At 41.7% G+C, this 121,896-nt stretch overlaps 5 protein-coding genes and 1 long non-coding RNA gene across 11 annotated transcripts; 3 read left to right on the plus strand and 3 right to left on the minus strand.

Moving 5' to 3' along the window:
- Positions 1 to 44,090: 44,090 nt before the first annotated feature.
- On the minus strand, positions 44,091 to 46,109 carry LOC311024452. The gene is made up of 3 exons (XR_014598305.1): positions 45,990 to 46,109; positions 45,496 to 45,590; positions 44,091 to 44,268 (listed from the first exon to the last, which is right to left on the minus strand). It is a non-coding gene; the product is annotated as an uncharacterized lncRNA (long non-coding RNA).
- Positions 46,110 to 47,129: 1,020 nt separating this feature from the next.
- On the plus strand, positions 47,130 to 56,914 carry azi2 (5-azacytidine induced 2). 4 transcript variants are annotated; one of them, XM_084027841.1, is made up of 8 exons: positions 47,130 to 47,279; positions 48,895 to 49,148; positions 49,868 to 49,984; positions 50,154 to 50,259; positions 50,482 to 50,615; positions 50,748 to 50,812; positions 52,065 to 52,189; positions 54,661 to 56,914. In XM_084027841.1, exons 2-8 carry the CDS (start codon positions 48,930 to 48,932, stop codon positions 55,101 to 55,103), a joined length of 1,209 nt encoding a protein of 402 aa, XP_083883967.1. In that variant the 5' UTR covers positions 47,130 to 47,279; positions 48,895 to 48,929; the 3' UTR covers positions 55,104 to 56,914. The 4 variants fall into 4 exon arrangements, with proteins under 4 accessions (XP_083883967.1, XP_083883969.1, XP_083883968.1 ...); XM_084027843.1 differs by having other exon boundaries at positions 54,673 to 56,914; XM_084027842.1 differs by having other exon boundaries at positions 50,154 to 50,253.
- A 585-nt stretch (positions 56,915 to 57,499) lies between these two features.
- cmc1 (C-x(9)-C motif containing 1) lies at positions 57,500 to 64,230 on the minus strand. Its single transcript, XM_084027845.1, has 4 exons — positions 64,126 to 64,230; positions 63,598 to 63,690; positions 58,407 to 58,497; positions 57,500 to 58,159 (listed from the first exon to the last, which is right to left on the minus strand). Exons 1-4 carry the CDS (start codon positions 64,142 to 64,144, stop codon positions 58,039 to 58,041), a joined length of 324 nt encoding a protein of 107 aa, XP_083883971.1. The 5' UTR covers positions 64,145 to 64,230; the 3' UTR covers positions 57,500 to 58,038.
- Positions 64,231 to 76,802: 12,572 nt separating this feature from the next.
- Positions 76,803 to 81,821, plus strand: eomesb (eomesodermin homolog b). Of its 2 annotated transcripts, none has more exons than XM_084026526.1 (7): positions 76,803 to 77,038; positions 78,325 to 78,959; positions 79,078 to 79,244; positions 79,376 to 79,497; positions 79,801 to 79,959; positions 80,217 to 80,278; positions 80,535 to 81,821. In XM_084026526.1, the coding sequence occupies exons 2-7, from the start codon at positions 78,430 to 78,432 to the stop codon at positions 81,310 to 81,312; spliced, it is 1,818 nt and encodes a 605-aa protein (XP_083882652.1). In that variant the 5' UTR covers positions 76,803 to 77,038; positions 78,325 to 78,429; the 3' UTR covers positions 81,313 to 81,821. The 2 variants fall into 2 exon arrangements, with proteins under 2 accessions (XP_083882652.1, XP_083882653.1); XM_084026527.1 differs by having other exon boundaries at positions 79,078 to 79,232.
- A 1,294-nt stretch (positions 81,822 to 83,115) lies between these two features.
- LOC311025174 (ankyrin repeat and IBR domain-containing protein 1-like) lies at positions 83,116 to 113,202 on the plus strand. Of its 2 annotated transcripts, none has more exons than XM_084027943.1 (20): positions 83,116 to 83,269; positions 85,440 to 85,725; positions 86,578 to 86,878; positions 87,589 to 87,771; positions 88,303 to 88,420; positions 91,690 to 91,898; positions 94,932 to 95,020; positions 95,138 to 95,282; positions 95,987 to 96,153; positions 97,355 to 97,443; positions 98,297 to 98,427; positions 100,783 to 100,917; positions 101,757 to 101,843; positions 102,150 to 102,216; positions 104,137 to 104,282; positions 104,648 to 104,826; positions 104,992 to 105,043; positions 108,244 to 108,355; positions 108,986 to 109,026; positions 110,031 to 113,202. In XM_084027943.1, the coding sequence occupies exons 2-20, from the start codon at positions 85,538 to 85,540 to the stop codon at positions 110,913 to 110,915; spliced, it is 3,324 nt and encodes a 1,107-aa protein (XP_083884069.1). In that variant the 5' UTR covers positions 83,116 to 83,269; positions 85,440 to 85,537; the 3' UTR covers positions 110,916 to 113,202. The 2 variants fall into 2 exon arrangements, with proteins under 2 accessions (XP_083884069.1, XP_083884070.1); XM_084027944.1 differs by lacking the exon at positions 83,116 to 83,269 and adding an exon at positions 85,178 to 85,196.
- A 160-nt stretch (positions 113,203 to 113,362) lies between these two features.
- LOC311025175 (protein lifeguard 1) lies at positions 113,363 to 119,850 on the minus strand. The gene is made up of 10 exons (XM_084027945.1): positions 119,393 to 119,850; positions 118,901 to 119,069; positions 118,449 to 118,527; positions 117,929 to 117,982; positions 117,535 to 117,625; positions 117,370 to 117,407; positions 116,648 to 116,735; positions 114,873 to 114,962; positions 114,201 to 114,248; positions 113,363 to 113,665 (listed from the first exon to the last, which is right to left on the minus strand). The coding sequence occupies exons 1-10, from the start codon at positions 119,495 to 119,497 to the stop codon at positions 113,513 to 113,515; spliced, it is 915 nt and encodes a 304-aa protein (XP_083884071.1). The 5' UTR covers positions 119,498 to 119,850; the 3' UTR covers positions 113,363 to 113,512.
- Between the last annotated feature and the right edge of the window lie 2,046 nt (positions 119,851 to 121,896).

The raw sequence follows: 121,896 nt of genomic DNA on the forward strand, positions 1-121,896 counted from the left end.
ATGGAAATAGAGAACAGTGGGAGTGGTTGGTCCTGCCCTCGTTCGAGCCCTGGGGTGTGTGTGTGTGTGTGCATGTGTGTGTACGAAATAGAAACTGAGAGAAGAGAGAGACAAAGATGGGCTGTTCTGCTGGCAGTAGGACGGAGCTGGGGAGGGAGTGTGAGGAGCAGGAGCCGGGGTGAAGGGTGAGAAGAGGATACACGAGGAGTACAATTTGGAAACAGAGAGGCCCCCCTACTGGCAATGTGTAGGCGCAGCAAAGGCACAGTTCCCTCAGTAAAAGCTGCCTTTTAAGGAAACATAATAGTCAAATGTTCCATTTCATCTCGACTATTATTGTTTTTTCTTTCATCTGCGAGTCAGCTGGCATAGCCGCCATACACACATATAAACTCATGCATGTGCACACGCTGGAATGCCTCAGCGCACGCGGAGACGCTCCATTCACACATGACTGGTGAAGGGCCCACCATAAGAGTGTGTATGCAGTTCAGTGGTTGTGTGGCACAGTGACCCACTGACACAGTGCTGCCTGTTATGTGATGTAACCAGGTTTAAGTAGTGCTCTTACATAAGCACAGTGAGCCATGCATGAAAAGACTGCGCTGCCCTCTGACTGCAGCTGTGAGTGTGTGTGTGTGTGTGTGTGTGCGTGTGTGCGTGTGTGTGAGAAGGGTATGCAGACAATGCAAGTTCACTGCAGTAAGAAATGGGGCACGAGAAGGCAAATACAAAAAACTTGCTCTAAGTTTAGGGCATTAACAACAAAAACAACTTAGCTTTATCATTATCATCTTTGTATTATACCCACCGTTGTTTTTAATGGTAATCATTTTCTACTAGTTATTTTGTCTGTGAATAAATGTTACTAGTGCTCTCATTGCATGTAATATTTCTGTCATGGATTGACTATGTTTTCATTTTTATTGTTAAGGGAGTTTTTCCGTTCTCGATGAGGGTCCTGGGACAGACTGTGAGCCCTCTGAGGCAAATGTGTGATTTGGGGCTATATAAATAAAATTGAATTGAATTACCTCAGCAATGGTGTGTGAAACAGTTCTGAGTCATAACCTGAAATAAAGACCAACTGTAACTGTAATCATGCCTGGAGGTGAGCCTCGCCTCTCTGAATCACTTGGCATTTCTATTTCATCTGTATTGCCTCGTTAAACATGACAACTGACAAATTGAGTAGTAGTGGTAATTTATTCCACAGAAACAACTCTTGTCTTAAGGACTGCACACTTTTCATGCAATGGGATTTATATACAGTTATCATGTTCAGCTATGCGTTGCTCCAATCAGATATAAGTACGTATAAGTATGTATTCTTGAAGTTATCTTTGCCAGTTTAACCTTCAAGTTTGTTTGATATAGTGCCAGTAGCGTCTACATCTGAATAACCTTGTGAGCGCACATTTTATGATCATAATTATCATATATTAAAAGCGGCAGACATTCTCTGCCACCCAAAGGAGCACAGGCAGGAAGTTAGCCATCAGGTGAATTGCTGCTACCTACCTTTGATACAGAGGAGCTAAAGCATCACTTGTAAATGGAAATCAAGCAGCGTACACAGCTTTAGCAGTCAGGTTGAAGCCATAAGCTGACAAGTAGTTAAGTTTAGCACAAAAACATAACAAAACATCCTTGCAGCGACTAGTGCAAATTAAAGCCTGCTTCTTAACTAAAAGTTAATGGATACATGATGTCATCTAAACACATTTACGATCCTTGTATTGGATAAAAATTTGTCGTAAGAATTTACAGCCACACGAGCAGCTCCTTGAGGCTTCGAACAAGATGCTAACATCAGAATGCTACCAAGCTCACAATGTTACCATGCTGATATATTCATTACCATTTTAACATCTTACTTAGCATACGTACTGGACAAATTAAAAATGTAATGATGGCATCATTACTGCCGTTTATCCGAAGGGGAACATGAATGGCTGTACTGAATTTATGCCAAATCTAGAGGTCTATTTATATCAGGAAACATTTTAAATTTGCAAACCGTTTAATGAGACTATGTTAAATGACACAAAGAAAGGTCACATGTCTACTAAAATATTGTGCAAACACGGCTGTCAGGGCTGATGGAATAATCAATTCAGATAAATATCTATCCTCAATGACACTTTATCAATAGTTTGATTAAGATCACATCAGGCTCTCCAACATTTAATGTATGGGTTGTTCCTTTACTTAAATGACATTTTGTACATTTCCTCTGCGCTACCACTCACATGCATGTGATGATCTAAACTCTTCTACTGTAGATGGCGGAGGAGTTACTGTGTGAGCTCATCTTGCAGTAATTCCATCTCCACAGCGGAATATATAAACGTGTTGTTGGGCCGCAGCGAGCAAAAAGCGGGGCTTTATTGATTGTGTTGCACTTATAGTTGAGGAATGTGCATTCCTGAATCTCTGCAGTCAGAAGGGTTACACGCACGCAGGGCTAAGCATTTGATGGAGGAAGGTTTTACATTCATTCAACGTGTGGAATGCCAAATGACGGAGGGATGCTGGGAGTGTGTGTGTGTGTGTGTGTGTGTGTGTGTGTGTGTGTGTGTGTGTGTGTGTGTCTACTTTATATGTGTAGCACACCAGCCAAAGTTTTCATGAAAAATTAAGATTCTGCTGACACGGCAGTTTGGGAAAACAAAGAGAGAGAATTGATTCTTCCAACTGCACAGTACAATCCCATTATGAGAGGCACAATCTTTACATCTCACTCCATACTCTGCTGCCATAATAAAGCTTTCTAATTACCTCATCTGGTGACAAGACTGCCATAATGGCGGTGGTAAATACACACTGCTTAATTGCATTTCCTTCTAATATCTAAGACTTGTATTATGTCTTAAGCACATTCTAATTGCCTACTTGTTTCTAAAGACTGAATATGTCACCGCTGCATCTGCATTTCTCTGCTAAAGAAGGACCTTCTTCTTGGGAGGGACACTATTTTCCATGTCAGCTGGAGCAAAATATCAAATTGTTTTCATTGACATTGAACAGTGTGTGTTCTTAATTCCCCCCCGGTCATCAAAGCAGTTTTCAAATGGATGTGATCCTCTCGTCGCTGACCACCAGATGTAAAGCAAACACAAAGCCAGAAAAAAAGAAAGCAGTGGAAGCCTCAAATCTGAGCTCAGATACAGCTGGGAAAACAGGAGAGGTCATGACGACGATAGTCCTGTTTTACAGAAGCTGCTCTGGTCGGTTTTCTGAGAAAACACGGGCCAGGATAACACACACACACACACACACACACACACACACACACAGTTATTTGAACAAAACAGACTTACAGTGGTAAATGGACTATTACATCCAATTGCCACACACAGCATGAGGGCATTTGTCTCTTTGCAAGTCCCCCGCGATACAAACAGAGACTGTAGAAGAAACTGTTCTGGGTTTCTTTGATCCAGGAATTCGAAGAATTCAGGTTGAAACTTACGCACCTTGCCAAATATCAAACAACCGAAGTCATTAAAGGTAAAAAGTCATTAAAGGTAAAAAGGAAAAGCGTGTAACACAATTGTCCTTTGACAAAATAAGGGTGAAAAACATGTTGAAGGTTGTTCATCAACCTTCTGTGTTTGTTTATTTTTTCACCTCTATTTACTTTTGACAACGCAGTATCTTATCAGTGATTCATATACGCTCAATGCAACGTAACCTCTAGTTAGCCAGATTCTAAATACTGATTTTATGTATGTATTGAAGATTGAAGATTATCTATCTATCATCCCTGATAAATGACTTCCTCCAACAAGAAATATCAGACGAGGAGGGCACAGCTTAATATAACTGTAGGAAAAAATGTACCCACATATCCTTGAGGGCAAGCCTATTCAACGATATTAATCAGGGGGCCACATAGTTCAGAAAGCTAAGGGACCAGAGCCCGGACATTTCCCCTGACACACTCGACCCCTTTCTGAATAAACACTGTTTTATCTTTTTGCTTTATGGGTATACATTTTTACATACACTGCAGATATTATACATATTTTCTTTAAAACATGGGATAATAAAGATATTTTAATATTTTAATTTAAAACATATTTCCTACCCTTCATACCACCTAAACTTTTGCATTATGCCGAGAAGCAGCCACCTGCACTCGTCTTGATCAGTTAGATTGACGATAGATGTAGAAAAGCCTCTTTCACATTCATCAGTTATCCATTTGTTTGGGCAACCGGTTGAATAGGCCTCCTTTAGGGTCTCACGTGGGGCTGCATATCCCAGCTGACAATGAGTGAGGTGCTGGGACACGGGCCAGATTAAACCTCAATAAAATGTTTGGCTCTCTATAGTGGAGGAGCTTTGCTCTGCCATTCTGGGGGCAAAGATGTATGAACAAAAAGCAGAGAAAGAAACACACATGGCAGTCTTCTTGGTAAGTATGGTGCATTCATACAAAAGGCACCACACACACAGCCAACAAGCTTCCACAATAAAATCTATTGACGCAATTTCATGACACACCTTTATAAAGCAGTCGCAATGTGTGGCTAACTGTCGGCACTAGCGAAACCAAGGGATTGAGATGCGGCTGCACAGAGCTTGTAATGGACACCAATAGTAAATATAGATTAAGGGGAGAGGGAAACGTGTAGATAAGACCGGCAGACAAGAGGAATGCAATATTAAGTTGCACAATATAAGGAACATATTCTAGACTTTCTCCGTAGCCATGAAGCCATATGAGAAATCATTTGAAACCAATAACCGCATGTACAACACGGCACGCTTAATTACATGACTGAATTAAAATGGTGACAAATCACCTTAGGCCCTTTGCAAATCCCCCTCCTCCCATCCCCCACTCCTCCCCTCGACAGCAAGCCACAGCTCACTTTAACACAAATCATCACTTTATTAAAAAAGAAAAAAAAAAAGAACCGCGTTAGTGGATTCATTTGAACAATTATGCAAATCAGACAGGAGATGAAGCTTTTATTAATGTTGGAGAAGTGTTGCATCAGATAGTGCTGAAGTTCATTAAATTACTCTAGTTGAAGATGAATACATTCTGATAAGTTTGATGTCACCATGATGTGTATCGCATTATCGTCTTGGGCTGCGTCAGCGCAAAACTCCCCACAGATCTTTGGCTGAAGCAAAATATGGAAAAGGAATGATACATCATGGTTTAATAACCCAGATGCATTTATGACAATTATTTTTGTTGTTTTTATCTTATTGCTTCCACTTCTATTGTTTTCTGGAGGTTTGGGTTCTGTTTGCTCCTATCCCCTTTTTTGTGCTTTTTTTATGAGGTTCATTGGTGCCAAACTCATGTCATTTTCTCTCCCCTCTCTCTCTCTCTGCAGGTATGAGGCCTGGGAGGCAGCGGACTGTGACTGACTGACTAGGGCCCATGCTTGCTGTGGCTCCGAGGGGTAATTAATTTCAACAAACGACCGCCACGTCTGTCGGCTTTTATAAACGAGCGTTTACGCGCTATGGACAATTTAACCACTCCACTGCGCTCGCCTTGACAGAGATGAGTAGAGAGAGAGATTTGGGAGAGAGAGAAAGAGAGAGAGAGAGGGGGGGAGAGAATGAGGGCCATGCTGCTAGGTGACTGATGGAAGATTTAATCAATAGAGTAAGCACATTTACTCTCATGATGCTCACAAACATCCATATTCATGGTGTTAATTCTCTCAACGCCTACGCTGTTGCACACCACAAAATATTACAATGCATGAAGGATTTCACTACATCTCATCAGGCCTCATCAAAGGCCGGTATCATCGCTGCAAATGACGTGGAGCATCACGGACAAAACACCGGCGCGGTACTCTAGTCGAGTGATTTTATTCTAGATCAAAGCTTAATTCGACATGCAAAAATAACTATAACGTTCTGGCAGATACGCCGTGACAACTCAATGTTCTTCAGGTTAATGTCACTGCCAGTGTTCACCACATCGGTAACAATCCCACCTGGAATCCTCAAATGTGAAGCTATCATTGCACATATTTGGATTGGCAGGGTCTTGACTGACGTCTATTCTCTGTACTTGGTGTGTTTCTTACATGTTTACATGAGATTGCATCAAATATCTGGATTCACACCAACTAAAACAATGTTTATGGTCATTTACATTGTGCCTTTTTTGTCTTCCGACCACTCGCTTTATGCTACATGTCAACATTCACACACACACACACATGCATACACACATCTGGCATCTAATCTGGATGATTATTTGTACATACCGATGGCCTTTGGGAGCAATTTAGGGTTCAGTACACTTTGATCAAGGACGCTTCCACATGCACACTGGGGGAGCTGGGGATCAAACTACTGATCTTCCGGTTAACAGTGAACAAACCACTATACCTCCTGAGCCACAGCTGCCACGTGTTCTGAAATGTAAAACTACTGTTCATCAGAGCAGATCCCAGGACTGGCTAACTGATCCCCCACAAGTAAACGCTGAAATGTGCTCATGTGTTGTAGGTATGTCTGTTTTCTAATTCTGCAAAAGTGACCTAACTTGATCTTAACAACACAACCTGATTATACAACCTTTCATTTAAACATAACTTACGTATAAACACATGGAAACGGTCAAGGTCCAGATTCAGCTGAAGCTATATTGCTGCACAATCACTCAGCATCTAAATCACTTCCCGTTTTCCTCGTTGAAAAACTAAATCAGCTGGAGTTTTCTCTGCCTAAGATTGTTATTTTACCCAACACCATGTTACGTTCCTGGCTATCTCCCCTCAGAATATCCAGAGCCCAAGAAGTGCCGGGCCACACCACAGCCGCTCAGCGCTTGGGAAGCCGTGTCCCGTGAAAACTGTCCGTTCTAATACCATCGGCTTGCCAGACTACCAGCACCGCAGCACCTCACCGCTTTGTTCCCTCCTGCCAAAACAAGTTACATGGCTTGCCTCAAAGTCAGTGTTTTCACAGCTAGACATACATTGCTGTGAGACATGGAGCCCCGGGGCTTATAGATCTGCTGGATTGTATGACAGGAGCCTTTATGGCTTTTGCAGCAATGTATGACAGCAGTCGGCCTGCCTTAATACTTGGCAGGGATAACTATAGAATGCCAGGGTAGAACGGACGAGTACGACCACAGCAGGGGCCTGCAGCAGCATGCGTTTCCATAGCTACAGTGGGCCGAGGGGATTGTTTGGACGGGTATGACAGATTAAGAAAAAGAGTGATTCCCTGAGTAGATGCTGAGCGATCATTTATGATTATTTATGTTTGTGTGTGTGTGTGTGTAGATGGAGCAGCTCTTAACAGGACCATAAGGGTGCCCGAGACATTACCCACTGCACTGACTTCTAATGGCTCCCCCTCATCCCACCTCCACTTCCTCCATAAACAAATACGTATGCACTTGCTGTCACACACATTAACTAAATCAGACATAAAAAACTACCATTAGCGACCGCAGCACCTGCCCCGTGTCACCATCCCACAGACATAATCTGAAGGCGACATCCAGCTGGTGTTACCACATTATGATCAGAGGCAGATGTTGGTCTGCTCTTCATTAGCCAGCGGGGGAACCATTTGAGGTCTTTACATCAACAGGTAATGATGGCTGCTAACGGTTGACCTCTTCTAAGACTAAGAACTAAGGCAACAGTGACAATAAGTTACAATACAGCAATCCATTGCTTTGCCAGATATAACACTAGTTCCTCCGAGATATTACAGAAATACATATATGATATTGCTGTAACGGATGCCATTGCTGCGTCCTACTTGCAATAGCACAAAAAGTGAATAGGCTGCAATGCCAAAACAATGAAAATACAGTATTCAGTCTGAAAAATGGTGATGGCGGTGAAATATTACACTATTTTGCAGGCTACAACCTACCTCCCCCTCCCTTTGGGACCTGACAGGCCTGTAGCTAAGCTCACCCTCAGCCATTACTTCTACTGTAGCCTTCCTGCTCCATTAAACTCAACAAGCTTAAACTCAATGGCCTTCATTCCTCACAGCGACGGCTTCCACTTCATACCCTGGTGGCTTTTAACGGGAGAGGGGCAATTTGAGTGGGGGGACGGCATCTCCCTTGTTAACACAAAATATGTCATGCACTGCCCTTGTTAACTTTAAAAGAAAAATCTGTGAAAACAGTATTTTACCTTCTCCGCTGTCCTTGTTGCTGAATATAAAGATATTGCTCACTGGGGGCCGTGGCAAGGACCTAACAACTGCAGTAAAAAAGGGGAGCCATTAAGTTATATTGTCCTTGTCCTGCTGTGGCGTGTAATCGTCGAGTTTTAATATGCAACCGGGAAACGACATCCCACTTACAGTCCGGTATCGTGCAGGACTCCATGCTGAGTCAGCGATTATTGATCACGGGAGGAAGCATTTGGGAAAATAATTGTTTTATTACAGTTCCCCCAAGTCTGTTAAAAGGCCCAATCCAACAAGAAGTCCTGTAAGAGAGCCCACAGCAGGAAAAACCCTGCCGTCCCCCTCAAATGAAACCATAGCAGCCTCGATGCAACAAAAAAAAAAGCAGCCATTTTGATCATTAAGAAGAGGAATCAAGAAGTAAAGTGAAACGTTTTTGACAAGGCGGGAGAAAAATGCAGCTCCATTTTGAGCAAGCAGTCGTAGCTAAAGTTGAAAAAAAGAGATGAGAAGTGATTTGCGCTGCAAGGGTAAGCAGGTATAATAGAGAGTCTTTAGTAATAATGTGAGGTGAAATTTGCAGAGTGAATATCTGGGACACATAATAAATATTTCATGGCATATTATGAATAGGTTCTTTGTTTAATTAGTCTTGGAGAGTTGTCCCCTTCAGCCGCTTCTGTCACGTTAGCATGAAAAAATACAATCCTTTCCAGTTTAATTATGAAAGGTCTTCGGGGCATATGCTATGTAATATTTCACCTATCAGCTCTTATATAAGCAGACACTCGGAAATGTGTCAGGGGGGAGGCACACTTTGATTTACATTTTGTTTTTCTTTAACTTTTGATCGACAGTGTAGTAACCGATGATTGTAAATCTAATGAAAATCTTGTGTAAATTGCAGTTGAACTGATTAACGGATGAAATTAATCCCAAAATAGCAGGGAAAAGAAAGCAGAACCGGCAGAACTAAAGCGTTAAACATCGACTCCATGTGTTCTAAAAAAACATTTACCTGAATTAAATTGCATCAGCCTTTTCTTTTAAAGTTAATTAAGGGGGCACACACACACACACACACACACACCTGTACTGTGTATATTTATACTCTCTGCATGTTAATCATTTCATTATTTTGCTTTTCATCATTTAGCCATTTTACTTTCCCTGTTAGGTTTGATCTAAGCTTCGTTTTGTGAGATGCTGCATTCCTTTCCAAACTAACCTCCAGTGAAAGTTAACAGCATGTTCTTTCTGTTTGTGCAGCAACTGTAAGTTGAGCCAAATCAGGTGAAAAATGCTGTACTGCGTCTGCCATAATGAATTGCAAATAACCTGACTCCACGACTTCTGCAGCATCGGCACCTTCGCCGACCTGACTGCAATTATCTCAGGAAGGCTTACCCGACGCTGGTGTGAAATGGAAATCGGCAAACTCTGGGACGGTCGTTCTTTTTCTCTGCCGTCGTTCTCTGTGTCTTTGCTGCGGATCACGTTGTGAAAGCCTGTAGAGCTGCAGTGTAACACACCAGGGAGGAAACACTGGACACAGCTCTAACGCCTTTCATCTTCGCAGACTGGGAATAGCTTACTGCTTTTCAATTGACACACTAATTAGCATGAATACAAACACGCACTGCGCTCAGACAAAGATGCGAACGGATGCATACTGACACACACACACACACACACACACACACACACACGCACACATGCATGCACGTGTGTATGAATGCACACAATTGCAGCACATGAAAAGACAGTGAAACGGCAGTCATAATTCATTTTCCATATGCCAGGTCTTTTGTGCACTTTACACCCGCACCAGTAGAGGGGGGAGGAAGAGGGGGGAGGAAGAGGGGGAGCCTTGCCACACTTCCTGCGTGGTTTTTACGTAATATTTTTTTCTTTGAAGTGGCGTGGCTAAATGAGTTTTGAAATCTCTGTAGGTTTCAATACCACAGAGAAATACGACCACGGTTGATAGGCACCACTTACATTCAATTATCTTTGTTCCGCACACAGAACACTAACACACACACACACACACACATGTATACTGTATACACAGACACATCAGACATTCCTGTGCAGAGGAAAATTGTGACTCTCATTACGAGCCCATTCTGAACACCGAGGTACCGCTTCACAGCCCTCTATCTAAAATTGTGTAGACACGGTGCTCTATTGCTCTTCACATACATCAAGCAAAAGAAGTGAAATCCCACGGGGGTGGAGAAACTATGATGGAAATGAAATCCTTCATTAAGCAACAGCTATGGCTTTTGTTTTGTCAGATAGCTGATAAATTCAGGAGTTCCTTTGCTTCTGTGTGAGATGCTTTGTGCACAATTTTCTACATTTCAATTTGTACTACTGGTAAAACTGCAATGAATTAAATGAGTACTCTGAGAAAAACCAATGGATAATAGTTATGTGATTTTATTTGGTCAGTGTTGGTGATTATTGGCCTGGATATGGATCTAAATCAAGTTTCTAACTGCATCTGAGAGCCATCAAGGTCAGACAGTTTGTGTACTTCCCACTTAATTAATTGTACAATTACAATGTACCTTTGTTATGAAATATATCTTAAATAAACACAATATTTAATAAGTCTAATGTGTACTCCTTTAATTTTCATCAAAAGTACTGAGATATCAAAGGCAAATATAAATATTGACCTTCAGGAAGTGTCAGATGAACATTGAATTAAATAGTAGTAATAATAATGAAAATATTTCTATATCACATTATGGCGTGTATGTAAACCAAGTCATGTAGAGAATAATCAAAGGATGATACATTTTGTTTGTTTTTAATTACAATTAGCTGGGAATCACAAGTTTGAACAGCAACGGTTTGGAAAAGAACAATATTTTTGTCATCATTGCAGTAAAGATTCCACTGAATTATTAGTTGAATTTCTAAAAGTTGCATGTCTAAGTTGCATGAGCTGTTTGGAGTAGCTCATTCTGTGCCGTGTTACCAACCTGACTGATCTGAGTCACCAACAACACAATTACAGAGTAGGGGTGAACTAGTCCTTTAACCTTTAACATGACCACCACTCAACTCCATACACATTATCCGATCCAATCTAAAACCCATTACTCATGGCCAACTGGACATCTCCCACCACAGATGTTAAATTGAATTTAGTCACAGCGTCTCTCCAACTTTCAGCAGCTTTCCCCAACACTGCCTCATCAGCCCGCCCCCCCGTTCACGTGGCTCTTGGCACAGATTGGGAACTCGACTGTAGTGCTTGGATTCTGGACAGCGCTTCATCACATCTGTGCTGCTCCACCTCCCGTGGCGGCTCGGCGGGGGGAACACATCTATAAATCCAACCGTCACATAGCGGGGAAATTAAGTTGGCAGAAAGATGGACGACAGAGGAGTAAAGACATCGGGAACAAACAGTACAACCAGTAATGGTCTAAGTGATCACACGTGCTGGAGGAGGCATCACCACTCTGTATTCTAAATCCTTCTCTCTCGCACACATTAACTACCATCATCGCGCTCCGTCCCTGCCAACAAACCCAACGCTCCCACTTCCTTCCCATCTCCTACTCTTTGTGTCCACAGTATGTATCTGTTCACTTGTTCTGCCACAACTTCCATGGCGATAACTCAAATCCAAATGTGGTAATTGAGTCAGTAAGTGCAATTATCATCTCGGATGCGAGGAATGACTCATCTCGGGTCTCGCCGATACATTTGCGCACTTTGCAGGATTGCCGGTTAATGTCAGCCCGCTGACTCATTCTGCACTCTACCCACTCGGGGGGAGAAGGGGGGGGGGACACACGAGTTAACTGCTGTGTTCCCCCATTAAATAAAAACTCACATAGGACAGCTTGCACATGATGATGCATCGAAATTCACCAGAAAAGATCCTCGAGAGCAAGATCCTGTAACTCACTGACTCACTGATATTTATGCATGTGAGGGCGCAAGGGGCATGTAGGTGTGTGTGTGTGTGCGTGTGTGTGTGTGTGTGTGTGTGTGTGTGTGTATGTGTATGTGTATGTGTATGTGTATGTATGTGTGTGTGTGTGTGTGTGTGTGTGTGTGTGTGTGTGTGTGTGTGTGTTGGACAGAGGTCTGTAGTGCATGTGAGTGCTGGAGGACTGCAGGAGACCTCTAAAGGCGGGCTCACACCGGACCGAAAATCGGCGTCTTTGAGAGAGTCGGCGTCCGTGACATGAGTCTCCTTGGTGTGGTCGCTCGAATCGGCCCACGTCGGCGTTCATTTCAGCCGATTCAAATTTGTAATCCGCCATTCGAGTCGGTCATTCTTTTACCATTCTGATTGGTGGAGGCTAGCAGCTTGACTAGCGAATCAGTGAAGCCCGGAAGTGACGATGGTAAACATACCAGATAACCAGTGGAATCGAAGAAGGTGGTCTAGAAAGGACCGCCTACTTCCGGTTTTCGTGTTTTTTGGCCCACAATACAGATTAGCGCCGCCTGTTGTTTTGGAGACATTACATCTCGCACAAACGCGGAACGTATGGCGTCGGCTGTAATTCCGTAGGTGTGAACCGCCCATGTCGTTGTTCGAGTCGGCCATATTAAGTAGCCGACGCCGAATTTACCGACGCGAGTCGGGCAGTTCTTCCGGTGTGTACACAGCTTAAGGCAACCACTTGGCAAGAATGTGACCAGACCAGGGATATCACTTCTCTCTCTCTCTCACCCAGCACTGGTGTGTGAACAGCGAGGGAGCTAATCAATAGTTTGCAATTTCAGATTTGTTAACGACAGCCACTCACAGCGAGCCTTGTTTCACATGTTTGTTACAGCACTTCACAGGGCTGATACAATCAAGAGTGTCCCAGCTCGTACTGAGATTACAGACCAGTGTGCGTTCTCCACCGTGGCCATTTTTCACTGATTAAGCTCCTTTTTTTCTCCCCAGCTTCACAGGGAGGTTTGGGGCGTAGACAAATAAAGGACATGATAAACTGGGAAAAAAGGGAGACGCAAAGAGTGAGTGGGAGAGCCTGATGGACCCACAGCAATAAAGAGAGGAACGGTTATTAACGAGATGAGAGATAATGTATGAGAGAGGAGGCAGGAAGTGAAAGACAGTGTGAGAAGGCAGTGTGTTGGGTGTGATGGATGGAGTTGAAAAGGGGGAGGGGGGGGGGGGGGTGCGTTCTCCACCAACTACCTTCCTGTCAGACACTCAGCTGTGCTGCAGGAGTAGGCGGTTGGTGAGAGGTATGGGTGTGTGTGCTCTACGTAGCATATATGTGTGTATGCCGCATGTACCCTGAGTCTGGGGACCAGTGGGGGGTTGACAGATTATCTGTCGAGAAGCAGGTTGGAGGGTTCCCTCCCTCCCTCCCCCTCTCTCTCTCTTTTATTCCTCATTTTCCACAGTCACTCACTGGCTCGCACCACTCTGCACCGCTCAAGGTCACTGCAACACTGCAAAAGTTTGGAAGGTACATGATACCCGGAGCTCAAGGGTGAGTCAGCACTTTTCCACTCATCCGCTCGTCTCCGACAGCCAGACTGACAACAGAACGAGGGCGAATCCTGTTACATCGCCCAACACGTCTCCCTTGTTTGTCGCTGCAGGGGGGCATTATGGCTGTTTAAGTGATTTCATGATGTGCCATATCGAGTCATATATCGATTAGTGACATGACGGAAGGGGTTATTCAAGAAGCAAATGTGCTTTCAATGATATCAAAACTGTACCACTCTATCTAAAATTACAGTTTTATGACAGTTTTTGCTTACTCATAACTTGAGTCTGTTTCTCTTTTCCTCCCTAGTTTCCGAAGCTGTGATATTTAGAAAATGGGCCAGTTGAAAAACAGATCATTTATAGAGTTGGATGAAGGATAAATTGAGGAGTTGACACATTTTCACAGAAACAATTCGAAATACGCGGGTTATACTTTCTCTTGCCTGACCCTTTACTTCTTTTCAGCTGTGTCTGATTGCAGAAGAGGTGCAGCATATTGGACTTTAGCCTCAAGCTGATCCCGGGCCTGTTTCTGGACCCCTTCATGTCAGCTTGGCAGGACAACAGACAAAATACCCCAGCAGAGACACAATGTCAGCCCCAATAACAGCACAGAGCCAAAGAGAAAAAAAAGAGCAGTGTGACATGTTAGCTATTCAACCTGTTATATATCCTTCTCAGATTAGTTGTGGTATTGTTGTACTACGACCATAATACCTGGTTAGAAATGGCCAGTAATACCGGAATCATACAAGCGGAGTGTGTCGCGAGAGTCCCATAACACGAAGACCATATTTTCCACAACCCTTTTGTGTTTGGTTACAAATTAATGGTTTCCACAAGTAGGCATGGGGTATTTCTCTATCAGCCACACCAGAACAAAACTGTGTGCACTGGGAGAGCTGCACTCTTTTCCTACGTTGCACCATAAAGCACCAGCAGACTGTAAGTTCACTGCAGACAGAATTTACAAATACAATGTAATTAAGGTCCATAAAATAACAAAAAAAACTCAAGAGAGATACAAATGAGAGGACCAGGTGCACTTGGAACAAACATCTCACATTCCAATCCTCAGGCACGGACGCCTTTCAGCTGTTTGAATGTGTGGAATTTGGCTGCAGACAATTATCACAGTCAGTCATGATAGGTAATGAAATATTCATTGATGCTAATGTTTCTTTTGGCGTTGAGCCTTTTAGATTAAAACAACTGTGGGAGGACTTTTTTGTTCCAACTGCAGAGTTTCATTTTTTAAGATCTATACCTTTCCACAGTTTTGCTGCAACTTAGACATGTCACAGATCTGACAGTGAACAATGGATATTCAGCATGAAGCATTTATTGGTCCTGACCTTTCATGTATTTGCTTTCATTCGTGACTAATGCAGGTTATTTATTCCAATGAAGTGCTGATGGGAACGTAAAATAAGGTAAAGATGACTAATTCCCAGAAACAGCAATTACTACACAATCCCATGACGCTCTTTCTCCTTGGTTTTCATATTTCTTTCTCACACATAATATTCCCCCCTCCCCCCCCCAGCCAACCACTGTGGGTTTTCTGGGATTCCTTTGGCTGAGTCATCTTGTCCTTCATATCGTCAATATGATCCACCCAAAAGTGTAAATGAATTAGCATGAAAGGGGTTTGTGCACATCAAAGAGAGGGTGTGTGTGTGTGTGTGTGTGTGTGTGTGTGTGTGTGTGTGTGTGTGTGTGTGTGTGTGTGTGTGTGTGTGAGAGAGAGAGAGAGAGAGAGAGAGAGAGAGAGAGAGAGAGAGAGAGAGAGAGAGAGAGAGAGAGAGAGAGAGACCTTCTTCCCATGTAGCTCTTACTGAATCAGAGAACAGCACCATGGCATCAAATGACCCTCATCCCAATCCTCCCCTAACTCTCCAGCCGGGAAGCCGACTCCACTCTCACGTGTTCCAACTCGGTCCAAATTCTTTTGTATTCCAATTTATCTGTAATCCATCTATCTATTCAGTACGGCCTCAGCCAAAGCAGGCATCAGCCTCCCACTGTGGTCCTGAAAAGAGGAAAAAAAAAACATAGCATTACTCTACTTCCACAAACCTCAATTCATAGTCCTTGAAGCAGCTCCAGTCATGCTTCACCGCAGTCTCCACATCACACAAGCACAAGTCTTTTCCCTCAGCCATACCCATCTAATTCAGAGTCTTTCTTTCACCAAATCCCACAATATAAAAATATTGATTTAGAGTACCTAATTTGTTGTATTGGGGATTTTAAGTGATTAAATAAATGTCCATTCAGTATGTTCTACATGGGACAGAAATATCCAGCTCCAAGCTTTTTTTTTATTTTTTCGGTTGAAGCAGTGTGGTACTTTGGCTGTAGTTTCTACAGCAGCCTTTGTCCCGGTCTTAACCTCACTTTCCAAAAAAATCACAGCACCCTCATATCCATCCCTCCTCAACTCAAATTCCCTCAGTCCTGCGTTCAACCGATCCCAAACTCCAGTCCTCTAGCGTCCTGATTTTCCCAACCCCACATCCTTACCCCTACCACACCCAACCCCTTGCTCCCAATTCACAAACCCCCGCGGCTCCAGCCAACTTCGCCGTCAACCCAGAGCTCACATCCAGGATTCTTAATCCCAGTCTATCCATAGTCATTAATTCTCAGCCAAGACCACAGATGTTTCAGCAGGCCGCTCTCACTCTTTCACTGTTTGAGTTAAGAAGGCCAGAATTTTGACAGGGTAGCTCCTTTAAAAGGCAGGCAGAGGCTGCCAGAAAAATCTACATTAGAAACCGTTGCCATTAAATAAAATGTATATATAAATACATCAGATTGATGTAAAAGGTGCTGAAATGATCTGTAATATGAGTATCGTATAGTTAGTGCTATGCACTTTATACAATCCTACCACACATTTAGCAGAGAGCAAGCCAAAAAAGATAGCATTCACTAATCAGCAAAGAGCCAAGGATGTGAGAGTACTAGCCAGGAAAAACAACATCATGCTATGGCCAACCTGTCTGCGATCCAGTCTGCCACCCACAATGCAAGCGACCAAAACAGCCCACCAGTTGAAAAGGCCAGACAGTCATTAGCACAACAGGTTCCCCCCTTTTCATTTTTCCATGGAACCTGTCGCTGCATTCCTTACACTGTGAGGTGGCTCTTGACTCATGGAGAGGTCGGGTTATAGGAAGTTAGTCATAATAACACCAGCCGACGGAGGACTTTAGTTTGCACCGTCTCGATGCAGCTGCCGGCGTCTTACTTTACTGGAGCTGCACTTCTTAATCCCCCACAGAAGACATTTAACTGCAGCCTCTTTAAAGAGAATGCAGAGTTGTTTGAGAGCGTACTATTTCTTGAAAAGAAGACCTGAGGTCTATAACCAGATTAGCAACAGGAAATGGCAGATTCAATGAATTCACAAAAATGTGAACTTTAGGAACTATAGAGGTCAAAAAAAGTGAGAGAGTACCTGCAACAGCCACCCAAAGTGTTGATATCATCATGGTGAAAATGCTTTGAGGATCAACTGGCACAGGTTTGGCAGTGATAAAGCACTAATCAAAGCACTCTCTGTGAGATGTTCTGTGGGAACTATGTGTTACATTTAGTGGATTAGACATCCAGTCTGTATGCTAGTTTGTGGGTTTTAGCGGCCATCCTCTTTTGTAACTTTTCTGTGTATATAGCTTTACGTCAATGGTAGCATTTCATTTACATAGAAAATAGCTCAAACTTTAAGCTCGAAGCAGTGGGGGTGAATTGCCATTTTTGTTAAGCACCATTTTCTCCTGTTTATGTTTAGTTTAGGGAGTTAGGCTTAGTCCATGTATTTTTGTTTGTTTCCTTTGTTTTAGGGATTAGCCAAAATTCCATTTGGGAAATTAGTTTGTTTTGTTTATTGTTTTGGACTTGAGTTCACTCTGGACTCAAGCTTCAACTTTCTAAAAAAAAAAATCTGAATGTTGCTGTGTCATAGTCTGCACCAATAAAAAGGCCTTTTGTTTAAATCATCTGCTCTCCTTTTCCTGGTCTTTATGTTGCGTTCCAACACCCCCAGACTGGGGCATAACAAAAGACGTTTAAGGTTTAGCTTGGTGCTTTGAATAACCAAACTTACAATATGCCTATCTACATATTAAATACATGAGTATGGTTTCAGTACAAGGTGATCAATGGGCTGAACTCCCAAAATGTATATAGGTGCCAATAAATAAACAACAAAGTGTCTCTGAGTGCAAGAAATGACAAGATCTGACAATAGAGGGCTGCAGGGATGACATATTTTTGTCGACCAGCCCAGAAATTAGCATCACATTTGTTCCCTCAACAAATGGGATTTTGCCATTGGATTTTGGTTTTAGGGTTATTGCATGAAATACACTTTGTGGCAAAGTTTATGGTACTTACACATTTTGTTCAGCAAAATAAATGAGCGCTTTAATGATTTTTGAAGGGTAAATACAATCGCCAGAAATTAAAAACTAAGCTTGGGCTATAAACACACCAAGGTCGTATGACATCAAGTCACAACCAATAACGTAAAGGCGGGCTAGTGGTCATCATGATGATATTTTTTGGTCTCATCTAGCCACTTTTAATGGTATAAAATGTAGTCACATTGCCAGTTGCTGTTGGTAAACAAAGCAATTTAACTTCGCCTCTCCTCTGCTGTTCAACGAGTGTGAGAGGGGCAAGTTAGTGAGGGAGTGAATGAGAGAGAGAGCGAGAGAGAGAGAAAGAGAGAGAATGCAGCAGTGATTTAGCTAGAAAGTGACTGAATTATCACAAATAATACATTTACAACCCCCTTAAAACCTGCACACTTCATCCTGCTGTGGCATGCCTGCTCTCTCTTTGTCTCTGTCAGGCCTGTGAAGTTTGTGAATATTGGTACTGCAAGGGTGTGGGGGGGTGGCAATGTTTGACCTGGGAATGAGAATGGGCTACCTGGGAATGAAAAGGGGCTGGACACTGGTTTAGGTGCTCTTTGCTGACACAAGTCCTGAACACAGCAAAATAAGAAGAGAAGAGAAAATACAAGCAGAGGGCGGGGTCTTTGCAGATACAGACACCAGTACACACCTCTAGTGGAACGACACTGGGGAAGACCCACCCACATCCCTGGCAGAGGTCTCTGAGATACTCAAAAAGCTCCTTGGTGGCAAGGAGCCAAGGGTGAATGAGATTCATGAGATGCTCAAGGCTTTGTACATTGTTGGGCAGTCTTGGTTGACACGCCTATTCAATGTTGCATGGAGATAGGGGACAGTGCCTGTGTAGTGGCAGACCAGGGTGGTGGTTCCCATTTGTAAAAAGGGGGAACAAATTTTGTGCTCCAATCGGGGTATCACCCTGCTCAACCTCCCTGAGAAAGTGTATTCCAGGGTGCTGGAAAGGAGTCTCTGACCAACTGTCAAACTTCAGATCCAGGAGGAGCAATGCGGATTTTGTCCTGGTTGTGGACAAGCTCTTTACCCTTGCAAGTCTGTTGAAGGAGTCATGGGAATATCCCCATCCAGTCTACATGAGTTTTGTTGACTATATGGGGTATTAGGGTTGTTGCCACGAGCCCTCCGGTCCTTGTATAACCAAAGTGAGAGCTGTGTCCGTATACACAAGTCAGACGGACAGGATTTCAAGGCACACCCAGCGGGAGGATTGTCAGGTCAGAAACCACAGAATTGCATTTTTGCTTTTTGCAGATGTCATGGTTCTGTTGGCTCCTTCAGAACGTGACCTTCAGCATGCACTGGAGCAGTTCACAACCAAGAAGGCTGTAAAGAAGTCAGGATGAGGATCAGTATCTCATAGTCCAAGGCCTTGTTCTCTGCACGAAAAGAGTGGATTGCATAGTTTCGGAGTCATTCACTGCCAAGGGAGGGAGCACAAGTATCTTGGGGTCTTGTTCAGGAGTGAGCATAAAATGGAGCCTGTGATGTACAATTCTGTGCAGCCTCTACAATGATGCAGAAGTTGGACTGGACAGTTGTGGTGAAGAGGGAGCTGAGCTGGAAGGCAAACCTCTCGATGTACCAGTCCATCTACATTCAGACCCTAACCTATGGTCACAACCTTGGGGTAGAGACCGAAAGAAGGAAATCACAGATACAAGTGGCAGAAATGGGCTTCCTTTGTATAGTGGCTGGACTCAGCCATAGAGATAGGGGGAAGAGCTCAGACCTCCGGAGGGAACTCGAATTAGAGCCGCTGCTTCTTCACATGGAAAGGGGCCAGCTCAGGTGGTTCAGGCATCTGATCAAGATGCCTCCTGTTTTACTTTAAATACTTCCAACTACAAAAACAAGATGTTAATGGAATTATCCTTAATCTAATATATCAATCAAATTGTTTTGACAGTATATTGTGCAAATTGCTGTCTCAAGACACATGCCAGTAGTTCCTAGCACAACTTGCTTAACAGCGCAGGGAGAAAATTGATTTAGTGTTTCACCAAATAATACTCAGCTCAGAGCTCGAGCTCTGCATCTAACAGGTTGGTAAATAAACCATGGACGCTGTCTAAATCCACTTATCAAAGTGAGTGAAACAGCCACACAACATGATTTAGGACTTTACCCCCATCAGAACAAAGCAAGCCTCCACTTAATGTTGTAAAAAAAATGTTAGGACTTATTATTAGTATTAGGAGCAAAAAAAAAAAAAACTTTTATCTTAGGTTTGAAATAAAGCTTTTATAAACAACTTGCTTCCTTTAAATGAGAACTGACAGCAGAGAGGGAAAGAGTAAGAGGCGCAGAGAAAGATAGACCTGCTGAGAAGAAAGAGATATGGAGCGAATGCGAATGTGAAAGGGAGGAGAAGTGAGGAGAAATGAAATCAATAATGAACGGCTCCATAACAGGAACTTAATCAGAACAGCAGGTCCCTATATTGCTCCTGACTAGCGCACGCATCACCGCCGTCGATTCAATTTACTCCCCAAACCCTGAAAAAATAAATAAAACATGGAAAATAAATTGAGACGCTCATTCAAATTCATTAGAACTCGTCCCTGTGTGCCTACAGTACATAATATTCACAAGAAGAAGAAGAAGAAGAAGAAGAAGAAGAAGTAAAATAGAAAAAAATGAAAATATGCCAACAACTCAGTATTTCATTCTGGGAGAGTATGAAGAGAGGGTACTAAGTCATAACAGCTTCCCCCATACACCATTGTCTTATCCCTCCCATGCACCCAAGTACACAAAGTGTATCCATACGCTATAATAAATATCTATGCACTCACGCTGTAATAGGTGAGAACAAGCACACGCATTTGCAGACAGCTTTATGCTCACACACAAATATGATGTATATGCAAGGACCTTCCCAGTCACATTTCTAGGAGTAAGCCACAAATTCATCAGACTCATAAGGAACAGCAACAACTATAGAGGGAAAGAAATCAAATCAGTGAAAGGCAATGTTGCGTTAAAACGCAAGCTGGGCTGGTGATGACGTGGGGAGCTAGACCGTGGGTGGTCGGCCAGGCATGGGAGTTCTGTTCTGTTGGCGGCACAAGAGTGATGTTTTAATAGTTGGATCTGCTCCCTCAACCAATAAGTTTCTTCCCCAACACATACAGCACCCTCTTTATTCCTATCTCACTTCTTTTCTCACTCCTTCTTTCACAAACATTTTTCTATCACCGTCTCTCACACTAATCCCATAACTCACTCGAACCCATTTTTTTCTTCTTCTCTCCATCACTCCCCTCGCCCCCAGTCTTCCAGACAGCTTCATAATGGCTGGCACCTCCTCAACACTGGCTCTAATTGAAAGATGAACGAGTTTATTTGGGCTTAATCCATCACCCTGTCACCTGAAGAGAGGAAGAAAGTCCGAAGAGAAGAGGAGAGGAGAGGAGAGGAGAGAGGGAAGAACAAGATGAGAGAGAGGCCGAAGGGCAGATAAGAGGTAAGAGAAAAAGAGAAATCGAGGATGGCAGAGAAGAGGCTCTCCAGAGAAACAGGGTGTTAGATGTGTCATGATCAACATGATCAAATAATGGGCACAAATATAGACTACACACACCAGCACACTCAACACCATGGGAAAGAGAAACTCGTTAACTGTTAATTATGCAGATTTAATACTGGGAACATCATAAAGAAAGTGTCAAAAGAAGTCAACTGCAAATAAAATCTGCATCTTCACACATAAAAACGGAGACAGCATGCACCACTGGGTCAGTGAAACGAGGCAAACTATGTTCTTGTGTTTCAAACGAGTGGCACCAATGGGATTATAACTCTAAACCTGGACAGTATCGGAGCCATTCCTCCGCTACTTGGATACAGAGGATAACAAATCGCTCCTTCATGCAGAGGCAACCAGAGAATCTGCCTAGTGTGCATTGCTGCATCACTACTATAAAAGCCAGTGCAGGTATTCTTTGAGAAATGCTGCAACTCAGTGCTGAGCATATTGCGGCATCGAGCTTGTGTCTCAGGTGACTGCTGCATATCCCTAGCGCACCTTGCAGATATTCTTCCCTTATGGCGTTTGATGGGGCAAATAAAATTGTAATTACCTAACAGATCATTTTCAGGGAGGAAAGTAAGAGTATAGCGAATAGCTTGCTTAAAGGCAGCAGGGAAGGTTGACAACCACTCATGTGATGTTAAGAACATCCACTTTTGTCGTTCCCAAACGGTATGAAAGCACTGTATATTCTGCTGCCAGCTGTCACAACAGATGAAGACCTCATCCCAGCAGGCAGCAGTATACTATTTAAGCTATGAAGGTGCAGCAACATCTTCATGACTGGATAAAGCATCGTGGGCATCCCTACAAGCAGTGAAGATGGCTGCGTACTACTATGACTCTAAGGTGGTTTCTAACTCTATGGCCTCTTGAGAAAAGGACATCACAAAGGGCACAGTCAGAGTGAAGCCCTCTCAGTGACCATCTCTGTTAAGACACATGCTGTTGAGTTTGCTGCGCCTGGAGCAAATTCTCTGGTACTATTTGACCTAGTAAATGGAGATTTCTTCACATGTGCAGGATGGACTGAATTTCATTTGTATCGGGGCTTGGACAGCTCTCTTTGACTAGATAGAATACACCACTAGTTTTATGTCCATACAGTCAAAGTCAAAATGACAAAATCCTGCTGGAAGCCTGGAGTCCTGCACAAGAAATAATAGATAGCCCTGTCTATTACCCAGTTCTAACTATCAGAAAGAACATTGCCCATATGCTTCTGTCATTCTGCCTTGTGAATGCCTTTGGGGAAAGATTTCATACGTCATCATCCCCATACTTGAACAATCATTTACGATGGCTGGCTTTTAATCCCACCTCCGAGTGTGGCCATTCAGAACAACTATAAATACTTTTAGTCTGTTTCAACCATACCTCTACATATATACCACACCTAACTATGACTGCATTATGGCACCAGCTTGACCAGGATTGATCCCAATGACACACTGCGTCATCACAAGACTACAAGCAGCAACTTCCATTTGACCTTTAGCAATGCTAAAATGAGTCAACAACAAGATAAGCAGTTGATCACAGGAGAGAGGATACTATAAGGTCAAGATAATGGCAGTCTGGTCAGGCATGGAAGTGGAGCATGAGCAGCACCAGGATCAGGGTGCAGGCTTTCAGTCAGTGTCCATCTGCTGGGTAAATTAACATATGGATCTATTTTTGTGCTATGGCTGCAATAAGGCTGGTGGAACTGGTCCCACTCAACTGACTTTCAATAGCAGACAGAGATACAGAGCTTCTCATGCACAAAGGCTGGACATCTGCAGCTACAATCACTATCTGACTGTGTTGAAGAGGGAAAGGGAACCCAGCATCCTTACAAGGGGAACCCTGAAACCTGCAGCTATCCAGGACCGGCTGCTTCAGTCCACAAGGAAACCAGAAAATTGTGCAAGCCATGCAGAAATTAGTCAAAGCACCCGTTCTCTCCTCTGTTGTCTAAACCTGCAGCAAACACTTCAAGGACTTTGAGTGTCTGAAGATCACCCTCCAGAGTCATCCGCTTCAATGAGGGGAGAATCACAGGTTGCTGGAGAAGACTTATTTGGGAGAGTGCATGTCTGTGTACTCCTCAAGAGCATCACTCTCAGCCAGAGCTCATGCCATTGCATATATTAGTTGATGCCGCTCCTGGAGGCTAACTTGGCTATCCCCCAGATTTCAGCCGAGGGTTTCATCATTCTAGTTAGCCTAAGTGTTCTTCCACAGTACGCAGAAATACATTTATCCTTTTTAGTTTACGTGACTTACTTTGAACTTATTTATCACTTGTTTTGTTGTTTTATAGTAATTATTTGTCTTAACACAGGAGACATCCATGAAAAGGGCACATGCAAATGCATAGCTCTAATGAAGGCCATCTTTTCAAAACACGAGCTTCTATTTTTGAGTGGACTGTGAATAAATGTGTAAATTATTATTAAACCTCTGCCGGAGCTCTATTGATGTCAAGTTGGTGGTTCAAATTCTTTGGGGCGTGCATGCTCGCACCTTGTGCATAAACGTTGCTGCCTGTCTGTTTTGGCTGCAAGGTTTTTTTTTAAATAATTAATTCATATTTGTGGGGGGGAAAAAAATCAAACAAACTAACACAAATCCATATTCATGTAGCATTGAGCGAGCAGTCAGAAGTGGTTCATGTGAACTTTGCTGAACTCCCGCCTATTGTGTATTCAGCAGCGCAACGGAAGAGCATGTTGGAAATCTCCTGTGTCTCAGTTAAACACTTTATCTCATCCCTCGCCTAGCAACCAGTTATAAAAACACACACACACACACACACACACACACACACACACACACACACACACACACACACACACACACACACACACACACACACACACACACACACAGCCATGCATAAACACACAAACTAAATCAGGCATGCACCTGCAGTCATACACACACACACACACACGCACACACACACATGCACACACATGCACACACACACGCACACACAATCCATGCATTCATAAGCACAAACACATTCATACTCAGATACCCAGATGTGTAGATGCAGGCATACAAAAACACACACGCGCGTGCACACACACACACATGGGCTTTTCACCACCCCCTTGTATTTAATTAAGCTCCCAGGCTTGGTCTTCTATATAATCAAATGTTGCTGAGATAATTTAATTAGCCAAGCCAGTCAGGTGTAAGAGTGTCTGCTCCGCTGGTAGAGTGTGTAACATTATGAAAAGGATGGATGAACCCTACTAATGTAGGTCAGCAGTACAGTCCAAACAAAGTCACATTTCATGCGTTCGTGCAGGTGAAGCCGCGCCGTTGTTCTCTAAGTGCTGTGTTTACCAGGCTGACCAGCCTGAACTTGTTATATTTTCACAAAGCCTCCTCCACTGCCTGCGTGAGTCATTTGGACCACTTGTTGCTCGATTAGACTGAAGACACAATGGGCACAGAGAGATGGCTGCTGCCTCTCATTTTCATTTACTATGAGGACTGACAAAAATCTTGTGCTACTCTTGTCATGTGTCAGTTCTTAAACCTGCCCATTGGGAAACACTTTATTTTGATGGTCCATCTGTATCTCAAACTCATCCAATATATAGAAATAGCCAATCTCTTTGCTGATGGTCTTGTTTACATATGAAGATCATAAAGAGGCATCAATATTATATTGAGGCTGTTTCATTTACATTTACATTTAGGGCATTTAGCAGACGCTATTGTCCAAAGCGAGTAGTACATTTGCCAAAAGAAAAAGTAAAGAGCTAAAAATAGAAACAAGTGTTAGGTCCTCGTAGATGTTCAGCAAACATACCTAAAGAACAACAGTGCTATGATCAAAGTGCTATAAGTAAGAACATAGAAGTGCTATTTTTTTTTTGGGGGGGGGGGTTGTTAGTGGGTATTCTAAAATAGAAGGCCATAGATGTAATCAGATACCAAAACAAGTTGAACACAAGAGACTTTCTCAAATGAAATAGCTGCTGCAACCATGGAGGAAAGCAGGACATTTTGCATTTAGATTGTTAAAATGATCTATGAGCGGATGAATAGAAGTGAGCTGCTTCGCGGCTTGCTTCTACAAGTTAGTAAATGTGTTGTCATGTGCTTTCCGCATTGTACCGAACAGCAGTTGCCCATGTATTAGCATGCCAAATTCTGTTTTGTTTGGTTCATACTGTTAGCATAAAGATATACATACACAGATACAGAAAATGTGGCAATATCAATGTTACATTATATTATCTGTTAGTCAGGCCTGTCTCACAAACTCCTTGAGACAATAGTAAAAACAGCACAAGCAACATTTCGGAGTAATAAACTTTGGGTTTCCTTGGATGACAACCCATATGAAAAGGTGGAAATACTAAAACCCCCAAATGTTTAGTTAATGCAAATTTAAAGTACAATGCATTTCTTCGCTCCATTTTTTGCCCACGTTTTCCTGTTCTCCACACTTTTCTGTGTGTAAACTCTTTTGTTGACATGCGTGTCTGCTTCACTGTCCAGCTTTGCCAAGTTCAAACCAAAAAGAGAATGTGTTCCAGCAAATGGGATAATGTACAGCATAACGATCAATTGGGGCCAAATGCTGTTTGTCTAAGCCCCTCATAAAAAAAAAACTGTGTTGTTCACACACCATAAATCCACTTGTCCACAGTCTGTGGAGGAGTGCAAGAGTAAACGAGAAGAGACAGTGTGTGTGTGTGTGTGTGTGTGTGTGTGTGTGTGTGTGTGTGTGTGTGTGTGTGTGTGTGTGTGTGTGTGTGTGTGTGTTTATGATGCCCATGGCAGCCACCATGACGGAAACCCCACAGTTGGCTCGTTGCATCAGCCCTAATTCTGGAATAAGTATCATAAAAATGACACTACTGTCATAATTTCATGTTATGCACCAGTCGACTAGCGATGCAGCGAGTGGAACATTTGAGCGTGGTTCATCTGGAAAGTGTGGGTCAGCGATGGCCTCGACGCGGCTCATTTGTGCTTCGTCATTTGAGAACATTTATTTGTCACCAATGAGAAACAGCACCAAATACATATCACATGAGCATCTAGACTACTGGAGTTAACACGCACAGGTTTTATTCAGTGATATACCTTCTGTCTCCTGGGCAAGATATCATTTATTTAAGTGTCTTAATAAAAATATATTCTAGCACTGCATAGTTTGAACGTGAGGTCAGTCTCACATGATGTTGTGGTTGTAATAGTTAGATTGCAGTTTCCCTGAAATAAGTCGCTCTTTACTAGTGATTCTGGGACTGTACATTAGCCAATTAAATAAAATGGCAATTTATTCTTCAGCATACATTTAATATATTAATTACAGACCGATATTGGCATTTTGTATATTTTGTATATTCTGTCTGTTTTTGTATTTGTATAGCCTGTTCTATTTGAATGCACTGTGGATCACTCGGTGTGGATTACTAGTGGGCCTTTGCAGGACGTAAATACACAATGTTTATTTGCAAAAGATCCTAGTCCACTCTCCTGCAACGACACACAGCTCTGGAGGTGTGTGACACATCACAGCAGCTTTAAAAAACAGCACATTTTAAAGTTTTTAATACCCTGATAAATCTCTCTGACAAGCTTTAAATGGAGTTTCGCCCACATGTCAGCTGACATTTACACAGCTATGTAACTGCAGCAAAATCATTTAATAAATGGAGGCGGGGGCATCCCAGCAGACCTGAAAGCCTCCTTGGGATTCTAGAGACTGAGTAGTGCTTCAGGATGAGCGTAGTCTGCAATTTATCTCGTCAGGTCTTCAACTAATGCAGCCTCCAACTGTGGCAGTCCTTTTGTCTCACTTAAATGAAACGAAATGCAATAGATGCTTATAACTTATACTATTTCTTAACCCATCCACATCTCCAGGGACATTTTTACCTTTTACATTTTTTCCACTGCAGTGCTCAGTAAAAACAGCCTGAGTCCAAGTCCTTGACTGTGGAAAAGGGGGTCAATCAAGAATCCTCCACTGCACCCACCCTGTTGGCCATCTTTTTTGCTGCTAGTACACCTCACTGGTGACGAACACCAAAATCAACACCACTTCTCCTACCTCGGCAGCCTTCTTTCCTCAAAAGCTTCCATGAAATCTGAGGTTAAGCATTGCCTAAGTTGCGCCGGACTCAAGAAAAGAGTCAAACAAAACTCCTGATCTACGGAGCCATTGTCCTCCTCACCCTGCAGTATGGAGCGGAATCATGGACCACTTAAAGGCGGCAAGCTCCCGGAACAATAACACCAAAGATTTCTTGTGAAAGATTCTGAGAATCAGCATTCTGAAATAATTCCTCATGACCAGCATCACCACCACAATGATGTAGCATCAACTCTGATGAACCAACACACATCTCCTCAAACAGATCCTGTACTCCCGGCTAAAGGAAGGTCAGCGAGTCGGCGGGCAAAAGAAACGTTTCTGAAGAGGAAAGGTCTGAAGAAATTCCACATCAAACTACTGGGAACACATTACACTGGACGAATGCTCTTGGGAGAAACCCACGCAGGAATCACCTGCAGATCATGAAACAAAACCCCACCATGCAGCAGAGACAAAGCAACAGCACAAGTAGAGAAAATAATGCTCAACCACCACCAGTAACAACTACCACTTCCCCCTGCCCACATTGCACCGAAGTATGTGGAGCACGGATCAGCCTCTACAGTCTGAGCTTCTCAGTGCTTTGCAGAGCTATGCAGAACACAGTGGTGTGTTTGGCTAAAGCGGCTAATATGGCACACAGCAGGACTGACGTTAAACAGTCAACATGAAGTGCTAAACAGTGACCTGCGGTTTAGCTGCAGGGAGCCACTGCAGAAAGCTGCATAGATTCAAATGAGAGTGTATTTGTTGCGCTTACATTACAGCAGTGATCATTACAGACAGACCTGGTGGAGGTCAGCCTTCTAGTTGGATAGGGTTGTCTCGTGCATCGGACCAAAATAAATGTGGTTGGGAAAGTTTAACAGGGGGGTCTGGGGGTCCTTTCCCAGAACTATTTTAACAGAGTAGATGTCATTTTCAAAGTAATGATTTTAAAAAGACCCATACAATGGGTTCTACACCCATGGTTTCGTGCCAAATGTATGACTCAATGTCCGATCAGTGACCAATCAGTGATGACCATGATTATCAGTATCAATCTGTGTTGCATCTGAAATCCTCTGGCTTTCATAGAGTCCAATGTATTAATAGAATTATTATGTACAGCAGAAAATACTAGAAGACAATAGTTTTAATTTAACAATTTAACTAGTGTATAAAAAATAAAACAGCAAATCCATATCAAATCCCATTGACAATCACCCATCTGCCTTATGTTCTGCATTTGTCCAAATATATGGATATATAATATAATATAATATATATATGTTTCAAATATAGTTCAAATATTTTAACTTGTGCAAATAAAAAACTTGAAGCATTCGCCTCATTTGAGCAAATTTGTATCTATGCATCGTTATTAAAAGGTTTAAAGATTTATTGTTGGATGGAGGTCATATTACTGATAAAATTGGTCAGTACTGGTTTATGTAAGCACACTTCATATTTTGAATAAAACATCATTGCATTTTGATATAAAAATACAAAGAAATTGTTTTATTTAATAATAGTTTGTTTTGTTAAAATGGGTGCACAATATCACCAGGGATGTGATTTAAAAGGGTTTAAAATGCATTTTGAATTTAATTTTACCTTAAGCTGAAGGGAACAACAGTTTCTGGTGTATCCTGTTCCTGTTTTTAATTAGATCTGTCTAGACCTTAACGGGTTTTAAGTTGATGTTTAAATGAGGGAAAGTCTGTCATTTCACTTAATTAGGGACAAAGCAAGCATTAAGTAGATCATTTGTCTCTCTTCGTCTCATTTTCCTAAAATTATACACCACAGTCAACATTCGAAGATTGAGCACCTCATAAGCAACTCATGTTTGTTATTTTTCCTTTGTCTCTAATTCTTACTCAATCATGTCTGCTGGCATCCATGAGCACAGAGAATGCGTTGCTATTCATTATACTTGACACAGCTTGACACTATCTCTGAGGGTCCTTTCTTGTCTTAACTTTTTTTTTTTTCCTCTTCTGGTTTTTAGCCAGGGGCCCGATCACGTCTCTGATCTGGTGTCTGTGTTTTCATAAGCTGACCAGTGCTTACAGAATGTAATAATGGCTACAACAAACAAGGCCAAATTATCGCTGTAATTAAGTTCTTGAGCAGCAAAGGGAGGGGAGTGGGAGAAGAGGGTGGTGGATGATTTGGCTGCAAAATCTTGTCTGCTCTGCTGGAGGTGATCCGCTTTGTATGTATTCCAAGTAAGAATATGCAAACTGTGCCGACCAATGTCTTCCTCCTCCTCCTCATTATTCTTCTGCTTTAATTTCTGCATTTCTACCCCATTAGCCAGGTTTCCATTTGTATATTTATCCTGCATATTTTGAAGTATCAGATTAGAAAAACTGAGTGGTCGCTTGAGGTGGTTTCTGCCTTCGTTGAAAAAGCCTAAATGTTCTAAATGGATTATAGAAATGCCTTTGCTGGATAAATTCTGAAGAAACAAACATTTAACTCACATGGCTGATCTTCTGTTCTACGGATTTTCCCATAACATGCGAATGCCAAGCTGCCTTGTTTTGTTTCCTTTTGGCAACCTCTACTTCTATTACATTTACTGGTGGATTATAGCCTTGAGTATCCTACAGCATCAACTTCTGACCAAACTACACTATAGCCGAGTTTATTCACTCCAAATCACTTCATCAAAATATTCACATTTCTTTTTTTGCCACATTTCAAAAGTTCCCTTAAGATTTGCTTGACAATACAATGGAAACATGGTTATTGTCTGTCTCCTTTACCACTTCCTTTACTACTTTCTATTGTTTTACTGTTGTCTTATCCGCCTTTCTTCTCTTCCCTTTGTCCTCAAGCTCACAGTTTTCATCATGCTATATCACTGTTGCTCCATGCACTCTTTTCCCTCCCTCCCATGTGTGTCGTTCCCTCTCCTCTGTTACCATCCAACAACTCTGTCCAAATTTCAGTGAGGCACTGGGTTCCAAAATACAGTATTTACCAGGACAAACACAAAATCAATACCCACCCAACACAAACACAGCACACAGGCAGTTCAGCAGATCTGCCAATGACGCTGGCTCACGCCCTGTAACTGAGTTCAATGCTCACAGAGCTGGAACGACAAAAGAATGTTATTTTTGATCATTTACTGTCTGCAGAAACCAAAGATGTTTCCCCCCAAAAAGTGTGTACATTTCTTGTGCAAACAATAGTGGTGCAAAAAAGGTCCCACAGGACGTTAGATTTGCCAAATATAAAGAGGAATGCGCTTGTTTGCTTTCTTGCCGAGATGTGAATTAAAAGATGGATACATTCGCATGTCTGTACGCTAAATATGCAGCTGCTTACTTTACAACTTAGCTAGACCAGTTGCCAGGCAACCAACGGAGACTCCAAGAAGGTAAGACCAAGAAAAAGTCCATAACCTCAGCTCCTCAAAAATGTGATTTACATTTTGGGTTTTGTATGGATTAGAAAAACCAATATATAACACATTACTTAGTGAGCTTTAGATGGGATGATTTTGTTACCTTTGGACAGAACCGAACCTACCTGTTTCCGGGATTTATGCTAAGCTAAATTAACCTCTGAGGGTTCCAGATGCATGAATTAAGTGAATAAGCGTATTTATAACATTAAACATGGCCATTACAAGCCTGAATTTCAACACTCACACAAGCCCGCCTGGAAGTCTGTTAAGATGACAACATTAATGGGTTTTCTGTTTTTCCACTTGAACCTACAGGGTTTTAAACCCACAGACTTTCACTAAAAAACACACTTAGATGATCCAAACCAACAGCCTGTTTGCTCTCTTCAAACAGCTCTCCCCTTTCCCTTTTCTGTCAAATATAAGTCAAACCCTCTCGGTGCCGTCTCTCCTCCTCTGAATGCAATAGTCAATACTTCGTTGATACTACAGCTCAAGCATTGTGTAGCCAGAACATCCGTGGGGGCCCGCAGCGAATAAAATGTGCCTGTTTAGTGTTTCTCCAGCTGGGCTGATCTGAAGCGACAGAAATTCAACCAACAGTGTCTCTCAGGAGACAAGAGGCTTCAGATGTCGGCAGCGCCGCCATCGCTGCAGCTGTTGAAATTATCTGGACGAGAATGCCTCTAATCTGCTCCCCTTCATGGGCACTTCACGCCAAATTGGGGACATAAAAGGGAGTAACATGCATTCCTCTTCTGGCAGAGGGGGGAATGATAGAAGAGGACGACACGGAGAGGGAGGTGAAAAGGGTAAAAACGGAGGGAGGCCGACGAGGAGAGGAGACGGGTATAATAGCATGATCTTGCCTCCCGTTCCCAAACAGCCAGACGTCTGATTTCCCCAATCACTGCATTGTTAGCGTTCCACCTGAAGTGTGCCGTGTAACACACACACACACACACACACACACACACACACACACACACACACACACACACACACACACACACACACACACACACACACACACACACACACACACACACACACACACACACACACACACACACACTTCTACGCAGTGGGTACAAGATGCAGTTTCGCGAGTTGATGCAAGTTTTCAAACACTCTCTCCTGGGACACTAAATCACTTTCTTTTTCATCATCACCTAAAACCCGATGTTGCAGTCTCATGTGCAGGCTGATGTAGCAGAATCTCCACTGTAACTAGGGCACAAAGCTGAAGCCTGAACTCAATTCTGCTCCGTAACCTCAACAATTACAAGAGTGTGCTCACACACACACACACACACACACACACATCACGTGAAGTAGATCGTTTTTCATAATTATGCAGGATGTGCAGTATAAATCCCGTCATATTATTCACTGTGGCTCTTTACATTCTCCGGGCTAAACAACGTGGTTTTACAGCTGATCATAACAGCTCACTGTCACGGTTCATCAGCTTTGTCGAGGTGCCGCATATTTCCTCACAAATAAAAACTGAAACCGAGAAGGATTTGACAGCAAATCTAGCCACAAACATCAATAAATGCCAGGCATCACATATTTATGAATAATGTTTCATCTCACTAAACTCCGGAGCTATATCGTGTATTATTGCAAAATGTCATCTTGCTTTTCAATAGCTCATCAGACTGAATGGGAAGGGGGTGTCATCATGTATGCTTTCAATGGCTTTTCTCCCGGCAGACTGCAGACCTCCCCTCTCTCTCTCTCTCTCTCTCTCTCTCTCTCTCTCTCTCTCTCTCTCTCTCTCTCTCTCTCTCTCTCTCTCTCTCTCTCTCTCTCTCTCTCTCTCTCTCTCTCTCTCTCTCTCCCCTCTTCTCTCTCTCTCTCCCCTCTTCTCTCTCTCTCTCTCTCCCCTCTCCCCTCCCTCTCTCTCTCTCTCTCTCTCTCTCAGGCTGGCTGACATTTAGACTCGAGTGAAGGCAGAGGGAAGACGGGAAGTCAAAGAAAGGATTCTCCCTGAAAAGCGACAGAATGACTCTCCTCTACCCCCCAAAGGCATGACCCGGTGAACCCCTTCTCAAATCAAAATGGGTGAAAATATTCTGTCATCCATATAGGAGGGATGCTCTAACCATAGGGAAAGAATTTGGTTTTTTTGTTTTGTTACGTCAGCAAAAAACTATGAAAATGTCCTCCAATAGACTAAAGTCCTCATGTGTTTGGCTGTGATATGGAAAAAGCAATGTTGCAATCGCTATTATTAAAATACTGATCAGACTATATATATATATATGTGTGTGTGTGTGTGTGTGTGTGTGTGTGTGTGTGTGTGTGTGTGTGTGTGTGTGTGTGTGTGAGTATCAGAACCAGGAAGAGGCAGCAGGTTTTACAAGGCTTACATTTAATTTGGCATGATTTTCTTTGCTCGATTTTAGAGACATGTTGCAATCAACTATACTAAGACAGTTCCATATTTATGATGCCTCACCTTTTAGACCCTGCTTATAGAAATTTAATGACCAAGATATGATGACAATACGCATGAAATATACCATGAATGCATTCTTTAGAACTATTGGGGATTGAAACACATCAATTCAAAAACGAAAGCAGTTTGATTTTTGACGGTGCTTATCAAAATAAGAGGAAAAAAAAGTTATCTAGTAAAAGAAGAAAAAACACAAACTGTGGATATAACATGCACAACATGTGCCTACAATATGCAGGCACATGTTGTGCATTAAATGGCTCAACACTGAACAAATCCTAAGAATTGCTTTTTAAATCTTGCATTTGTTTTTCAGAAAACCCCATGATGGAACAAGAGGATATTTATCAGACAGAGAAAGAGAGAGAGGGGCAGAATGGTTGCAGGCAGGCCTTGAGGGAGAGGCTACATAAACACCCAACTTGTACGATCAGAAGGTAATTCATGCTCGCACTCCTGAGGACAGTAAAACTGTAATGCTGGCCAGCCGGCTTAAGCCCCAAATGTTACATCAAATTGCAAATGCTGCAGTAATGTTCTGGTTTACAGAGCACCAACCATCTCCCCTGATGACAATGTAAAAATGTGGGTGTGTAACATCTGAATTTTCATCACAATCATGCACAGAAGTAAAGTCTCCTCCTATTGACAAGGCACATCACACAGAAAGTCAGTAAGGCAGTAACTGCAGTGTGCTGCAGTAACATACTTCTGGCCTGCAGGGCCTTCCAAGGGTGTTGGGTCTCTCTTCCCATAGCCTTTCATGCTTCCTTTACTTCCATCCATCTTTCTGCCTCACTGCATGCTCTCTCCCTTCTTTTCCCTCCCCCGTCTTGCTTCACTCTTCACTCTCCTCTGCTTCACTCCCATCTTCTATCTCTGCCCCTCCATCCCTCCATCCCCAGCCAAGTGGCATCCAGCTTCTCATAACTCTTCATTAGAGCCTTCCCAGGGACCCGCGGCTGCATTGTGTAGCAGAGCAAAGTCCAACTGCAACCAGAGACAGGGGAGGGAGAGAGAGAGAGAGAGAGAGAGAGAGAGCTGAGCCCCAGAGACAATTAGCTCAGCCTGGAAAATAACATCATACTCCAGTCCACAGTCTCTGTGTGTGGGTGCCGGCATGACAGCTGAAGCTGGCTTTGATTAGGGCCCCATATAGAAAACGTGCTCAAACACTGAAGTGCCTGCAGGCATTTAATGGCATAGAATCAGCATAATAATATATGGGGAGTTCTGTGTGTTCACAGTAGGAATTTTAAGGAGAACATATATTACACCCCACCACGCGTATTGACACAAAGCTGATCGGCTCCACCCCCCGATAAGCTGTAGACGATGGTCGGATGGATGGGTTTATATTCTCTAAAACACTGAGAGACAGAACGGCTTCTGATAAAGACGTAGATGTTAAAAGCATGACAGCAGGTCCTCCTTTTTGTTATGGCTTCATATTAGTGTGGGATGTCATATGAGTCTGGCTTACAGGGGCATGTCTGTGACCCAACAACAAGGCCCTGACCAAAGAGACACAAGCAGACACATAATTCTCTGTCACTTTGATGAGACTCTCAGTGTGTGTGTGTGTGTGTGTGTGTGTGTGTGTGTGTGTGTGTGTGTGTGTGTGTGTGTGTGTTAGGCGTGCTGTAAAGCATCAGGTGTCCTGAGGGGTAATTCCACTGATAGAAATACAAGGATCAGGGAAATTCCACTGCGCTTGAAAACTCACAGTCACACACAATCACACACACATAAAACCTGATTAGTTAATCATTTTCAGAATACAGACACCACCCTCATCGGGTTTTCCCTCCCCGCGGTACTAAGGGCCTCTTTTGTCGTAAAAGGTTGTATGTGTCTTTCATTAATACTGTGCCAAGGTCATGGGTGTCGTTCTCATCCTTATCTGTGTCCACACATCCTCTCAATGCGCTGGTTCCTCTGGAGGGCTCGTATGCAGGAGGAGAAAATACAGCACAGTGGAAATGTAACGGCTTTTTGCACTGAAAATCAGCAATTTATTTGCAAATACGGTATATTCACTTAATGGCAGTTACTCTGTTGGGTTACTTACACTGTTTTCTGACTGCACTTTTATTTTTACGTCCTCATGAAAGCTGTATGACTGTTTGGTTAATTTCTTCTTAACCAATATTATAATCAAAGCCAGTAGTGGGACAGCTGAGCATAAACAGCTGTGCAACATAACGTGCAGTTGGCTCACTAATAAAAATGATGACCTTAAGATAAAAAAGGGTCCAAGCCAAAGATGAGGATATGACGGCTGCCTTATAACAATAGAGCTCTACAAGCTGCTCTGCTCTGCTATACTAGGTTTCTCCTCTCACATCCTTCTTAAAGAAAAGACAAAGACTAGCTGCTCTGTGCTGCCGTCAGCCCGCTGTTGTGACTCCAGAAACTAAAGTCTACTGGCTACGAAGGTCATAAGCCACTAAATATTTGTATAGTTGGCGTATACAGCAGTCAACTGCTTTCACTACATTGACATGTACACTCATATTCCACTATTATTGAATGTGAAAAGATTGTGAAGTTGATGTGGGTCATGTAAACATCATATTCCGTTTGGATATTCTGAAGTAGGCCTTATTTCGAATGGAGCATTTTACAGTTGGGACATGGATATGACGATATTACTCTGGTTTTAGGAGCATTCCTAAGACTTATACACTGCACATTTGGAATATGTGTCTCAAATGGGGGTTTTACGGCACTTTGTGACACACCGCCTCTTGTCTGCACAGCTCTGTGCGTTCTATAGCCAACCGTTTACAAAGCTGAAGTATACAAGATTTATGCCCAACAGAAAAGCTCACATTGCTGGTCAGAAAGAAAAACACACCTACTTTTAAGCGTTATGAAGGACAAAAACTGGAATATTTGGTGCATGTGAATGTTTGCTGAGAGATGATTTTTGTACTACTGGTTGAACAAAACAGAAAAACCACAACAATCCCATTGCATGTACTGTCTGTAAGGAGAACAAAACTCAAATAGCTGTTGAGCATAGAATTAACACAAGACAAGATTCTTGTGTATTAATTTAATCTTTCACTAATGCTCAAGCCTCAGATATCTACAAAACAATCCGCAGCAATGTGCAGTTATTAATATTAGCAGGCAAAATGAAGGTTCAAAGCACTAAAGGAAGAAACTGCACAGCGAGCGACTAGCATTAAATAGTATTTAGGAATAATAAGCAGTGTTAAAATGCTCTTAAATAAGGAATTTAAGAACGTAAGTGTTTGCGTATGAAATGTTTGACCCTAATCTACAGCTGAATGGATGTTGTCTCTTAGACAATGTTGAAAAACAAGGTCTCGTTTTCAGTCAGTGCTGTCTCCTAAGAGGGATTTTGCCTCATAAACATGAAAGGCTGCAACAAGAAAAAATATCATAATTGTTCATAAAGTAGCTTCAATCAGGACAAAAAAAGAGTTTCAGAGAAACAGGAAGAAATAACACTTTGGTGAGACCTGTTTAATCTACATCTTTATAACCTGCTAAAATGATAAGTACTTCCTCCTGTGATGCTTTCTGTTATATACTACAAAATGAAACCAAATCAACAGTAACCGTGCAAAGATGCACACAAAAGTAACAAAACATATTCAATATTCAGCACATAAGCATCCCCAAAGTATCCGCGCACAAGCATCACATTCACACAAGCACGGACACAATCCCACACACAGAGCAATCAGCGGAGCCAAGACAGACATCTCACTCCTGCTGACATCCCCCCCACAAGACTGGAGACGTCTCCTCCTCACTGTCATACTGTCAAACCGTCAAGGAGAGACAGAGGAAGACGGACAGGCAGGATGAGAGAAAATCAAGTGTGCTACACAGAATGGGAGAGGAATGCAAAGACTGCTTCCTGAGATAACAATGACAGGCACAACAACAGTGTGTGATTTTCTCCGGGCAGTTAAGTCATGCTTGCCGTTTAATGTTTTGATGCTCGACAGGGACGGACCAAAACAACAGCCGGCCTCACAGTCCCGGCACAAGCTTTAGTCGCCAACTTAATATCAAAGAAGACGGCGAGTGGAACGCATCACCACGCTGAACAGAACCAGGAAGTTATTCCCCCTGCATTGTATGTTCAGATCTGTGTATAACCAATTAGAAATCGCAAATCTAATATCCAAAACCCGCCATTGTGTTGCTTACCGATATAGGTACCGTGAACGTGATACATTGTGTTGCTTACCGATTCCAATATACCGTGAACGTGATACCGATACCACATACTTGTAAACAAAAACCCCATAGCCCAATAAGTAGACCAACTATCTTTCTATAAATGACTAAAGCTCATTACTCTTTTAATTGTTTGTTTTTTATGTAAACATGTGAAACAGCCATTTCATTTTGAAACATTTCTGATATTGAAACATTTGTGAGGACAACAACTAAATGTGGCACCGGTTTGTCAAGTTTTTCGATACCAAGTAGAACCGTCAGAGAGTGAATATAGTGCACTACAGAGTTTGATTAATCATTTCCTTTCCTTGCTGATTCACTTAAACCAATCAGGTAATGCAACAACCTCATTAGCCAATCATTTCATGGAGGTGAAAATCCGTTCTCCTATACTGCTTTCAGCCGTCACAGATGTAACCCACCTCCACCCCTCCACCTCCTGCTTTCATTAGAGCCAGCTGTCCAATGAGCTCATCACAAGTCCCACTCCAGATCACATCCATCTAAGATCTTAAGCCAGGCTTAATGTTCCTCCATTCTTCAGCACCAGCACTGTCTGGACTCCATTGCAGCAGATATTCCTGCACAGCTCATGGTACGATTATTTGTAAAAGTGATGTCACGACGGGGGTATCGCTGCCAGACTCCTCGCATATCTCCTCAACTTTTCCCATTGAGCGAAGTCTCTCATGTTTGAAATGCTATGCCCCAGAATTCCCTCTATCATAAGAAACCAGAAAGAAATTTGCCAAAACAATTGTTCAACCATACGCCCATAACAATCCTTTATGCCACTGTCTGATACATGTAAATATAAAATCAGTGGTAGGTTTGTGCTCACCATGTTTTGTCCGGTGCATATTGAGAGACACAAAACTCTGCATAACCAAGTTTTTAAAAAGGGGGGGGGGAGACAAAAGCTATATGAGGATACATATGAAGTTATCAACCCTGACAAAAGAAAAAAAAGAAAATAGGAAAACAAATAAACAAAGCAAGAGAGGCCGAAAAGAAATGACTGCTCAAACAGTGCTTCTATTTCCTCTCCAGGCAACAGCACACACCACCGACGGAGGAACATTCCAGTTCATTTATTGGTTAGGTGAGAAATGTGCTTTCTGTTCTCTGGTTCACATGGTAAAGACTGTGGGATATCACTGTCGTTCCTATTTTACTTCTCTGTCTTTAATCTGAGGGCGTAGAATTACAAATTCTCACAAAATGAACACAACCAAGATCAGAAAGTCAAAGACGATGTGCGGTTCGTGTAAATACAGTCTGACACTCTGCAGAGAGCAGATCAAAAGATCCCCCGCTCAGGTAATTATTTTTGCACTGCCACAGTTAGCTCAGGAAGAAGACAGATATGTTAATCACAGCACCATTTGTAGCTGATGCAGGAAGCCTTCCATTAATACATCACTTCTAAAACGTACATTTCTTCCCTTTTTATGTAACAAGAAATGTTATATTTTAAAGCTCTTGTTGCATTGCTCACAAAGTGAAACTTGGGGCATCAAAACGTGTCTGTCCTGCCGTGCTGTTTAGCAATCAATGTTGATCTTCCATCATCGTTTCTGGCATAAAATAATAATTTTGACTCCTTGGAGAATTATGTGTATAGAAGATAAGTGTTGAAAAAGACTTTTCTTAACCAAAACGTCACCAAGCAAGACAATGAGCTGATGTATGTGATTGTAAGTGTAACGTGTATAACATGTAACACATAAGCATTATGAGCTCCTAATCACTGAGCTCTAGCAGCTTTGTAAAAATATAGCAGAAACAGCATTTTACCCAAACTATTGCATTTAGTGAGTGCAGTAAAGCAACGGGTCAGATCATACTGATAAGCCGTTATTACGTTGCTTATTAAGTCACACTGTGTGGGAGAACCACACACTGGGAGGCTCTCCACAGACAATTGGTCATAGCGCTCTAAACAACTAATAAATGGGCATTAAACTACTGCATTATAGTTATTATCATTTAACGCTTCCCTCCGATGCAAAATGGGGTCTCCTGCGAAGCAGAATAACCTTTGGTTCGTGGTGTTCGTCGGCCACATATAGTTTTGCATCATTCACACCCAAAATTAGAGTGGGCGGCAGTCAGTCGTTCATGAGGAGAGGTTGAGACCCCCAGCAGTGCTTCTGCAGCCAGCAAGGGCAGTCTTAATGAATAGAGAGATACATGATAAATGTGGCCATATGGTGGAGCCGGCTGGCCAAGCCAGGGGTGCTAGCTAGCTCTGCTAAACATGCACGCATGCACGCACACACACACACACACACACACACACACACACACACACACACACACACACACACACACACACATGCATGCACACACACACACACACACGCGCACACACACACACACACACACACACACACGCATGCATGCACACACACACACACACACACGCGCACACACCTCTCTCTCTTGACTCCTGAGCTTGAAAAAGATGAGTCATCAGACGGATGCGCGGCTCGACACAGCAGCAGGTAGGGGTTAATGACCTTCAGGTCCTTTGGAGAGATGGAGTGCCATGGCCTACTGTGAAATCATCACCACACTTCCCGTCAGAAAGTTTCACAGAAGTCGGAGCGACGACGTAAACTAACTGTGCATGAGCGAGACTGTCGCTATACAGCGGTGACTTTTTAATTACAAACATTGTATGTGCCTCGGCGCATAAATGCAGGAAGTCTTCCTCATTTGTTTTTGCCTCTCTGGAGATTTGCCGTTTGTGAGTGTGTGTGTGTGTGTGTGTGTGGGGTGGGGGGTGGGGGGTTTCGGGGTGTGCTTAACTGAATCACATCAGATGAAGCCATATGCTGTCTGTCATACTTTGTAGGCAGTTGATTTCTTGTGTCCTCTCCTCTGCTGTATGTAACACTCCTCTCTTCTTATTACTATTCAACACACATACTCCACATGCCCATATACTGTAGCTACAAAAACACACATACGCATAATTACTAACTAGCCTACAGACAAACACAAACTTCATGGGTATTCACACACACACACACACATACAGTATACTTCTACCCGTGGACTCAAACACGCAACGAACAAGCCATTGTTCTCCTTTTATAGCAGATGCTATCTCGCTCTAATTGGCTCAGCAAAAACAAAAGGAAGGGCCTTGGATGCCCTGCTGCAGCTACGCTCACTCAGTCTCCAGGGATGCCCTCCGCTGTACCAACACATATACAGGGGCCTTGGATGTGGCTGACCTCTGGGCTGTCTAAAGAAGGCCAGTTCTTGATTACATGGCACAGTTTCAGGGTCCGTAATGAATCAGTAAGCAGGCGAGTGCACTTTGACTCAGAACAGTTTGGAAGCACAACATGAAAACACCCCGTGGGTTGCCAACAACGCTCCGACCAATGGGGGGCCAGCGAACTCTACATGCAATGGCGCTCCGAGGCTAACCCTCTTTGCACAAAGCACAGAGCTTACAGTGTGGGATGCCGTGTTTACTCTCGCATTTTCTCAGAGTGTGTTTGTCAAAATCCAGGCCCGAAAGAAAAACACCCTACTCCGACAAAACGTCACGACACCATGCCTCCCGGTGCTGCTTGACACACAATTGATAGGCGATACGGCTTCACCACATCGCGGCAATCCAAGGCTGTCAAACATCCCCAGTGTTTTGGAACGCAGGGAAAGAAATACTGGAGTTATGTCTACTGTCGGTGTAATTTGCGTTGGCGCAGTTTAGCTCAGCAGTGTGAAACAACTCTGAGACAGCAGTGTGATATATGACCGTACTGCTGGTATCACTGATCCTCACTTTTAATGCAGTCATGCAGTTGCAGTTGATGGGGTGTTATATTGCAGAGGGAGGGATGATAGAGGGTATACTGTGAGCCCGCACCTGCACATGCATGTCTCACTGCTGATTAATAACAGGTGAGTATATTCTGCATGTACTCCCTAATTTCATAATGTTCTAACTCAACATTTTGGTTGTAAAAGACAACGAGTAAGAGCACAACCTTCTACCAGTCTACTCCTTTAGAATGGATTTTATATGCCTATGAATGTCTCTTTGTCATCTATTATAAAGACTTGAGTGCCTAATGCCCAGGTGCAAGGACTGAGTGATATAACAAAGAAACAGCATCCCCTTCTGGTCGAAAATTATCATAGCGTGCTTGCTGTTGCTCTCGGATCAGTCGATGCAGATTTATGGACAGCAGATGTTTATGTTGAGAGGATCAAGATGATCGCCCAAACAAGCCACAACTGCAATCATAAACCAAAAGGTGCCACCCAAATACAGCAGTGCCAATTTCTTATAAGCTGTTATGATGAGGTGACCTTACACGTCTCCGTTTGAAAAAGGGTCAAAGTACTAAAATTGTCAAAAATGATAAAGACCTAAGGGACTGACAAATCATTTCCCAAGAACAGCAAGCACTCTTGTTTTCCTGGTCCAGTCTTTCCCATCAACATCTGATTACATGGGCTGTAGCATAAATAATTCCTGCAGCACTTTAATACAAAAACATGACAATCAACAGTCAATCTGCAACTTCTGTCATTATTAATTCAGCATCTGCTGGATGTTTTTCTACCAATTTGGTACAAACACTTGGCCTGATTACATGATGATGATGATGTGTGTGTCTGTGTGTTTATAGAGGGTGTGTGTGTGTGTGTGTATAGAGGGTTTGTGTGTGTGCATAAGTCCAAACAATTAATTATTAAGCCTTTTCCCTATTCCTGTAAATGTAAGGCGATTTCTTGCTATAGCTTTGAATGGTTAATATGATTCAAGCTGTCTTTGTGTTCTAATAACTACTATAGCTTACAGCCAAATGGAAAATGAATTAGATTTTTCAATTGACCATTATTTCTGTAATATGTTGTCATAGAGCTCATGCTTGCAAACACATCCCGAGTGCTCCAAACAAGCACTTAATTTAGGCACTGAACTAGCACATGCATAATAATGACCTTATTTGCATAATATTATGTCGGTCTGTTTAGTATGTTAATGCTTGATAAACTTCTGGGTTTAATCGTTCAGAAGACACTCTAATTGGGAGTTTGTTAATTAGATACATTGATGCTCTGACACTTGTTAATCTACTGGCAGATCGCGTTTGTTCATTTTAGAACCAGGCAGCCTACTTTCTGACTTCACAAAAGGACATTACATGGTGAGGCAAGACTGATTCGTTTTTATGTCATGGTTTCACCGACTAAGAGATTTATATAATATTTTGGTCACCGAATTTTCATATTTAAGTCTTTGTCAACAATCGAATGGTGCCAAAGCTAAAGCAACACACGTGTGATCTGTGATTCTAATGGCTGGCTACAGCAGCACAGGATTTCCAAGGTAATAAAGGGCAGACGAGCACATTGGTGATGTATTGATACTGCATCTAGCTTCCCTTGACACAGTCGGGTCAACGTTTATAAGATGGCCATTTCCTATAATTTCATTTCTGCTGCAGACTGCAATTGAAACTTATGAGATAATATTGTTATGATTTAAAACAAATCATGTCAAAAGTGTGAGTAAAAACTAATTTGACCAAGTATCTTTTATTTGCCTGATTTTTAGAATATGGCATGTATCATCAAATACTGTGAATGGCTGCTACAATGTAATGCATACAGTTTTAATCCATGCAAAAGGCTTTTTATAATACCAGTTTCACCATCAAAAGGAAGAAGAGCGACATATTTAAGACTGAGTCACTGTACTGTCATAATCCTCCACCTCAGTGAACTTTATTCATGACCTTTAAAAGGTCTTGACTTCAGGTTATTCAATTATAAGATGCCTTCGAGACATTCAGATCCCCAAGTATAACACAGTGAAATAACTAATGCAAAGACATCACCATGGCTGAACAATGGCATTCTAACTTTAACTTGTGATATTCCGATACTGTAGCAATGTCATAAATACAACACTCCAAGTCAACGTCATATCCATATTCTGACAACTTAAACATTGCGCCAAATAAGGCAATTCAAAAATGTCAAAGTAGTATGATCTCTGAAACAAGCAACAATTGAAATAACTCATAATGTCTTGTGTGAACAACTTGAAAAGTAAAATGGTCTTTATTCTCTGTATGACGTGGTGTCATACTGCTTTGTCTCTCTGGACCTACATATGCCAATTGTTAGCCTTTCTCACGTCACTTTAAATCATGTCATTTGTTGGCTCTCTGTCCGCCATCGTTCCCTCTTCCGGTCGCCTGACCTTGTTGACTTTGTGTGATCAAACCACTAAGGTAGCCATCACTCAAGTGGGGTACTGCTCCACCAGTCTGTGAGCTCAGCCTCCTCAGGTCTTCCCTGCTGGCCGCACTCTCAAACCTGAAGCCCCCTATGATCAAGGTCTCACCGTCCTCCTCAATGCTGACATGACAGTCCTGCTGAATCTGTCACAACAACAACAACAACACCACGCATGCTAAGTAACACTGTGCACATTATGCCTGAGCACATTAAATAATGACAAGGCCATTTGTACATGCATTGGTTAAAACTGCCCTGTGCAATATGTCCAGTACACACAATGATGTGTGTGTGTGTGTGTGTGTGTGTGTGTGTGTGTGTGTGTGTGTGTGTGTGTGTGTGTTTGTGTGTGCTTGATTTCTTTCTAATAGAAAGGAGTATTTATGAGCAGTCCTCACTACATAACTGTTTTGCTAGCTTGTTTCCAGACCTCTGAATACGTAACTACATCTAACGTTTTTTTGAGATTCAAAAAGCTTTCAAGAATGGCTGTTTTTCCAGTTGGAGAAACAGCTGAGCCAATTAGTGCCTTTGTAGGTGGGACTGAGGTTTGGAACGTCATCTAACTGGGCCACAGCCAGAATTCAAAGAAGCACGGCAATAAGCATGGATGAAATTGACGCAGCTTTGAAGGCTGCTGTAAATCAACTGACTGAAAGAAAAAGCTCCTAAATCAGAACACCACAAACTGAAGGTATTTCTTTAAAGCAAAGATATTTCTCTCGTCATAGGGCAAAGGTTTTGGAAAAAGTTTTATTTGTTGCCCCCTCTGGTTTACTTCAAGAAATAGGTCAGAAGGATTTAATGCTTAAAGCTGTTTGTCCCTTGATCACTTTGATGGAAACCCATGTAAAAGAAGCTGAGAGGCTCGGCTCCGAGTGCACAGCAACAATTAAATGGTAAAAAAAAAATGTTAAGCAGCTTCTACTGTATGTCAGCTGAAAACGACATTCATGGCAATTCAGTTTGCATCTCACACTGCAGCTGAGTGGGCAAATTAACTGTGTTGCTATGCAACTGTATGGAACTCATGTAGCCTGACCACTTCTGACCTCAGTATTGAGTGAATGAAATAGCCCCTATCTATTGTATGATGTGCATTAAAGACAGGATGAAAATCTCTTAAACAAATACACCTCTCAATCCAATCCATAACATAGGAGCTGCAGCGTCAGTGGGGGAAGAACAAAGACAGAAAAACAAGAAAGAACACAAACACAAACCTCATGAAGCCACATGACCAATACTCCCTAAGGCAGTACTCAAGGCAGTAGTTAAGCTTGAGTAAATTGAAATACTGTGGTCTTGGTCACAGTCACATGGTCCCATGAGGTTCATCTGAGGAATTGCACCCCTGCCCCTATGCGTACCTTTCTGCACCATCTCTGGTCGGAGGGGCCTGTTGATGTACACCAGTCCAGCATTTCCTCTATGTCACACATCAGCAACTGAGCCTTAGACATCACTGCAATGACATACACAAAAAAGATCAGCCACATTACATTTGGTAAACACTTTTACAGGCATGTACATGTTTCAGTTCCAGGGCACAGAGTTATATAATAATAAAATATGAACAACTGTAATGATATGATGCTTATATTGCCTGTTGCTACAGACTGGGAGGTTTGGATTGAGGGGTATCTTTTAAGGAAAGAAAACAATTTACAAGATGGGACACGTTAAAAGTTCAAACTATTGGTTGGAATTTTTATGTAATATTTAAGAACAGCCTGACCATCCAACTCTAGAAAAGAAATTATGTAATTATTAATTGATCAGACTAACTGGTGATTGCCGCAGTCACAGCTGTAACTAAAAACACATCATCTATTGAGGTAACTTAAGGAATTGATGGGCTTACACTCAGAAGTCTTTAAGATGCATATGTTGGGTTCCTCTACACAAGCCATGTCACTGATGTTTGCAGCTTCCTCAGCAGCCAAAGCAGAGTTTGTAGCACACACTGTTGACTCCTGTGGCCTTTAAATGATTAAAACAGCACATTTATGAATTATTTGGCAATACCATGAATATAGGAAACATACATTTTGATAGTGGTGAATATAATAAGTGACAAGCTCCCCAAAACACAATCGACTAAGACCAAGGAATATATATACATACATACCGGTAATCATAAACTCAAAAACATAAACTAACAATGCTTTAATGGTTAACACTTAACTAGCTAGCCACATTATACCTCTGAGCAGAAATAACTGTAACTAAACTAATATGACAAAACCTTTTGTCATATTCAAATAAGATTGTTTAATGTATTCTTCTGCAATTGAGAAAGAAATTAACAGTTATATTTTGGCAGTGTCATTGGAAGGTGACCTTACCTTAGCTTAGCAAGTAAGAATGATTGGCTATGTTAAGCTAGTAATTTAAAGTTAACCTGTCTAACGTTACCAAATGGTAGCGTTAACTTGACAATTAACGTTGACTAGAACCTTAATGGGCAGCTTTTGCAGATGTTGTTAAGAGTAGGTCTTTTCATTCATTTGATTTGATTTGATTGTTGTTTACTGGCCGTTTCTAATAGAAGACTCGTGCCTCACCAACAAATGATGATTACTCCTTGACCTACTCTGGCGCCGCCATCAGGATATCACGTGACGTGACGTTATACACAGGAACGTCAACCTTTAATAGACGTCACCGTATTTAAGAAACGTAACATTAGTAAGTAGGCTCGTAATCCAAGGAGCTTGGAACCGTTTTAAAACTAGACGAGCTTTCCCGTCCTGTCACTCTTTCCTCGGGTCTGTAATGTCAAGTAAACCAGTTTACCGACTGAATCGTTTTTATTGAGGTAAAATAAGAATGTTTATTTTTTTTAAAGCAGCAGAATTCTCTCCTCTTTAACACAATGTCCATTAAATTATCTTCTTCGTAAAAAAAAAATACTAGTATGTCAAGAATAACACGACTCGCTTTTATTTACAGCGTGCGTTTATTGTGAAAGGACCCGAGCAGTCAAGTGACTCCCGGAAGTTTTTGTTTCCACACCTGTCACTTCTGACACGGTGGGAGAGTCCATCCTCGTCCCTTTGTTTTTCTCCGAGAAACAGGTCTTCTTCTTTCGAGAATACATGACAACCCCGTGTGGCCAGCTGAAACTTAATTGAGGAGAGCATTTGACACGGTTAGTGAGGAATGATAGTGGAAAATAATCGACTGCTTTTGCGTCACCTAGCCACAAATAGCCAGAAGACGTTAGCTAAGAGCTAATTTAGCTAACTGTTATCACCGAGAGATCGATCGTCTCGATCGCGGAATCTGTAGAGACATGTCGTATGTTTCTCTCGGTGACCGTCTGTTTTGTGTTATTCATCCTGAAACCTATATTAAAACCGCCTGTCGGTGGGTTTTTGTCGGTTGTCAACAGAGCTCGCGGAAGCTAACGCCATAACGTTAGCATCGTACACAAACGAGAGTCATTGATTGTTTACATCGCGATTGTGGCTGCTTTTAGGTGTCTCTTTGAAGGAACTAAAGCGTCTCCGTTGCTGTCATTTCTCTATTAACCGTTGGATTACAAGGAAAGGACGTTGCTATTCGTGCCTTGTTTTTGGATTCACGTTGACTTTCGTTTTAACTTGCTGGGGTCACTTTCGATTTCATAGCATTTTCCGAGGTCGTCGTTTAAAGCCAGCGGCTCCGCGTTTGTGTTTTTTCTGGGTTTGTAGCGATGGCGTTGATCCGGGAGCACGTACAGTGATTCTCCTGAAACTTATTTTTTCTAAAAGCTTTCGGCCTTCAGTGTTAAAAACTTGGCTCCCCAGTGTTTGCTGCATCATTGCATGCTGACATCATCAACTAGCGTTAGCTGCACTGTCTCTGCTTCCGAGCGAGGAGGCTGCGGAGTTTGGGTTAGTTTGAGGTGACCGACGGTACGTCTGTTTCTGGCAGCTTTGTTTGCTCTTCAATTCTTGCTTTGGATCACTTGGTCTGTGTCAGGGGCCTCTGACAACAGGTCAACTAATTCTCTTTTCTCCTCTGTATGTATTCATATACAGCTACACAGATGGATATGAATATATACAGAGGAGACATTATAGATCAGGCATTTCTTTTAATGCTTTAATGCTTTTTCATTAAAGCAATTAGATATTTGCAAACCTCTACCCACATCTGTATCCTTTCTAATAGTCACATATTTAAGAAAAATAAATAAAATACATATATATATATATTATGTAAAAAAAGATGTTATTGTAAGGCACTGATTCCATCTATATGTGGCTGTGTCTAGACCTTTTGCTAAACGTTTCATGAATTAATGAAGAAACGAAACACACCTGTCGAACAGACATTTGATAAGCCAGTAATGTAATTAAACGAACTAAATAAAAAAACGTTACAACAGAGCAGTTTTTTTCTGGGAGATCGTGTTGAATCAGCCTAAATTCTCTTAGTTGTATTTGTTGAAAATTAGTTGAAATGTCTGTTGCGCACAGGAAGTGTTGTATTACAATTTCCTGCGGTAAGTGTTATCAACCAAACTGCGTTATAGCAGTGGGACACCGTTTGTTTGCAGAATTATCTGTGGGATATGTAGTGCAAAACATAGCGATGGGCAGCCATCCCCCTCACATGTCACAATACAGAAGTCACTAAGCCACTCATCAAGCTAATACACACAAATGCTTTATGATAGTCACTTAATTTGTCAAAATGGTACTACATTTAATTCAGTTATTTCCTTGTCTTTGGCGTTTTATCACTTCTTTATCTTCTTTATCACAATCTACCTTTAGGTCTTCTATCTGCTACAGAGTAGGCCTGTGCAGGCATGGAGGCCCTGGCAGTGGATGATGACATTTGCATCCTTAAACATGAGACGGCCTACACGACTGCTGGTGAGAGTCCTGTGTCGGTGTGTGCCGGCGATGAATCTGTTGCTTCCCACTTCGCCCTGGTCACGGCGTATGAGGACATCAAGAAGAGGCTGAGAGACACAGAGCGAGAGAATACCCTGCTGAAGAAGAGGGTTAAGCAGCTGGAGGATAAGGTACCGATTTAATGAAGTGGGGTGATGGTGGGAGAGAGGCGAGAGATGATAGGCGATAACAACGTCAGCAGAATTAAGTAAAATACCATACTGTTTATCCAGGTGTGTAAAAAGCCAGAAAGCAAGGTTTAGAAAGGATGCGCTATTCACAGAGAGGAATGAAAAACTTTTTTTCACCCTTTTCCAGGACATCAGAATTCTGGACAAAGACAAAATGCCCAGGAAAAAAGTTTAGAAAACTGATTCAACTGCAAAATATTTGCCTCTGGGAGAGTCTGCATGCCAGCATCATTAATATTGTTGGCCTATAGTCAAAGCTATAAAACAATGAGAAATAAATCTGCTCTGTCTAAAAAAAGACAGGGCTTCTGGAAAAGTATGGTATTGCCAGACAATGTGTTGGAGCACTACATTTGGCTCCTGAAATTGGATTTTTTTTTTTTTTAAACAAAGGATCGAGTACAATACAGCGAGAGAGCTATTTAAACATAAAGGGTTGTAATACAAATGGGAGGCTGAAGTGAAAAAGCTGTACATGTGAGCAGAGTTGCTCCTCTAGAGGCGTCTTATTTCTTCTCATCAGTTTTTTCCGGTGCAGCATTTGGACCATCAAGGAAGGATGTGGTGGTAGGAGAGAAACCTTCTTCCACAGATTACGTGAATTAAATGACACTGATCTCTCCTCTCTTCTCTGTATATCTTATCTGTCTCCACTACAGCTTTTCAGACCAGAGGCTCCTCCATCAGAAGGTCCACAGTACGTGAACAAGGCCTTCAGTGCTTACCGAGGTATCTATATAGAGAAGGAGGACCTGCAGTTGGAGCTGAACAAACTGGTGCGTTGACTGATTAATTTGTACTTTCACTCACATTCAAACAGAAACACCAAGCCAATGACGTCATGACATAAACACAGCACAGATGTACCGATCTTGCCCTGGGCTGCCAGAGAGTTTGGTGCATTGGTACAAATGTTGACTTCATTTTGCTCTCTTTCCCTGTCAGAAAAAGGAGAAGAGTGATAGTGAGAGGCTGCTGACGGAGCAGCTCCAGGCCAAAGAGTTGGAGCTGCTTCAGCTAAGGACTGAGATGGAGACCAGCCAAGGTACAGGTAGAGCACACAGGGTCGCCTTCTACTCTGTATATCAGCCGAGGAGCACCTCATACTTCCTCCTGGTATCTTCTTTCTTATCCGTACTCTAGTTACTAGGGGCTTTGATCAAGACATTTACACACAAAACCTCTGATAAAAACATAGAATATGTATACACGCAAATATATGAATTTATACTGGATGGAAAAAGCATTTTCAACTTCCATTGTGTGTGTCCAGTGATGAAGAGCCTGAACAGCCCTCACGACTACTGGCAGGTGGACAGTGTCACTACTGATCTGAAAATCCACAAACTGCAGGAGGAGCTTGAGAAGGTGACACTGGAAAACAGCAGACTGCTGGAGAGAAGTGGGGTAAGTGAAGGCGGGGAAAAAGTGTTTCAGGGCGGGTGGGTGGGTGAGTGGGGGTGGGGTCAGAGAAAATATGGGGTAAGATAAGAGTGACTGGAGAGAGCAGCAATTTTGCATAACGTTCCTCTCTTTTAGGAGGAACCCCATGGCCTTAATGGACCGGACTTGGACCAGACATGTGAGGCAAAGTACAATGCAAGGTAAAACTATACCTTGAATACCATTTAAGGGTGGCAGTTACATCCTAAAAAATAAGTCACACATCATTTAGCTATTTGTTCTGGCTCGAAAAGAAACATGCTTGGGACAAATGGCAGGAGAGAGATTCCACTGGTAAAATGGGAATATTGTTACACACAGGATGTGATGAAATGGTGCCTGCTGGTGTTGTAATTGTCCCCTTTGGCCACTAGAGGAGGGTGCAGCTTCATACATTTTAAGTCTGCATAATAGCTGATGATACGCAGATAACCTGAACTCATGATCAACGCCAGTTAAACCCGTAACACTTGTGTCCATTATAAATTGTTCAAATTTGCACTCCAGTGTTGATGTATGTGAGGTCTATAGCATATGGAATTGCCAAGCACCTCCTTTTTCCAGTGGAGATAATCTGCTTTAAATTAGCATCTCCGCGTATTGCATGAAAAATAAATTCTATTAGTGGTGCATTTTAAATGCTTCACGTCTCAGCAGTTTTCATATGGTGTTACATGGTGTTTAGCAGCAGAAAACCTTTAGTTTTTCCCTTCGTGGTTTTTATTTATTTATTTTTTGCTGTTTCAGGCAGGTGTTTGAAGTTGACACTAAGTGTTGATGAGATCCTATATTTTTACATAAGGTGTGGATAGGACAGTTTGTAGGTGTTGCACTGTTTTTGCTTTGTAATGCAGCTGATGTCTCTGGGTGGTTTAGAATTTAATCCGTCATCCTTTTTGTGTCAAGAAAAGGCGTTGTTAGTGTAGGTATATTTATTTCTTTGCAAGTCAATGAAATTTTGCCTAAATGTGCTTTATAATGGTAAGTGAATATGCTCATAATCAGCACAAATGTGTCAGCAAAGTAACAAAGAATATAGCAGAATTACCGTTGTCACAAAGAAACACATTTTTGCAGAATACATTAGGTTGGTATGATTATATATCCTTGACCAAACTAAAGGTTATTTTGTACAATTACCCTTTCCTTAAACTCAAGGAATATGAATATATACTGTATATATATTGAGTTTAAGGAAAGGATAATCGGTACAAAATAACCTTTTTGGGTAAGTACAATATTATCGAGGCTACTTTAAAGATACTCCATTCAAAGCATTATCCGTATGCCGCACAGCTTATCATCTTTACTACAACAATATTTTCTGACCGTTGGATGTTAACCCTAACCCACGGGAAAAGAAAAGCACGAAAAAACCGAAATGTTAAAATGAAACATTGTGTTCTGCTAAAGGGAGAGGAGCATGCAGCAGACGTACGAGGTTATGTGCTGCGAGGTCACTCGTCTCCAGTCAGAGCTGAAGCACCAAACGGGCCTGATTAGAAAACTCAGGCCACTCCTCAGCGAGACAAGACAAGGTGAGACGCACACAAACACATACTCAGGGTGGTGACGTGTTGCTTTTTCACATCTCGTCAGCTCCAGCATATAGAGCATAGGGAGCGTCATGTGTCCCCTATATACCCTGATAGCAATTTCTCACAGGTTACCACTTAGTTGCAGCGAGTCCAGCCTTGATTTTTTTTTCCTCAGGTAACTCTTGCCTAATATAAAAAATGAGACACACACAGACGTGTCATATTCATAAATGCACTTGTACCTGTACTTCTGCATCTGGCCTGATTGTACTGGACACATTGAGGAGCTCTCATCTCTAGAGAAGCTGTCTGGACCCCCACTTAAAAATGAAAACTAAACTTTGTATAGTTTGTGTAATGCTTTTGAAGAGGCTGTCAGTTTGAAAGCAACATACATATTGCATTGGACAATACTGGAAAATGAATAACAAGCAGAGAGCGACACAATAGAAATATGAATTTGAAAACTATATAGACTCACCACACTGGGATTTGAACCAACCTGAAGGGGTGAAATACACATTACGAACAAGTGTTGACATATTAAACCATTCTGACATTTGAAAATGTGTCTTTAACCCAAGTGTCAAGTAGTGTCAGATTTATGTGCACTTCAAGTAAACAAAGCAGACGTGGGGGGGAGGGGGGGTGTAACTATTGCCTCTCCTGTTAAGAGAAGGCTTTTCTGAGAAGAAGTACTACTTACAGAGAAGATTTCTCCCGCTGCTCCTTGTTGCAATTTGTATAAGAGTGTGATAAGACTGTGGATATCATCGAAGTACTTAAAACACTTTGATCAAGGACATCATGAAATAGTCCGTTCCGCCTCTCCCCTCCCTCTGTGATGTATTCTAACCTAGGAGTGATTACCTCTGTTGTCGATTCCCTCGGAGTGTCAGGAGAGGAGACTAGGAGTAGGAGGTGAAAATTAGAACGAAATATTGCAAGAAAATAAATCTGGGCCTATTTATTCCGCTGAATAACAGTGTAATCCTGTAACTTAGATGAGACAGATGGAGGAATAGAAAGAAGGAGTGGCAAAGAAAGGGAGAGATGAAGGGGGGGTGAGCTATGTATTTATTCAGTCATATTGTGCATCTGTATTCTTCTAATGTTCCTCCTTTGGAATCACTTTTATTCAAATCTTAGACTCAGGAGACCCTCTCGTGGAAAGTAGCGGGGAGGGATGGATGGATAGATGATGTGTGGATGGAGGGAGGAAGGGGCAAAAAGCGGGAGGAGATACTCAATTAAACTTTATTATTCGCTCAAAATGATGATTTGATAGCAACGCAATGGTGTGTTTGTGTCTGTGTGAGATTAGAATATTTTGTTATATTGATATGCTTTGTGTGGAATATAAGCGTGGATTACTTTATGCATAGGTTTGTTTGCTTAGTTCTTGTGAACAAAACTTAATTATTATTGTGGATGTTTACTGATGCACAGGCAGTGATATTAACATAGCGTAGAGGTTTTATTGTACAATATGCAACCTGCTCCGCACAATTGTTTTTCTCTGTTTTTGCACAGTGAAGCCTAATATCTACTGAGGGATCAAAAGGTTTGTTGAATGCACCTTGGAATTCTCCAATCTCTTTAGACATTTAAATTTAATCCAGGTGTAAATAAGTACAGGAATAAGTACAGAGGTGCAATCGTGGTGCCAAACACAAAGGGAGACGTTCCAGCAGTTGGAGGAAAGACCTGATGGCTTCATTTATGCTGCCAGCTGCATTTTACAGACATGATGTAGTTAAAAGAATAAAGCGTATTCACACACTTCTCACCACCTTATACATATTGTACAACATCAATCACATCTGAAGTCTTATCAGAATAAGCATGTCATTTATTTGGTCTCTGTCTACTGAGAAGTGAATGTTCATTGATATCCATTTCTGACATACAGATTTTAATACTGCAGATATGTCTACTAAATTCAGTAATTAATTCCCATTGTCATCTCTTCAGGCAAAAAGAATACATTGCTTTCAATTATCCTTCAGTACATCACACCCATAATCTTTTGTGCTCTATCAATGTGTTTACAGTTGCAGTTGAAGTGCACTCAAATTGAACTGTATGCCAAATATTAAGGTAGTGAAAAGCTTTTTTTCATTTTTCATTCTATCTTTTCAGCCATACAATAACTTTGTCTAAATAAAACAATGTATACGACTTAATAACATGTATTCTTTGATCACGTTGCCTGATTAAAATCTAAGTAAAAAAGCACCGAGAATCTGATGGACAACGGACAGGTTTCAGTAGTCCACCTGATTGATTCTGTCATTTCTTCTTGCCCTCTGTGTCACCATGTCCCCATATCATGACAATGAAATTAGTATTAATGATATTACCAATAAGAAGGAAACTACATCCAATTTTTCTGCTCTCATCTTCCGTCTATCCTTCACTTTGTGTCCCCCCTTCTGTCCTCCCACCCCTCTGTCTGTCTCTCGCTATAGCTGCCTCAACAGTTCCAGTCCAGTGTCTGGACGACGTGGAAAAGAACAACAACCACACAGTTCCTCGGGTGTCAGTGCCTCGCCCCCCTAGTGCCCCCCCACTCCCCTCATGCTCCGGCCGCCCCTGCCCCCCCGTCGGCGGGCCGTCATGCACCCTGCTGCCGGACAGTCTGAGGGAGGACTGCTGGTACAATGGGCCCTGGCCCTCCCAGAGCTGTTCAGGGGAGGCGTTGGTTGGCAGCGACACCTGCTCCGTCGTCCTGCCCCCTCCTCCCCTGAACCAGGCCTCTCTGGATGACAGCTCCCGTTCCTTCCCCAGCCCCCCCAAACCCAGTGATGCCATGTTCTGGGAGGGACACTCCACTGCATCCAACTCCTCACCCTCAATTGGAAACTGCAGTCCCAGGAGCCCCCCCAATGCCGGGTGGGCTAAGCCCTATTGAGAGGAACTTCAACGGGAGAATAGATGATTAAATAGAGCGCGTATCAGATGGAAACTAAATGAGTGGATGACCGAATGGACTTTGCGACCCTGCCACATAGCTACCACCTAACCTGCCTTAAGTTGATAAGACCACTCCTCTGGGCTGGACTGCACTGGACCTGCTGGTTGTGGGAACTAATTGAGTCCAGAGGAGGCCTTTTTTTGAGGTAAAGACTCTGTGAACTCAGTACTCTGTTATCTCTGCACACCGCATCGGTGAACATATCGGACTTTGCAGAAGAGCATTTGGTGAGAGAACCTCATCAGAATAGTTTGCCGGTGTGTATGTGTCCTTGTATGCACATGCGTTAAGTGTGTGCAAGCTCACATACGAGCGCTTTTATTTCAGCGTGTGCATAAACACACATCAAACAGAGTGTGCCTGTGTGTGCAGATCAGTGTGTGGGCATCTTTCGCCTGCCCGTGTCTGTATATCATCATAATAAGCCTGATGGGGCTCAGAGGGCCTCTTCCTCCATTCATTAGGGCCAGTGATCACTGGGGCCACGGCATTGTACTAGAATTTGTAAACCTCTACTCCCTCCAATGCAAGTCTTTTTACATATGATCGCTGTAAAGTATACAAGGTATGTAGTCCCACGTGTCTCTCGATCGTGTGAAGGAGATGTGTAGGTATGAGGACTTGATGTGATTGTTTTTGTACTGTGATGAAGACAGAAACCGTAAACCGTTGGGTAATCACATTTTTTGCTGAACATTTTAACAGCTACCAAATGGCATCTTTTTTTCTTTTTGCTCAAAATTGTTATTTTCTTTCAAAGTATTCAAATGGATTAATATCAAAGTAGGCTGTCAATCTTCCGATGCTTACCAAATCATTTTTGATAAGATATTGCCTTCATGAGTAGCATAAAAATAATTTAAATCTAAAAAAAATGTATTCCTTTCTGAAATAAAACACTGCACCCTCACTGGCACCAGAGAAATCTCAAAACTCAAGCAAGCCTTGTTAAACCTGCCTGTTATCACATATTCAATCCTCCAAGAACTACTGTCAGACTATAACTGTTGTTGTTTTCTTTGCGTTGTAGGGACATGTAATTTTTTAATTTGAAGGACTCGTGGAAAAAAGGCTTCACACGCTCCCTTGTATTAGAAATCCTGATTAAGTTGGAGACCCGATTAGGTTCATGGAGATTTTGAATTATAGGAAATGTATCTAAACTCTGTACTGTGCTGATGTTAATCTATGATGCATTCGTTTTGCGGTATGAGGGAGGGACGTTTCGGTTTCTCTTTTTAAGTCAGATGAGTATAAACAACTGAAGGATGTACAAAAGTAGAATACAAAGATATTAGGTGGAAGGAATGTGCATATCTGTATAAATGTATATGGTGGGCTTCAGTACTCTGCCAAACGCGGTTTTGCACTCAAAACCATAGTTTTTTTTTTTTCCTCCCCCACCCTCGAGGCCTCTGATGTGTATAAGAACTGTTTAATGGTGGCAAGACAACGATATAAACCTGATAAAATGTAAGCTGTGACTTGACAAATAGGTGCACAAAGCACAAAGGCCCGTGGTTGTTGAAAAGACTTTGTTTTTTTTCCCCATTTTCTTCAGTCTGTTTCATAACTGTGGTCGTTTTGTTCATTTTTAAGAAATGTTATTTTACAGCAGTAGTTTCATACTTGTGTAAACGATTTGCAAACCAAAATGCAATGTACAGTAGATATGGATTATATTTTAGATTTACTGCACTTCAGACTGTTTGTAAATATGATCAATTAAACAAAGGAAAGGAAATAACTGTGTGAGGTTGCTTTGTGTCTTTAGCAATGTCGTTTCGATCTAATAAAAGAGGCGTTGGCGTATCAAGGTGCTAAACAGTTAAACCCAGCGTTTGTCCCTGTCAACATTTTTTACACTTAATGTCACAAACTGCAACAGAACAATTCCTACTGTCCATTAAAAGGCAACCATACTACTGCTGAAACAATTGATCAACTAGGTGAATTTCAGATTTGATCCACTAATGGTTTGAGTCACATATACATTAAAAATGAGTGGCCACCTACTACCTCACTGCCTTTTTCACGCCTAAATACTAAGTGATCAAACGTAAGGCCAACCAAACAGTTGTGGAGTCAAGTCAGCGGTCAACAACAAGAGGGGAGATAACTTTACATCATATTATGCAAGACAAGGATACCAGTGTTGGTTCATTGGAAATACGGATATAGAACAAAGAACACGTGAGGTTTTCAACAGTGTAAACGATGTCCAAACCTCTATGAAATAAATGTCATTCATCATGACATGCATTTGAATTATGGTTTCTCCAACAAAATACATTCATGTTTTGTCTAATTTAGTAATAAACCACACTGATTACTGCCATTTTATATTTTTATTTACAATGTCTCATGTTCACATATTGTTTAAGTGCTTAGTGGCCAAGCAAAGGCAAACACCAGACTATTCATTACCACTGTCATGTCATTACTGTGCTGTCACTACATCAAATATACACACGACAAAGTGTTTCAGATATTGAGCATCCCTTAACTGCACATCTGCAAAGCTGAAGCTCTAATGAAGTTCATCCAGGTTTTACGTACAGGTGACTGTATGATCGGATCATTCTGTATACTACCAATCAATTAGCTCATTGGTAAATGTAATATAAATGCGGCAGGAGGAAGGTCATTCTGGCAGAGGGCATTTTTCAAATATACAGAACAAAGAAAAACATTTTGATTAAATACCACTCTCACTCCACACATTTAAATACAATGCACAGCCTTCTGCCTTTCAGAGGAATGAATCCCACCAGATGACCATGTATCATGGCCATGCAGGACTTAGTGTTGGTTCTTACCAGAGCCTCACACTCCACACTTTCGAAGGACAGTTGTTTGGGTGTCATTTTCATTACATGCTTGTTGGAAGTTTTTGTTTCCTGTTCTTTGTTGCGATTCCTGTCCTCTCAAACTCCAGTTTCTCTTGGATGTACTCCTGCTTACACTGTTCAAAGAACACAGGATCCCTGTAGCTGGTGGGAGACAGGAGGTAGAGTCTTTATTTTACAGAATTTATGTAGCCTCATATTACTCACGTTAATGGTAATTATATGGTTTTGAGACTACTGAGACTTGACAAACGGTTGAAAGTGTCAGCGAGGCTGACTGAGAGTGTGGGTAAGACCATGTAGAAGATCTTGGTGGGATAATGTGGTGCAATAACACACCTTACTGTGTGAGTGCTGCAGAGTGTTGCAGAGGAAATTGCAAAATACTCACTGTATCGTCAGGCATTCCTTCAGTGCTGCGTTCTCCTCTCGACACTTAAACACCATGAAGAAACCAGCGTCTTTACAGCAGTGGTTGAAGGCTGCAGGGAGGTGCAGAAGGAAGGTGGTAGAGAGGGGGCCAAATAAAAAAAGAGGAACAGGTTTAATGTCTATAACAGCCTCAAACATAAAGGCATTAATAGAACATTTAATAGAACATTTTTCAAATATATTAACATCCTACCTTTCACCTTATTAATATTAGTACAAGCACAGAAAAGAAGACAAGTAGTCACAAGCTAAGCAAGATGGGCCTCATCTTAGCACTCCACCACAAGAAGGTTCATACAAGGACCAACTGAGCTGTAAGGGCCAGAGTGGTTGTATCGGTGGTCGCCCAGGTTCCACATTGGCACTGTAACCTACCATTTACATCAACAGGGACGTACCTCCATGAATTAAATATAGGCACCGTTTAATTCCTTCCTGACTGACAGGGGTGGTTAACAAAGTAGATATGTCTCCTTGTACGATGGTCGAGGTCTCACACAAACTATGCGCATCCCAGCTTATAAATAGCATGTGGTAACGTACATTTGGCCTCCTTGACCTTCATGTCGTTAGCCTGCCATTCTGCACTGGTGATTCACTCCATAGACCCAGGTTTCATTTCTGGATTTTGCTTGCAGGTTGTGTGTTGTTGGAGTTTGTCATGCTACCTGGGACTTTATGATCAGAGTGGAATGTGTTGCCCTCTAAGGCTGTGGCTGACATGCTATCCTACGTCCAGTTAGGCAATTTCTTTGGGCCAAAAAGCTAAATGTAGCACAGAAAACAGTCAAGTCAGACTTCAATGGCCGAGGGTCATGAGTGTAGCCCCAACACAGCGTTCCAGGAAATAGTGCACCTGCATTAGCTAACTCCATAGTCCTGGCAACACAACCAGGCTGCTGCAGGCAGTGGCGTCGGCCCTGAAATTAGCAACCTCCTCATCACGACGCCAGCAAATACCACTGAGTACCACCTGGCTGAGAGGTCTACTTTACTACTACATTGCCTTTGATGCCCCTGATACCGCTGCACAGGGTGTGTATCATGGGGTTCTCCCTCTTTAAACAATGGCCACATTGACGGAAGGCTGGTTAGTGTACATTATTGGAAGGTGCCGGTTCTGTGTGTCACCAGGAGAGGTGACATATCATTTTGGTACCAAGGATCCTATCCCCTAGCCATGTTAATCAGGCCATAAAACTGGGGGCATCCTCCCCCACTTAGATCCGAGGGCCAAATTGTTGTGTCCACTTTCGACGTTGCGATTGTATATTGAAGCAGTGCAGAGCTTTAGGAGCTCAGAGCAGATGTTTGTCTGCTACAATGGAAGGCAAAGGCAGATGAGCATTGTCTGAACAAAGGCTCTGCACTGTCGTGCTGTTAAAACACTCAAAAGATGTTTATGCCCCCTCAAATTAATGTTGTGTCATTCTACCAGGGATGTGGCGACATCCTGAGCAACAATGAGGGGTGTCACTATCAGAGATCTGTGCAGCAGTATACGTCACATCGTGAAACCCTTACAATTTGTAGAAATTCTCCAAATGATTGCAATTTTTGTATAGATGTTAATGAACTAAAACCATGTTTAAAGGGCAAAAGTGCCATTAATTGTCAGACAGTTCAAACCCAATTCTCCAAATGTTTAACAATTGATAACTGTCAATTTCCACCAGCTCATCCCAGTCACTGTCCCCCATGCAGGCTGCATGTCATCTATACAATTGGAATAAAAATTGTCTAACGAAGTGAGCCCAAAATTGTAATAAATCTGTTTGTCAACAGAGATGCAAAAGAAAAGCCCTTTCACTAAGCTGCATCAGTGGCGTTGTGCCCTGGCTAGTGGTGTATTCCAGTTTAAATGCGCAAGGTCCTTGTTGTAAACAAGGTGTTGAAGACTCTTCACCTTGTTAACAAGCTCTTTCTCAAGGATTTAATTAAAAACACTGCTCTCCCATGTCCCCTTTCAAACCACTGACATCATAAATACCTTTATCAGTGGCATCAGTATGGTTATCACACAGACACTTTCATCAGGATGCAGATGTGAAAAAAGCAAGTGCAAAACCAATTTAGAGAAGCAGAACAGTGCGACTAATCTAATCAGCAAACGCCTCATCCCTGTCCCATGGTACTAATAAAGGCTGCAGAGGGTTGCCGTACTGATGCACAAAAGGCAAATCTATGAGATGAGCTTTATGTCAGAAAAGGCCCTCCGAAAGAAAGGTGTGATGCCACCTTCAATTTGGGCTATTTTGTTTGCCATTTTTAAAGATGCAGAAGTGTAGTTTGGCAGTTAGTAGAAAGCAGAAGCTAGGGGCGTGAACGTTTAGAGAGACATGGACCTTTAGAGGAAGATAAAAATACATAATTAGTTCGAACAGACAATAAATGTCAGGATTTGAGTAAGATGTATGACACACAATATATATCATTGCAATAAATGATCAGCCAATAATGGCAAATTATTACCATTGTTACTATTATCATTAAGATAATGAAGTTATCAAAAGAGAGGGTAAGTCAAAGAGAAAGTGATTGTGTGCTCACAGTCAGAAACACGTTGGTATACACTGGTTCACAGGAAAAAACACCTCAGTCTGGCCATCTGTGGTCAGAAAGCGGATGCATCAAAAGGCGCATTTAGTCACTTGCTCTAACAAAACCACAACAGTGACAGTAAAAGGAGGGCATCTAATTAGTGGAGGTATTTTGCAAGCGGTAACATTCTCAGTGGCATCGCAGCTGCAGAGAGTGCAGGTCGCTTGCTTAGTATAGTTCTCAATCAACTCCATCAAGTACCTCCAAAAGCATGATGCCGAAGAATGACAATTTCTTAAGATAATTTATCAAGTTGCTGCCGGTGCACAATTTATTATTTGAATAATTAAAAAAATGAATTACATTAATATACATGTAATTTACCAATTTATGAAAGCAATGTAAGTCAGGCCCGACATAAAAGAATGACCCCAGTCACGTCTCTCTACACAGTGAGGCACACAGCTTGCAACACTGGTATCGGAAAGGTTGGTAGCTTTCTGCAAGTCAAAGTCAAAATATCAGTCAAGTGGTTGTTTATTGAGTAGGTGGGCTGTTAACTTTAAATGATTAATTGTGAAAGACATGTTGGAGTACTGACATGTATCATCAATTGAAAAGGAAAAATCACACCAGTAGAACAAAGCCTACAATATACAAATGTGGGTTGTTTTGAGGCACATATGCACTCGCAGATCACACAGGAATACAAAGTACTAGATTGGGGTTGTGTTTTTTTTTTTTTTTTTTTGTAAAACACAATGATAGACACACATGTGGGAGCCAGTGCATACAGAAACACACAGAATGAAATAATAGAGGGCGGACACGGAGGTGTGAAAATGAGTGGGAACGAGAAGCTGGTAATGTGAGGGGGGGTTTCCACTACCCTCGCAGCTACCTTCTGTCCCATCACCTTAGGCTGCATGTGCACCGACTCCCCGTGTGAGCAGTACACACTGTGGGCTCATACAGGCTGTCAAGATTTCACAAAACCACATAACCTATCCATTATCCGGCTGACATGCTGCTGCAGTAGACGGGGCATATGTGAGCAAAGCTACAGCCAGCATTTCCATGCAGATGAAATGGCAATTGGTGTCATGCCAACTGGTCTGGTCCTCAATTAAGAGTAATTAAAAAGGACTCAACAAGCAGGTGTTTAAGGTGGTCAAAAGATTAAAAAGATACAGGGTTAGAAGAAAGTCCATAGATATTAAATAAGCCTCCAACCCAACAAATGTAGTGTTGCAGATTATGATATAAAGGTCTCACAATTTTACCAAAAAACATGAAATTACTATTTGAAAATACATACATCGCTGGAGCCAAAGTCTGGAGTCTGTTATATTGCATCTGTATTAAATAACGTTGTGGAGTCACACAGTCAGAAAAAAGTGTGAATAGGCTATTATAAGCAGACTTTCAGCCAAATGCTGAAGACTCCAATCTAAAAGGAGAAGTTAAGCCATAACAAAATGAAACATTGATCAACGTAAAATGTGGGTTTTTCTAAAATGCTGATTACATTTTTAGGCATTTCTTATTTATCAGCCTTCGATAATGTAGAATCTCTTCTAATTTCTCTGGAGGTAAAACGTTGACTATAAGACTGAACAGAATTGGAGGGTGGCAGTATCCTATTGTGATGCTTTACTGTAATGAGAACTGAATATTTTTATACAATAATCTTAAGTGATCCCAATGGGGGAATAGATACATTTTCCTGTCTTCCTACAATGACTGTGCACTAAACCCACTGTTCTCTCATGCTGAGTTTAATGATGCTTTGGTAGTACACATGTCCAACCTTAAATTAACAATTACCGGTAGTACTGTCAGAATATTTATACTTGACCTTTTCTTCAAATTTTGTTTTCTAGAAAACACAAGGATTTTCAGATTGCAGGGTTTTTCATTTATAATATAACAGCACAATTATTAAACATTCATGAGGCTTATAGTGTTGAAAAAACTTTGTTGAAAAAACAGGCATCTGTTGACTCATGTTGGAGGCTGTAGTTCATGGAGCTGCTGAATTGAACTGAGAGGTGTTTCTAATGTTTCATCTACTATGAATTGGGATTTTTCACAGCAGACATTTTGACTTAGTAGGAAAAGCACAGATGTTGGGTGGACAGAACGTTTCCTCAACATAACTTCATTATGTCCAGATATTAAAATGATTAGTTGACAGAGGGTTTTAAGATGACAACAGGTGAAAAAACATTGCATTGTCTCTGGTTTTATAACAAATGAATGCAGGCCTAGTGAAGGATCGCAGAGCCTTACTGAAGACCAAATATAGTTGTGAATATAACCCTGACACCACAGGCCTGACAAAAAAAATCATTGTTCATTAAAGATTAATACCGATCTGTCATGGCAGGAATAGCACAGGGGTTGTTGATTGAAATCAAAATAGTGTCATAGTGAGCTTTTTTAGGTGGAAACCACACACATATTTAATCCAAGTACAACATTTAAGGGAATGTTTTTAATTTCTTGCAAAACCAGACAGAAGAAGATAATAGCTGAGCTTCTTCTTATCTATACCTCGTTTTACTATGAATTTGGACAGGATGTGCTTAACAGTAGGACACACACACCTTCAACTTTCTGCGCACAGCGCTCCTTGGCTTTCTCCCTCATCATTTTGGGGATGAGGACATCTTTCTCCACGTGCCTCAGGTGGATCTCCTCTGAGAAAGCAGGGCAAACAAAAAGGTGAGCCATAAAGAAAGGTGGCCATCATCGTCATTAGTCTCCGTGCGTATCTCTCTTAAGTCCACCACGCGTGACTTTAGCTTCCGTAACGTCCCACATGAGAGACGCATTCTGGGGCTTCAACATCACTGCTGCCCGCTTCAGAGCACCGGACAGCGTGCAGTGCTTTTAGAGTCACATTCTAAACAATTAAGGAAGACGCTGAACGTGTAGGAACCATTTATTATTTCAACATTACGTAGAGCTAGCCGCTTTAGTGTATTTGCGCTAGCTAACTTTAGCCACACGAGCAAACATAACATTGAGTAACGTTTATAACGTGTATAAAGAGCGACGTAACCTGGATATTCGGCTCACGTTGCGTCGTGGAAAACACTGTATGCGTAGAAAAGTGCAGAGATGTTTAATACCTGCGTTAGAAGCCTCCATTGTGGCGATGGTTCTCAAAACATTACAAAACTGCACCAATGTGACCTCGCTCGCGTACAATCAAAATACTTCCGCTGACGTAGTCAGGCGGTGTAAGAAACTACAAATCCCAGAGTCGTACACGGACTACACCTTGGCTAGAGAAAAGAAAGAAAGGAGTTTTACCCCCTTTGCCATTGACATTACACACACAATACAACAATAAAAAACAATAATAATTATAAGGATGATAATAATAATAAATTCGATGTTTTAATTGCAATTCCATAGCAAGGTCTTTGTTGTGAAATATGTTAAATGTTGAATTGTCCAAGCTAATGTGCATTTAGTGAAGACCAGCGTTTTCTTGCATTTACCATTATGACATTACTTTTACTTATCATGAAGTTATTGTATAAATCCCTTGCTAATGTCAATGTGACTGATCAGGCAGAAACTGTCAGCTATGAATTATTAGCTTTAGTTTTACAAGATTGAATTAATGACTGAATGCCAGAATAACATTTTCTTCATTATTTCTACATTCACGTGCAAAGAATACACAATAAATACAAATTTAAAAAGCATCTGTTATTTGGACCACCTGTCAAGAACGGTGGTAGTGTACTCCACTGAAAGTACATCAACATCCAACCACAATGTTGCCTTCACCACAGACTGCATATTGTGCACAGCATGCCTGACCACAGTCCGTTGTGTGGCGGACTGGCTGTCTAGATCCCATGCTTGGAGGCTCCACCTGTTCAGTAAAAGTGACAGGTATACACTCATAAACAAACACACACACTCACACACACACGAAAACACCTTGAAGCAAAAGGCAAGCTTCACACATACTGTTACACTATAGATAAGCAATAAGCGTGAGCTACCCACCTCCACAAACCACATAAGCACCCAGTGCGCCTTCACAACTCACACTCACCCACACACACCACCAGCAGAGGGGATATTGTGATTGCCTTGCCTGTCTGCATCAAGTTCTCACGGCTCTCTGACCTTACAACGCTAAAGCTGACACTTCGTCTCTGTGGAGGAGCACATTCTTTTCATCTACAAATCAAAGGCAAGAAAGACAAAAAATGAGTTCTACAAGAAGGGGAAAAAAGACTTAACTAACCACAGGCCATCACCTGTATGAACTGCATGCATTTATTATGTTGCTGGGTTTTTGTTTTTTTCTTTACCCCAGACGTAGACACATAAAGCAGATGGACACACACATTTCCAAGCCCACCGAAAAATCTCACAGACAACACACGCTTCTGTTTCTAAGTCTCCTGACACCAGGTGGGCATCTGCAGATTTTAATATCAGCAGATCTTTCCAAAGCCCAGTACTATAGCCAAGTTTCTACAACAGGGCCAAGTGGAACACATGCGAATGACTGCACAACCACTGAACCAAATCTGAGAAAAAAAATGATGTATCTCTTCACTACACTACTACTACAAAATATATATATATATATATATTTGTAATGTTTCATCCTGCAAGAACGTGTCCATTCAAAAATAAAATTGCTTGGCCACCATACAAATTGAAACCATAAGAATTTTCTCTATCCGTAATATTGACAAATCAGATACAGTTTGTTGTAACTATGTATCTCCATATACATAAATATGTAGATATTGTATATTGTGCTTTTGATCAAATTATTAAAATAAGAAATGAAGAGCAGAGGCCAAATATCAATGTCTATGGATGAGGAGGAAATATATTACAATGGAAATAAGAGCACGTCATCTCCTTCTTGGTTAGAAAGAAAATCTGACACTTTGATGATGATAAATATTTTTTTTCCCTTTCAAGTTTTTCCAATTCAAATTAATAAAAGCATTTATTTGAACTAAGTGGTATGATCAAACTAATCAATTAGATTAGCTACAGAGTAATATAATTACAGATAATAATGCAACACACAGTATGTGTTTAATCTCTAATTTCAAACCATTCCTATTCTTCATCAGCAAAAATAACTAAATCATTGCAGGTTTGGGAATCAAAATATCACGGCGTACTTTATAACTGAGTCCTCGTTTTTTTTCCTGACAGTGTTGCCTGCTATACTGAACTGTTATGCTCACCCTTACTCAAAGAGAACAAACCTTTATCTTCCCTTATATTCTTTTTTGAAGTGTGAACTCTCTTTGGGTTTTATATTTACGTTGTTAAACCAAAGTTAAAGAACAAGAGAGCCAAAAGGCAAAAGTCCAACAGCTATCAGGTAGTTTTACTAATTCGCTTACTGACTTACTATGACAATCAATTACTGAAGCAATTGCATATTTGTTCTGAAACATCCTGGAAGTTCAGCCTTTAAGGATAGAAATCTTAACAATATTTGTTGATTTGCCAAGACTACCAAACATGTTATGTTCATTTTGTGTCACAGAAGAGTAAAACATCGTATGCAATGTGCCTTTAAAACATCATCCTAGTCTGTGTAAATATAGTCCTGAACAAGATAGAAAAGAAATAAATTCTGTGGCTGAGGAAAAGAGCAAGCAGCGAGTATGAAGCCCTGTTGGCTCTAGTGGAAAGTGCTCACTACCCCAGGTAGCATGCTGGCTTATCTGGCAGGGGCACGGGCTCCCAACACTGATCCAATATTACCCAAGCAGCATGGCCCCATGAACCTGGCAGAAGGAGGTTAGCAAAGTTAAACCCTCTTACTACATGCCTCACTGCTCGGGGCCAACCACAAGCTCCTCCAGCTGTCCACTGACAGCCACAAAACAAGGCCCCTGTCAGAGAATGTTCAAGGGTCATCGACACTGACACCACTTGCACTTGTGGGTCTCCAGAAAACCAGTTATTGATGCGAGATTCGTGTATATTTGTTTGCTAGTGATACTAATGTATAATCCCCTAAAATCACTGTTAAAAGAGGAGGACATTTTGTTGCAGCAAGGACGATAAAGCCTTTTATTGCAACACCACTTCTAACTTGCACCGTGGAGGAAAACCTTCAAGGAATGCCTAAACCAGGCTGCGTTTTACTAAAAGCTCCTCTCTTAACACAGCCACAGAATGAAGGAGGCAGTATGCGTTTGGATTTTCTCCTCCGCTGTGCTGCCTCTGTCCCCACTCCTCCGTATCGGTGACTTCCAAGACGTCGTGCCACCGGCAGATGGGGTGCAGAGATGAGATTTTAGAAAGTGTTTAAGCCTGGGCAACGGGGAGCCTCTTCAGGGTCGATGGAGGGCAGATAATCCAACGACTCGGGTGAGGGGATTACAAACCTACAGGCAGACCTCTGCTGTTGAGTCCTGCTGTGGGGCACCTTCCACAGGTCAGCCCTGTGAAATGTGGCTGTGCTAATTATTGTCAATGTCAACTAAGTGCATCTTGACGTTAGAATGAGTCACAGCTTGGTGGCTTCATCTTCTCTTCGTGCTGGTACTGATTTATTTGACACAAGAAATATTCTGCTGAATATTTATCGATATGATCTGTGATAGAGTTTGCTAGAATGATGGTAAAGGCAAGCGTGAGCTATTACTTTTACCTCATCATTAATCCCTCATTGCCTTCCCATTTCCTCATAAATCTAAGCCCTAAACCAGATCTGATAAGGAGGATATTGAGATTTTTCTTTGTTAAATTATGATGACAAAAACTTACTCCAGCTAAACTGAAGTCTGAAGCATTAACGCTGTTTTGCTGTGTACCAACTAAAGACAGTGGCCACCTATAGGTAAAAAAAAAGTACAACCAATGACAAACAACAATGCAGTTGTACTGTGATAGTCAAATGAGCCAGAAAGGCCTTTTTTGCTCTTTTGCTTTTTTTGGTCATGTTGGCACCACCCAAGCAATGTCAGGATGCATTTCCTCTCAAGCAAGTGAAGGGGTCTGCCACTGTGCCACAATCTGCACCCGCTTCTCAGGCAGGCTAAACCCTTTGACACCACAGTTTTTAATTAAAATTACATTAGGAGTAATCAGCCGGAAGAGTTGGGGATGGAGGTCAGAGGCGTTGAGGGAGGGCCGAGAGAGCTGAGGTTTGCATAGATAATAGAAGTTAAGAGTTTGACCCTAAACCAGTCGAATCTGCTGCCAGCTCAGTATAGAGTATATTGTCATGGTGATTAGCTTGTGGTTGTTTTTGTACTTTTCTGGAGTGCCGAACATTAAAAAAAAAGGAGGCTAAATATATTAAGAAAAAAAGGAATGTCACATTTGAAATATCTTAGTGACCGCACTGCACATCTCACAAACAAAATTACACAATTCAACTGGATAATTCACTAATTAGTATAAACAGTAACTCTAAGATTAAAGTGTGTTGCTTCCTCCGGTTACTGCATTATTATCTTGTTCTATGCTCAGTGGTAATTCAGAATAATCAAGTTGTTGAAAGGGTTTTTTTTTTATTTACTTATTTTTTTTTAAGAAGAGACACATCTGGCTTTTCACTGCATCTGTAAAAGGGGGCGACCAAATGTTAATATGACTTCCTTCTTCCCAGAAACAGGAGAGAGCTGAAGAGAGAAGGCTACAAAGACCCCATTCGTTTTCACTTGAGGGGCTCTCGCCAAGATAATTATTAGCTTTATGGAAGTACACAACAAAAAGTGGAAGAAACCCACCAAAAGAATGGACAGCACAGGAGAAGAAAATTACTTTTCCCCTCTGCCTTCGCTTTATGCCCCCTTTAACAAGAGATGAGACGGCAATGGATGGAGGAGGCCTTCTTCAGAAGACATCCCGGGGCTTTTTGCGACGAGGCAAACTGGAATGAGGGAGAGCATTCAGCCCTTCTTGTGTTTCTGCCATTCATTAAGCCGGCAAACCTTTGACCATTCTACAATGACCGGAGTTTTCCCTCATTACATGGTCCATCTTCATGAAAAGATGAAGAGGACAGAGATGAGGACAACAAGGAGAGCAGAATTGAAGACCACGCCATTTGAATAGGGGTTCGGTATAGAATCCACTAGCGCTAAACAACACCAAAGAGAACATCTTGTCTTTTGATCAAGTTTTTTTTATCCCTCCATCTCTCTCCCCTTTCTCTGTCATTTTTTTTCTAGAATATGATCCTCTCCAGTCTTCTGTACCCACATTGCCTACAGTGTCTGAATGCGGTTAATTATCTAAAAGGAAAAGTTTGTACCTGTTGAAAAGCTATCCATGGTTTCTTGGCTCGTTAATGCCAACAAAAAAACAGGCATGGCGGATGGTCAGAGGACACCACATGCTGCGGGAGCCTTTCAGACATGTCCCTAATAAGAATGTAGTGGTGAGAGCATTTCTGAATGCACACAGGGGAGAGGGAGATAGGTAAGAAGGAGAAAAGAAAAGAAAGGGGAAAAAACATCTTTTACCTCTCCATCTATAATTACTCCAAATGAAGAATAGGCTGAAGAAATGGTCGGGGAGACTTTCCATTATGACAGAAAAAAAAAAAACCTCGAATAGAGAAGGCAAAGCACAAGATTGATCGATTTTTAATGGATAAAAGAGACGTTTTTGTAACATCTCAGAAGTAACGACGTACCGTATGTGCATCAGCGTGTGCACGGCTGTGCGAGAGTGCGCTTTTGTGTGTGTGTGCTCAAGTAAAACCCACACTTTGTGACTTTTAAAAGCGCTGTCCAAATGGCATTATGTCTTCAACTCTATCAGTCCCACAGCCAGTACTGTATGCTTCAGTACAGCCATACACATCCAGCTGAATCTCTACTTCATGTATGCAATGCTCAGAGATGAGAATGAAGCCCTGAAGTAAGAGGACTGCCTCCCCTTTCCTCTCGGTCAGCACTGAGAGAGTTGTTGCTATCTGCTTTTAGCTGACAGTGATCCGTGTGTGTATGTGCGTGTGTGAGTGTGTGTGTGTGTGTGTGTGTGTATGTGACCTGCTGACCTGGGGCGGAAGTGTCATCTCACCCTGTAAATGTTTTCACACTCTCATAGGGAGAGTCGTGTGTGGGGAAGCTTTCGGAGAGGTGAAGCTTTGCCGGCAGTGTTCATCTTGTCATCAGGTCCTTCACACTTTAAAAAAACAACAACACACTAATACACACAACACTCACACACACAATGTGCAAAGTGTTACACAAAGCAGAAATTTCACTCGACAACTTCACATTAATGGACGCAAGTGTTGGTTTCTGGTCAATTTGGTCTTTTTCTCTTTTCTCATGAGTAAAGATCGATGTAAAAAACATTTGCAAATATGTAAACTATCCTTCAAAAAAAGTTTCTTGTTTCTTTGAATATCAATCTTGACTTATAGTTCTTGACAATTGAGTTATCTATTACGTTTGCTAGTTAAAGTTGTTAAATGTTAAACCTAAATGGATGCAATAAGGGATGGGATTTGTTAAACAAATTCAATCATTCATACTGGATGCTATCCAATCTACACATACCATTATACCTCTAGTATTCTAATGGGCTCAGCTTCTATTTTACCATCAGAATACGAATGGCTGCATTTTATTAGTGGATGATCCTCTCTGAGAAGGTGAGTAGCACTGAAGGTTTTTGAGCAATTGACAGTGCTTTTATAGGATCAGTAGGGTTGTGTGTGTCTATAACAAATTACACCAAAAATGGTGTAAAATACACCTCGTAAAGGATGATGCAAATCAGGGCCCTATCTAAAAGCAGCATGTTTATTCAATATCAGCCGGTTGATTCAATGCTCTGTGCATGTGTGTGTGTGTGTGTGTGTGTGTGTGTGTGTGTGTGTGTGTGTGTGTGTGTGTGTGTGTGTGTGTGTGTGTGTGTGATACAAGGACAAGAGTGGGGGTACGGAGGAACACAGGCCTCACACCGGGGATAGGTGCTAAAATATACAGCGAGAAAAACTCAGTGTGACAGCTGAGCAATAGGGTGGATATGGAAAAGATGTGTTTTGCAGACAATAACAATCTGTTTTTACCATCAGTAGTGGTGTATGTTTTCATCAGAATACGAATGTTTGGTCCGAAATCAAGAAGATTGTTTTTTTTTATGTTTTCTCTGGCGATGTTTGGGGGAATTTTATTCATCTTTAAAATCTTCGAAATGCATTTTTCTTCCATCAAAAAAAAAAAAAACGTATAAAAAGTATAGGCTAATCATAAGCAAAAAGTCAGGGTATAGTAAAGTATGAAAAGCAAATGTGTATCTTTACACACCGTATACAATTTCACTGACAAAATTTTTAGAAGAGCTGCCAGAGCAAGCAAACACATACGCAGACAGCACAGGGAGCAGGGAAGCAGTCTCTCAATTATCAACCTCTCTCCGCTCCTCTCAACACCTCATGTTTTCTGTTAATGACTGGATTAAGGCTCTGATTAAGATGCACTTAACCCATAAACAGCAGTCCCCATTCACATACCATCGAAAAGCCAATTAAAGCGAGCCGGGACTTCAATTAAGACCGACTGAGGCCAGAAAACATCAGAGGCTTTGTGGGTGAGGGGTGAGGGGGGGAGCGGGTGAGATGTGTCACTTTAGCTTCTGCCGAGAGCAAAGATTTGGGTCAGGACATAAAAGTAGTATCAAGAGATTCTGGGGTGAAAACTTTTGACTTTTTATGGGGGGATAAAGAGCGCTGATTCACGTGACAGGAATAAAAGCACAAAATAGGTCTAGGAGTTGAGAGTGCACCGTTAAAATACTTTATGTTGCAATAACTGGAAAATATTACAGTGGTTTGAATTGCCTCAAAGTCACTGTATGTCAGTTCCATGAATGACTTTGACTGATTTGGTATGAAAGGATTGAAGTCTTTGTTGAATAGCACTGGCTGCACTTATTAACTGAATGATAGCTTTTAATGCTGGTTTGTAGTTTTATCAAGAAACTGAGAATCCAATGATTTGCATTTGACAAGAAGAAAATTAACAAGGTAAATATGAATCAAGTTAAATGCAAAGGAGCTAGAAATCCTGATTGCCTGCTTAGTTTTGATCTTTTGCAGTGGTAAACAAGGGATTCTAAGTCAGAGGATCTATTGCCTTCCCAGCAGTTACCAATTCAGACAGGCATTTTTACTGCCAAACTTCGAAACAAAGCAGATTAATTAACTCTCAGGCTTATACCTCTGAACCATAAAGAGCTTACAAATTACCTTGGGGGAAGTGATTACAACCATGGAAAACAATAAATCAATCAATGAATCTAATGAAGCCTGCGTGCTCGTCGCTCGCATTTCTCAGTCATCTGTGGAATAACAATGGGAAAGAGGGGGATCATAGTTAAATTGTTAATCATAATGTGAGACCACAGTCAGCAGATTTCTCATATGAGAAAAACATGCTCAGGGTCCTGCCTGTCGACTCAAAGAGAGGACATAATGCAAAAAAATTCCTTCCACCCCAGTGGAGATAGGGACACTTCCACACAATGCAGAGAATCTATTTATTCTGTTGCTTTTGCTGGGTTATTACAGTCATGCTGTGTTACTGCTGGGTCAATGTATAGACCCTTTAAATCTCTCTGTGGAGAAAAGCACGTTCAGAACCAAAACGGATTTTACATTGTAGTGATTAAGACAAATACAATGTATTCTCATTAGATCTCATTGTCCTAATAATATAATGTGATGCTCAGTTGATGCCTGTAGGGATTTGGTTCACAGAGAGGTCAGAGGTCAAAGGCAGCACTTCAGCAGGGATGATATTTGACACTTTGAGTCTGGTTCAAAGTTGGTAAATTCAACCACTTGACAGTCATATGCAAATGAAGCAGAGGGTGCAAAAGAAGTAATTGGAATTCCCATTATTCATCTTGTTTTATAACTCAACCTCAGCACTTGTTAAAAGCTCATTATTGCAACCTGAGATACAATAGTAACTGGATTTTTTTGGGGGTGGGAAGGGACACTACAGATTGGGTGATAATGAGGAACAGGTCCTAATTGGTCCTGGCCCGAGACTTCTGCAACTTCCCTTCAGATAAGTGATGATAGTCTCATATCTTGGCTGAGATTGAAACTCTTGTGTGAAGTTGTGATCAGGGTGAACGGGACGGGGCAGGCTCAGATCATCAGTGAAATAGTAGACATTTCACATTTCAAGACAGTAACCCCCCCCCCCCAAAAAAAAACAAACAAAAACAAAACAAGAAATAACAGTGCAGCAATTTCGAAGACTGCGAGATGATGGACCTTCATTGAGAGATTTTACAGTAGGGAAGTAGTCGTAATTGTTGCTTTTCTAGTTGCTCACCATGTAGGTTAAATATTCCAACATGGTTCCTGTGTTGCATCAAATGAAAGAATTCAAAACTGAAAGGATGTTGCTGTCTGCCAGACCTCTCCAGAAAAAGAGACATCCCTAATCTCAATGGGACTAATTGGTTGATAACGGGTAACTAAATACAACTTCCTCAGCCTCCTGTATTTGTGAAGAGATAAGTCAGTATAAAATCATGCAAACAGGATCTCATTAGCAAATGCAAATGCAAAAACACCAACTCTTCACAGATAGGCAGAAGTGTATCTCCCTAGGATAGCTGGAACATGACAGCTCACCAACCGCCCCCACGCTGAGCACCAAATGTGAGAGTCCGCTCCTGCTGCTACTCTTAAGGATGTAGGACCAAACCATAAATGTTAGCGTGGGGGCGTGGTGGGGGGAAAATAAGTGGATCCATAGAGGCCTTCACCTTCTGCCATATTAAGCCCCACTGCAAGGCTATCATTTTATATATATATATATATATATATATATATATATATATATATATATATATATATATGAGAGAGAGAGAGACAGAGAGAGAGAGAGAGAGAGAGAGAGAGAGAGAGAGAGAGAGACACAAAGAAAGATTTTAATTGCTGTGTTTCTCAGCACGAAAGCTTTGATCTGGCAAGAAAAACTTTGCACAAATTAAGTCTATTCTTTATGCACTGGTAATTCATTACGAAAAGGAGTAAAAATTAGTTGTAAAAAGTTCATATATTGGCTGCAAGGTTGTTGTTGTTTTTTTAAACAAAACTCCCATAATCCTCTACAAATTACATCACCGAAGGGGAGAACAAATTTGTGGTTTCCTGCGTGATCTGTGAAGTCAGCTGATCAGCCAGGAGGGCAGAAAGCTGTGATCGCATTCAATTAAAGTGATAATTAATTAGGTTTGTATATCTGTGAGTTGTTGAGAGGGCATTTCCCAGGAAGTGAGAAAGACAAACCCTCAGAGCCAATCAGAGTGCTCGTCTGAGAGCGTGCCTATCGTGACATCACAAGCTGTGGCAGGCGGAGTCCCTGGCATGGCTTCAGACTAACAGACCTTCTGCTGCCAGCAGGGTGGCAGTGGCCTAGGGCAGAGTGGCGAAGGCCAGGTCACCAGCTTTTTCCTCCTGCTTGGCATGAGCACTGTGGGAGGGGTGGCCGACAGCATGGCAGGAGGTCAGAAACAGCCCTTTAGATGTGTCAAAAAGCAGGCACAGCTAGGGGAAGCTGCTCATCGAGCGTGACATGAGAGTCAGGCCACTTTGCAGACACGCTGCCCGTTAAACACATGATAACCAAACAGCATTAAGTGATATATTGTAACGTTTTTTTAATATGTTTATGGTTATGAGATGATTTAAGTCAAATATTGATTGTTTGCATCATCACAAAGATTGCTACAGTGGTCTAGATGTTTAAATAAATGCTGGAATGTTTAGTTTAAAGGTCCCCTCCAGACTTAATTTAAGACATATAAAAAGACTATTTTTTGTGGAAAATAAAATATATAATAAAATAAATCAGATATCAATATCACCTGGTGGTTGAAACATCTTAAATCACATCTATTCGTTCTTCAGAATGTATATATTGTATATTTCAAAGTTTACATCACACTTGTAAAGTTGCATATCGGACCATAATTGCCTTCAAACTTGACACAAGACTGGGCCGGATAGCTCAGCCCGTAGAGTTGGCCTTTCTGTATGTCGTCCCCCTCTCTAACCCCTTTCACTCTAGTGCTGTCCTATCTGAATAAAAGCCCAAAAAAATACAATACCACAATACCATGCTTGCACATACCTGTGTTAAAAAGGTGCTGAATGCGAAAATGAGAGAAAATGTATTGCCTCAACATTGCAACAGCTGAGCCAGTGACTCGCAGCTAACAGTGCAAACCAGAAGCACTGACATTGTGATAACATGAGGGGGAACTGGAGAGTGGGCGCTCTCGTTTCTCTTTGAGGTATTACTAAAGGAGTGTGAATAAAAAATGGGTATTTACATTCATAATGTGTCTGTGAACGTGTGAGCCCTGCACCGCTGGGACATAAACTTATATAGAAACGGCAATAGAAACTTACCATCAACGCACGTGACCGACTTCTGCATCAAATGGCAACGTTGCTCAATATAGAAAGAGAAAGCTAGAAAGAGAGAGAGTTTAATTTTCTTTGGCATTTACTCCAATAGGAAATGATACCTGAGAGTAAGAATTTGATTTACATTGGAACATATAGACTCACTGATATACCGAGTAATGACACAATAAAGTTGGCAAAGGGGAAACAGGCAAGCGGGGGGAAATAGGTCCAAGAACATTTAGGACCACTGAAGCCACATGTGCACAGCAAGATCTGTGATTCCTTACTCTATATTCATGACTTCCTGAAATAATCAAACACCTCAATCAGTTTATCAGTGCCATCAGCTATAGCTTTAGCCTGTTTGCTGTGCAAATAGTTTACTCAAATAGGTGATTTGTCTTGTTTGATGTGCAATGTGTTTCTTTCAGACGTGGTGACCTGCTTCATTAACCCTCTCACTGCCTTTATCATGTATATACTCCTCTCCAAGCACGCAGCAGCGGCAGCTTGAGCATCGTCTGCTCTTTAAAGCTGTTAACGGCCCCCCATTTACACAGTAATGCAGCATCATGTAAAGTCTGGACTAGGGTTCTTTTGAACAGAGGACGTAGAAAGAATCAAAGAGAAAACAGTCTTAAATAATCAGTGAGCACTTCCTGCTTTTGTTCCAAATGTGTATATTGGGGAAACAATTGGGCAAAGTTTGTCATCAGAATATACCTTTTTATCTGGGTGACCACAGAAAACAAAGCTACACTATTTGTATGAGCTGCAGAGATCCCTTGTTGATCTACTCAGACAGATAATTCAAATAAAATGTATTTTGTTTCTCTAAGTCAGTGTCAGTCATGGGAGGTTTCATCTGTGCACATATACCCCTTTAAATTAAACAATGCTTGTGAATTTCACAGCCTGATGAATGCACGTTATTGTAGATCAGGCTTTACAAAGTCTCTCTCTGAGTTATCTTGGATTTAAAAAGGCATCAACTTTCCAATGCAATGCATTTTTTCCAATTGCCTTTTGAGGGTAATTTGTGAATGTGCTTAAAGTGTTTGAAGGTGAACATAATTTTGTGGCCAACTCCACATCAGCAGCAAAACCATTCATGAAACCGAACACTATGTCTTTAACTCTCCCAGTTAAAACAGGAGGATTTGGGGCATCAGTGTTCTGGGAACGACAGTGAAGTCAAATCCACAAGAGTTTCTGCATGAAGGAGTCCCACAGATACAGTGACTTTGTGGGGATGCTGAGGTGGGAGTGATTGATGGATGGATCGGGAAGCAGCGTCGCTCTTATACACCTTGGCGGTAATGCCCCTCCCCTGGAGATCTGCAGGAGAATCTGATAATAGGCTGCTATCTGTGCGTCACGGCCACACGGAGAGAGGCGCGGTGAAATCGGGAGTGCGCCTCCGCGCTCTTGATCAGTGCCACTCCACATGGCTCAGGCTTGACTTTGTCGCTCCCTCCTCAACCCCAAACACATCATGTCCTGTGCTGGTATGGGCTCAGCCTCGAGCGTTACTTTGCGCATTGATGTTGCCTAAGTTTTTCTTACGCTGACATTACTCTTGTGTCCTGAACTTGATTTCAAACGGAAACAGGAGTGAGCATCGTTTGGTAAGTTATTTTTTCAAATATAATTATTAATTGTAGCCTATATAGGCCTACAGTATATTATTTAAAGGAGTGTAATTGGAATACTGGAGTTTTTGTGACACTGTCCGATTCGTTTTATTTAATTTAACTTTGCGATGAATTAGAAGACATATTACAAAACATAATTCAGTAATTTGATTTATTAACAGGGATTTAAGGGACATTAAATCGTTTTTATTTGTCTATACACAGATGTGTTTATTTATTCTTGGACAGGATCGTTTACAGTTGATCGTTTCTCGCATCGGACTGTCTGATCTAAGAAACATCACAGGTTTATTCAAACGGAAAAATAATTGACTATTTCCCTTTTTCACGTCGGGTATCCCGTTGGGACACAGAGCCAGATCAGAATTGAATTAATGCAAATTCATTAACTCTGAATAATAATATAGGATTAACAGCATTCCGTCTATTACTCACAAATTGAGCACATTTGTAATTTTAGATGTAAAGAAAGATATTTTTATCCACAGAGGAATTGATTTATGAAGATAAACACATTGCTAACCAGAACATATGGCGTTATCTCGTTCTAAAATTTGAAAACAAAAACAGCACAATATGTTTTTACTGAGACGTTTGCGGTTTATATGCTCTCTCTCTCTGTCTCAAAAAAAAAAAAAAATCAAGAATGGTGAGCAAGCTTTCACTTCAGTTTTAGCCTACACCAACCACTCGAAAGAAATCAATGCTAGTCAAAAGTAATCACATGATTTAGAAGAAATTGGATCTTATTTAGAGGCGATTCCACTCCAATGTTCCAGCAGATAAAATACACTTCGCCTGATTTATTTTTGAGCAGGTCTGTTGTATTACAGTTACAAACTGTTAAGATTTGTGTCTGAAATATTGTCATGTAGCTTCTCCCAGTGAATTTTGAATTCTGATTAATAAGACAAGGTGCATTATTATTACACTGCATATAAACTGAATTTAATGGATCAATGTGTTTTTTTTTAAACAGAAAAAAATATAACATGACAAAGGGGTAGGAACATATAGCCTATATCTGCACCAAACAAAAGAGGACACTTCAAGTTTTGACCTGTTGAGGTTTTGAACCTTTCACCATCTTACTGAAGGCCTATATTCTACGCGCATTGGCCGGCGCTGCGCTTTTATTTGGCCTTTCAAGTGCCAATCGGCCCGCTGACCGCAGATGTATACAGGGGTGCCTTTAATCATAATCATCCAGAATTCAGATTACAGTGGAGGCTTATAGACGTTTTTCTTTTCTTTCTCAGAAGGCACCCAAAAGTGTTTTAGTGATCCCTGAGGGGGAAGAAGATCCCGGGGGAAAGCGAAGTCTCAGCTGAGATCAAAGAAAGCGATCGACAAGAAGAGCAGCCATGCTCGGCGGTGAGGGGGAAAGCAGCACCTTCTCCTCTGCGAAGGAACCAGCGGATGACAGGCGCAAGTCTCCGGCCGTGGACGGGGACGATCCGGCTGCAGGCAGCAGGTACACGGAGCACGCGATGAGTGCTGACCGGTACTACATCCCCGCTGTCGGTTCTAAACAAAGCCCAGAAGCACCGAACCCCTGCTCTTTCATCCCTTACACCCCCGGCGGTGCAGTTTATACCACGTCCGGAGCCGGCAGGTACTCCTCACCTCTCCACCTGGGCCCCGTGTTGCCTGCCGCGGGGTTTCCCCCCTCCGCTGCCGGCCGCGGTCACTTCGGCCCGGCTTACCAACTCGGGCAGAGCCCCGGCTGCATCTACTCGCCCTACAGCGGCACCGGCTCCACTCTCAGCAACATAGGTCTGCCCGGTGCCGGCTCCGACCCGGGGTTGAGGGCCCAGGTCTACCTCTGCAACCGGCCGCTGTGGCTCAAGTTCCACCGGCACCAGACCGAGATGATCATCACCAAGCAGGGCAGGTGAGATGGCGGGAATTTTGCATTTGCTGAGAAATAAAAATCGGATTCCTCGTTCTATAATAATAAAAAAAAAACCTGTTTATATTCTGATATAATATAATTCGTACTGTGTTTACAGACGGATGTTCCCCTTCCTCAGTTTTAACATAGCTGGTCTCAACCTAACAGCGCACTACAACGTGTTTGTGGAGGTGCTGCAGGCGGATCCGAACCACTGGAGGTTCCAAGGTGGCAAGTGGGTCACCTGTGGGAAGGCGGACAACAGCAGCCAAGGTACTGAAAAAGGTCGATATTTGTATCCTTTTCTATTTTATAAATTAAAATTTCGATAGCAGTAGGACTGAGAACCCCCTGCTAACGGGTCTAAATAGGCGTCTGCTATTGGAGTTTGATGTTGGAATATTTCTTTATTTCAGGAAACAAAATCTACATCCATCCGGAGTCTCCAAACACGGGGGCCCACTGGATGAGACAAGAGATCTCCTTCAGCAAACTGAAACTCACGAACAACAAAGGAACCAGTCACAATACTTCACAGGTAAGTAATAGCATAATAAAAATAAGAATAAGAATAATAAGAATAATAAGAATAATAACTCTCACCAAAGATTTAAATAAATTGTATTTATGCCATTAAATTATACAGCAACATACTGTATCTTCCCTGATAAACAAGGCATAACTGACCAGCACAATTGGGGCTAATTTAAATTAAAATAAATAAATAAATAACATTTTTTTATTAACCTTTTGAAGGAAATTAGCTATATTGCATGCATAGAACATTTGAAAATCCTTTCCTTTGAAAAATGAAAGGATATTGACAATGTTCTGTGTGCAGATGATTGTCCTGCAGTCGCTGCATAAGTACCAGCCGAGGCTGCACATCGTCGAGGTGACGGAGGATGGGGTGGAGGAAGCCAGCAGTGACGCCAAGACTCAGAGCTTCACCTTCCCAGAGAACCAGTTCATAGCCGTGACTGCCTACCAGAACACTGATGTGAGCACCAGACATCCTCTCTGTTTCTCTTATACCATATGTGTTTCTGAGCTTAGCTGTTATTATACAGGCTATTCAGACTAATATCCATGTCTAATATGCATTTTGTTTTGACCCATTCAGTGCGACATGTCTGTTTCTAACTCTAATATTAACCATATGTTTGTCATGCATTTGGTCTGATGCTTCATTACGTCTGTAATCTCTTTATCTTCATTATGTGAAGCTTATTTTTCTTCCATTTCGCTTTGTTTTAGATTACACAGCTGAAAATTGATCACAACCCTTTTGCCAAAGGATTCAGAGATAATTATGATTCGTGAGTATTTTTTTACTTCATTTTCATGCATTTCTCCCCAGTTATGAGCTGAGAATAATTATCACATTTTTGCAACACAGGAATGCATCAAATCATAAGTTTTATTGCATCAACCGTCTTATTGTGTTGTCATTTTTAAAATGTTATCTACCAACTTAAGATCTGTTGTGGGCCAACTCATTTTGTTTGTTTTCACCCAGACACTGCCATTTCTTGACCTCAAGTTCATATATATATATATAAATATATTTTCCAGGATGTACACAGCTCAAGAGAATGACCGCCTCACACCATCGCCGACCGACTCTCCCCGTGCCCACCAGATCGTCCCCGGGGCCCGATACACCATGCAGCCGCTCTTCCAGGACCAGTTTGTCAGCAACCTTCCCCAGAATCGCTTCTATAACAGCGAGAGAGCAGTGCCGCAGACCAACAGCCTCCTTTCACCTCAGACAGAAGAAGGAGCTTCCCAGAGGTGGTTCGTCGCCTCCATGCAGCAAGGGGGAAACAGCACCAGCAACAAACTAGATTTGACCCCCTACGATGGGGAATACTCCAGCTCCCTGCTTCCTTATGGTATCAAATCCCTGTCCATGCAAACATCCCACGCTCTCAGCTACTACCCAGACTCTCCTTTCACCACCATGTCTGCAGGGTGGGGGTCCAGAGCAGCGTACCAGAGAAAGGTTTCTCCCAGCCTGCCTTGGTCTCCCAGGCCTAGTCCCACCACGGGTTTCCCAGAAGACTCAAACAAAGTGAAAGCACAGATAGAGGAGGTGAACAATAGTGGGAGCCTGATCTCCTCCTGGGCAGACACACAGCCATCAGCGTTGTCCTTAGACAAGGCTGATTCTTATTCCACGGCCTGCAAACGAAGGCGTTTGTCGCTCAATGATCCCAGCACAGAGGGCTCACCCTCTGACATCAAGTGTGAGGACTTGGCCTCTGCTGCCATCAACAGTAGCTCCTATAGCAAAGAAGCCTCCTCATCCAAAGGCATGGCAGCTTACTATTCCTTTTACACAAACCCTTGAATAGGTCACCTCTGAAATATTGTACCACTCATTTTGTTTGTTCTTCATCTGACACCATGAATAAGAAATATTATTTTGCTTTTTTTAGTTTGTGCACACACACAGAATTTGTCTTTGTGGTGATAAGTGCTGATAATATTTTTAACAATGACAAAATGTTGAAGGGCGTGTGAGGAAAAATAGACATCAGTATCTGAAATTATTGCTGCTTATTACATCTATTCTCTAAATCCATCTGTTCCACTGGACTATAGGGATTTTCACCACCCCATTTAGATATCTCTGTATTTGAAAGTGCCAAAGCATTAAAAGAAAAAAATGAATTTAAAAAAAAGTGTTCCGTTTGTTTCATTGTGCATACATTACTGTATCTGCGTTTACACTGAGGTGTTAGGTTTACAGATTATTTATTGAAGGCCTGTTGATATTTGTGCACTCATAAATTTGCCGATGCTGTATATACCTTCATTGTAATGTTCAAATATTTGATAATAAAAGGCATATGTGTTCTACTCCGTGGCTAAGTGGTTATTTCAAGTTAAGTTAACCTAATCCTGCAGCATACTTCACATATGATGGGCAAATGGGTGTATTTAATATAAGCATTTGTTTAGTATATGAATGCACCAGTTAAAAAGTGTCAGTAATTCCTCACAAGAATATATGTTTTATGCTAATATACACTGTAATTGGTTCATTGCGCATAAGAACCAACACATGCACAGGAGCGTGGTGGAGGGTTAAGCCACTTTCATTCTGCTGACCCAACTTAACAAGAGCAAAGTCGTGTTAACACTGGACTGTTCAAGGGACAACAGGCACAACTGCATGCAAATCCAAATTCTCTATTTATTTCCATGGACTCTGTCGCACTCTAGTGGCATTTTATTGTACTCACAGCTACGAAATCAATCACTACAGCAGCCTGTTGAGTTTAGATGGACAGTGAGTACATCTGACAACTTTATTATCCTTCCATTCATTGCATGGTCAGACCATATAACCATTGTCATACACAGCTTTTTAGAAAAAGGGGAGTATAGGCTACTATTTGGTTGCGGGTGTTTTCCCTGATCTAAACTTGTGCATTTATTGTAGGCTATAACACGTGCTTTCAATTCAAGTCAGTGGACAGTAGCATAAACCGTCTGTCAAGCAGGACTACATGAGAATACAAAATGACAATTCAGAAGAGGCTAAACTGATCACAAAACATTTGAAAATTAATGTTATCAATGTTTAATTGAAGTGTTGAAATTCATTCTCTCTCACGCTTCTATTGGGAATCCCAACTTGTCTTTCCTGCCAACGTGTATTAAAAAACAATTTACTAACATTATATAATCCGTCTGCTTTGTGTTTGCATCATTGTATTTGAATGATAGAAATGTGTTGTACAATACACACACACACACACACACACACACACACACACACACACACACACACACACATAATATATATATATATATATATATATATATATATATATATATATATATATATATATACAGCTATTACACTGTAACGAGTTGTTTGCGTTGTTAAATTATATTATTTTGATTTAATTATGAATGTATGTTTTATGTGGCAATATTATAATTCATATAAGGATCAGGTGAGTTCACGCTAATCTTATCAGGAGCACATTGGGCAATAGCTGCTCTTCCTCTCTCTCATCTCCATCACCCTCCGTCTCTTTTTTTTTCGTGGGATTCGTTTCTTTATCTGGCTCTTATTTTGGAGGGGGTTAGTGCTGCAACCTGGCAACCCGCGTAGCAGTCACCACCAGCGGCAGGGAGAGAGTCAACGCGAAGAGTTGACAGGAACAACATCACTGCTTTGTGCACACATTATTTACGGAGCGCCTCGCTAACAAGAAAAGCATCTGTTTGTTGCGCTAGCGAGCGAGTTATTTCACAAGACCAGGTCTACAGCAGCGACATGTACCAGATGTGTAAGTCGGGATACTTGTTACTCGTTGTTTACAATGAGTTTATTAACTGTGCTAGCTAAGGTGGCTAGCAGCACGGTTAGCTCGCTAGCTGACCCGCTAGCGTATGAAGCTGCTGACGTTAGCCAACGCAGATACTAGCGTCATGATGTTTTTTTATGTTTTTGAAAAACATCCAGCTTGCGAGGATTAGGTGTTGTCGTGTGTTGTGATTAACACTAGCTCTGTCAACACACGGAACGGCGGGCAGCCAACGTTCTCTAAGGTCAGTTGGCTGGTGAATGTTTTCATTAAATGCAATAAAGCGTTATAACGGTTATCAACACACTGCCGTCGGTTTGAGCTAGCGCAAATGGTAAACACCACACCACACGGGGACTTGGCCTGCATGACGGGACTTTAGCGACAAGTGGCAATCTACTGTTAACGGTAAAATGGTTATCTGCTACTGTTTGATAGACCGTCGTTAACGAGTGTATGATAATTAACGCTAGTTATACATTTAGAGAGTAATGTCAACCTTATCGAGCAGTATGTGTAATCGTCTATGAGGCTCTCTGTTCAAAGATCAGGTGTTTACAAGTGTTTACCGAGGTGGGACTCTCTGTTTGTCTCGACTGTGTGCGGTTATGAGGATTATATTGGTGTCTGTCCTCACATGGCTCAAAGCTCGACACGGATTTCTTGATAGGCAATGGGAAGTTAACTTGTGCGGATGATGTCACATTTAAAGTTTTCAGTATGTAGTTATCTAGCGTGGCTGAATAAAGCACAAATGATCAATCGTGCGTCCAAACTGACTTATTGCGAGTCTGTTAAAGAGGGCGAGGTGGAGTCCAAGTCTCACCCCACTCTGGTCCAGCCCATTTCTCTCACATATCTTCCTAGAAAGTTTAAACATGACATCTAAATCTAAATGGGTATTTGCTTCTGTAGTTGTTTGTAACATGAACATCTCACAACTTTGCTAAATGTACTTATTTTTTTTACAAAGCATATAAGCGACAATACATTTTACCCTATATACTGTCAGAAGTTTCTATTATTTTGTCCACTCCATTTGTATCAAGGAGGGTAGGCAAAATACAATAAATAATATAATACAGTACAGTATAGCAGCGTCACAGACTACTTCAGCTGGGCGTTATGACAATGTAGTGTCATAACAATATAACATTTGTTATTTTTCTATTGTCATTTCTATGGTGATGTTGAAAAACCAGTGTATCATTGGGATGATAACGTTCTGATCCTTACATGTGAGAGCAAAGCTGGAGCGAACAGTCAGAAGAGCTCATACCTAAACGTGACGACATGTTACCGGGAATTCCCTGCTTTTCCATTCCTATCCGTGACACACACACACACACACACACACACACACACACACACACACACACACACACACACACACACACACACACACAGCTGTTTATGTAGTTTCTGTTTACATAAGAAAATAATGAATTGTCTTGCAAATGGAATGTCGCAGTTGGCTCACCATTTCCTCTGTCATTGTTGCAAACCTATGGAGAGTTAAGCGTATGGTATGTACACTTAAGGTTTTCAGGGAGCAAGTTTCCTTCTACTGTGTACATAAGTTCCCCTCATAAAGGCATCATTGCACACAATGATTTTTGTGGTGCTGAGAATTCAGTATAAAAACAGTAGTTTAGTATCATCATTTATGCTGAACATGATGATGTTTTCTGTTGATTTGTGTTGTAGCTCACCAAAAAATATATAAAAGCATCACAATGCCCAAACAGTTCTGACCATATGGCGCTCTGGTGGAAGCGGAATGCTGACTCGCTGCATGTTGATATTTTTCGTTTCATGATGACTCCTGGCCTCAGTGGGATGGGCAGCATTGGCACAGAGAGGCGGAAGCTCCTGGTGATGCCAGAGGAAGTCTTGTCCTTCTCTCCATGTGAGCTTTGTTGGCCCAATGTTTAGTTATAAAAAAAAAAATACAAGGAGGTGGTTAACAGGGTTGTGAGGATGCACATAGGAGCTTGCGGCAGAGAAGCCTGAGCAACGATAGAGATGCAACTCTTGTCCTTGTTATTCAGAGGCAGTGGAAGTGATTAATGCCTACCGTTTTTTAGTCAACAAGGCCTTGTTGACACAGCCATTAAGGAATTTAAACTCCTGTTTTTCTTCTTTTCTTTAGGTTATTCAGAATGCTGGCCTATTGGACTTGAACAGGTTGAAGACGACTAAAGAGGCTGCTGTGTCAGTCAGAGATTGAACCCGCAGGTAGGGGAAGAGATGGGGAACACAGCGACCAAGTTCCGTAAGGCTCTCATCAATGGGGATGAGCTGCTGGCCTGCCAACTGTATGAGAGCAACCCGCAGTTCAAGGAGGCTCTCGATCCCAACTCTACATACGGAGAGTCCTACCAGCACAACACTCCGCTGCACTATGCTGCCCGGCACGCCATGGCACGCCTACTCAGGTCAGGTTATGATCCAGATAAAACAAAGCATACGCATAGTTTACACATTCACACATTTTGGAACGGCTGCTGTCAGTGAAGGGGAAATAATAGATGTCTAAGGGTGGATAGACAAGGGACTTGTTTGTTCTTCTCTAGATTTTCGATATGCTGCATTTATTAATCAGTTACATTATTAATTGTGTTTCTTACGTAGCACCGGTTTAGATATAAACTGTGTTTTGAGCACTTTGTTGCTGATCAGCTGGTCACATCTATAAGTAGATTGCTGCATCGCAAGAGTAGTTGTGTATGTTGTTTTGTATCTATACGTTTTTGTCCCATCTGCCTCTCCACATAGCCATCTGTTAGCAGCTCTCAGGAATGCAACATGCTGGGATGGAGTAGGATGGGGCTCCAAGAGCTTCCCACCCTACAAGCTACCAACATTTTTTTTGTTTGTCTTTACTCCTCTCAGGCCGTATCGTTCTTCCACTAACATGTTTGCTCAATTTTGCATATACCCGACCTAAAAAACAAACAAACACTAGGAGGTTTTTAAAATGTCAGCATGTAACTGTAAAGACCATTTTAGAAGCAAAATATACGACTGAATAGATTGGTGGATGGATAAATATGATTCTGATGATTCAAAAATTGTAAAGACTCAAGCTAATTAACTAATATGCTATGCATACAAAAACAAAACAATATAGACTAATAGTTGTAAACCCTAGTAGGCTACTTGGTTAGACACAGCCGAAATAAAAAGGGACCTAAAATGTTTGTTTGCTCTAGATAGTAGCATGCAATCCCATTTCTGGGTCAATGGCCAAATGTTTGAACTGTTATTTGTGTCTCTTATTCATTTAGGTCTTTTCTCCTAAGCAAAGATGGGAATCCTAACAAACGTAATGTGCACAACGAGACATCTCTCCACCTCCTCTGCATGGGGCCACAGATCCTGACCTCCGAGGGGGCACTGCAACCCCGAATCTCACGGCCATATGAGGATAGACATCGTCGGGCTGAATCTCTACAAGTCATCCTAGCATGGACCGGAGCAAAGCTGGACCATGGAGAGTATGAGAGCGCTGATATCAATGCCACCGACAACAAGAAAAACACCTGCCTTCACTATGCTGCTGCCTCAGGCATGAAGTCTTGCGTTGAGGTGAGATTCCAAAGTCTTGTGTACATTTTTCAGTAGGAGCTCATGTAAATAAAGTAGTCTCAAATATGACATTTTAGCTATAGGTGAAGGGCTCCATGGATGGAAACTGAAGGGCTTCACGAAGACAGGGAGCAATTGGAGTGGAACGAAAAAATAAAAGGGGCCAGAGTAACCCCCGATGTTTCCACAATTATTTAGTGTCTGTGCCGTTTTTTTTTTTTTTTTCCTATTTCACCTGCAAACCTTACAGTGTCAGTATATATAGAAAAATGTAATTTTTCACCACATGCAAAACCAAATGTCAAAGTTGGGCTGCATACAGGTCTGGTGTGATGGGAAGAGAGAAATGTACATAGAACTAAGCAAAAAGCAAAGCGGGAAGGAATGAACAAATGTTTGGGAAGCTGAAATTACATAATACTTAATATAAAATGTAATAAGTAATTACACAAGCGGCTCAGATACTGCCATAGTAAAAAAAAACACACAAAAAAACACTTATTTAAAGCTCAATCTATGTGGGGGTCCTGAAACTGAAAAGATCACAGTATAGATCAAAAATAATTTGAATTAGCATTTTTACCATAATTGTGTAGTTACTGGTATTCCACTGTTCATTTAAGGTGTTCCAAACTTCACAAGCCAGTGAGCCCCTGCATATTTGCCCCATTAATTAAAGCCTTATTTCCCGCTTGTTCCCACTTTCTTAGTTTCTGGTGCAGAGAGAAGCAGACCTGTTTGCAGAGAACGATGACCGCGAGACTCCATGTGACAGTGCGGAGAAGCAGCACCACAAGGAGTTGGCCCTGTGCCTGGAGTCGCAGATGGTCTTCTCTCTTGCCCCCGAAGCAGAGGGTATAGAGGCGGAATATGCAGCCCTTGACCGAAGAGAGGTACAGAATAACACACTAAGAGGCAAAGAGTGTACAAGCTTTCAGTTTGTCACATTCAACTGGTGTCACTTACAACCAATTACAAAACTTCTGTATAGTCCCTAGCAAACTGTGGATGCATGTCCAGTGTTTTACATTTTTTCTGGAATTGTGCTGGCCAGCACGCCACTTCACATTGCAGATGCTTTGGTTAGACAAATTAGGCACACAATACAGCCTGCCAAAAGGCATTTGACTTTCAACCTCATCAATCTGTTAGCTCATTGGGCCTGGCTTAGTCATGCATCAGCAAATGTCTATATTTGATTGGATTTTAATACTTCTACTCCCCTTTGCCCCATCTTCCTTTCTACTCCGACCCTCATTCCTTTCCTTCCCTCCCCCTCTCCCCTGGACCACACCCTCTGCACTTTCAATACTTTTCTATGGCAACCTGCCTTATTCTTTTTCCTCCTACCTTCCTTTATTCCCTCTTTCCTTACCCTCTTCTTGTCACTATCCTGCTTTCTTGCTCTCTTGTGTCTTCTCTAGCTGTATGAGGGCCTGCAGCCTCAGGATCTACGAAGGCTGAAGGACATGCTTATAGTGGAGACAGCAGACATGCTGCAGGCCCCTCTCTTCACTGCAGAGGCACTGCTACGTGCCCATGGTATTATAACGGCACACACACACACACACACACACACATGCACACAGTTCTCATGCGTCCTGGAAAATCAGGGCAACAGTTCACCAATTTCCCAGTCATGGCAAACATGGAAAATTACAGAAAAGTCAAATGTCCTGAAAATCTTGTCCATATTACTCTATTATCAATTTGCCATAATTTCTAAGCATGCAAGAGATGATTTCCTAGTTAAGTTATAGCCATAGACCGCATGTCTTTTAAATCAGACTTCCACAGAGAGGAACATGTCGTGTATGACACGATCCCCCTCTGTCATACCAGATGGATCACTGTTGAAAATGTCCTGGAAAATGATCCCTAGATATTGATAGATATAGTTGGCACCGACACCGACCTAGTAACTTGGCATACCCTATATCTGCAACATCCCAGGTTTGATTCTGGCCAGGGAACATCGTTGCGTGTTATATCCTTTTATATGTTTCCTGTATGCATCTACACTGTCACTGTCTAATAAAGGCAAACATGCCACAAAAGACAAGGAAAAAGAAACAGAATATTAAAATTCAAGAGGATACACACACATAACACATATTCAATACTTTGTACCCCTTGTTTCCACAAAAGGCATAAGCAAAGCATATTCTGCTGTTTACTGAATGCATGTGTGTTGGGTTTAGAGAGGCTGTTTCTCTATATAAAATCCACGCTACACTAGAGTGATTTCCTTGCAGTGAAAGGGACAAGATGTGAACAGTCTTTGCCGTGTGAAAGAATTTGACTTAAATTGCTCTCCGAGTGTCATCGTCACATATTCTCAATGCATTTTTAGTGGGCTTGTCCTTTCCTATGTTTCCTATATTCTATCATAAACGTGCGACGACTAGCAAAATCTTTGGTCGGGGCAGCCCTAGTTTTTTGCTTATGTTGCTATTGAAAATATAGGTTTGCAATACCATCAATACCATGAGAATGATGAATGAGAGTTATATCATCTATAGTTGCACTTTGGGTTTATTCCAGAATGGAAGAAAACAAAGCAGACATCCACAGCAGACATCACTTCAAGTATATATTCTAGTTAACTTATAAGTTAAGTTATACTAGTTAACTCTAATTGTTTACTTAGGCTTCTAAATAGACACTTAATAGACAGCTTAATTTCTATCAATCACAAATAGGAATGTCATGCTGAAATTGAGGTTCTTAAGTAACGTTAGAGTAAAAGTAAAATGTTAGTACAGCGAAGCAATCATTTATATTAATGGCTTGCTTTCAAGCAGACAGTCTTGTCTTTGCAGTGTAGATTTAATGCCCCAAGAGGAATATAAAGTACTAGATTAGAGTAGAGAGTGACACCGGGTGTAAAATTTTAGTTGCCTTATTAAATCTCTTGGTGTGTGAAGTGGTGGTAGCTTAAGGTAAAAGTTAACCATGGGTAACACGTTCACTAACAAGCATATACACAGCCACACAGGTCAGCTCACATGAAATACAATCATCAAATCAATATACCTTACAACACAGGCATCCATATGTGACCTACAGGCTAAGTACTGTAAACGGAAAGCCTTTTAATCTGAGGGGGGGAAAAATAATTTAATTTTGCCACATTCTTCGTGGACACAGACATTTTCCCTGAATTTATGTGCCAACGTTCTTGTAATTCAGGCGTGGCCAACTACGGAGTAACAGTGTCACAGTTTTGATTTGCAGCCTTAAGCCATCAGTTCTTTAAGCAGCTCCACTTAAACTAGCAAAGATAATGTGTACGGAGAGAGCTTCAAATGTTTAAAAGAAATGTATTGGATTTCAAGGTTTTGAAAAGCATTACCCAACTTAATTGAACTTGTCTTAGATTATGTTAGTAGAGAACTTGGAACATGTGTCACAGTTTGGGGTTGATATTCAGTCTTTAAATACCCTGTTCTCTAATTCAGCTGGCTCAGTGGCTGGCTGTTGAGCTACATATCAGACATACTTTTGGGAGCTTAGAGGGGAGAGCGACCCAAGATTATTGCTATATTTATGCACCTCTATCATGGGAATGCTGTCTGTTTAATAGGGATGGAACATTTCAAGATTTCTGTTAATCTCTAGGGGAAGGGTTTTTGGACTTTGGATCATGACTTTCTTGTCAAAACTTTAAAGAATTTCACTTCCACTTCCTAACATTTACATTTCTGTATCAGTCTTTTTTTTTTTTTTTTTAGTTTTCACAATTCTTGGTGCTTTCCTGTTGCCTGTCAATCTATCTATGCTTTGGACAATTTGTGTTTCTCAGCTCATTTATTTGCTATTTAAGACTAAATGTGAAGACTTTTAATTTCAGATTCCTTTCAATGGCCAAACGCTAGAAGATAGTCATACACATTGATGAGTTTTAATTGAATGGAGATGGGGGAAATTGTTGCAATATTCATTATCTTAACGAGGCCATTTAGTATCAGAGGCATTTGATTGTGGTGAAACGTGTCTCAAGGCTGATAATGCACTAATTGCACAGTTGACCGGGTCATGCTCCTTATTTTAGTTACAGAGAGAAAACTCAGGCACAGTCGACAAGTCATTCAATATTTATACTGAAAATCTCTCCAACCTGTTTCATGTGCAAACGGGAGATCGAACAGCTATTCTAAAACAGAAAACCAGATGGCAGCAGGTCTATGTTGTTGGCTGTTTGAAAGGCTTAGGTAGTATTGTTCCCACTGGAGTGGGATTTGTGTGGGCTTTGGTTTTTATGTGAATACATTTTGTGTGGATGAAATGAGAATTTAGTTGCGAAGAATTCTTGTTATATCGAGTTGAATGGGAATTCTGTTGCGTTTGATGTTTATCTATGCCTACATTCACGAAGACTTATAAAATATGGACACAAAAACACTATGCTTTTGTTTTTTATGAACTCAGTAATTCTAGATTAGAGCTGCTATGTGTGACTTGGTCTTGTCTGTTTTCTTATCACATGCTTTTATATAAAAAAAATCGGTGTTTGTGAAAATAACTTGTTGTCAGGAGCTTTTGTAAAAGGCCAACTGAACTGCCCATTTAAACTGCATGTACCCAAGTACTGTCCTTTTACTACATTGTTGTAGTAATTTCCCTTTTCCCCTCTCAGCTTGATTTTTTTTAATGTCATCCAAACTCTTTCTCCGTGCCTCATTATCATCTAGCCATAACAAAACAATTCACAGGTTCAGTGATTCACTTTGATTAGGCTCTATTCTTTGTCTCATTTTATGTGTTAGCATTTCTGTCTCATTAATTATGTCTTCACTTTCTCGTATCAGATTGGGACAGAGAGAAGCTCCTTGAGGCCTGGATGAGCAATGCAGAGGAATGCTGCCAACGCTCAGGTGTACAGATGCACAACCCACCTCCAAGTGGTTACAATGCCTGGGACACCTTGCCTTCGCCCCGAACGCCACGCACCACCCGCTCCTCCATCACCTCCCCAGACCAAATCAGCCTCATGCCTGCTGACGAGGAGTCTTCTCTGGTGAGAGATGTGTGCGGCTTCTCTTTCACCAAAATAAGTTACATAGTTGCCTTTAAACTCCCTTTTGTGTTTGCTGGTTGCTGTTTGCTGGTTGTGGCTAAAACTTGTCAGTTGCAGATATAGTAAATAAGAAGATAATTTTATTGAAGTGTATTGTTTAACTGTACTTCTCAGTGAAGAACCATAAGAACCACAAGTGTTGCCCCAGGGAGCAGCATGTTTTCCTGTCCAAGAAGCTCCTATATCTGTAAAGGCCCCCACACACCGCCCAGACGTCCAACTGCCTTATCCGACCACTCTCCGCCCACTCTGTTGCCTCTCGTCTGACCCGTTCGGCAGAAAAGTTGCGTTGTACACACCGCTTCGACGTGCTTCCGACACCACAGCAGCGTGTACGTTCTGCGCTTGCGCGAGATGCAATAAGCCTCCTTAACAGCGGGTGGCGCTAGTCTCGTGCCAGTACTCCAAAACAGGAAAACAGGAAATGACGGAACGGAGTGCAGATAAAAACAATGCACACACAGTCTTGGTTCAGTATTCGTTCGACTCGAGAAGACCTTTGTGGACTAAATACTTGGCATTTCTGGAAAGATGGCTCTGGCTAGGGTGACACTCGCGTTGTGTGCTCTCGGGCTCATTATTTTACGAAGACGTCGTCTCAGTAGGGAACGAGTAATACGGAGTTTACCATCGTCACTTCCGCCCCGCCCACACACCGCCATTGGATACTCTGATTCGCTAGCACACCGCCAATCAGAGTATCCAATGGCCCAGACGTCCAACAGCCCACCTCCTCAGACTTCGCATGCTCAGTCTGATCAGACAACGTCCGCGCGGCTCCGAAAGCTTCCGACGCAGCTGTACACACCAAACATATATGTTCCCGACCTTGTCCGAGCCTTGGTGTGGCCGGTGTGTTCCTGCCTTAAAGGATAAAGTTGGCATGGAAGTGTCTAATAGTAACAGGCAGTGTACCATAAAAACTGAACACAAGTGTTTATTTAAATCGAGTCCCTATGGTGTCCTGAAGGGTTTCTGCTGAATTCTTTACATTTTCACCACCACACCTGTCTTCCTGCATAATGTTGCTTTAATTCCCTGCATTATATTGCAAGCAACTATTAGTATTCATGCCAGAGGTCTTCCCCCACAAACAAACACAACCAGGACTTCATCTACTCCTAGAAGAAGAGAAGGTTCGTTAATGTCATGTTAATTGTGTAAGCTCTGAACATGAGAGAATATTAAAATACTTTATAAAAAATGTTATACAATAATACTGTCCATAGGTCAATAAAAATAAAATAGGTACTAAGAGCATTCTATAGAAACCTGCTTCCGTTTCAAGCATGAATGAATTAGTGAAACGGGTAAAGACTTCCAGATGTTGTGTGGAATTGTCATGCTGTCTGCTAATTGATTTCACTCTACGGCTAACACAAACTGGTATCAAGTACGGTCTGCAAAGTCAGTTTAAGCCCTTTGTAATTTTAACCAATATAAAACAAGTATTTTGTGAGCATGCAGTAACTACAGATCCCATGAGTCACAGGCACGCATGGATGCTCTAAAACCTCATGGTAGGAGTGTATTCCACAGTTGTGCTTACAGAATCTTCCCGTCGTCAAGAACATTGTCGAGCCTTATTGACCCTCTGCTGCAAGAAGGTCGGCACACCCCGTTTAGTTGCTCTCCCGTTTTCCTGATATTTTCTGGGGTTACCTGATCATTATCAATCATGCTTTACAGTCTCCTGACGTGTCTTCTTTGTGAGTAGTTGTCAAGATAGAAATGATGCCAGGTAATATGTCCTTTATGCCGTTGGCAATGTGTCTTGTCTGACCACTCACTATAGAGGAATGCTGATGAAGGTATCAAGGGTGTTTGCTCACAATCAGGCTCAGGTTCAGAAGAGGTTTGGAGCAACGACAGGCAAAGTGGGCTGTCCTGTCCTCTAACTGGTGCTTGGCCTAAGGATATGTGTTAACATCTCATTATCAATCTAGTCCTGTAATTTTATTGTATAATAGCATTCAAAACTGGGCACATTTAGATTTTAGTGTGGAAAATGATATGAGCTTTGAAACACTGTAAATGTGAACAATATTCATGCTTGTTGTGATGCATTTGCAGTGAATACAGTGAATTGTGCTGTAGGTGTAATTTAGAACTTAACTGTAAGCATAAATGTGACATTAGTTTTCTAATGAACTCAATCATGATGGAAGCTGATCTATTCAAAAATCCCCTGTGTGTTTATAATGCTTTTGACACCAGACATTGCTTTTAAGCTTTTGAAATGACATTTCTACCTGTGGGTGAAATCAGATATTATCTTTATGGATGAATGACGATTAGTGTTTCAGCGTGTGAACTAAACTGTTGATAGATGACAGCTGAAGCCGACATTCGTGATTCATCAATTACTTTATGAGAAATGATAGGTTGTGTTTGGATGACAGTATCTTTTGTTGTGGCTCTGTGCCTCAAACTGCACTGTGCCAATCGACCGGGTCTACTCAAGGGCCCGTTTAAAGGTTAGAGTTGATTATATCACATTCTGCTCTTTCACAAATCAATACTTACATTGTTGAAGCACACTGCCTCCTTTATGTCTTTTGTGAGCGTCCGTCTTTCACTGTAACAAGGCCTGCGTGTGTTTGTCCTTGTTGGTGTCTCAAGTATCTGTGGATGTGAGAAAAGACATCTGATGACGGAGCAGTAATCTGTGAGCCACATGCTAATGAGAGATCACCATCGGGTTCTGGGCTGGCATTTAGGCCAGTGTTCAAGAACCACCATAGTGTGTAGTTTATCCACAACTTCAGCTTATTACGGTATTGTCCTCTGGTATAGTCTTGGTATATTACAATTATTTTGAGAAGATTGCCCAGTCAGCTTATTCTAAAGATTGTTGAATTTCAGGGAAAACCCTGTCACTGACTTTCTCCAAGGCTGTGTCCGTTTTCATTCAGAGTTTGGTATTTATCTCGACTGAAACTAACTGTGCTGTCGCCTTCTTTTGTCACACAGTGTGGCATCTGCATGTCTTCCATTTCCGTCTTCGAGGAACCCGTTGACATGTCCTGTGGCCACGAGTTCTGCAGAGCATGCTGGGAAGGGTAAGTCATATTTCCGTTTGGCCTGTGAATATTGCAGCTCAGGGTATACCCAATTTCCTTACAGCGTTTTACTGTGCATACCTCATTGCTGTCTGCAATGTACATATGCTTCCTCAGGTTTCTAAACCTAAAGATCCAAGAGGGTGAAGCCCACAACATCTTCTGCCCCGCCTTTGACTGCTACCAGCTAGTGCCTGTGGAAGTCATTGAGAGTGTGGTGTCCCGAGAGATGGACCGGCGCTACCTCCAGTTTGACATCAAGGTAAGGAGATGGAAAAAAACACAAACGTGTACTAAACAGATTTCTTTCAACTTTGAGCCTTCTACACGTCATATTGAAATATTGGAAGGGAGTCATGCTACGCAGAGTCGAGGTGAAGTCTTAACAGGTGAGTCTTGAGTCTTTTGCGGAAGATGACGAGTGACTCTGCTGTCCTGACATCGTTCGGGAGTTCGTTCCACCACTGAGGACCAGAACAGAGAAGAGTCGGGACTTTGTTGAGCGACCTTTGTTTGATTTCAGCGATGGTGGTACCAGCCGGCCAGCTGAAGTAGAGGAGTGAAGTGCTTGTGTCGGGATGTGTGGTTTGACCAGTGTTTGATATTGATACACTGATGATATGATATTGATACATAAATACACCTGCAGTTCAGTTTGTAAAGATGCCAGTAGAACAACATGGTCAGTCAAAAAGTGTTAATGAGAGTGTAGAGATATAATTGGACTTTAAAGGTAAGGGGTATACTTGTTTTATCAGCGTCATTCAGGTTTTTTTTTTTTTTTTTTTTTTCAGATTTTAAAGCCGTTAAAAACTAAATGCTCCAAAACACCGAGCTAAAAAAGGATTGTTTCACTCATCTCCTCTGGCAGAATCTTTCTAACTTGTAACAGATAATGCTGTGGTAGATGAGTTTAATACAGTCACTGACTAAAATACCTTTAATCTTTTTTTCTTCTGTTGACAGGCATTTGTGGAGAACAATCCAGCAATCCGCTGGTGTCCCATGGCAGGGTGTGAAAGGGCTGTGAGACTGAGCCTCCAGGGCTCTGGGACCTCCACCTCAGACCCTCTTAGCTTTCCCCTCCTTCGGGCCCCAGCTGTAGATTGTGGCAAAGGCCACCTCTTCTGCTGGTCAGTAATCATCACCACACCTTATGAAAATTAAAACATTTCTTTAATTATTTGTATGATAGTTTATGTTCGGACTTTTGCTTTGCAAACTTTAAATATTGTCATCTAACAGCAATGGAGATTGTTGTGGAGCAAATACAATTTTTAAGTCAGATAGGCTGTTTACAATGTAAATTTAGCATCAGAAATTTCAGGATCGGAAACATGTTGTCCAGTTCTCAGGTCTGTGAAAAAGAAAGTTTACATTTACATTTAAGAGTCTCCTTTGAGTTGGGTGTGCAGTCAAACCTAGTAACTAGAAAAGATTGGCTGTTTTCAGGGAGCCAACCAAGAATCCATTGGCCTCTTCAATAGAGCTCAGAAGCTCTGTTGGTAACCATCATTCCAAAAAACAACACTTCAGATGGAAGCCCCTCCGGAGTTAAAGACGTATGGCAGCCTGTCTGTGTTTGTGGCGTTTACCAAACAGCAGTATAATACATCCCAGAGTTGGAGGAAAAAGTGGTGAAATCCAGGTTCCACTCATAATCTGGCTAATACCAGGCTTTATGCTAAATCACGCCAATCTCCTCCCACCTTAAGTTCCGTACTTAATTATATTTATATTATGTGTATTAGGTATATTTCCCAAAATGTTGAATTTATGATGAAGGTACACATCAATCAGCAGATTGGTGGACAAAAACAAATCCAATCTGTTTCAAGTCTTGAATTTGGAAAGTGTGAATGCATAATGTGCCCATATGCACATAACGTATTAATCATTCAGCACCTGTGTCCATTTAATGCATTTTTTGCAAGGTTTTCACGGGCCCTGATGCTATGTAGTCTGCCCTCTATATTATATCATCAAGGTATCGTGACCCCCACCCCACCTAATATAACCCACCTCACCTCACTTCATGGTTTGTGAAAGTGGCCATCAGGTTCTTGTCTTGTTTACTCAAGAGTCCAGTTGACTTGACATATGGAAATACAGCAACACAGGTCCGACTTTAATAGTTCCCTTGACACAAGGAAGGCATTCGATCGAAAGACATACATGGCCAGCCGACAGTGGTTGAGCGTTTTAACGACATCTCTGACAGCATGTGTGATTGGTGTATTCATCATTTGTCTTAATTTTATGTGTAGTCCAGGGACAGAATGTGGTCTTTGAATACCTCATTGTAACTGCCTGCTCTCTCTGTGTATATTCCAGGGAGTGTCAAGGTGAGGCCCATGAGCCCTGTGATTGTGAGACCTGGAAGTCGTGGCTACACAAAGTCACTGAGATGAGACCTGAGGAATGTAAGTATTGTTATGAATTTACTTATTTTTGTTTGGGGGGAGTATGTTTGAGATATGAAGTTAAATTAAATTTTAACTGCTTTTAAACTTTGGTTTTCATGCTGTTTTAACAGGTATAATGACAAATGGCTTTACGGAGTCTGTTATTTTATCTACTCTATTTATCTATTCAAACATCACCTGACTTGGTCGTTATACCAGTAAAATTGTGTTAAGCTACCTAATGGTATATTGATTTAACAAAGAAGTTTAGTTTATTACAGGGCCTTTACTTGGCCAGATTTTTTGGGACGCAGTCAAGTGATTGATTTGGAGCTAAATTGCCTGGAACTGAACCACAGTAATTACCAACAGTTTAAAACTGAGCCAATTAAAATCCAACATGTTGATGATGAATTATTAAGTAAAATGAACATCCCACTCATTCAGAGTATGCAATGTTTAGAAGCAGTAATTGGACTGTGGGCGATCTAATAGATGATTTAAGATGGGCCAAGTCGCTCCAAAGTGCCACTTCCTTGATGTGACAGTCGAAAGATAAAAGCAATTATTTAGCTTTTGCAACTATCACCCCCCTTCGATTTCCCCAGATTCTGTTTTATCTTGGCATTTCAAATGGTACAACAGAGGTGCTTTGATAATAGCCAATTATTCGGCATGCGTGTGTGGTGGGGTGCATGAGCATCTTGGGAGATGTTAGCAAAATTTATAAGCAATACACATTAGTCAGCAAGGACAATTTCCACTCAGTGCAGCGGTCTGTTTAGACGCTGCGATAATAGTGATTCTCATCCTGTCTCATTATGCCTTTACTTTATGTGTCGTTTCCCCCCCACCCACCCTCCTATTGAAGTGGCTGGTGTGAGCGACGCTTATGAGGATGCAGCCAACTGCTTGTGGTTGCTGTCTAACTCTAAATCCTGCGCCAATTGCAAGTCGCCAATTCAGAAAAACGAGGGGTGCAACCACATGCAATGTGCTAAGGTAAGTTAGGGAGGGAGGGTTCACTTACCTGTCTCACTATTGTAGGACGTAATTAGGAGTCTCTTTCATCTCAGGCCAGTATGTTTCCCGTTGGTAATGACAAGACTGCTTTGTGATTGGGAAAACCTGAATGAACAATTCACAAGTGTTACAGTGCATTGAACACAGTTAACTGCTGTTGACTGCGTTTGGGGTTACTAACAATAAATAAATAGCATTAAGAATCAAAGTTGGAATTGGAACTTCGCTCAGAGCTTTGCAGCGAACATGCTTTTCATGTATACTATTGTTTGTACACTATGCGTGCATTAATGTTTGGTTGATTACCTATGATTAGCTTATCACATCTGTTTTAGACTTTATGCAGCCAGTGTCTCACAATGTCTGAAAAGTGGGACGTTGAGCGACTGAGGGAGGAGAGTGGGACTGACAGTATGTGTCAGGATAAAAGTTGAGTGGAGCCTGATCTGAGCATGCTGGTTTTGAATCAGCTTTAAAAGAGGTTTCGTTTGGAGCATCTCTAGGGAAATTGGTTGCGCGACAAAGGAAGTTGAAGGCTTAGTGACGGCAATCGAATAATTTTAAAAGCACACACAGGTGGTTCCTTGAGAAACTCAAAAACCTGCCACCTTTTTTAAACATCAGAAGTCTTATGGAAACAACAGACTTAAAGTAGTGGCTAATTAAATATGTTCCCGTAGGGAAGGTTTTGTTGTGTTGTAGCACTATTTTGGATTCTGGTGATGGTAAGACTATTTAAAATATCTCACAGTTTGTTCTTAGTTATTCACTTTGAAGGCAATTCTTCAGCGCTCATTACACAATATTTTTCAGTGTCTGTGTGTTGTTTCTACAGTACTCTTTAGGATTTTTTATTATTATTTACACTTTGGACAAATCTGATAGTTGTCATTAAATAATATATAAAGCAGATACTGTGTTAAATTGCCGATAACATATTTCTCTAGATTTTGGCAGGTAAGAAGCTCTTTTGTCACGGTGAAGGCAATTGTAGCAATGCTGTTAAAATACAATTATGAAGGAGAAAATGAGCTGTCATTATAAAATGGTTATCAAGTGGAAGCTTATGATACTGTCATGCTAAGTTATCCAGCAGCATCTGTCTTACTTGGATGGACAGGAGAGAGTAATACAAGGTGCTTGAGGAAAAAAACCGACAGCGTGAGACTGATAATCACACAAAGTCATGTTGCCTGACTGTATCTCTGTTACTAGCACTGTCACTGGAGGGCAAGCCACTATAGGAGCACAGTGCAGTAATATAGCCAGGCTGCTTTTGTCTCTGTGACAGCCTTCTCACCGTCTCTATCCTGGTTAAAGAGGCTGACTAGAGATGGAGATTCGTTTGTGAGAAATGGAGCAGCTTTCACAAGCTGAGAGGCCATGGAGGGCTTAGCCTCTTGACCTGTTATTACCTGGCAAGAAATGGCTTTACCTCTGTTGCTTGGAAACACGGGACTCGGTGTTGCAAACGTACATTTTCTTTGTCTTTTCACTGCCATTTCCTTCCCTCTGGTCTGGCTACACACTTTATTTCTCACCATTTCACAAACTGGCTTTTTGTGTCTCTCTGTCCTTCCATTCAGCCCCAACACATACTCTTTAATTTAGTATTGATTTTCCTGAAGTGTCATGTAAGCATGGTGTTTCCAGGACAACAGAGGTCTCAGCCTTTAGGGTTTTGTGTTTCTCTGGCTAACTTGTCACCTCCAGAAGTACTTGTGGCATAGGGAGAGAAATCACTTGACACCATAGGATGCAGATTGGAGTGGCTGCAGTGTTTTGTTGTTCTGCAATCCTCAATATGACTTGGTGATCTCAAAGCTAGTGGCAGCCTGCTACAAGGATTCACCGCTAACTTCCATCAAATGCATGTGTCCATTAAACTCCGGCATTTGTAAAAGAAAAAAAATGATGAGAAGATTGAGATGGAGATCACTCTGAAAGATATAATTCTCCCTTAATTATTATTCTGATTTTGAGAGCAGTAAAACGATTTTTAATAAGGCTCACTCCTGCCAGAAATCTTTTTGGCTTTCATATCCTCAGAGATTCATACATGATAATATTAGGAGTTACACATCAGCTGAGTTGGGAAGATTTTTTACTTTAGGGGGAATTAATCAGGTTAACATAAAACTGTGTGTGTATATGGCGAGGGATGATTTAAACAATAATTTCACAAACCATGGTCAGTGACTTGTTTTCTCTCATGGCAATTGATGATATTTAAATTAACCCACTATAGCGGGAACAGTATTATTAGCTGTGTGACGTTGATGTAACGGCTGTCCAGAGAAGATTAAAGTCCAATATTTCTATCTCTCCCTGCAGTGTAAGTATGACTTCTGCTGGATCTGTCTGGAGGAGTGGAAGAAGCACAGCTCATCAACAGGAGGCTACTATCGTTGCACCCGCTATGAGGTCATCCAGCAGGTGGAGGAGCAGTCAAAGGAGATGACTGAAGAGGTAGCCATACACATTAGAGTAGCGACTTATTTTTTGGACCACTCTGCTACAAAATCAAGAAGCAGAGTGGCTCGAGTTGATTAACATTGCACACATCATGTGGTGTCAGCCCACTTGAGCTGAAACGACATTTCAAGAGTATCTAGCTTCCGTATGGGGTCGTAAATATAAGAAGAAATCTTTTTTTTTGGTATATGACTGGGGATGTGATCTAAAGGGGTTAAAAGGGCATTTTTCAAAATGTGACTTCACATTAGACAGAGTCGATAGTACAGGGGGTACACAAAACTCCCCATTAAGTTATGTCACTGCATCAATGCAGAATCATTCAATGTCTACAACTCAGTGCATCTCAGCATCAAGTCATTTCGACACTTCTGCATATCAACCAATCAACCATTCGATTGGTTGAAGAGTAGGCAGAATTTCAGTCGATCAAGATGTTTTTGGTTGGTCTTTGGCCCTACACAGCAGTACATTGCTTTGCTTCATGCTTCTTAAAACTGGGGGTGTGCCGACAGCAAGATGCTCACGTGCAAACAGCCAGGAGCAGTACCAGCGTTTGTGTGAAGTGAAGATGGAGACACACACACACGCTATGTCTAGATTCTTGACCATGGAGCCATTCACAATCAATTCCGCCCACCTTCACTAAAGGTGGAAAGAAGTTCATTCACATCAGTCTACACTAGCATTCCTACAAACACAAGTGCTGATTTCACCCATGGCACTACTCATTTAATTTTCACTGCTCTCAGCCAGAGTACCTACACTGTGAGGGGGAACAACATGCTCAGGGGTTTATTGACTATGACTGGTGTCTCATCACGGTTTTGCAGGCAGAAAAGAAGCACAAGAGCTTTCAGGAACTCGACCGTTTCATGCACTACTACACACGCTTCAAGAACCATGAGCACAGCTATCAGGTAAGCAGGTCACCTGGCTTTGCCTTTCAATTGTGTCTGCTTTGCATAGTGTACCAACAATCATGCATTGGTTGAGGCAGTGGGAACTCATCTGCTGTAAAACTGATACATGGCCTCATGGGTGGGCACATTCTAATGCACTATACTGTAAAGGGATGAATGATATTCCTGTATTCTGTACTTCTACATAATGTCTTCTGCGCCCAACTTTCATTGTTTTCTCTTAATTGTTTGGTCGAGCAGTCTAGTTTGGTCTCAAGACATTTTTACTTTACATTAAAACAGCCTCTGTCTTCCTCACAATAGCTGGAGCAGCGCCTGTTAAAAACAGCCAAAGAGAAGATGGAGCAGCTCAGCCGAGCCCTGAGTGGAAGTGAGTGTGCCATAACAATGTCAATCTTTATTACATGTTTTAATTTAGTCCTCTGATATTGAGCTTTGGAAGCAGACAGGAGGGAGAAAAATTAGGGCACAAAGGTGTTTTATTAATGTATTAACAGAACGGTGGGCGTCGTTATTATTCAGCAGGCATGTCCAAGTTACAAGAAAGCTGTGCTTTGTGAATAAGCTTTGTCTAGAGTGCTTTCAACCCCATCAGTGCAGGCAATTACAACCCATTTAGCATAGCCAAGTTCTGTGCTGATACACAACACTCATTTTAAATTTCAGTAGATTCTGACACTGTGATATTACTCACGTAGGCCTGACCATCTGACAGAGAAATGGAAATGGCCATAACTCAGTGTTTATGAGTCTGGCTCAGTTGAAAATTTGCACAATACCATTGCAAACATCAACAACATCAACAACCATGATTGACTATCACTATTGTGTGTTCTGATGAAAATCAGAATCTGGATGTGTTCCCCCCCCCATTCAAAAGATCAGATCACATTATGAGCATGTTAGTCACAATGGATCCAACAGTTATTTTACTCTCACATCCTGTTAATAGAGTTTTTCAGTTCAGTGTTTACCAAAGGTACAATTCCCGACTGACCCCTGCCACCAAGCCCAATCCTTTAAAGGCAAAATTAGCCACCTTTATGTGGATTTCCAATCACTTCGGATGGTACATTTTGTCCACTGAAGAAACAAATTCCCCAGTTTGTACTATACAGACAGAGAAATCTGCATCCTCCTGCTCATGGAGCCGTGCCGGCCGTGCCTACATGTTCCAGTGTGTACAAGCGACAAGTTCACACAGGCTCTCTTATAGTGTAATAAACTAAAAAACTAAACCCATAAAACGTCAAGGAAGTAAACATTCTTACATCTATAGAGAAAAATACAACCACGCACTTCCTGAATTGAAGTTTCTCTCTTATACCAAACAAAGAAACGTTTTATTGCCTTGTTAACTCATCGTAAAGAACACTTCATTCAAACTGGACAGACACAAAATAAAACTCACCAAACACATCCTGGTTAGTCTTTCCACTGTTCCATTAACTTGGGTTTGGTTGAAATAAAGCCTTAAATCACAGAGTAAGATGTGAACATATGCCATCTCTACGCACCATTTCCCCCGCTGGTCCTCTCTGCCATGCAGCTGCTCCGCTGCAGCGGCTCGTTGGCAGCTCTCACTCCTTCTTCGGAGACAGACCATTAAATTAGCAAATATAAAAAAAATTGGCCTGCTATTCTCGGTTGTCTTTTCGGGATCCTGAATAAGGTTTTCATTGCCTCTGTCCAAGTCAGGTGTAACGCTAAACACTATGCATTGTCGGCGTCGGCAACAGCATCCAACAAAAACCGTCCACGTTGACGTTCATGACAGAAGAATGTTGGCATTGTAGTTCTACGGGCAATTTAAGCAAAGGCACCACTATGTTTGCACTTGACAGCTCAGATTCTAGAGGGTCCCTGCTGGCCATATTCTCCCCGTTCAAAACACTGTAATAAATCCCCGTCCATAACATTCTCTGCAGTCATATTTTGGGATGCCAGTTTTGTTGGTGAAAATGTTGCAATACAAGCGGAAAAAAGAACAAAGACGACTTAGAGTGGCATTGCACCCTGCAGCTACTGAAGCTGAAGTTGCACTCTGTAGTTGTTCCTTGCCTCCAACTATGTCGGATTACAGATTTTAACAATATATACACAACTCAGATAGATGGAGAAGAGGTTGGAAATCTACAGTATCTACAATGCCTTTTGTACAACGGAGCTGTTCTTTTATCGTTTTGTACTGCTCTGCCTAGATGTGTAGGTACGTTAGGCCTGGGATAAGGGATGCATTCTACAACAGTGAAGCAAATAATCAATCCAACTTTCTCCTCCTCTTTCCCAGGGGAAGGAGGCCCACCTGACACTACGTTCATTGAAGACGCGGTCCTGGAATTACTAAAGACTCGCCGCATCCTGAAGTGCTCTTACCCTTATGGTTTCTTTCTGGAACCCAAAAGCACAAAGAAAGAGATCTACGAGCTTATGCAGGTTTCAGTCCTACTTATTTTCCACAAAAAAAGATAAATGTTCAGAGCAGCAAGTTTTATATGGGCCATTAGAGATGTGGGACTAATGCTTTGTACCTTGTGATCTTGCCAATCTGCCCCAGTTATACCTGCATATCTCAGCTTTTAGTTGAAGATCTAGTGTTATATAATTTATGATAGCCGGTATAGACAAGGAAAGTACTTAGCTGCTATCTTTTATATTGTGGCATTTTAAATACTCTAAAATGAATGAGCAAAGCAATGCCATTAAACTTGGAATTTTGGATTCAGCCACTACATATATCACTCACTTGCTGTGTTTCCTAAAAAAAGAAAATCTCCTAACAGCTCTCTTTCTGTCCTCAGACGGACTTGGAGATGGTGACTGAGGATCTGGCACAAAAGGTTAACCGGCCTTATTTAAGGACGCCACGCCACAAAATCATCCGTGCAGCGTGTCTGGTACAGCAGAAGAGGCAGGAGTTCCTGGCTTCAGTAGCTCGGGGAGTGGCCCCCAATGACTCTCCAGATGCCCCCAGGCGCAGGTAAAATACAGACATACATGTGTATCATTTCTACACTGAATGACAGAAACACATAACAGAACTTTAGTTTCAAATAATCAAAAGTGAGTAATGAGCTATAAAATCTCAGCAATTAATCACAATCTTATACTGGACATTTTCCCTCCGTCTCTTCCTCACTTGCAGTTTTGCTGGCGGAACGTGGGACTGGGAATATTTAGGCTTTGGATCACCTGAGGTAACAAGTCTTCATGTGTCCCTTGACACGGCATGCGACAGCCTGACAGATTAAAGATTTACTCAAATGCACGATTTATTTTTGGTTTCTTGGTTTCCTGATATCTATATCACGATATCCGATATCAGTCTAGCGGTGCACCCTTTAAAATGTATTGAGATTCCAATCAATTATGTTTATTCCAGAGGATTTTTCAGAAACAAAATGAATTACCTAATTAATTCATGAATTCAACTTTAACATTTTAACATGTTAAAGTGACAGACAATTGCCTTTTAAATGCATGATTTGATAAATGTAGAGTATAAATCAAACCTTAATAGTATGTAATCCCTCCACGTTTGCATTTCTCATTAATAAAACTGGACTCGATATTTCTATTGCCACCACAGCAGGCAGCCAAAATAATGGATTAATATAGAAGATGCACTTACATTACATGCGTAGCTCTCAGCAGCGATCACACCGATAATTGAAGCACTTCTCTGTTGTAAAAATCACATCTAGTCAGGTTTAATTGATTGCAGGAATAGTGATTATAACGGAATCAAATGATGCAGCCCCACATTATACATTAAGTATGTATATCTAAATCTTTATAATATTGTTGGTTGGACTTTGGCTGTGGAGCAGCAGTGACAAACCACAGTGACCCAAAGATCGCCATGTTACTCCACACACAGGAGCGAGCCAGATGGTTCAGTGTTCCCCTGTGCACCCAATTGGAATGATTGAAAGCGCAGTACTCTGGCAAACACCTCGACAGGTCGCTCCTGATCATTGTGCATTAGTAACAGGCACTTGTAGTTAACTTTTACAGTCATGAAACTGTCGACCACATAATGGTTTGATTATTGACCTGCCTCCTTTTTTCTGCAGAGCTTGATTCATGCGCTCAATAGTGGCACTTAAGACAATACACAGGAGTTACGACTCTAAGCTTCTATTATTGTTTGGTTTCTAGACTGTGGTGGTTTTTAAACATAAAGGCTTTTCATCTGGAACACATTCACTCGGCTAAACGGCTCATATGTAAATCCTGCGTCAAACCCAAGCCTCTCAGGTTATTGTGCACACCTTTTAACAGAATAAAGCCAGCATTTCACTATTGACGGTAAAACATGTCACAAGATTAGTCTTGGCTGCCAGTTGGATACATTCGTTTTGAAAGTCCTTATCCTCCGCCTGTGCAGCACCCTGCAGTGAGGCATAGTGAGTAAATGGTCACTGCTTGAGAAATATGTTGTTTTGTTTTTGTCCCAGTGTGTTAGATTTGCTGTTTCGAAAACAGAGGATTTGGACAACACTTCTTCCACCTAAGACATAAATGGAAGTTTATGTTTTGCTACACCGTCGGTCTGAATCAGAAGTAACTAGGAATACTATCTGTCTCGTGTGCTGAACTTTGTCATACCTTGAAATGTATGCATTTGTTTAAAAGATGACGTAAGCGAGGCACACACTACAAACATATGGCTCATCTTCAAAAGAATGAATTATCAACTTAAAACTCAGGTGAGATGCTCATCTAATCTCCAAGGAAAGAAGGAAGAACAAACAAATCAGTGTCAAAATTACTTTCTGGGGGATGTTTATCTATAAGGAAGTTCACAGTAAGTGTTGCCACCAGATGTTGAACTCCCAGCCACTATTAATATAAAGCGTTTTATTTCTGTCCCCTAATTAAGAGCCTCTGTCTCTCAGCTGCAGTAGTTAATGGGAACACCGTCGTAATAATCAAAGCGTGATGACTCTGCCTCACAGGCACAGCTACAGATGGTCCGCTCCAGGGTTCTCACAATGCCTGCAGATCATTTCATAGTGGGCTATTTTTAGAGCAGTGGAAACATGAAAGACAGTGTTTGGGTGACAGGCTTTTAATCATATGACTGTGACTCAGTGACTTTTGCAAATGTATGAGATGAGTGACTCGGGAATGCAGTTGGATTATTTCTGACGGTATTGATATGCAGATGTGCATCGTCTGTATGTGGAAACTTTTCATCATAGTCTAAAATCAGAGAACAGAGTATACTTAGTAGCATTTACCCGTGTTTCGACCACTACCTTACCATTAAAGTATAATTCATACTTTGTAGAAATATTATTTCCAAAACAACTCAAGCTTGGTTTGAAGTGAAACTAAGATCAGAAACAAACACTGTATGGCTTTCAGTTTGAGAGACGATACATATAATAAATGCATCAACTAGTTTTATACTTCCTGTAAAATTTTGTTGACACCATAATGTCATTGGATTCTTGTTAGTTATTAACATTGTGAAATGAACTCAAGGAACCATCACTCACTCACACACATAGATATCCTATAATTAAAAATGCCTGCATATGCACATGCACCTAATACTCTAGTGCTTATTTGGTAAATTAATTTAGACAAGCTGTGTGAAACACCGTTTTAATTAATTCTACATCATTTAAATCCTCCTGACTGATAGTGTTAACAATATTGAGAGTTGAGTTTTGTTTTTGTCATAATAGTAAACAATACAGAGAGAACATACAGTATTGTTAGACTGCTTTAAAGCCAGTCAAATGTGGAATATTACATAAATGCATACTGATTATAACTGAACTGGGACAAATTAAGTTTGAATTCATTCTGATAAGTGGTTTTTAAACTTGCCAGTAAATCCATTATTAACTTTTTACTTTTAAATAACATCACTTTCAGTTTTGATAATGCATTCTGTTTGCTTTTGAGATTAGTCAGGCATACAGACGTAGTACTTTCAGCCTTCTCACCCTAAATTCTCATGTTGCTGAATATCTGATGCCCTTCCAGGGAGCGTGTCCTGTGATTCTGTTTAGACTGGAGCCTAACGACTGAAGGCTTGGTTTACAGATGAAAAGGTTTGAATGATCTCTCAGTGCTGATCTTCCTGGAACAGAACACTGGACCACATTTGAAGCAGACTGCATCATTACTTGTCACCAATTTACAAATTCACTTATTACGTGTTCATGACAAAAAACCTAGATAGGAATCAAGGAAAATGTGCAACTCTAGCTCCAGATCACATCTGGCAAGGTTTTTTTCTAGTCAAAAAGCGATATGTTTACGATTAGTGGACATAATGACTGGTTCGATCCTTGTTGAAATTAAGCAACAGAAAGGAATGTAAATTTAGCGATAATTGGTCATGTGTATTTAAAATGTTTGTTTTTGTCATTTTAAGGAGTACGCAGAGTTCCAGTACAGACGGAGACATAGGCAGCGGATGAGAGGCGACATGTCCAGTCTCCGTAGCAACACACCAGACCCTGATGACTCCAGCGACAGCATTTTAGGTACTCCAGTGGGCATGCAGGACAGGGCACTTCTTTCTTAGTGTTGGACTTTAGTCACATGTGGGGCTTCATTTGTGGGCGCCACAGTCTGTTACTTGCAAAGTCAGAACATAAGAGGAGAGAGGCAACACACATGGGTGAGGTACATAAAAAATGTGCATGCAATGAATAGTGAAATTACCAAGTTTTCTAGTCTGTGAAAAAATAACGTGTCTACCTCACATTAAACCACACCGCTCCGTACCGATCTGTGCACAACTGAAATGAGAGTACTGGCCCAAACTTTGAAAAAGTTCAACAAGCCAATCATTCTAATCCATCAGTCCTGTCCAGAACAGTGCTGCTTCGTTCTTGGCTTTGTGGAATGAAACATGGAGTGAGTTTTGAAGCCAACTAAAAGATTTCGTTGTCAAGAGGGTTTAATTGATTTCAGATGAAGCTACTGAATTAGTGAATTTCCTGAGAAAGTGCTGGAGGCACGTACTCTGTAAGGTTGTTACTTGATCATTTGGCTGTGTTCCCTAAATTTAAGATGATTTTCCTAGAAGTGGGTTAAAGTTGCCATCCAGGTGCTGCTGGAAAGCTCTAGTTTAATGGCTGTGGGCGTATTGTCCTTTTCTTTTCCTACAGACTCACAGGATGTTGGAGGCGGACGTAGACATCATCTGATGGTGAGTTCACAGTCGCCATTGTCATCGCAGCTCAAGGCTTACTGCCTTTGAAATTGTTCAGACAATTTCAACAGTGAAGGGAATTAATCTCTCTGAACTGATCTCTAAAGGGATTTTTTTTTTTGTCGCTTTGGCTCGACCATACAGAGGAAACACAATTTTGCTTGAACAGTTTAATTTTATTCTTGTTTTTTCTAAAACATTTTAAAACGTCTATTTCACTTTTAATCGTTTCATTTTGTAAATTGGTATTATACAAAGGATAGAAGATGGAATTCAATGTCAAAATACAGGGAAATGTTGCCTTAGAATACAATTGATTGTTTGTTTGAACAGAGTTTGGTCTTTTCTTTGGTGTCAGTCATGTCTCGTTGATTTCTGTCTGGTAAGATAGACTGATTAAATAAATGTACACGTACAAAAGAAGTAAAACACTCCTACCTTTTAGATGTGAAGACCTCCACGACGTGTTCCTCCCACATCCAGTACTCAGTCCTGATGCCATTAATACTCACTTGTGCACCAAATCCACAGCTGATATAATAATCCCCGACAAATACATAATTTACTCTGGTCTTAATAATGTTTTCTCAAAACTACAGTTCCCAGCGGGACAGTTTTTTCCTTTAATAAAACAAAAGTTTGTTGGGGCTGACAGATACAAACTAGTAGGGGAGGGGAGATAATACATTAAATCACTGTTATTTCATTTGTTCAGCCTTATCTTTTACAATTGTGGAGTTTTAAAGTCTAAAACCTCAAAATATACATGCAGGAACACAGCAGCTATATAAAAAAGAAGAAAACTGCTATTATTTTCCTTCTCAGTGGATTGTGTACAGCGTGTTCCCATCTGCAGTTCTAACCTGCCGCTGCCGTTTTCTTCCTTGCCAATAGGTGGTGCAGGTTGGACTCAAACTGCAGATGTGAAACTGCTGGTGCTCTGTAAGTAATGATATCTTCTGGCCTGCGTCACTGACAATGCATCCTGGATTGTCTTGCAGGGTCTAGGTTCTTTGGATGACGATGACCCCAACATTCTGCTGGCCATTCAGCTGTCACTCCAGGATACTGCAATGGCAGAGTTCAGCCATGACGTCCTTGCCAACGAAGCCTCACTCGGCGCTATCGGCACCTCACTGCCTTCTAGGCTTGAACAGAGTGCTCCAGGTGTCGAGGCCCTTCCCAGATCTTCTCTAAGCAGCTCAGAACTGCTGGAGCTGGGAGATAACTTGGCTAGACTTGGCAACATCAGCAGCCAATACTCTGCTGCCACTGGTGTTCTCAGCTCTGTTCAGCACTGTGACAGTCACCACCGGGCCTACGGGGCTTCTGTGCCGATACCAGTGGCTCCAGGTGGCAGCAACTCATCCACGGGCCTCTTCTCCTCTTCTAGTGAGCCGTCGACCACATCCAGCAGCCAAGACCCACCAGCGTCCTCTGCTTTAGGAGTTAATGCTAATCTGCTGGGAAACATCATGGCGTGGTTCCACGACATGAATCCTCAAGGTATCACCCTGGTCCCCTCAACTTCCTCTGACACCGACTCCAACCTTGGCGCTCTCCAGGCCGGTGATGACGGATGCATGCAAGATGACGAGAAAGGCGGTCTCGTCCTGCCGGAAAACAGAAAACCTCAGGAAGTGACGGCAGATGTGGGTTTCTACTCTGAGAGTCTGAACGACATGGAGGAGAAGGAGTGTGCTGTCGCTCAGAGGCCGACCCAGTTAAATCTGGTGGGGCTGGACACCCTTGACACGAGCGGAGGCCATGGCGAACGGGGAGGCTCAAGGGCCTGCCGTGTCGACACTCCGAGGTGTGACTCTGTATCCGACCAGCTGGCCAGCACCAGCTCCTCTGAGTGGGAGGACCAAGTGCACTTGGTGTGAGCCGAACTGGCTGAGATGGGAAGGAGCTTTTTCAGAATGGCCAAAAACCACTATAGATTGCAAATGAAGTAGAGTTGAGGAGTATGTGCAGTAGATATTCAGGTGGAATGGATACAGAATGAAGAATGTGTCAGATTGTACCAAGTTGGAAAGTAGGGGAAGAAGTATTTATACTCTTATGTTAGTCCAGCATTGAAGTCAGAGCAGTTTACTGTGTTTATTGTATTGTCAGCCCCCCCAACAACCAGCCTTCCTGAGAAGAAACACTAAATGAAGGAGACTTTACACTTGATAACATTTTTTAAGGATGTAGTTCCTTAAAATGATTCTGTGCTGATAGAAAAATGAATAATTATCTCTTTTCTAAAAATGTAGTTTTAGAGGGGAAACGATATGTTAAGCGTAGTGCAGGTATTTTTTTCCACTGGAGTAAAAGCATACTGTATGTGTCTGAATCAGGTCTGAGGGAGGTTTTTCAACTGTACATGAGCAGACTGATATCTCGTTCCATTTCGGTCTGTGGGGTACAGTCTGGGAGATAGTCCTCGCTCTGGTCCAAACCTGCCCACAAAGGTGCCAAACGCTGACGAGCAAAAGCACAGTTTGCAGTCACCAAGTGGATTCTTCAAAGCAAATTGTGCCTGCTTACTACAATCTCAATGACTCAGCTAAATTTCAATGTGAAAGTCTCGAGCCATATTTGTATTTGAGATTGCGGCTGTGTGATATTTTTTTAAATCCCACTATCTAAAAGCTGTAGTGCGCTGTGTAAATCTGTAGTTTTAAGACCATAATGGTTGTATATTTTGTTAAGTGAAACATTCACACAAAACAATTTAGATTTATTATCCAAATAAAAACGTTGTTGGCTGCTGGAAAACATTTCGGTAATGGTAATCCATCTCAGATCCTCGATCTTAACATACTTTCAATGAGAAATATGTTCTAAAGTTCAAAAACGCCGACGCTGACAGGGCCCGAGGGGCCGCTCAGTGTCATTCAGATTCAGCTTTACTCTGAATTCCATTGTAGCTCGTTTCAGTGCTGCAGCTGAGCGTGACGCACTAAGTAGACAGTGAGTGGTTTTGTTTGTATAGCGCAGGAAAAGGCCGGTGAGACAGATAATCAGGCAATCTCGTTCAGACTTTGGTGAATTAATTAACCACACCCAAGTCACTGTAATTAATCTCTGGGTCCCATTTAATGTAATCCTTACTAGAGCTCCACATATGTCCAAGGCTGCAGGGAAACGCAGGGAGGATTCCTGTATGTGCATTGCATCCGAAACATATGGGGAGTCTTTGTGAAAAGGTTCTCTACACAGCTGGAGATACAGTGCCTTTCTGTCAGTCATCGTTATTTCATTCTTTTTCACACATTTTTCTGAGTGCTAATTACACAATATTTACAGTGTAAATGAAACCAACACCTGTTACCTTAAAGTTATTTCTCTCACATAAAAGTTCACAGTGTGCAAACATGAGATGTTATTTCTCATTAACATATTTGTAGCATGAGGCTTTTCTTTGATGGTTCTAGTAGTATATTGTCAACAGATAACACTGATTTTATGTTTTGGTCTAATGGGTTATAGTTTATGTCATACTTGCTTTAAATCTTGTTCCCAAATATTTTGGAGGAAAAAAAAAATCAATTTCATTGCCCTGTTTTTTTTGTTTTTTTTTTTAGTGCAGAAGGGCTTCTTGCCCTCCAGAAACTAGAAACTAAAATCACTGTTTTGACGTCGGAATGAGTTGACCTACTGTATGTGTATCATGTATCTTACCTGAAAACACTAACATGGAGGAAAGTTGCAATATTAAGTAGATATTTATTTGAAATCACTTTCATCCATTAAAGAAAATGGATTGTGAATTACCCAACACTGATCAGTGTTTTACCTTTAAGACCTAATTCTGTGTTTTACAGACTGAAGTCTGACTTTAGTAAATGACCTTCTCCCCCTGACAGCCACATTAAATCTAATGATTGTCACATGACAAGAGTCTTGAAGTAATGAAACTATGAGTGCCATACGGTCAGTGGAGCGAACTCTGTTGGACTTGCTTAATGGAAGTCGGCTTGTATTTCAACCGTAATGTTCAGGTGATTTATTTTAAAATGGCATATAACATTTTGTAACTCACTGAGATTTTCTATTGTAAAGCAACTAATCCTTGAAATGCTATTTGCACTTTCATAGTCTATACTTGATACATTCCCTCTTTATATGAAAAAAAAAAATGTTTGGTTGTGTGATGCCAATAAACGGTGTGTTGAGTTTTAATTTGTGTTTTATTGGTCATTGACATACCTGCATTCAAAGCAAACATTGTGAAGAGAGAAAAATCATAAGGGATTGGTTTTATGGGAGTGCTGAGGCTGTTCTGTTCTTTAAGGTAGTTAGTTTGTTCCCAAAAGCATCTTCAAACCTGACCATGTCCTTATCTCGGACACATCACAGACATCTTGCCGATTTAAATATGACAGCAGATTTATGGAGGACTAACAGTGTGTTGTGATTCTTCGGTCCATACCAGTACTACCATTAGATAATGCGTGCAGGAGATACAGTGATTCTTGATGGAGCTTCAGTGTTAGCGGCAGAGGCCAATGAGCTGCAGCAGCATGAGGAACAGGGAGACAATGTCCAAATAGAGGTTGAGGGCAGCAAAGATGTACTCCTCAGGAGAGACTTCATACTTCCTGTGTTTCCCACCCAGGATAAGCTGCGTATCAAACACCAGGTACTGCAGAGAGATGGGAGAGAGAGGCTTCAACGCTACCCATCACTGTCATGACACTGCGTGATGAAAGACAGGAATTGGTCTGAAAGAAAACACTCTTTGAGAGAGAAGATAAACAGGCCACGTAGATAATCCCGTCAGCTGAAAGTAAGTTGTGACTCGCTGCTGACAGCCTGTTCAGCTCTGTGTGTGTAGCAGTGTGCTCCAGCAGCTGACGGGACGGGTCACAACATTTGCTGTTAATGCCGAAGGCACACAGAGAGGTGGCTGTGAGAATGAAGCCCACTGCTGTTAAGCGGCACATAATTGAAATTAAAGGGCACGGGGACATCACAGTACCTCTCCTTACACTAACTACTATGACAGACAGTGGAAGCAGGCTGCCATCCCATCTAACATCGCACACACTTACTTGACATTAAAGCCTTATTTATGATGATGGTTTCTTTCATTCTCAAAGGTCGTTTTCAGTCTGTTTTCTGTTCAACCTGTGTTGCAGAAACACCATGTTCTGTCGTTAAAGTTTGAATGTACTTACTAGAGAAAACAGCAGGGTTCCCAGGCAGGCGTATAAGATGTGGAGAAACTGTTGAAAGAACCAGACACACAAAATCAGGCATTCAGTAACATAACTTTATACTGATTTGGGATTGTTTCTTCCATAAATGGGGTAATATGTAGTAAATAAAATAAAACCTCTATTCTACCATTTAAAAGGAAATTTGTCATTCTCTATCTAAGGGGAATTATACAGCGTACTTGGCGTATGCACAATAATTCAGCCTCGTCTTTTAACTCAGGAGCTGTAAAAGTGAGCATACCTTTAATCCCCTTTTCCATTCTAGTTGTTCAGTATGTTTAATATGATGGTAAAGGTCTCATAGCGGGTGCTCACAAGATGATTCAAAAAGCATATTATTTCTGCTCTATTTGCCGCCGTTTAAAAATAGCTGTTTAAAATAAATGGAATGCTAATTTCTGTAAATTTGCTGCTTCAGGCTAAAACACTAACAGCCAATAAACAGCAGCGTAGGTTTGATTGCATCAGCCTCAGAGATCAGTGCTCCTCGTGAGAGGTTTGGGAGAGCGTAGTCGGCTCTGCTCAGCACACAGGTCAGTGGCAGCGCATCCTGGGGGTGAAAGCTTCAGGGCTGTGAGGTGTCATCTGCCTCCGACTTCCAATTCATTTCAGACCTGCTCCTTGATCTACCTGCGATCGGAGGATTCCACAGAGCAACGCAAACGAAAGGACGGTCCAGGCGAACACCCACAGGCTCCCGTTGGCTCCAGTGAAGTCCCACTGAGGAGGCCGGAGAAGAGAGGGGAAACAGATTGTGAGAGAAAACAGTAGACATCTCTGATTTACGCTCATCACTGCCATAAAAGCCAGGGTGCTCAAGGTCGTCGGCACTGCAGCTGTGCTGTGAAGCGCTGCGGACGATACTGAATGATGAAGACATACTGCATTTAAACACAAGAAAATCCTGGATGTAATGATTCTGGATAATTAATGTACAAGCTGCAGCGCAGGCACAGAGGAGGGGGAGGGGGAGATGGCCTTTTGGCCTGCGTGCCCTTTTCAAATTGACAGAAAAAAGATGGCAGTTACAACAGGAGAATCACTAACAATGATCATCTGAGGAGCTATGAGCTCAAAATGCAAGGCAGTCTGTGTGACATTCATATCTCGGTGACAGTGACAAAAAAGCTCTGGCGCAGTGTTACCTGCCAGAGCAAGAGGTGCTGGAATCTGCAAGATGAACGTCAAGACATAAACCCCCCCCCCAAAAAACACAAAAGTGTTTACAGGAGTGACCACGCACATAAAACAAGCTCTTTTATGGGGTGAGGGTCCGGCCAGGTTTTCTACTGATACCACACTTTTCTCCTCTATGTGCAGGCTATTAAGACCTGATGTATACGCCTTCTTTTGACAGATTATTAATGAGCAGGGAGCGTTTAATCACATATTCATTCTCAGTATAACCATTAGACACCTGCTTCGACGATCCAAGCAGTACGAAAAATGTCTGCAGCTCCTCCAGATGCAATAAGTAGCAAAATGTGTGACATGCCAAACTGCATTAAGAGGCGATTAAGAGGGACTCTAAATACAATTTGAATTTGGCCGAGATCTTTTTCACTTGTCTTCATTTTTTGCCTCACTGCCTGTATGCTAACTTTTGTTCTGAATGAGCCAATTATTTATTTTTGAACTGTCAATGAAGTGATTCTCGAAAAGGTCTCCTCACTTGTGCACATTGACTCTTGCTAACAAAGCATCACAACTTGTATTAAATGTCACTAATGCAAGCATGCAGTTATTTTATATGAACCAAGTGACTTATTTGAGAAACAACACTGTGCAAGTTCTTTTTAAATAGAATAAAATACAATAACATATAATGCGGTGGAGAATCTACATCAGGGTCGACTTATATATATGAAGAGCTGTTCAAGTTACTGTTTCAGATTGTAAGTGTATTTTCAATCTTAAAATAGACTATCTGAAAGAGCATCATGTCTTTTAAGGATTCAAATTGGAGCTTTTTGCTTTTATAGACAGTTCGTGGATAAGAAAGACAAAAAATGAAGAGAGAGGATTTAGCAGGTAACGAAAGGCTCCAGGCCATTTCAGAACGCAAGGTTTACGGTAGCTTGAGCCAGCATGATGACAGCCCAGAGGTTTAACTTTGTCCCACCACTGGACAGAAGGAATTAACTTGATGGACAAATACGCCGATCTCAGCAGTAAATCATAGATTTGCCTGGACAGTTTTGAACCTTTGCCGGTGACCGTATATAGCAAACACTGCATGGGGGAAACTTGCCGACAGCTCCGTTCACCACTTTTCCTCCGACTGCACAGGAGACACAGCTCAGTATATGGACATTCACCACTGGCTGCATAATAAAGCCGCAGTTTATGAAATTTCACTTTTGGCTGCACTGCAAACTGAGCTCAGAGAGTGTGACAGATCTTACCTTTGACTGCATAGCAAACAGAGTCAAGGCGAAGGACACCAGCGCTGTTGCCCCCACAGCCCACAGAACTGCTTCTGCATCAAAGAACCTGCAGACCGAAATATCAAACACATATGCAGTGAGACAGGCACCCCATAGTATGGTGTCAAACTAGTGAGCGGGCACGGTGGATACATGAACAGTAGGGTTCTCCTCTCTCCTAAAGGGGAAACATTACGTTCTTATGAGAAGTATGATCTTTTTTTAATGTCGTAGTCCGTATTATGTGTCGTGACTCCAGTGATGAGCGAGGACCCCCTCTGGACGTGGATGGCATAATGCATGTTCATTTCATATCAGCTTCAGTTATGGCAATATTCCATAAATGTGGTAATTTGAATATATTATTGATAGTCAGGCTTCAACTGATGCCTTGACTGTCAGAGTGACAGGCTCGTATAAGAGCAAATGTCTCAGAGACGGAAAAGGAAAAGGTGTTTACAAGGACACTGGTGCGGGCAAATTGGTCGCGAACAATTTGTGATGCTTGGGATTTATCTTTCGCCTGAATGCCAGAGAATGTGATTGCATGTGCTTTTTAATTTGGTAAACCAGCAATGATAACATCTTATGAGGTTTGATGGCTTCATCGCTTGCATCATCAGATGTGGGTCAAATAGGGTCATTATTTTGTAAATGAGTCAGCATCAGGTGGGGATTCATCCCTGGAAACAAACACTCACGCTGCCACGGATCCGAGCATCATGCCCTCTGCAGCAGTCTGAGATGGAGGGAGGGAGAGACAAATGGAAAGTAAATACATGACCAAAAAAAACAAAACCCCAGTGAAATAGAGCAGGTGTGCTGTGGGTTTAATTTGATGCCTGGCTGGTACTGGGTCTACTCACAAACACGCCCAGGGCGATGAAATTGAGGGGGACTCGACGACGGAGATTGTCACAGCAGGACAAGGCCAAGATGAGCACCATCACCACCGTCCTATTTCACAGAGAATATAGAGTGTATCGTAAATAGCAAATAAAAAGGCTATAAAACAGGGGAAGAGAAAAAAAAGCACTATGTTCAATATCTGAATTCAGTGAGTGCATTATTTATGCCGTGTAGCTGTCGGTTCCCTGGATTAGGAATCAGAATGGGGTAACGTGACGGGCGGTTTGTGATTTAGCTCTATGGATTTCCCTGAGCGACATTTTCATTTAGGTAAGTCACCGACGGCAGATTTGTGGCCGGTCGAACTGTTAAAAGCAAGAAAGTGTGCGGCGTGGAGAAAATCTCGCTTACATCATGGCGTAGGAGAACCAGGTGTTGTCCCACGTCCAGCTCCTGAGATCCTCCCTGTTGGAAGAAGGCAGAGGGGGAGGGAGCAGTGTTTAATAGAGGCACCATTTATTTGATAGAGGCAATAGAATGATTGTATTAAATATTAACAGAGGACAGAGCAATGTGCACATGGGAGCCGGATACAATTTATGAAAAGAAATTACTGTAGCCGCGTTATACCACATCTATTATACACAACATATAAAGCTTTCAAACGACTGCGAGCAAAACATTATTATGTGGCGGAGATGCCCTTTTATTCTACAGCGTCCTGTCTGGCCTTGTGTGTTTGTGGTGATTTAAGTCATGCTGGGTTGTAGCTCAAACCTTTTTTTTGCAGGGAACAACGTTGGTACTTGTGCTCCTGAATGATGTTGGGTGCTCTTACACGCTGACACACGACACTAAATGTGTATTGATAGACAGGTGCCTGACATCTCTTTTTTTGGAAAAGAAATTCCCTCGAGTAACGGTGTCTCACCAGTAAAGAAAAGCACAGATGATCCCAACAGTCCCCAGCAGCTGAATCATCAAGGTCAAGTAGACTTTCCTTATGAAACCTGTTAAGAGAGAAAGACAGCGAGATGAGACAGGTAGACAGACAGACAACATAAAAAAAACCCTGATCTGCCAGTGCAAAACAGACAGGCAGCCAGGGTTGTTCATGCTGCACACCATTTAGAAATTGTTCTGTTTTCACTAAACAAGCTCTCATATAAAATGATTTGTATTGCGTGGGAGGTGCTGAGATACAAAACACAGCAGAGATCAGGGAACACTTTTCAATTTCATATCAATTTCAAGGAAACACTGCAAAGCAAATGTGGGAGTTTATATTGTTTATCCCTTTTCCAGCTCTGACCAAAACAAATTGGTTTCTCTCGTGTATAGTTTTCTCCCTCGGCCCCGGCCTCCCTTTCTTCTAGGCCTCACCTCTTCTTATGGCGGCGTCACTGAAGACGCTCTCCTCTAAGCCCTGGAAATAGTCGGGTGGAGGTTGACTATCCTGCTGGTTGCCTCCTCCTTCTGCCATGGCCTCGGGATGGACCATGTTATCATAGCTGCCAGGAGGGGAGACCACTGCAACGTTCCCATTCCCCACCTGACTCAGCCAAACCAACAACACAACACAGGTAGTTCGAGCAACACGTGCAGAACAGGAATTATGAAAAACATCAAATAATTAGTGCTGTTAGTGCATCAGTGAAACATCAGTGGAATCAAATGTGCAAAGAGTGCTTGTTGTAAGGTTTGAGGACGATCCCGTAACAAAAGCTGGTGTGTGATTCAACTCACGTTTGCTGTATTAATAGTTGGACATTAAATGTAAAATCAATAGGAAAACAACAACATAGCTTTAGCATACAACCTCTTTCCTCTTTCTCCACTTGAGGCTTACAGAAATGTTCCAGTTTTGCCACCAACCTGATAGCTCATCCCTGTGTAAGAACTCTGTCCATAGTCCTCAGTGTTGTACGGAGGGGGACGGGGTCCAGAACCTTCCTTGCTGATGCCTTTAGTCTGGTCCATGCCGCCAAAAGTTATCAGGTCTTTGCATCAACAGTGACAGAGAAGACACGTCGGACATACGGGAAGGTTAAGGTCATGACTGAGACCACAAAAGCATCCTTTTAAACGGCGTCAGCGCTTTCATCAGTGATATTAATTTGGCAAATGGGCCTATGTCAGAGTGGAACAAATAAATGGGTAATTACGAAATGATGCATCACACAAACACAAGAGCCATCTGTGACTAACGTCCATAATTATGGCCTTAAGCATCCATTTAATAGAGCTGTATGTATATTTAATGACCAACTAGGTTGTGGTTAATTGCCAGCTGAGGATATTCAGTTGTCATCAGGACAGACATTTAACTTAGCATTCTATTTCATATATATATATATATATATATATATATAGAGAGAGAGAGATAAAGAGAGAAGACATGAGTAAGTGATTCCTTTTGAAGTCCCTGGTTTTGAATTAGTCATTAAAGACACAGAGTCCTAATTAGCTGCACAATGACCAATTCTGTATGATATGAAACTTCAGTAAAGCCATAATCTGACTGCAGATCAGTAACTGCCATGCTATTATTTAATCATTAACAATATACGTTCCTATAATCAGTAATTGGTAATGGTGTTTGAACTTGTGGCAGTGATAAATTATTTGTCCCCTAAAAACACACGTCGAGTACTGCGGCTTCCTTAACTTAATTCCTAAAACTCAAAGCTGTGACTGACACCGTGGAGATTAATAGTCAAAACATATTTTCACATATTTGAATGAGAGGAAGTGAACTCTGTTTCTGTTCTGTAACACTGTTACTTTCTGTTCTGTTACTTCGCTCCAAAGGCTGGAACATCTCTTTTGAGATATGAAGAATGACGCACTTTGACAAGTACCCCTCATGTTTTTCAACAAGTGATCAACTGCTGCCTGACCATCAATTCATTACCTCTCTAGTCCATTCTAACGTGTCTTACCTCTGCTGTGCCGGCCAGGAATCTGCTCCGCTGCCCTTCCTGTTGTGTTGGTTCCCCCCTTCAGGGCAAAGTCTACCTGTTATCAGCTGGTTCCCACAGCGACAGGACTTTAGCTTCAGGGGAAGGGATGTATCCCTCATTAGGCTCAATGGGATAGTCGGATGGAGTTCTTAAAATGCCATTAAACCAACCAGGCTGGCACTTTGTCAGAGCAAATCATGTCTCTACCTTTTTTCTTTCAGGAAGGCTGATCTACACTGGCTTTTAGAACAAGTGAATACTGGAGCTTTCACACACTTTAACAAAGGTGTGTTTAACATTTATATTTCCTGTAATGGTATACCATTAGCCTGCTGTGTGTGATAAGCCAGTAACATTTGATCCTGTATTGCAGAAAGAGACAAATGCAGCACAACGGCAGCCTGTGTAATCCTGGGAAGTCAGGAAAACCGTCTCATCTCGGTTACACGTTAACAATCTGCCAGAGGAAACCATCTAGTGACGGGGACGCCAATGAATGATGCACGCCATCAATGCAACCTACACAAAGGGATTATGGGTATTGAGTCACGGCGAGGAAGAATACCTAAAGACGTACCGTATGCAGAAAATACATGAAGTAATGTAGGCCAATACTGTCTTAGTGCTTCTCCGTGGTGAATCGCCTCTGAAAGGGATATAATGAAGACTTCATCCCTGAATGAGAAACGAGTCCAGCTTGAATCCTTTAAATGTTTCTATGAAAAAAATAAATAGCGCAAGTAAACTGTCATTTCCACTTCTTGGTCTTGATTCAAATTGATTACCCTAAACAGTCCGTGTTTAAATCTGATATTAAAGGGATTATGCATGTGATACCTAACTAGTAGGGGAAAACAAGAAATGTTTCTAAAATGTTGAGGTACTTGAGTATTTCCATTTTATGCTGTATCTTTATAGATTGGAAATCGTAGCGCCTGACCTTGAGTTTGGGAACCACTGGACTAAACTACCTGGACTGTAAATATAGAAGTAAAAACTAGTTCCACCAACAACAGTTACATTCTGCTTGAACACCGATGCATCAGTAATAATCTAATAGTGACATAAATAATCATATGAATCAGTCACATGGACCTTTTTCTGCAGAACAGTTTTGATTATTGGTACTTGAGTCAATTATTTGAGTACTTCTTTCACCACTGTACATAACAAAAATTAGCTAGTTGACCTCTAGATGGCATTCCAGCCTCTTCTGCTGTTCTGAACCACCAAGTCCGATAGGCCTCCTGCATCATGTACAAACACTCAGCAACTCTGCCTGGTTTTGAGTGAAAACAGAATGAACTGTAGAGGACACATACTAATGATTTCTGAAATAAAAAATTGTATCAGCAGTTAAAGTTAAGGTTTCATGCTATGCTGGTGCCAAAAAAAGTAAACTCCAAATGCACTGGA

The sequence above is a fragment of the Eutrigla gurnardus genome (genome assembly GCF_963514095.1).
Source record: "Eutrigla gurnardus genome assembly, chromosome: 14".
Classification (NCBI taxonomy): Eukaryota; Metazoa; Chordata; class Actinopteri; order Perciformes; family Triglidae; genus Eutrigla; species Eutrigla gurnardus.

Bases quoted from the DNA above. Each gene is read 5' to 3' on its own strand.
- azi2 (XM_084027841.1), top strand. From the start codon at position 48,930: ATGGAGGCCCTGGCAGTGGATGATGACATTTGCATCCTTAAACATGAG. The intron at 50,260-50,481 runs GTAGAGCACACA...GTGTGTGTCCAG, and splicing joins GGAGACCAGCCAAGGTACAG to TGATGAAGAGCCTGAACAGC. The intron at 50,616-50,747 runs GTAAGTGAAGGC...CCTCTCTTTTAG, and splicing joins GACTGCTGGAGAGAAGTGGG to GAGGAACCCCATGGCCTTAA.
- cmc1 (XM_084027845.1), bottom strand. The intron at 58,498-63,597 runs GTGTGTGTGTCC...ACCTCCCTGCAG, and splicing joins CTGTGCGCAGAAAGTTGAAG to CCTTCAACCACTGCTGTAAA. The intron at 58,160-58,406 runs GTGAGTATTTTG...GTCTCCCACCAG, and splicing joins AAGGAATGCCTGACGATACA to CTACAGGGATCCTGTGTTCT.
- eomesb (XM_084026526.1), top strand. From the start codon at position 78,430: ATGCTCGGCGGTGAGGGGGAAAGCAGCACCTTCTCCTCTGCGAAGGAA. The intron at 79,245-79,375 runs GTCGATATTTGT...TCTTTATTTCAG, and splicing joins CAGCCAAGGTACTGAAAAAG to GAAACAAAATCTACATCCAT. The intron at 79,498-79,800 runs GTAAGTAATAGC...TTCTGTGTGCAG, and splicing joins CCAGTCACAATACTTCACAG to ATGATTGTCCTGCAGTCGCT.
- LOC311025174 (XM_084027943.1), top strand. From the start codon at position 85,538: ATGGGGAACACAGCGACCAAGTTCCGTAAGGCTCTCATCAATGGGGAT. The intron at 86,879-87,588 runs GTGAGATTCCAA...CCACTTTCTTAG, and splicing joins GCATGAAGTCTTGCGTTGAG to TTTCTGGTGCAGAGAGAAGC. The intron at 98,428-100,782 runs GTAAGTTAGGGA...CTCTCCCTGCAG, and splicing joins ACCACATGCAATGTGCTAAG to TGTAAGTATGACTTCTGCTG.
- LOC311025175 (XM_084027945.1), bottom strand. From the start codon at position 119,497: ATGGACCAGACTAAAGGCATCAGCAAGGAAGGTTCTGGACCCCGTCCC. The intron at 119,070-119,392 runs GTTGGTGGCAAA...TGGCTGAGTCAG, and splicing joins ACACAGGGATGAGCTATCAG to GTGGGGAATGGGAACGTTGC. The intron at 118,528-118,900 runs GTGAGGCCTAGA...CTCTCTTAACAG, and splicing joins TGACGCCGCCATAAGAAGAG to GTTTCATAAGGAAAGTCTAC.